The sequence below is a fragment of the Sinohyriopsis cumingii genome, chromosome 1 (genome assembly GCF_028554795.1).
Source record: "Sinohyriopsis cumingii isolate HCF-2022 chromosome 1, ASM2855479v2, whole genome shotgun sequence".
Classification (NCBI taxonomy): Eukaryota; Metazoa; Mollusca; class Bivalvia; order Unionida; family Unionidae; genus Sinohyriopsis; species Sinohyriopsis cumingii.
This window is the reverse complement of record NC_142961.1, coordinates 145,189,998-145,334,176: the sequence shown is the minus strand read 5'-3', so window position 1 is coordinate 145,334,176 and position 144,179 is coordinate 145,189,998. Positions and strand designations below refer to the sequence as shown.

At 37.3% G+C, this 144,179-nt stretch overlaps 3 protein-coding genes across 5 annotated transcripts in view; all 3 read right to left on the bottom strand.

Moving 5' to 3' along the window:
• LOC149808086 (uncharacterized) overlaps positions 1–15,303 on the bottom strand; it is a 15,767-nt gene extending 464 nt beyond the window's left edge. Inside the window, exons 1-3 of the mRNA XM_089973417.1 lie at positions 13,136–15,303; positions 1,812–2,466; positions 1–1,556 (exon numbers count right to left, since the gene is read on the bottom strand). The exon at positions 1–1,556 is cut by the window's left edge and continues 464 nt beyond it. Coding sequence (XP_089829543.1) covers positions 862–1,556; positions 1,812–2,466; positions 13,136–13,450 — 1,665 coding nt within the window. The 5' untranslated portion in view covers positions 13,451–15,303 and the 3' untranslated portion in view covers positions 1–861. The remainder of the gene's footprint in view (positions 1,557–1,811; positions 2,467–13,135) is intronic.
• Positions 15,304–41,443: 26,140 nt separating this feature from the next.
• LOC149808085 (uncharacterized) lies at positions 41,444–106,409 on the bottom strand. 2 transcript variants are annotated; one of them, XM_089973409.1, is made up of 4 exons: positions 106,286–106,409; positions 53,528–54,920; positions 51,300–51,331; positions 41,444–45,143 (listed from the first exon to the last, which is right to left on the bottom strand). In XM_089973409.1, exons 2-4 carry the CDS (start codon positions 54,915–54,917, stop codon positions 44,406–44,408), a joined length of 2,160 nt encoding a protein of 719 aa, XP_089829535.1. In that variant the 5' UTR covers positions 54,918–54,920; positions 106,286–106,409; the 3' UTR covers positions 41,444–44,405. The 2 variants fall into 2 exon arrangements, with proteins under 2 accessions (XP_089829535.1, XP_089829530.1); XM_089973404.1 differs by lacking the exon at positions 106,286–106,409 and adding an exon at positions 94,286–95,026.
• Positions 106,410–118,104: 11,695 nt separating this feature from the next.
• LOC149808084 (uncharacterized) lies at positions 118,105–127,207 on the bottom strand. 2 transcript variants are annotated; one of them, XM_089973388.1, is made up of 4 exons: positions 126,582–127,207; positions 120,243–120,993; positions 119,293–119,333; positions 118,105–119,133 (listed from the first exon to the last, which is right to left on the bottom strand). In XM_089973388.1, the coding sequence occupies exons 1-4, from the start codon at positions 127,068–127,070 to the stop codon at positions 118,546–118,548; spliced, it is 1,869 nt and encodes a 622-aa protein (XP_089829514.1). In that variant the 5' UTR covers positions 127,071–127,207; the 3' UTR covers positions 118,105–118,545. The 2 variants fall into 2 exon arrangements, with proteins under 2 accessions (XP_089829514.1, XP_089829522.1); XM_089973396.1 differs by having other exon boundaries at positions 126,636–127,207.
• Between the last annotated feature and the right edge of the window lie 16,972 nt (positions 127,208–144,179).

Sequence of the window (144,179 nt, the reverse complement as noted above, 5' to 3'; positions counted from 1 at the left end):
TCAGTTATACGACTACTTAAGACGCAAAAAAAGATTCCCGGATGGGAGTCAAAAGTTCATCCTTCTGGAAAAAATAGAAGTTTGCTTACGAATTGACACGCGCTTCAATTGTCACATAGTCCAAAAATGAACTTGACTCAACTTAATGATTCTTACTCTGAGAAAGAATTTTTTTTAAAAAGCTGTTTACCAAGGTCAGCAACTAGATACAATGTTTCTATTATTAGGTATTTACATCAATGAAATAATAATAAAAATTAATCAAATCAAACAGAACTGAACTTAATTCTATAAAAAAAATCAAGTCCAGTAAACAATATTACATTACAATAACATGTAATGGAATAAAAAATATTTTAAAACTAACAGACAAGCAATTAATTTAAATACACATAACACTAAATATATAATAATTTCTGCCTGTCGTCTGTCATCGCGTAAGATCCAGGGATATTTCTGTCTGTCTGTATCTTTATAAATAAATATATATATATATATATATATATATATATATATATATATATATATATATATATATATATATATATATATATATATATATATATATATCACAATTCACTGCACTTGCTCAGATCTGCAAAATTATTTCATTATTTTTTTCGCGTTAACTTGCTGATTTTTATTCTTCAAATTTTGTGTACGTCTTATCCGTTTACATCAATGCTATCTATAATTTTCTTATCATAAATTATGAATTCATGACGCAACTTGGGAACACAATGGCTATATTTTGCTATTTTGATTCTAATACGTGTGCAGTTCTCAAAGCAAGCTAAAGGACTTCTTGGTACAATCGGAAATGAGACAACTGGAACTGTGACTTTTTTTGCGGAATGTCCTTCAGTTTGGTCTCCATCCGTCGACGACTATTTTAACGAGTTTCTTTATTTCAAAAGGAGATAAGCAAAACGGCTCTGCCTCGAACTCTTCTATCATTAAATCTCTGAAGAATATGCCATCAAGTTTTTCTGTAGAACATATGTCCCCAACTTTGTCCAATCCACAACACCTGAAACATGCTGATACTTCTTCTACATTATAATCAAAGAAGGTTTTATCGTCTGTTGTGACATCTACACTGCCTATTCCATTTTTCTGGACCGTTTCGTGTCCAGACAACTCCCAGAGAGTTAAAGGTTTGTTTACACTAGGCTTTCTTTTAGAACTTATTGGAGTCAAATAGTCATCGATGTCACCATCATATTTTTGCCTAAGGGAGGTTGACTTATTTGTGTCCTTTATAGAACTCGTATATCTTTGTGTTGCAACCATTTTATGACTTTTTTCATGTGTTGGTATCAATGCTATCTGCTGAGACACTGCCTGAAGTTGGAAAGGCTTTTCTGTAGACTCATTTTCCTTTCTAGGCTTCCTCGGAGGCAGATCAGGTACCGGTGAAGTTCTATCTGCATCGCCATTTTCTCCAGTTACTACATTATCTTTGCTTTTTGTCTGGAATAATAAGTCATTTGCATACATTGGCGTAGCTGGGTCTTTCTGCAACGATTGCTCTGACTCGCCGGATGTCACTTGACCTGAAAAAAGAATTGAAATGCAAGATGTTCTTATTTGCATGAGTGCAATCGATTCCTTTTTTCGGGGGTTGTGGTTGTGGCCTTAGGGGTGACACTGTCCTACTTGACCAAAACAGACAGTCCGTTAATTTCACATAAGTGCTAGGGTTTATGAATAAGGCTGCATATCCTTGATGCAATGTCTTAAACAGGTATTCGCATAAAATGACAACATTTTAGGATCAAAATAAAATAGAAACTCAATAAATTGCTTACCTTCTCTCAAATATATATAGTCTTCATTTTGTGAGGAATACTTTAGGTAGATAAAGCACGGGTCATTGTCGATGCAGAATAGTTTTTCATGTATACACTCAAGGTCAATTCCAACTGTCCAGGAGAAGAAGTAATCATTTATTTCTTTGAGAACACTCGGACTGGAAGATGTCAACAAATTTACAAGTTCCAAGTCCAGTTGCTGAAAATCATCAGGAATGACAAGTATGTGTTTGCAATTTAAAGTGTCCAGTTGAGTTACAAACCCTACGTAGACTGAAGTTTTCTTGAATGATATTACTTCAATTGGCGTTGTCCCAGAATCCAACAGAAATCTTGCTTCATTCTCCGACTCTGACAATATGTCTGAAAATTGAACTTTATTTTCCATTTTAACAGTTTTTGGAAGCCTACTGTTCTCCAAATCCCTTAAATAAACGGAAGTCGCCACAAACTTTCCCGCGCAACCAAACGGCAAAGAAATAGTATTATCTCCAGTAAAACAACTTAAGTACTGTTCGTTGTTTGAATTATCCTTCACAATGTTGAGCGGCCAGAGTTTTGTGCCTCTTGTCAGCTGTAATTTTCGTCCAGTCATCATTGTGGTTGTTAGGTCATGATCAACAGTCACACAAAGTGGAAAGGCATCTCCGATCTGTCAATAAATAAAATAATGGAAATGTAGATATCTAGATTTCAGATGCCCTTTCTCTAAATATTACACATGAGAATGCTGAGGGTTGGATATTTCCAAAAGTCTTTACTGTATCGTCCGATCATGTTTGGCTATCAGGGCCCAAGCATTCAATATGTGTTGATGTATTAGGTGTGTAGACGCTGTGCACGGTATGGGCTCTCAACTACAGAGTGTAGTTCTTTGTATTTTATTCACATGCTCTCTCTGTATCTTTTATGCGTAAAGAACAACATTCCTTAACGTTTATTTTATTTCTCTAACTGTAATTCTTGCTGATATCGATGATTTTGCAGCCACAATTTTTATTTTCCGTGCCAGTATGCTTTTTATTTAATTGTAATAAACATGTAGGGTACTGCAAAGTTGTATATTTCATTTTTTAAATTGTTATCTTTAAAAAGAATTAGGAAATAAATAAAACGGAAATCAAAACTCGCTGGCATTAAAATGAGCAACAAAAATTAAAAACGAAATCATAACTTATATATCAGATATCCATGTATAGGCCAGTACGTTTTGCGAATATGACTCTTCTCAATGAAATGGTCAATAAATTATAAATTAAACACTGAATTGGACGAAATTAAAATAAAGAATATACACATCGAATGAAGAGTGATATGTCGTATCAATGGCAAATAATGCATGATTTACCGAGCGAAAACAGGCTAGTGTAGGCAGATATGACTACCTGGTTACGATGCCCATGTACGACATAGATTATACTATGAGATGACTATCTGGGTACGATACCCATGTACGACATGATTATACTATGAGCTGACTACATGGGTACGATATCTATGTACGACATAGATTACACTATGAGATGACTACATAGGTACGATGTCTATGTACGGCATAGATTATACATGTACTATGATACCCCTAGTTGAAATTTTATCTGTTAATAATAATAATAAAAATAATAATAATGCTTTATTTATAGAGGGTGACTCATTAGTCAAAAGACTATTCTCCCTTGAGGCCCTCTTAAGGAGAGTATAACAATGCGCATTATACGAAGATAGCAATAATTAGTGTTTATTTTAACATGTTTAGTATTAAAATATTAAATTCCATTATCTGTTAGAAACACATACATGCTCATGATATCTTTTCTTAAATACTCTAATATTTTCAGCAGATTTTACATGTAGTGGAAGCTTATTCCACAGAACTGTACCAGAGTATTGAAAACTCTTTTTAAATTGCTGTGTTCTTGGTTTTGGTACTAGAAGGTTTCCATGTGATATTGATCTCAACTGGTATTTTGTTGAGAAAGGCCTGAATAAGTCCTGAAGATACTCTGGTGCAGTTCCATGTAGACATTTATATAAAAGAACTGCCTTGTGAAAATCTATCCTGTCATATATTGTGAACCATTTGAGTTCTGTAAATAGTGCTTTTGAGGGATGATCAACAGATGCATCTAAAATTACACGTACTGCTCGTTTCTGAAGTTTATAAAAACTGTCAAGCTCAGATTTAGCACAGTTTCCCCATACATTAGAACAATAATCTATTGATGGAAGAATGTATGACTTGTAGTATAGATTGCTAGTTTCCATAGGTAAATATTTCTTGATTCTGCTGAGAAGGGCAATTTTGGATGACAGTGTTTTACAAAGCTTATCAATATGGTCATTCCATAATAAATTATTATCTACAGACACACCTACAAGCCTTTCATGTTTGACATTTTCTAATGGATGATTATTTATTGCAAGAGATAGTTTTGGGTTCCCTGACTTGTGTAGCTTTTGTGATGTCCCCAAAATCATACATTTTGTTTTACCGTCACTAATTACCATCCTATTTTGTTGTGCCCAATTTTGGACTCTAATAAGGTCTGAGTTTAATCTCATTAGGATAACTTCAGTATCAGAACTAGATGTATACAAGGTTGCATCATCTGCAAACAAATCTGTATTTGTGGATTCATTATTTAATGGTAAATCATTGATATAGATAAGGAAGAGAGAGCCCAAAACTGAGCCTTGAGGGACTCCTGAATGAATAGTGCGAGTTTGAGCGCTAATATTGCCAATGCTTACTTGTTGAGACCTTTGGTTTAGGTATGATCTAAACCAATTTAAAGAAGGATTGTCAAACCTGTAACAGTTCAACTTTTGCAGCAGAATTTCATGATCAATAAGATCAAAGGCTTTCTTGAAGTCAAGGAAAGCAATCCCAGTCATATATCCATTATCCATTTCCTTCAGCCAAAGATCAATTAATTTGGTACGTTCTGTTTGGCACGAGTGGTACTTTCTAAATCCTGATTGCGTTTTATGAAATAGAGAGTATGTTTCAAAAAATGTATAGACCTGAATGGCTACATGTTTTTCAAATAGTTTTGAAAATACAGGTAGAATTGATATTGGTCTGTAATTTCCTGGATCCTCCTTTTCTCCTTTCTTAAAGATAGGTGTAACCTTTGCACATTTCAATGTTTCTGGAAAATTGCCACTCATTATACTTAAGTTTATGATATGCGTTAGTGACTTTGTTATTACTGGTGCAGCAATTTTAAGAATTCGAGGACCAATCCCATCCAATCCAGAGGATTTATTAATATTCACCTTAATTAGCATATCAAAAACATCAACTTCACTAACATTGGCTATTGAAAAATAATTATCACCAGGAATTTTAGCTCTTATAAATTCGCCAAATGTGGGTATATGAGAAAGCTTGCCAGTAACTTCTCGTGGGTCGGTGGTTCTTTCCAGGGTTTTCCCGTGTTCTTCCTCCACCATTAATACTGGCCGCCATGTATAGCCTATCGTGTGCTGAAAAATGGCGTTAAACCCCACAACAACAACAACAACAGCTCTTATAAATAATAGAAGAGTATCAAGTTCAACTGGGCTGTTAGTCTGGTTCTGAATACTATTACTGGAGATGCTTATGAAGAAATTGTTGAACATTTCCGCAATGTCTTGTACAGATGTTGCTATATCATCATTTTGCTTAAATCTAGGGGGAAGACAACTGTTCCTGGGTGGGTTCAGCTCTTTTAGATGCTTCTACAATGTTTTGGTACTCTTACTTTCATTAATAGCCTGTTTATAGTAGTTCTCTTTTGCCTTATCTATCAGGTGCTTAGTTTTATTTCTCCACTTTCTGTAGCGTTTCATGTCTTTTTTCTTGTGGAAATTATCTCTTAGGTGCCTAGCCTCATTGATCTCAGGGGTAATCCACTTGGGTGTAATTTGGTGTTTAATCCTTTTTGTTTTAATTGGGGTATGCTTGTCTAAGGCTGCATTGAACATCTGATACCATTTGTCCAAAGCTGTGTTGACATCAGCTATATTGCAGACTGATTGGAAGGGTTTGCAAACTAAATCATTTAAGAACATTTCCTCATCGAACTGTTTGAACTCCATGTATTGTATTTCAATGTGTTGGCCATTTTTAGATGTTTTTGGAACATGTCTAGTTATACAGACTGGGTAGTGGTCACTCAGCGCATACACTGGCACCTTAATTATACTTATGTTTTCAGGTTTATTAGTATAGACATGATCACTGATAGTAGCAATTTTATCCGTTACTCTAGTTGGGGTGTTATTTAATTGAGTAAAGTTGTAAGTTTCAAAGCTACTTATCCATGTTAATCGTGGAGTTTTCATGTAGTCAATGTTAAAATCACCTAATATGATAATTTCTAAATCTTCCTTTAGTAATGCTTTTTGAATTTGAACCTCAAATTTATCAATCCAATCAGCTGTGGAACTAGGTGGCCTGTAAACCGAACATAAGAGTATTGGCTTTGATTGGGCAAGGGTTACTTGGATCCAGATGCTCTCTACCCTAATAGACTCTAGATCAACACGTCTGTTATAACTAATGGAACTGCCTACATAGAGAAGAATACCCCCACCCCCCATGGATTCTCTATCTTTTCTTTCAAAGTTGAAGCCCTGTATTTGGAGAGCCAAATCATCAGTATCATCCGAAAGAAAGGTTTCACATAGACCTAGAATATTGACTGATCAAGTTTACTTTAATATTAACTTTATCTCATTCAGTTTAGGGATGATGTGTTGAATATTTAGGTTGATTACTTGCAGACCTCTTCTGAGGTGCCAAAAGACATGACAATTTTGATCAGAGGATTGACTTTCAGACAAGGTAGTATGCCATGTATTGTTTTTAGACTTGACAGAGTTCTTTATATTGCCTTGATCATTTACATAAACACATGAAGAAGATAGCATAAAAGATCCATCTGTTGTACCATCACCACGTGTAGTGGATACATGAGAATGTTCAATATGAGACTGATTTACATACATACAAGAAGACATTGCCATATTAGACACTTGAGGAACCACAGAGGGGGAAGTACTTGAACAGTATCACATAGTTGTTTACAAGTTAACAAGTTGCACTTTGTACACAAATCAGATAGTGCCTGAAACCTGTTTATAGAATTATAATTATTACATTGAAAAGTCGACACATATTCTAATGCATTCTGTTGCTGGATATGTGTTGCATAGGCCTGTACATCATAGCCTTCTACCTATTGGTATGTGCACAACTTTTGCTTATGTCCTAGTTCGTTACAGAGATGGCAACGAATCTGTTTTCCATGGAGACACCGCTGTGTTACATGACCGTGCTCTCCACAATACAATCATTTGTCTGACTCATGCCTAACCCCTTTTATAAGTCTTATGTACTGGTCTATATTCCTAAGGAGATTGGCAGTACCACTGTTGGACAAGTGGATTTGGTCTCGCTGGTATAATTGTTGGTTCACTCTATTGTCTTTGAAAAAGGTTCAGTATTACGGAACAAAGAATATTTGGAAATTTTCACACAACATACTAAGGGTGTCATTTAGTTGAGTCATAAGCGCATCCCTTCTTGGCGGTAGACCTGAGATGATTATTTTACACTCTGTGTTTTTGGACCTGATGGCATACGGTAAGCTTTCATAATCATCCTCAATGCCCTTCAAAGATTGGCCATTACTGTAATTATTGCCACCAGATGAATTACAGCATGATATGGTGACATATCCATTTCCAATATTTTTTCTGTAATAGTATTAATAGTTGCACCTCTACGGGTTTTTACGTCAGTTTTATATAACCCTCTTGTTCTTATTCCTTTGATTATTGATGATCCTATGAGAAGAGATCTGTTTTTAACTATATATATATATATATATATATATATATATATATATATATATATATATATATATATATATATATATATATATATATATATATAATTGTTCATCAATACTTGTCATTCCGAATTAGGTAAAATGGTTATTAGTAATATATTTTCTTACTTCGTATTTTTAGTGCAAAAAAAAAGTAATGAAGAAATTTAGTAGGGCCTTAACAGCATATGCACTATAGACGTTATCCAGAGTCAACATCACACAGCCGGCAAGTGTCATGTTCTGTATTGACTGCTGTATCCAGAGTCAACATCACACAGCCGGCAAGTGTCATGTTCTGTATTGACTGCTGTATCCAGAGTCAACATCACACAGCCGGCAAGTGTCATGTTCTGCATTGACTCCTGATGGGATTGGTTGATGAGATCATTAAACAACCACAGTTAAATTTATTGGCACTCGTTTGTGAATTTGTTTTAATACCAGACTGATATAAAATATTTTTGGATACGATAAATAAATAAATAAATAAATAAATAAATAAATAAAGTATTTATTATTTTAATTATTTTCTATTATGTTTCAATAAAACTTTTATTACCTTTTTAGTGTCTGGTCGTGAGAATTTATTCATGCGCGCTAAGAAACGTAACATCACCTATAAATAACATTTTATTATATATATATATATATATATATATATATATATATATATATATATATATATATATATATATATATATATATATATATATATATATATAATTTATTTAAACATAGTTGACAACAAAAGGTAAAAGGTGGTGTCCAGGATATAACAGAATCTACAAAATTCAAAATGATCCTTTTGAGTGACGCCTCTCATATACAACCGCAGTAACAGTCGTATCTGCTCTGACAATATCGGTTCATATCCTGGATGCGATTTGTGTATGCCTTACAATTGCAGTGCAGTTTGCTACTTTGTTTTCCTATTTTTGAAATTATTCATTCAGCATGTTTAATAGAATAAGCTATTTTTTTTACATTCTAATTATTAACTGGACACAATTCGTCATATACTTATAACGGCCGGTCGCATTCTCAAATTCATACAGGATAGCCAGGCATGCTTTCAGTAATAATGGCATAATCATGCTGCAAAACAATAAAGAAATATATTTGCGTAATCAATGTCTATCCCATTCATGAAGTTAAACAAAATGGAAGAAATTACGGATACAGTTTTGATATTTAACAAAAAGAAATATCACATCCCCAAACATTACAGTATATCCACCGATATGGGTCATATACGCACTTTATCAATACCTTGTTGCTCCAAAAAATGTACATGTACGCAGGCCTGCTCAAACCGGCTTGTAACTAGTTCAACGTTTTAAATTACTAAACTATTTATGCAACCAAATAGGAAAGTAAAGTGAGTGAGTTTTAAGCATGCATTGTTTAACGTCACACTTACTTTGTACTCCTTTGCTTTTCCATGCTAGTCAGAGGCGTAGCTATGATATTTTGCGCCCGGGGACGAACTATAAAATTGGCGCCCAGCCCCCTCCCCGTTTAATCACATTTTTGAATATTACCCTTGTTTACTTATTATAATGTAACGTTGTAAGCCTCATTTTGGCGCCCCTGTAACTTTGCGCCCGGGGATATATGTACCCCCTGCCCCCCCCAGCTATGCCTCTGATGCTAGTACCATTTTGATTAGAAGTCTTTGGTATGACTCGGCTGGGGTTCACCCTCCCGTATCTGTGACGGACACTCTAACCACTTAGGCCATCAGAGCGGTTTCCGTGTTTAAAGCTTTGTTGGTGTATTCATAACTAAATAATATCCAGTATCATTGCTTTCTTTAATCTTTCCTTTGGATCTTTCCTTGTAACTAATTTAATCATAGATTACATAGCTCGACTCTACGAAACTCTTTGGAGTCTATAATAACCATTGTAAACATCAATGATAAGGCAGAAAATATATTCGGACTAAAGAGATGTTGACAAGAAAATACTTGTCCCCTTCTAACTAAGCTGTTCTGGTGCTTTTTTATCTTTACATTTTTAGAACAAATTTTTATCGGCAAGATGTACGTAAAAGGGGGGGTGGGGTGAGGGAGCCAAAGACACTCCTCGAATAAAGCGCCATTCGGTCAAGGGCCGGTCCTGAATATTAATAGAATTCAGCGATTAATTTCATATTATTTGCTTTAAACAGAATTGCTCTTAAGATCTGCTATGGAGGCTATTATCATTGCGCAATACTAAAAGCCACCTTTTACTGGGTGGAAGTCAGAGGCTTTGAGTAACCTTGGAGTATCAGCCAGCATTACAGGCATGGTTCATGCATCAGTACTTGCCTTGATTAGCCACTATAGATGAGGCCTCCTATACTCGTGTATCAGATATTGCTTTAACCACTACAGATGAGGCCCCTTATACTCATATATCATATATTGCCTTGATTAGCCACTATAGATGAGGCCTCATATAGTCATATATCAGATATTGCCTTTATTAGCCACTAAAGATGAGGCCTCATATACTCGTGTATCAGACATTGTTTTAACCACTACAGATGAGGCCCCTTATACTCATATATCATATATGCCTTTATGAGCCACTTTAGACGAGGCCTCATATACTCATGTGTCAGATATTGCCTTGATTAGCCACTACAGATAAGGCCTCATATATTCGTGTATCAGATATTGCCTTGATTAGTTATTACAGATGAGGCCTCACATTAAATGGATTCAGCATGTAGTCCACTAATCTGATTTCTATTCCTTTTCAGATATACAATACACAGCTCACATCTTGATGATAATATCACACTACAGAATACAGTCATTCATATAGATGAATAAACCAATTTATTCCTATTTCTAACCAAGCTGGTCAGAAAGGGCCATCTACTTAGGCTAGGAAGTATACAGCATTGAAATATATATATTTTGGTTAGGTATTGTTTTGGTGTTTTACAGCACAACACAATTAGGTTATTTAGTGCTGAGGTAATTGGAGCAAATGGTCTTTCCCAAAGGCACACCATAGTAGCTGACACAGGCTGGTCCGATGGCAAAAGGATATATATATATATATATATATATATATATATATAATATATATATATATATATATATATATATATATATATATATATATATATATATATTTCTCTCATAAGGTAAATACTCCACTATGTTAGTAAACCATAGCTTATAGGTCACAATGACCGTCTATGGTGTAAGGGTGTAGCACAAAACATACACGTTTCCACTTATCAATTTCCATGATTCAAACATAAACAGCACACCCAAAACTTGTGCTGTCAAGCGCAAAACGTAACCAAAGCTATATATATATATATATATATATATATATATATATATATATATATATATATATATATATATATATATATATATATATTGTAACAACACACACACACATATACATATATGTATATATATAACGTAACCACACACACACACACACATATATACACCCACCATTAATACTGGCCGCCATGCATAGCATATCCTGTGCTGAAAAATGGCATTAAAACCTAACAACAATACACACACACACACACACACACACACACACACATGACAATTACAAGCGAAATGAAGGTCACAATAGCTGTTGGAACTGTGTGGTACTGATAGATCCATATGCTCATCTAGTTTGATGATTCTGGCATGAACAGTACTGAAATCAATAGGAAATATAGGTCACAGTGAGCAACATTAGTGACAAGGGTAAAAGCCAAATGTGGTCATAAGATAAATGCAATTTAATATAAGCCAGTAAAATGTCAAATGTAGCTCAGTCTGACCTTGTTTTGTTGTAATGGTGCGGTAACAATAAAGATGCATACACTCATCTCGTTTTATAATTGTACAATGAACAGAGCCTGACAACTAAACTTAAAATAAAACAGATACAAGTCAGTGGAGCGCAAAATATGGATCAATGTGACCTACGTTTGTGATGAGCGTTCTTTTACTAAGTTTCATGAATCTTCGCGTTACAGAGGTGGGGGTTGGGGGCAAGGTGGCAGGTTCGCCTATGGCGCAAAATACCCTTGCAAAAGCACCGTCTTGTAATTCTTACTAATCCTGAGGTTGAGTTGTAGATGCATGGTACTTCTACTAAGATACGGATGACTTTGTAGGAGAGGGCCATGTGTGCGTAGACATGCCTTGTAACAACTGCCATTGTTGTTGCTGCTGTTGTTTGTGAGCGTAACAGTTTTTTCCCGCACATGACAGGCTACATATACTGGTGGAGAAAGAACCCGGGAAAACCTTAGGAAGAACTACCCACCCAGGGAAGCTACTGGCAAGCTTTCTCACAGACTCGAATGGTATGGTTTGTTTATAATTTAATATTTGCTGCTTACGAACTTGAACTATATATTTGCCGCCCACACTACGTCGCTTTTGTCGAGTGGCTGGTCACGTCACCGCTTTACTTAGGGACCGACCATATTTTTGTTTTTGCCCTTGATTTTTTTGGGGAGATGCATATCCTGGTTCGAAAGAAAACCCTAAAATCCTACGCAAGGTCACCGCCCCAACCACAAATACCAGCAACAACTGTTACATAACTAGTCCTTGATGTTTGGAAGATCTAACACCTTGACAAATGGCTCTCTACATTACCCTGTAATAAGTAACTGTTTGAAATACGTCCAGAAATACCTGGAATGCGCGCGCGCGCGAGTGTGTGCATATGATTTTGATTTTTAACGTAGCTTTAACAATTTTTCAGTCATATCGCTACGATGTCTGCAATGTGCCAGTTTATAGTGATATCTAGCACTGGGGCATCATGCTGCAGACATGTAGCATAATGTCTCACCCAGTAACATTATCCTGACACCAGGCCGACCAGTCCCAACACTAACCTCTTAATGCTGAGCGCCAAGCGAAGTTGCTGTTAGTACCATTTTTGTAAGTCTTTGGTATGACTCGGCCAGGGATCGAACCCACCACCTCCCGCATCCGAGGCAGACGCTCTAACCACTAGGCCACCGGAGCGGTTGCGCGCGCGCGCGAGAGAGAGAGAATTACAAAAATGCACCAAAAAGGACGGAAAGTGTAATCCCTGGATTCCACAAGAGAATGCTTGATTATACTACGCAGAATCGATATTTAATACAAATAATGAGATCATACAGGTTAGATAATCTGTAATTTGTACTCTACCGAGATTCGAATCCGGGTCCGCGGGTAAACATCATGTCAACCTAGTAATTAATTCTCAAAAAGCGAGTGTCTGCTACGTATGAGTGCATATACTACCGACTTTGTCGCATCACTTTACGGTGACGTGGGCTTAGTTGTGATGGTATATTGACTGGTGCGTGCAGGCAAGGAGATGGTGCTGTTTACCTCGGCCCTGGGTTCAAATCTCGGCAGGTTACGAATGAAAGATTCTCTGACCTTTATGACAGTATATAGTCACATACCTCTGCCACACTGTCGTAGGACTTCCTTGTTGGTTTGGAAGACATGTGTATTAAGGAACCCCTATATCCAACTGGAATATATATTTCACTTCTCGGGTATGTGTTGTGACCGCCACACTTAATACGTATTTGTACAAGCTGGAGACTGGTCTCTTTTTCTATCTTTATAACTGTATTGTTAGGTAACTCGTGCGTCTTGTCTTTTGTAGATTTTCTTTCATGTACTTTCACTATGCATGGAAGGTTGGACTCACTGATGGCCATTCGAAGACTAATTGGCAGAGCACTAAAATGCGACAGTAATTCCACCTCCATACTTTATCACTGTAGTAAAACGGGAGAATAAGAACTTGTATATGTATACTTTAGGTAAAGGTTGAAATATTATCAGCTCTACATACATGCCCCACTTCGACTCGCTACCCAACGTAAGTGGGTCGATTGGTTAAGGAAGTAAAAATAGCAAGGCAACGCCAAATTGAGTTCAGATTCGCTCAACAACTATAAATAACCTTGGTAATTTAATCTAAAAAAATGTGAGTTTCAAATGACAGAACAAAATTACATTTTATGATTTGTAATATTATACCAACAACCACAACAACTACTACTAGCATTTTTTATTATTGTATTTTATGATTGTAGTAGTAGTAGTAGCAGCATATGAAGAATTTTGTAAAGTGTTTATCATGTTGATAACCATTTATAAAAGTAGTAGTTATAGCTATACATGTAAACCATGAAATAATTGTGATGACCTTTACGAAATATATGTGTGTGTGTGTGTGTGTGTGTGATATAGATATTTAAATTTGGCTGCTGTGTTTAAAGTCCTGCTTTTTGTGGGTCATTTGTTTTGCAGAAAAACAATATAAAATATTAAATAAACACATTATTCTGAAAGCAAAAATATAAAGATGTAGAATGGAAATATTAAAACTTTACATCAAAGTTTTTTTCACGGACTTCAATTTTACAAAGAAATCTGTTTCCTCCCAAATGCTACACATTAATATATGTGGATTAGGCAAAACTTTGTGAAAATATTGATCATTATCTATCTTTGAAACTATAAAATGTGATATATTTTGTGCTCAGTAGTTTTAAGAAATTCTTTATAATGTCGTCCAAATTCCAAAACTCTGCAACACCTTGCAGTACGAGTCGTGGCAAACACCGGTTCGCGGTCAGAGCGGAAGGTATTACAGCACTTTAGTAATATGTAAACTCAAAAGTTACTCCCAACCGGGAACCCTGGGTCGTCGGTTAAAACACATTTTGGGTAGTCGGTTAAAACACTGGCCCAAGGCCCGGACTACCGAATGGCGGAATCCAACGAAGCAGCAGAGAGGGCGAACCCACCAATTTTTAGAAGGTCCTTTTTTTTTATAAACTGTTGCCTTTTACGAAAAAAAAATCAATAGCGCAAAACCGAAGTTTCTAACCGAGAGTTTCTCTAATTGTGTTAGTTTATTTTTGTTACTGTATTTTTGTCGTCGTCGTTTTTTTAAAAAGTATGCACAAGCGTTTACCCGCCCTGACACTTATTTGTGGTCGCACCCTCTCTGCTGCTATAATTAAATCATTGTTATATCAATAATGGCACCAGTTATGGAGTCTCATACAGCTAGATTAGCTAGAGAACGATTAGAAATAATAAAAAATTTGTTCAAGTCCGTGATTCTGTCAAGCAAAAACTACAAGAACGTCAAGAATCTCAAGCTGAATTTTCAGAAGGTGCAGAACAATTTTTTAGACCTGTTACAGAGGCTACCAAAGGCCTTCTTCCTTCATTGGAGCAAACCGCTAAAGCAACTGGAAAAATAGCAGAAATAACTAAGACAACAAACAAGATTCTACAAGAGCTTCCAGTTGAAATAGCTGCTGCTCAACCACAATTACAAGAAGAAATTCAACAAGTAATCGACAGCGTTGATAGTGCCTGCGAGGAGGTCAGTGATGTGAGAGATATTGTTATACCAAAACCAAAACTAGAACAAAAAACCACCAGCAAAGTTTACTAAAGAAGGTTATGAACTACTTTAAAAGAACGCTGTGGCGATTGCCGCAGCAGGATAGCAAAATCGTGATAGATTATTAGATGGAAATACCGCTGATGTTCCAGAAGGGAGATGTTTTTTTTTTGTATTTCGAGAATCTCGTGGTATAACTAGAATCACTCAAAAATACAAGGATGAATTTGAAAAATTTGAAAAACAAGACGAAGCTGTTAAAAAAAAGCTCCCTTGCCAGGAGATATATTATCATAACAAAACTGCCATTCGGTCCACCGAGTATTGAGGAAGAATTTTGCGATGCACCTAATAACAGCGCTCCTGGAAGTGGTTTTTCTACTCAGAAAAGTGGTCCCATTGCTTGTCCTAACAATGTTCTTTCTGACGTAGAACGACTAGAAATCCTCATAGGAGGGAATTGTGCTGGAAATAATTCTCCAGAAATTATTAATGAAGCAGCTGATATTTGTCGAAAATTATTTACAGGCGTTATCATGGACTTTAATGTTTATCGGTCTCTTATTGATGAAATCATTGATGATTATCAAAGTGATTAAATAAATGTAGTAATAAATATGATGATCGTACATAATGCTCAACGTGGACCTACAATGGTCAGAGTAGTAAAATCACGATTACCTACTTATGAATCGATTTACGGTGATGGGCTCGGCGATGTTGTTCAGGGATTATTCAGAAGGATAGCTCCAAAAGTAGCATCCATTGCAAAATAATTATCAATGAAAGCTATTGAGGCTGTTCGTGATAGAGGTATTGTTGCTGTTGGTGATGCAGCTGGTAAAGCATTTTCGACAATCAAAGAAAGACTAGCAAGATTAATACGACGAAAACCGCAACCACCAGTAAAATTACCCAGCACCGAAATTATGCCTGCAAATGTCAGTAAAATATAAATCAAGCCGCAACTCAAAAACTAGCAGAGTTGGCCGTGGTGGCTGTGCCAGTGACTGTGCCACTTTAAGCAGACAAAAATATAGCCGCAAGTCTGGTAGCAGAGAGTGGTTTTTGTGTTAGACGAAGATAATTATAATAAAAATGTTTAAGCGTATATCCGATCCAGCGTTCGATATGGATGTGCCAGTTCCCAAGGATGAATCTGTACGCGATTATCAGTTTTATTCTTTTGACGCACGACTACCAAATCAGCGTGGAAGAATTGAATTACAAGTCCACGATACAAGTAGATATTTCTTACCCGCTGAGGCTTTTATTGAAGTAGAAGGTGAATTATAAAAGCAGATGATACTGCATATGCAAATGTAGTTAGAGTTGGTTTTGTCAATAACGGTATCATGGCATTGTTTGACAGCGTCACGTATATGATTGATGGAAAAAATTAAACAATTCAAAAAGACGTCGACGTTGCCACAACAACTATAGGTTCAGCAAGATACTATGATGATTATACAAGATCGGCCGGTCCCACAATGATGTTTGCGAAAGACACTTCCGACCATCCTAGCGACGTACAATATAATATAAGACAACCAAGAAACAATGCCGATAACGCTGATGCTGACGTGTGGCCGGTGGTTCATGGTGCTTATCCAGAATTAAACCTATGATTGACAACGCGTCGAGCAATGCTGGGACAAGCGCGCAAAGGTTTTTCATGCACGATTCCACTATACCACATGTTTGGATTCTGTAGAAATGCTAGAAAAGTTGTCTTTTGAGCTAAACACAGTTACCCTTATAAGAATAGCTACCGACGACGACGCTGTCTGGCGACCTATGGGCGACCTATGGGCGATGCTGGTAAAGTAATACTAACAAAACTCTCGTTGTGGATGCTGGTTATGACTCCAACGATTGCTAAAGAACAGCGATTGTTGTCATTTATGGACCAAGGCGGTAAATTATTGCTGAGTTCGTTAACAGTAACCACGGATAGTATTCAGAGTAATATAAGGTGTTTATTTACATGGCATATAGCATCACAGCAAGGTGTTTCTTCACCACGACATATATTTGTTGCGTTTCAAAATTCGGATCGATTAAACTCACAAACGCATAGTCATATGATATTTGACAAATTTGGAGTTAGTGAAGTTTCTTTACGGATAAACGAACAACAAGAACCAACTGAAAATATACTACAAAATTTTGATCAAAATCATATAGCGCGTGTGTATCTTCGGTTAATGACATTTATGGGGCGCGTATCTTGTAACCGCGGTTATTTATGGGATATATCGGCTAAATGATAATTTCAGCGTTGATGATTTAGCGCCGATGAAATTTTCGAAAATAATTTGTGTAGCCGAACGAGTAACGGAACATTTCACAAAAGCGATACTCGGAAATGGGTTAACGGATCTACGACGTAAAAAATAGGCGAGTGGGCTGAATCAGTCAGGCATAATGGAGCTACAATTAATGATATCGCTAAGTTAGAAAAAACACTAAAATTCACAACAATTGTAAAAGTGATAACAGGATAAATTTTGCACGATTCGAAACATTATAAAAAGGGGGAGCTCCGATAAATATCGTTGATGATAACGCGCAAACGTGGAATAATGCAGTAACAATATTTCCACGAAAACGAATCGTAAGATTGTATGACGGTGTTAGATTTTATTTTATTAACGAAATAAGTAAAAGCGATCATGTATCCGTGTGGTTGTTTTCAAGTTCCGATAATGAAAACCACGATCAATTTGTACAACCCGTGGAGACATTTATAGTTCAGAATCTCCTCAGGAAGAAATGAAAAAGCTTGCGCAGAAATGTTCATCGCAGACTGACAATATTGAACAATTACTAAATAATTGTTTGACCGTTCCGTCAGTTGCTGACCACTTTGCAAGAGAAAAAAATTTCGTGGAAGCCAACACGATTTGAATTTTTTGAAGATGTGAAACTAAGCTGCTGTGAATCTGGACATGGCGGATTGTGGAATACTTTTTACAATCATAACGACGTTATCTCTTTTGATATGGCAGAGTGTTATCCAGGACGTTTTCTTGGAATGGGTCAGTGTCATGGATATTTTATGCGATTTGGTCATCCAACACATGAGACCTGACTGGATTCGCTGGTATAGAGACATTCGAGTTCGCTGAAGGTTTTCATCCAATTTGTTATGCCTGGTTTGGTAGACACTTTTCAGAAAAGAAGTGGGCTCCAGTAGTTTTATTACGATATATACTCGATTCAAAAATATTATTATCGTTGGTTGTATATCGGAAGCAAACCAAGTTTGGTTACCACAACAAAAGGAATATTCTGATAAAACTGATGAAGAAAATAAAACCCCAAAGGATCTTGGTGGAAGAATAATCGGTAAATTTACCCAAGGAGGAGGATATGATCCTAAACGACATTATACAAGATTAGTTATAGAGGATGTTGAACTTGATTTTATAATTGCTAATGCAACGAAGAGAAATATATTTGTAAGTCGAAAAAACGCTTACTTGCCTAACGGAACACGATTAGGTACAATTGTTGGTACACTATGACGAGTCACCGCAGTTTACTCATTGAAGATCCTCAATGCACGCGCATGTTTCGATAAATTTATTATCGATGATAAACAGATTTCCTGAAACCGCGGTCAGAATTGATACGGATTCATTCTATATCGAAAGAAAATATTCAGAATTGCTAACTGAATTTATATAAGTACTACTTACGATATATTATGGGGGCGAATGGAGAATAAAACAAGAAATGTTACATAATTATTCTGAATCCGCCGACTTTGAAATCAAATATATTTATTACAGAAATAATCAAATATCAAAATTATCATCAGTACCATCTGTATATGATCCCGTGACTAGACATAAGACTGTTTATCTAAACGGACCAGATAGTTCTGGTAAAACATCTCGTGTTATTGAATTATTTCGGCAGTTCAGTTGATATGGTTGTTTTAACACCTCCACACAGACGCGCAAGAGAAATGAGTGAACGAGGAGTAACATCATGTACTTATCATAGCTTATTCCGATGGAAAGGGGACGCATTGACTCCTGATGGAATGGTCGAGAAATATATTCCAAAGATCATCATTTGAGATGAAGCATGCACGGTATATAAAGATATATTAAAAATATGACTCGATTAGTTATTGTTGAAGAATACAGCTGTGGTGATATGCGGCGATCATGGTCAACCACTACCTTTTGTTGGATGGATTGTCTCCGCACGAATGGTAAAAAAGTTTGAAGATTGTTATGAGGAGATGCTCATAAAGCGCTTGATCCAGAATTAAGAGAGTTTACGAAATTAATCAGACTACAAGCGAATAAAATTCAGTGTGAAATAATGCGTGAGATTTTTTCCAGAAACTCCTATAAATGATTTTTGGGATAGGTAGAGAACAAGCGACTTAATAGTTGCAAGTAGAAAGATAGTTCGTGATACACTTCAACAGAAATGATCTCAGTTACAACGAGAGAAGTTTTCAGAATTGCCTGTACCATTGTGTTATCGACTATCAGATACGCGACAACAGAATATTGATATTTATATATCAGGACCCATGACAGAGTCAAGGACGAAACAAAATCTTGTATTAAATGATATTGTTTTAGTTGATGTCAGTGCTGTTGAGGATGCGCTGAAATGGACAAATCTCCCTGGACCTGAGGATACACAATGATGATCCATTTATCACAAGGATTAAGCATCTCTAATACAGTTGTTTGGATCGTTGATGATAGTATCTAATGGTCAGACTTCATTTATCTCGCAGTGTCTCGAGTCAGAAGAAAATCTCAGTTACGGAGAGTTATTATAAATTTTACAGAAACTGCTTGCACCAATAACAAAGTTGTTAGCGATGATATGGCAAGAAAAAAATTAGTTATAAACAATGTGATAAAAATAAGCGCGACTTTAATCTTGACGCTGAATTTATCATGACATTAAAATAATAACATAATAACCAGTGTGTGAGCTGTAATACAGTAATGTTGTGGAGCAATATTCTTAATAATCCAAGACAATTTACCGTAGATATAATTAATAGTAGTCCTGGTCACACACGTGAAAAGGTGATGCTGACCTGTCTTGAATGTAATCGACGTAGGGGTGCTAGTTAAGTGAAGACTGTGGTAATTGTGTATCTTCAGGAATTACTTGCAATTGTTCGGATAAAAATCCTCGTTGAGGAGCAGTTGAATCTAATCTGTATATTGCAGGTCTACCCGTGGATCTTACTACGCGGGAAATTGTATAAGTAGTTACACTCCAAATAGGATCATTCGTTCTTTTTTACGACCTTCAGGTTCACCGGGTTCATATAAGTATCTTACAGTCACATTACCCAATACTGGTTGTTTTGAAAAGTCATGTCGTTGTATTGATATATGTGTTTTTGTGATTGCATTAACGGGTTTCACAGCAGTTGCACGAATAATTTCATTATTTAATGCAGCTATCACACTTGGTATTCTTGTAACCCATTCGCGAGATCTTCATTTTTTTCTGAATTATTTCTTTCGCATATTAATATCCAAATGACCGCTCAGCAAGTGTTCGGTTAAATCGTTCAACAATGGCCTGATCACGATGAATTGCGGTATGTCCTCGTCTGATCGTGAAGTTATGTTGCTTCATCAACGACGATACTGCACCCTGAAAGTCTTTGCCAGGATCAACTCGTTAAAACTCAGAAGCGTCTTCAGTTGCTGGTTTAGGTAATAACGGCTCTGCTTCTTTATATCTACTTGCAACGTCAACGACAGTTAACGCGTATTTGTATGTTGATTGACGTCTTCTATTTTAATAGTATCATGTAGTAAAAATAATATATCCGCCTAATGAACTTCATCTGGAACGCTAACATCAAAATGTGCATTCTCGATTCGTTTAGGTGGTGGTGACAATTTGCCAAATTGCCTGTCGTGCTAACCACGCGGCGGCGGCAACACGTGTAACATTTGCTGCATCAGCGAGTTTAATAATCGCTGCTCTACCCTTCCTATATCATTTTGGGCTATAATAAAGTTTAGTTGGTTTTAACGGAGTTGATACGCATACGTTACGAAATATTCATCAGACATGGTGTAGCGGTGATATGGATATAATTAAATTTAAAAACTTATTTTCGCGAGCACAGTCAACCCCACACGGATTTATACCAATAAATTTACACGATCCCCGATCACGATATCGTATAGGCCTTGATTAAAGTTTTGGATGAGAGCAGCAGAGAGGGCGCGACCACAAATAAGTGTCACGGAGGATAAACACGCGTGCATACTTGCTAAAAAAAAAAGACGACGGCAAAAAAGTAACAAAAATAAACTAGCCCAATTAGAGAAACTCTCGGTTAGTTAGAGGCTTCGGTTTGGCGCTATTGACTCTTTTTTGTTTTCGTAGAAAGCTTTAGTTTTTAAAAAGGACCTTCTAAAAATTGGTGGGTTCGCCCTCTCTGCTGCTAGCGAACTCAACAAAATGGCATATTTTATACGAGTTAATACAGAAACATGTCAATTCAGTATGTTCCATGGGAGACATAATGTTATCTTTGTGCGAAATAGCAACAAAAGAATGTTATAGAAAATAAGAGTTTTTTAGTTTCAAAAAGGATGTCCTTTCGTTATTTTTCAGTATTTAGAGAGCTTTCCTCCACTAATATGTCAAGAGTAAGTACGCCATCTTCACTAGCCAAGGTTCCGATAATCATATCTACACTTTAGCATGTCGAGCATATATTTCTGTGAATGTCATTGGATGCGGCAGCAAGCCACCGCATCCACTCAAAATTAAGTTGTTCAAATTTGAAAACTGTTTATGCAAGATCGAGACAAAGGGAATCAGTACTTTTCCAGAGCTAATTTTAGTAATGAGTGTTCCAAACTCACGACTGTTAAAGGACTGAAATTCCATTAATAGAACAATGTCTCTATTATTTTCCACTTACAACTTGGATAAGCTCTCAATAGATTCTTTTTCCTCCAATTATTAACCAATCCTGGTCAGCCTAACCCATATATACTCTATTTTATGTTCACCCATTTGCAGGCTGGTTCCCATTTTTCCATACAATTAGTACTGTGTGTCCTTCAAGCTTGGGATACTTTTGTAACTAGGAAACGTCTATATTTTCCACTGACACTTTCTGTAACGTTACATCACGTGACTAATGGCTAAATTGGTCATTATGTTGGGATTTAAGTTCCGCCAGAAAACAAGGGCCATTAAAAGAGAAATTTCATACAAGTATTATTCCCCTTTTGCCAATCTTCTCAAAGCTGTACAAAAGTGTCTTCATTTTGGTCAAAAGAGAATTCGTTATACGTCATTTAAGTAACAGTTCCTTGCGTATCAGTTCTCGTTTTAATTTCAGTTATTTTTCATATTGGAATATTCAAATATATTTTAAACATTCGAATAAAGCCAGTTCTTGCTCAGGACCTCCTTGAATACTGATTATTACATTCATTTCCATTTAAAGCTAGGCTTCTTTGTAGCTCCATTCATGACATTTAGTATATTTACTTACATTACGTACAAATAAGCGTATATGTATACGATTCTACGGGGTTCACTTACTATAATATATGTGTGATCTAGTAGCCATAGTTAAAACGCAAAGTCAGTTCCTGTGTTATGTATATCTATTATTTCTGTAACTCTGTTACATGATATTACCGTATTGCTTTTTTTTTAAAAATAAATTTTAATCATGGCTGTAAATCGTACAGAATATCTTTAGTTAAATTTTGCATACGTGACCTGATTATTTTCATTAGCCTAAATTCAGCTTGTTCCGATTAGATCCAAAATAACTGCAAATAATGAATTTTAATTGTGCTAAGAAATTCATAGATGTTTCAAGCGATAACTTAAACCAGATGAAAAGAATTTTGAATTGTTTCATTCATTTTAAGGCGATAACGTTTCCACTGTTATCTGTGATTTACAAGCAAATGATCATGGAAACAAAGTCTTGGGTGTCTTTAGCCGTTAATGAAACGGGCTGATCAGAAATCTTGTTTTACCTTTGGCAGGTGAGAAAAGAAATTATATTTTTCTAGTTAAGCAAAAGAACTTAGTACATGTTCCAAGATACTGCTTTATCAAACATAAGTAGCAAAGTGTACTCGTCATTTTCGCTCTCATTACACAAAGATATAATAAATATATGCAAGGCTACACATAAGAAGCTGAGATGCATCAGCTCCATTCCAAATTTTCTTTCGGTTGATGCCACTAACATACGTGTGTGTTCCTTAGTACTTTCAAGACTGGACTATTGTAATTCACTTCTATCTGGTTTGTCTCATTATCTACTACAGAAATTTCGAAAAGTTTAAAATCACGGCTGCTCCGATTATCCTTATAGTACAAGAACCTTCTGTGGCTCCCCGTTCGATCCAGAATCAAACACAAAATATGTTCACTATGCTAAATTGTTTTGACTGGTTCCTGTCCCAAATACCTTTCTGACCTCATCCATGCGTATACTCCATTTATAAACTTATGCTCCTCTTTCGATACCCGCATTCTCATTGTTCCCACTGTTAAAACGAAGTCGTACGGACAACGTTCACCTATTTCGACTACAAGAACAGTCTAAAAGACTTGATAATGTTTGATTCCTTAATTATAGGCTGCATGTTTTGTTTTATAATTTAAATTTTTTTGTAATCTTGTCATTGTATATGTTTTTTTTGTGTTTAATAATGTAAAATGCATAGAGCTTCTAAAAATTAGTCTCTGTTCTAAGTCCACGTTATTAGTATAAAATCAGAGGTATTACAGAACGATAGGAAAATACTTGTTATGAAAAAAGATTGTGTGAACCTTATAAAGTTAATATTGAAAATGAATTCCATTTTATTACTGCTTGTCTGCTGTATGGAGAATTGCGAAGAAAATGTTAACCCAAATTTGTATATAAAAGTCCAACTTTAGAAACATTTAGGACTTCTGTACAAAATGATACTAGTAAAATTTTGGTGATGAATTTAGCAATGTTTGCTATATAAGACTTATAAATTAGAGAAGTAATTTTATCAATAACACATACACAATATCACAAAACTTATGTTTGCTATTCGCATGATTTATGGTTCTCTTTAATTTACATTGTGTCCTTAATGTTCAATATTGTTATATATATATATATATATATATATATATATATATATATATATATATATATATATATATATATATATATATATATATATATATATATATATATATAAATAACTGGCATTGTTAGTTAGTATTCATCATTTGCTATGGCTTCATGTATTTTTGGACTTGACCTTGTCCAAACACAAGTTCTTTTTCTACCAGACCCAAATCATTGGTTTTGGTTTTGTAAACATGCTGATTTCAATTGAGTCCAGAACATTGGATATTCCCCATGGGACTACCTGTTGTTTAACACATTTTGCATTATAAGTTTATTAACAGACCTTCTAATTTTATACTGAGATTTTACCTTGTAAACATTTGGAACCTTTCAGAATGAAATGTTCCATTAGGTAATAGTTTTTTTTTAATAACATGCTAATTGTGACCTGAGGTCAAGTAGAGGACTATATAATCTTACTTATCTAAGCAATATTTTATTCGAGTTGTAAGATCTGAGCATAATTAGTTGTATTATTGTCATGTCCAGTATCTCATTTCGGCGGGAATTTATTTATTCATATTATTTAATTTAAGTTATTCTTCTCTGGAAATACAAAGTGCTCTAAAATAACATGCAAGGAAATCGATATTTTGATTTATTGTGAAATCTATATAAGGATATATTCTTGGATTGTATTATTGTGATCCAACAAAAGACTATTGGCACATCACCACAACACGGGTCACCACAGGCACATCAACACTTCCAGCGTTGGATTTGTTTATGGAGTATCACTAAAGTTTATTCGGAACTTTGATCATTATGCCTTGTGATAGAAATTCTAGAATTATTTGGGATTTATTTCGCAATACCGTAAGTTCTTTTTACATATTTCACTTTGTATTCTAAAGAAATAAATTATTTGTTGATCTTTACAAAGCTTGTTGCTTCTCACTCCATAGAGTTGTAATAATATGTATTTGTATTCCACCCAATTAGTTAAAATAAAATAATAATTACATGCATCTATAACACTTACAAACAGATACGATGTTCATTTGTTACACACTAAAACAGCTTTTTGTACCGCATGATGTATGGATATGTATCATAGGCCAGTGACTTGTATTACATATGAACATTATTATTATTATTATTATTATTATTATTATTATTATTATTATTATTATTATTATAGTATTAGTGTTGTTTTTGTTATTGTTAGTGTTATAACACGATGTAAACAGGGTGGGATTGGATATAATGAAGACACTTAACTAAAGCACGTGAATTTCATGTTTGTTTGTAATGAAGATAATTGAATCTCTGATACCGTAGCTCACACCAAAACTTCCATATCTCACGAACTAAATTAACCTAACTGAAAACCCTACCATAGACATGCGAACAAAGTTTCTAATCGGATATAACAAAATTAGATCGTTCCTCGACAGATACGGACATTCATAAACATATAATCACAAATGGCCTCATTTCTCAACAGATACCATCAGTGATCGGATTTTGATAAAACTAAATTCCTGGTGTATGAATTTATTAACAGATGTGATCAATGTTTCAATTTATCAGCATATATGGTCAATGCTTGCTTTTTATTAACATATATGAGCAATGCATAGATTTATCAGCATATATGGTCATAGTATGGTATATTAACTAGCATAATGGATATTAGATTTATCATAAATATAATAACACTGGATTTATCTGATTAAATAGAAAATGAAATATATTTATGTAAGATTAACACTACTGCAAATTATGGCCTTGTTTGAAAATGCTGCATATATAATTGACGGAAAAAAAAATTGAGTCAATTGAGAACAATGTTGATGTGGCTACAGCAATAATTGGTTTGGCAAGATATTCCGATGATTATACAAGATCAACTGGTCCATCAATGATGTTTGCTAAGGACACTTCTGATTTTCCTAACAATGATCAGTACAATATTAGACGACCAAGAAATAATGCCAACAACGCTGACGCTGATGTGTGGCCGGTGGTTCATGGTGCTAATACAGAATTTAATTTAGGATTTGCAACACGTAAATTAATGTTGGGTGGTGATCGTAGAAAATTTTCTTGTGTAATTCCGCTGTCGCATATATTTGGATTTTGTAGAGAGGTTAGAAAAGTAATTTTTGGAGCAAAACATACGGTTGTGCTTTTAAGAAAAGCTGATGACAATGATGCTTTATGGCGACCCGTAGGTGACGCTGGTAAAGTAGTGCTGACAAAACTTTCGTTGTTAATGCCGGTAATGACTCCGGCAATTGGTGAAGAACAGCGACTACTTTCTTATATGGATCAAGGTGGTAAATCGTTGTTGTCATGGCTTACAGTAACCACAGATAGTACTCAAAGTAATATTAATGGTTTATTTACATGGCATATAGCATCACAGCAGGGGATTTCTGCACCGCGACACATTTTCATTGCTCTTCAAGATGTTACACTAATATACTCACAAACACGGAGTCATATGATATTTGATCAACTTGGTGTTTCTGAACTTTCCTTAAAAATAAACGGACATCAAGAACCATCTGAGAATATACTGTTAAATTTTACTAATAATTATGTTGCACGTATATATCATCGTTTGACGAAATATCTAGCGCGTGATATAAATATCGATACTGGCTTGCAAATATCACAATTGGATTTTATGACATATTATCGAGTCTATTACTTTTCACTAGAACATCTTGATTTAACTAGACAGTCTGTCGTTGATGTACACTTTCGAGCTCATGTGACAAGAGGGGCTATAGCTGATTACAGGGCAATTGCTGTTATACTCAGCGATAAAGCAATGCTACTTGAGGGTGTTGGTGGGCGAATGAGAGTTATTGATGTACCAGTGGAAAACATGTAGACAATTAGACCAACCGCGTTTATTATAAAAATGTCATATAGTCACGTTAATGTCACTCTGACTCCTGGTCAGGCGAAAAAATTACAATCAAAAAGCGCGAGCGCAACCGGGGCAACGATAACACTAGCGCGGGATCAAATTGCTAATGGTGGCCCAAACAAGTTATCGTTGACCAAAACTCAACTAAAACATTTCAATAAAGCGAAGCAAGCAAAAAACGGAGTTCAACTTAATTTCGCTCCAAGAGCTATCAGCGACATGATTAAAACTGGTGGTATATTTCCACTTCTCGCAGCAATACCAGCGCTGATAGTTGCTGCTGACCCAGCTGTCGCAAAAGCAGCCGCGTTAGGTGCCGTTTGAACCGCTGCTGGAATGGCATTAAAGAAAGCAACTGGAAAGAGATATAAAAAAAGGGAGCGGGTCTAAGACTTCCAGGAACTCCGCCCTCATGGTATCCCAAACGCCGTTGAAAACACAGTGTTTCGCCGATGTCAAATTTTGATTTGCTCGATGCCGCTAAACAACTAAATATAAAAAATTTCAGAGGTGTTTTTATGAGAGATCATTTACCGCGTGAACCGAATAATACAGAAACTGGAATTATTAATCTCGATAACAGCGATGGTCCATGAACTCACTGTGTTGCTTACGCGATACATCCACGTGGAATTATTTATTTCGATTCGTATGGGTTAGCACCGCCAGTTGAATTCGTAAAATACGTACATAGAGTACGAAGTACTCCTGTTCCCATTCCAGTCTGGTATTCAACGCTACCAACACAAACACTAACCGATCCACCAATATGCGGCCGTGAAGTAATTAATGTGCTTGCAACGTTATCAAAATCAACCAAACCGCATCACAAAGTCGTGCACGAGTATACCACGGATAAATTAAACAATCCCTAAAGAATAATGGTTGATATTTACGGACGATCTCGTGATCATATCAGGCGTAAAAAACGCGAAGATGTGGATTTGTCAAAATATGCGACCAAAGATGAGATTGACAATCTTTTATCTCTCTCCGGAATAGACTAGGATGAGGTTGTTATTTTTCAGAACCGATACGGAAAACAAAAAACCAGCGATATCAAATGGCATGAAATAATTCGTAGGGTTATTGGAGCTACCCCGGGTAACATCCCTGTGTTCACTGACAGCGGAAAAATCAGAGATTCAAGTATGTCAATTGCCGGTATCAAAGATGAAATTGCAAAAACTGTTGCTAATCGCTTAAAAAATACCGGTGACACAATGACAGGTAAACTCAGCATGAATGGAAAGAAAATAGTGGTTTTAAGTGATCCAACATCCCAGGAAGATGCCGCAACGAAACAATATGTTGACGCGCTATTTACAACCGTCGGAACTATGTTCACTACTCGTTTAAAAAACACCGGTGACAAAATGACAGGTGAACTCAACATGAACAAAAATAAAATGGTGGTGTTAGCGAATCCAACATCCGACGAAGATGCCGCGACGAAAAAATACGTGGACTTTAACTACAGCACCGTTGATGGTAAATTATCCACGTTGCGGGCCGAGTATGACGTTCACGTAAACGCGTTTGCAAATCTCCGTAGAAACTTTAGAAAAATTAATGAAACCGCAGAAGAATTCTTTGGTACCCCGCTCACCGTTGACGCGAAAGTCTTTGATATCAAAAAGACATTGGACAAGATCAAGAAAACACTGGAAGATGTCGTAAGTGGAATTCCTGAAATCGTTAACAAAATTAATCTGATTAAAATTCCACAAGAGTAAACCCCGGGCATATTACCAACATAGTATACACGGTGTCATCTGGATTCGCAACATGGTCAAAACAAAATAATACTATCAAATATACCGCAACAGTCACTGGTGTGTATAGACTGTCTGTGTTCAGTGCTGCAAAATTTGAGATATTTACAGCGTATCCATAGCGTCATTCCACCGACAAGTTTTCCGGGCTTGTGACTATCATATTAAATAGCGAAACCGAAGAAACATTTATACTGGAAGCAGCTGATAAGAAATTAACCGCAACATCTTACCGGCGGTGTTTGGAATTTGTAGCTGAAACACCTCAATTGGTCACCGCGTAAAATGATAAATGACCCCCTTAACAAAGTTTACGACGACAACATCGATGACAAAGTCATGTGTCCAGCAATATAATTACGATCAAGTACGCGAATGGCAATCAGAGTTAAAAACCATCATCGACAAATACACAACAAAAGTAGAAAATATAAGCGACGAGCAGTTATTCTTGACATTGCAGTATACTCGTTATCAGCGTTAGCTACATCCACTGGAGTAATATTATCAGCGCTAACGCCAGTAACAACTGAAATTGCAGTAACAATATGCGTTTCATCACCAGCGGCAATCGCAGATGTTTTTAATATCATCGCGAAAAAGATATCAACGTGCACGAACACAAAACTACACGACGCTGTTACACGATTAAACACAGCAACAGCAGCATACTCAAAATTATCGTCGCTGATATCATCAAGCCTCAACGATGAAACAATATCAGATTCCTAATTCGCGTTAATGACAAAGACATACGCAGACTGCAAGCAGTCCGAGTCCCACAATTTGAAAACAAAGATGATAAATAAAAATGGCAACGCCATCGGAATTACTTCAGCAGATATCCGCAAATACAACTCCAGCAAGGACCACAATGATAACAGTGAGCTCAACCAAGCCTGAATTCAATTTTCCAACTGCGATTCCGGTAAGGGAGACCGGGCTGACACAGTTGAGAGTATATCACAGTTGGCCCAATATCAGATCAAAATTATTTGGCGCATTACCAGCAAATAATTCGTTTGTGTTTGCAAATAAAAATAAACAAGATGGTACACCCGACTGGAACGTTGTTAGAATACCAACTGGGTCTTATCAAATCGATGAAATCAACGTCGAATAAAAAATATCACAGGGAAAGAATCCAAAATAGCAATAACAGCTCACGAACCAACGCTGTCATCCGCAATTGAGATAAACTCTCCTGACTACGCCGTGGATATATATCAGAGTTCGATCAGAACAGTGTTAGGATGGCCTGAAATTCCACCACCGACACCACCGCATCCATCTGAACCGAAAAGGTCTGATTATATCACGGACGTGCGGTCATATCACGGAATTACCCTGTCATACAAAAATAGATTAGATTGGTTAACAGAGACAATAAAAAGTGAATTTAGTTTCACTGATAAAGACAATATGTCGTGGTATTTTACTAGACTCAGCCTCTATGCCGGAAGATCTAGATATATGATACTTATCTTAAATCATTTTATTGAGGATTTTAAAGAAATTAATCAGGAACACAAAAAACATCTCGAGCAATTACGGCAGCTCTTCCAAGAACATCTTTTTGATCTATCAAGTTCACGCGACGAAATCATCAAACACGTAGAAATATTAAATCAGCTTGTATACGACATGGGATATTTTCATCATCGAATGCTTCAGGGGGTAATTAATCACATTGACAGCGATGAAAATAATCCTAAACAACGATTTTTAACTGCATACTCGTTGAAGCTGAATTGCCGAATTTCAAACTTCCCGGGTATAACGTAGATGAACGAAAAAAATCCAACACCAAAATCACTGATGAGTTCTTCGTTGATATACTTGCACAGTACAAAGAAAACACTACCACCGGCAACTATCCTCAGACACAACAATGACCTACAAGGGTAAGGACGACATGTATCCCCCGAAATCACAAATATAACTACTGTGGTCGCGGTCAATCTTGTGTGTGATGTGACTGATAACAGCTACAACACGGACACAACAATATCAAATCAAGCCCAGCAAGGATTCATTCTTTATTCATTCACACCAAAAGATTCACCTGGATTTTTGATTGTGCAAGAGCCGATCTATCCGGTCTATCTACGATGCCATAATCCACAGTTATCAAGAATAAATTTCAAACTAACAGACCAATCAAGCCACTTATTGGATTTGAGGTATGAAACAGTAAATATTAATTTACTTGTGCTATCGTAAAGATCTGCCAGCGTGAAACTGTTAACAGATTCAAGAAAACAGTACCAAAAAGTAATTCCCCTGACAGTCAAGGTGGATATTTTTTTTACTGTCGCTCAGAATTAAAAGAAATTTATTTTTTACTATCTGTCAACACTGTTATTTCGGAAAGTAATAAGGTAGTCAAAATCATGTGCATCGACTGATTTCTCAATTATGATAGGGTATTTACTAGGCAAAATCGGGTGCATCTACTGATTTCACAAGCAAGTATAATACTTTTATTTTTGTGCACGGGTAACAGTAAAAATATTTTATTTATAAATATTTTGTGCACATCGACTAATTTCTCAATTCTGATAGGGTATTTATTAGTCAAAATCATGTGCATCGACTGATTTCTCAATTCTGATATGGTATTTACAAGTCAAAATCGTGTGCATCAGCTGATTTGCTAATTCTGATAGGGTATTTACTAGTCAAAATCGTGTAAATCCAACAATTTTCAGTGAAAAAAATATAATATTTTACTGTAATCAGTTTTTTTATTTCGATTTCATTTCCACGTACTTGATTTCCAAGTACTTAATAAAATCAACTTTCATTTTCGATCACTTCACGATCTGACATAATTTTTCTTAATTGTCTCACACGAGAATTAATTATCTTTTTTGCTTCATATTCAAGATATAATTGTGATCTAATTTTTTCGATTGCACGAGACAACGAAGCAAATTCCTTTATTTGCGTTTCTTCTACTGTGGCTAGTGATTGCCATATAGCCGTCTGAATTTTCTTTATAAATCTATATTCAGATGGCAGAATATATCTTCCTTCGTGTTTAGCCTCCTGCAGTGTTTCAAAATCAGAAATGATTTTTTCAGGATTTAATTCATCAGATAAATTTATACCGTCATGTTCTAATTTTTTAATAGCAACAATTACATCATTAATATTTTCGTAATTCATTATACCGAATATCATATATTTAAAAGAAAAATATTTTAGACCAATTTTAGACTAAAAATAAAAAGTAGCTATGATGAGCGGTTATCATTCATGGGTCCCTGCACTGGCCTGTGTGTCTTTCATATGATCCTTGTTTAAAACTTTGTCTTTGTTTGAGGCTTTTTGTCTTTGTTTGAGACCTTTCTTCTCGGCATCTCATGACCGTTTCTTTTAGCCAAACATTCTTTCTGAATGTTATTTGTGTGGGTACCCATGTAACTTCGAGCTTATACATCCACTCTACTGTTTATTTTGGGGCGTCAGCGAATTTTCTAAGCGAAACGAAAAGTTAGAATATTCAGAAGGCTGTTTGTGCACTTCAATTTTGTTAATAATTTTCAGCTGAATTTTAATTCTGAATACACAAATTCAAGTTTGTACCCGTTAAGTTAGATTTGATAAACCCGAGAAAAAAAACAAGTATATTGTCTGTGAATATTTATCGTAAACGCCTACCTGTACTGAGGAATAATTGGAGATGTTTTACTTCCCTGTTATAATCCGTACAGGTAGGACGGAAACTTGTTTGCCTGTAGTGTGTATACAATAGACGGTTCGCCACGCCAACAAAAAAAAAAAAAAAATAGAACCTGAATTTAGTTCTACTTTTTCTGGATAATATATCACCTGTAAAGGTAATGACGTGGGTTGCGCAATCCTAAGGGAGGGAATTCCATAATTGACATTTATACAATCGTTGCAGAGTTATCTCCGTTATCTGCATCTACATAGCAAAACGAAATCCAGCTTCCAAACCGGTATGAAAAAGCTGATTTGGTCACTTTATTAGCAACTTTTTGTACTGAAGGCATACAGATACCAAAATACTCGCCAGCCGCGTTCATCGATTGAAAAATTCTCTTTTCACCGGTCGCTATATTTAAAGATTTAACCGCTCTCTTCCCAATGCTCTTAAACCGACCAGTCCTTCCTCGTGCAGAATTTTCGCTAGGTGTGACAGCCTGTAAATTTTGAAGAGAATTGTTCTTAGGGTTTCTGTCAATATGATCAATCACAAGATCGTCTTTGATCTCTCCAAAGAAACATTCGAATACAAACCTGTGATTGTAATAATTTCCCCCCCAGCGGCAAATTTAAATTAACCAGAATTATTAACAACACCAACTGGTTTTTCAGCCGACAATGTCTAACTACGCCATTATGATTTGCTTCATAATCCTTGATGATGGGATGTCTGACAAATTCTTGATTCATTTATACAATAATGTATTTGTCTAATTTATAATTTGTCTGAAAACGTAGTTAGATAATCCTCTTCACACGCTATAACTCCGCCCCTGAGAGTCAGTTTTTTATCATAATATCTTTTGAGTTCCCTGTATCGCTTACCACCACAACGAGCACATACTTGCCCCGGACTCCAACACCACATCGTAAGCAGGGTATTGGTTCTAAACTACCATTACGAACACATTGGGAATGTTGTCCACAGAATTCGTTTACTCAGGATTTGCCACATGGAGTTACAGATCCTACCAAAAGCCACTTACATTGATTTCTTGTTTGAGACATTGTATATATAATATTTTTTATTTAAATGTTTGTCTTAATTATTATGGATGAGTTTGAGAGATTATCCAAAATCAAGCCATGGAAAGCTTCTAGATTCGATCTTGACAGACTAACACCTGACTTGCGGAGGCGAGCCCTGACTGATCTGATTGATATTATCAGAGGTGCAAAAAAAGGATTTCGTGATGATAGAGCATCTCACGTGTGGTCTGCGTTCAAAATTATACGCGATGACTCTGTCATTGATGCTACAATGAACGATACACGTGCGAAAGCGATTATCGATTACCCCAATCAGAAATATCTTCTCAGAATAAAGTTTATTGTGCAAGCAGATTCCGATACGTGGATTATCCGTGACAAACGTGATCCTGTCCTTGCTAATGGAAAAACTGCTGTATTAAGTAAAGATTCCAAACCAGGAATGTTAACTGGGATTGACAGACCATATTACGCTCGATCGTATCCTGTGACCGCGGTTGTTTATGGAATTTATCAACTAAATGATAGACCTAACATTAATGATCTTGCCCCAACGAGATTTTCATCATTGAATTATGTAGCCGAGCGAGTAATGGAATATTTTACAAATGCGAAGCGTGGAAACGGTTTAACCGATCTACGACGTGAAAAAATAAACAAATGGGCTGATTCAGTCAAGGATAAAGGAGCTACAATAAACAATGTTGCTGAGTTAGAAAAAATATTAAGATTCTCAATAACCGCAAAAACAATAACAGGAAAAGTATTGTACGAATGGAAATATAATCGGAACGGAGCTCCAATAAATATCATTGATCATAACGCTCACGCGTGGACCAGCGCAGTAACAATATTTCCACAAATTCGTGTGGTGAGATATTACTCCCCAGAATTTTCGGGGGTGGGAGTATGTTTGATTTCATTAAACAGGTAAGTAAAAACGATCCCGTGTCAGTGTGGTTGTTTAAGAGTTCCGAGGATGAAGAATACGATCAATTTGTAAGACCCAAAGAATCGTAAAGAATCTCTCCAACTCGCAATGAGAAAACTCGCGGAAAAGTATTCAGAAAATACTGAAAAATTATTAACTAATTGTTTTACAATTTCGTCTGTTGCTGCCCACGCCGCAAGAGAGAGAAATTTATGGAGACCAACACACGCTGAGTTCCTCGAAGATGCTCAGGCGAGTTGTATTGAACATGGACATGGCGGTTTGTGGAATACCGAATATAACCACAAGGATGTCATTTCCGTGCATATGGTTGCGTGTTATCCGGGAAGTTTTCTCGGGATGGGTGAGTGTGCTGAATATTTTAAAAGATTCGGACATCCTACAAACAAGATGACACGAGTGGCGATTAATGGTCCATTACCCGATTTTGACTTGACAGGATTCGCTCGTGTAGTGTCGTTTGAATTCGCTAAGAATCTTCATCCTTGTTTTTATGTTTCGTTTGGTAGACACTTCTCGGAGCGACGCTGGGCACCAATAGTGTTATTACGATATATGCTTGACAACCGTGTATTAATATCGTTGACGGTCAGTGTAGTAATTATAGCATATCGGACGCAGACCTCAGTTTGGTTACCAACACCGGATCGTATCAGGATAGATGTGGTTATTGAAGAATATAAGCGGGAATGTCCAAATACTGTCATCGTTGATGATGCTCCTAATATTCTCAGGATTAAACACAGCAACTGTGAAAAAAACCTCAAAAGATCTCGGTAGAAAAATAATTGGTAAATTTACTCAGGGTGGTGCATATGATCATAAACGGCATCACGCACGATTGATTATAGATGATGTTGAATTAGATTTTATAATTACTGATACCGCTGCGAGAAATATATTTTGTAATCGGGAAGACGCTTACTTGTATGACGGAACATGGTTGGGCACAATTGTTAGTTACACTGATAGAGAATCTCCTCAGTATACACATTTAAGATCTTCAATGCTCGCTTATGTTTCTATAAATTTGCTATCGATGATAAATAGATTTCCTCACACCGCAGTTAGAGCTGGAACGGATTCATATTACTTGAATAAAAAATATTCAGAATTACTGGCTCGTTTCACAAGCACTGATGAATCATGGGGTTCGTGGAGAACAAAAAAGGAAATGTTACATTGTTATTGTGAATCCGCGGATGTTGCGGTTAAAGATAGTTATTGCAAATCAGAATTATCAGAATTATCGTCAGAGCCATCCGTGTATGATCCAGTATCCAGACACAAAACGGTTTATTTGAACGGGCCTGGAGGTTCTGGTAAGACAACTCGGGTAATCGAATTATTTCGACAGAAACACGATGATATGGTTGTGCTAACACCAACACACAGACTCGCCAGGGAGATGAAACAACGAGGAGTTAATTCTTGTACTTATCACAGCTTTTTCAAAAACAGTGGTGGCACATGGACTCCAGATTGAATGGGAGAGAAATATATTCCAAAGATCATCATTTGGGATGAAGTGTGCACAGTGTCGTTGGAAATATTAAAAACATTTCTCGATTGGTTGTTACTGAAAAATACAGCTGTGATAATGTGCGGCGATCACGGTCAACCACCGCCGTTTGTTGGGCCATCTCCACACGATTGGTTGAAGAATTGTGTTGATTATTACACGGAGATAACTGATGATCTCAGATCTCTTGATGCAGAATTAAAGGAGTTTAAAAAATTAATCAGACTGCAACCGAACAAAATTCAATGTGAAATAGCATGTAAAATAAGTTCAGAAACGTCTATGAACGACTTTTGGGATACGTGGAGACCAAACGATTTAATAGTGGCAAGTAGAAAGATAGTCAGAGACACACTTCAACAGCGGTTGTTTCAGTTACACAAAGAGAAATTCCCAACACTGCCAGTGCCATTGTGCTACAGACCAGCTGATATGCGACGGCAAAATATCGACGTTGATATACCAGGACAGTCAAGAAAGCAGAATCTTGTGTTGAATGATATTATCACAGTTGATGTCAATGTTGTTGAAGATGCGCTGCACGCTGATAATTCCCCGTGGACGCTAGGATACGCGATGACAATTCATTCATCACAAGGACTGACTATCACTGACACAGTTGTTTGGATCGTTGATGATCGCATCGAATGGTCGAACTTAGTTTATCTTGCAGTGTCTCGAGTTAGAAAAATATCTCAATTGCGGACAATCGTCATGGACTCGTCAGAAACCATTAATGATGATATTTACAACGATATAATAAAAAAACAAACGCGACTTTGATCTCGACGTTGAATTTATTAACGCGCTAAAGCAGCAGCAGAATAAACACTGTGCGAGCTGTAATTGTATAATGTTATGGCAGTACTCGAGTAATAATCCAAGACAATTTACCATAGATAGAAAAGATAACAGCCGCGGTCATACACGAGAAAATATGATGTTGACCTGTCTTGAATGTAATCGACGTAGGGGTGCTAGTTAAGTGATCGCGGTGGTAATTGTGTGTCTTCGGGAATTACTTGTAATTGTTCACGTGTAAATCCACGTTGAGGAGCAGTTGAATCCAGTCTGTAGATAGCGGGTCTACCCGAGGATCTTGTTATGTTAGATATCTTGTGTGTCGTGATGCTCCAAATAGGATCAGTTGCTCTTTTTTACCGCCTTCAGGTTCACAGGGCTCATATAAATATCTTACAGTGTCATTGCCCAGCACTGGCTGTGTTAAAAAATCACGTCGTTGTACGGATATATGTTTTTTTGTGTGACTGCGCTAATGGGTTTCATGTTGGTTGTTCGAGTTATTTCATTATTTAATGCAGTTATCAAGCTTGGTAATCTTGCAACCCATTCGCGAGATCTCTTGTCCTGAATGAATTCCTTCGCGTATTGATATCCAAATAACCGCTCAGCAAGTGTTCGATTAAATCGTTCAACAATTGCCTGATCACGGTGAATTTCAGTATGTCCTCGTCTGATGGTGACGTTATGTTGTTTCATAAGCGATGATACTGCACCTTGAAATTCTTTGCCAGGATCAACTTGTAACAGCTGTGGCCGTCGTAGAGGTCCTCGTTGATAAATTCGTTTAAACGCAGAAGCTACCTCAGTTGCTGTCTTTGTTGACAACGGTTCTGCTTCTTTGTATCTAATTGCAATGTCAACTACAGTTAGCGTGTACTTGTATGTTATTTGACATCTTTTGATTTTAATGGTATCATGTGGTAGAACAAATATATGCTTGATGAACTTCATTAGGAACTCCAACATCAAAATGTGCAAAGCGAATTTGCTTAGGTGGCGGTAGTTAAATTTGCCATATTGCCTCTCGGGATAACCAATTTTTAGCAGCAACACGTGTAACTTTTGCAGCTTCGGCGAGTTTACTAATCGCTGCGTTACCTTTCCAATATCCTCTTGGGGAATAATAAATCGATTCCATTATAATTAATTACCAGCACCTAGCGCTAATTTACCTTTCATTGCAGATCTTACTAACCAATTAGCCAGTGATTCCTTGAAAGATTTATTCGTGATGGAATTTAGCGCGTGAATTAATTTCACATCTGCGATATGCCTATCTTGTAGATTTTTACTTTTATAAGCTACATCATGAGCATGACACGCTTTATCAATAGCGTTTATAAGATACTCACCTGGTTTTAGTTGGTCTTGGTTGTCAAGTATGATATCAAGTCGGGTTCCAGGACCACAGTAATTATATCCTGGAAGATGTTTTTCTCCTGGGTATTTAGCTCACGGAGTTCCTGGTAATTTTCCTAATTTTGCTGCAATATCACCTCCTCGTTTTTTTTTAAAACCCGACTGCACTGACTTGTCAGCGGGAATAAATTAATTTTTTTGTACCGCATCGTTCACACTTACCCGTAACCGCTGATCTGTTATTTTTTGTTGTAATGGTTGTTAGATCACCTGTTGGGGTACGTGTCCTACATTTCACACAATATAAATCCATATTCTTTTTATATATATCATGAATGTAATTGATTTTTCTGCGACAAGAAAAGGAGAACCAGTTAAGCATCATGCTGCACTACCAAATTCTATTCGTATGATTATTATAGGACCATCTGGAAGTGGTAAAACACAACTGCTACTTAATTTGATAATGAGATGGCTTAGGTGGGATAAGTTGTATTTGGTAGCTCTGTCTGTAGATGACCAGCGGTGCTATGATGTACTAAAGGATTTTAATGAAAATGCAAAATCGTTAAATGAGAACGGAGACGATGTTATTGAATTTATTACTGATATCGATGAAGCACCGAGTGTTGATTCCATTGATAGGCTTATTAACAATTTAGTCGTGTATGATGATGTAATGCTGGATAGGCAATCAAATCCTGGGAGAATATTTTCCAGAAGCAGACACAAAAACACGGATGTGATTTATGTAACCCAGCGGTATACACAAATACCAAAAATGATCAGAGGTAATTGTAATATTCTTGCTGTGTTTCATGGAGTTGATACTCACACGTTACGAAAATTCATTAGACCTGGTGTAGCGGTGATATGGATATAAATAAGTTTAAAAATTTCTTTTCACGAGCGCAAGCAACTCCGCACGGATTTGTAGCAATAAATTTGCATGATCCCAGAACAAGATACCGAGTCGGCCTTGATACGATTTTTGGATAAATGATAGCAGAAGGTTGGGCGCGACAACAAGTTGAGTTCGTCGCGTAAACTAAGGCCTTCATCGAAACCAAAAAAAAAAAATCATCCAGTGATCGAGTCAACACAGCGCTAACAACGTCGGGGGTTCCCCTCCCGGTTTGTTATTGTGACTCGATTTTCGGAATGATTTTTTTTTCGTTTCGATTAAGGCTTTAATTTACGATTTGGAACCTTCTAAAGTTTGTAGGATGCGCCCTCCCTGCTGCTGTAATAAACAAAGACGCTTAAGTGATAAAGTTATGTCGTTGTTGATGGATCTCATATCAAGCACATATCATGTAGAACATGACGAAACATTGTGCTAGAAGATAAGGGGTTACTTTTAAAGCGGGAGTTGTCCCCTATATACCATTTCAATAAAGTTTATTTTCGAAAAGCATGTAAAAATACTATGTAAAAAGATGAAAAGGAACATTTCAACCGGAAAACATTTGGAGACAGTAAGTTCAAGATGTAATGGAACATTTCAACCAAAAAAAACCCAGAATATATATGTTTGATATATATATTTGTAGATATACGTATGTGTGTGTGATTTGGATTTTTAACGTAGCTTTTAACAATTGTTCAGTCATATCGCTGCGATGTCTGCAGTGTGGCGGTTTATAGTGATGTCTAGCACTGGGGCATCATGCCGCAGACATGTAGCACGATGTCCCACCAAGTGACATTATCCTGACACCAGGCCGACCAGTCCTAACACTAACCTCTTAATGCTGAGCGTCAAGCGAGGCAGCTGTTAGTACCATTTTTGTAAGTCTTTGCTATGACTCGGCCAGGGATATAACCCACGACCTCCCGCATCCGAGGCGGACGCTCATGTGTGTGTGTGTGTATGCTTGTGTGAGTGTATATATATATATATATATATATATATATATATATATATATATATATATATATTGGGGGAATGTTTTGTCTCTTAACTTCTGCATTAGGTACTTTCGGCTACTAGTGTTAGTTAATTTCTTTCTTTCTGTAAGATTTGCCTTTTCTTTTGTTTTTCATGATGCATCCAAGTTTGTTAATTTCATCGACTGGTTTCCTAAACCATTTAGGGTTTGTCGCTGAGATTGCCATATTATTGGGGGCAATATAGAAAGGATCTTCAGGTTGACAAAAGTCTGCTGGTCTTAGCTCTTCATACCGTTTGTAGATAGTAAGTGGATCTCTCTCTCTTTGTTGTTTTTGTTTTCATACATCTTAGTATTAGTATCCCTGATGCCGTTGACATTGTCTCCTGTTCATGATTTTGTCTGCCATTCATTGAGTTTAAGATGCTCGAGGCCATTAACATCTTTCTTTAGTGTAACATCCCCCAATTTCAGATTGTAATGTTCAGTCACCCCCTCAAACTAAAATGTACAGAGGTCTTAAACCACAATGACTTCAGGTGTTTCCATCCCCATTAATTTTTTGCTATACAATGCATTTATTTCTTCTTCTGTGATTGGTTGACTCTGATTGAGTTTATTTTCTTTTCCTTTAGATTTAAAATCTTTTTGCTTAGCCCGAAGAGCTTCCCATGTTAATGCAAAATTTGTGTCTGTTCCTCTCATGATTGTACTTGCATATTTCTTGATTTTAAGGTGGCTATCAATGGAGCTGATGATGCTTCTTAAGCTGTTTGGTTCAAACTCAGATCCACCTTTTCTCCTAACACTGAGTATAAAACCAGTCAGGTGCTGATCCAATTCAGATGGGTGTATTTCGTGTAAATTTCTGAATACATTTTTTGACTGCAAGAATTATGTCACTAGCTTTACATCAAAAAGTGTCTTTTTGAAGTGTTTGCATTTTGCTTTCTTTCTATCAATTTTAGTATATCATCAGGCTCGTGGTGTACAAATCTGTCTTCCCTAACAAGCTCACATTGGGACACAGAATAATAATTTTCATTTACAAATGTCTCAGCCATGTCTCTATCAAACTCTTTAATTAACTCATAGTTTAGTAGAATAAATATTGCTTCATCTTCTTGCTCCTTATCTGATATAATTGTTTTCTTTTGTCCACAGAGTTGCAGTGTTTGATTTTTGCCAGAGAGAGAGAGAGAGAGAGAGAGAGAGAGAGAGAGAGACTGGAAACAGCAGACGACACAGGGTGGATCTCATTAATTTTTATTTCATGGATTGAGTATAGTTGTTTTGTTTGTAGAAAAATGTTAACGTTAGTTTCTTATAAAAATATTTTACATGAAAATTATTTTCCTGTTATTTTCTCCCTTTTAATTGTAATATCAAAAGAAATTCATATTCATGTCTATAGGCCGATAAATCAGCCATTCATCCGTGATGATATTGATATTCGGGTGAGGGGCTTATATCACCTTTTCATTAAAAGTTGCAATTATCTGCATGCATAGTGGGCTGCACACATCGGTGTACATGTTATACACTTACCGGTATTTCTCGTGGCTGTGCAGCTATCGTCGGCTTAAGGGTTTTTTTGGTGACATGTAGATTATATTTACTGAGTAATTCATGTGTCTGGTGGCTTGTAAATCCACCTGGAATAGCAAAACCATCTGTCCTGTGGCCATTTTGAATTTCGCGCTTGATATGGCTATTACCAATTACCGATATGTGTCTAAAGAGTACACGGGTTTGTTCCGGAATGATTTGCATGCAGCAAAATTACACATATTAATGAACAGGTAACATCAGACCCACAACATCGTCAATCAGTATCAACTCAGATTTGTGGGGTTGATTCATCGGACTACAATGTCTAATGAGTATAATAGCTATAAAACATGATCATTATGTGTATTCATACGCCATGGGCAAATCACAATTTGATATACCAATACTATTGGCATATCAAGTTGCTTTATACCAACACTTGAAAGGCCTTTCTATTTTTAATGTATGTGGTATAAATATGTATATATATATCTATATGTATGTATATCTGTATATCTCTCTCTATATATGTCTCTATATACAGATGTCTATCTATCTATCTATCTATCTATATATATATATATATATATATATATATATATATATATATATATATATATATATATATATATATATATATATATATATATATATATATATATCCTGGAAGTATAATAAATTTGAATAACAATGCAGACACAACATGCCATGACAATAATCCAATTATTCTATCAGTCATAACACAACGTTATTGGCTCACAAAGAACTATATCTGGTTACCTTCAAACAAGCCCTAAAAAGTAAAATTTTGTTATTCAATAAAAGGCATCAGTCTAATCCTAATTCATTATTGTAGAATTCCAATTACGAATAAACGTTTCGTTTCAGTCGCTATGCCAAAGAACCTGTCTTTAGCTCTAAACAAGCAAAAGAAAAGAAAAAGCACACAATAAACAAAAACAAAAAAATCCTAAAAACAAAAACCACAAAAACAAAAACAATAATACCTTCTCAAAAAAAAACAAAACAAACCAAAGCAAGAAAAACAACCCAAAATATGCAAAATTAAGCATGCACTATGAAATATTCTACCGCTTTCACATGAAAATTTGTTTTGTGACACGCAAGGGATCTTATTAACAAGTGAATTAATCAACACCTGCGAGAGTTAGGCTTGAGGTCCATGTTTCCCTTCTTCCAAGGACTTTAAGACGACAGCTGTCGATTGAATATAGTAGACTGTTATTCGAACTCCTATTATCCGAATACCCGTTATTTTCTGAACTATTCACTCGGTCACGACTCAGTTTGTTTTTTGTTTATATTGTTTAAACATCTAAGATTCCTACAGGGATTATTTGAGCACAGCCTCTTAAACAAAGTAACTTATTGGTCCGAACTCCTCTAATCCTATTTAACACGCAACGCATAATCCGGAGAGTGAAAACCGTTATGAGCGGCATATTTGATTTCTTCAGTCGTGTGCACCTGTTGCTCCAAACTGTGAGTATGGATTAACTGAAAATCTGGTTATGTTTATGTTGCTAATCTAATAATTGACTTGCCTATTGATAATCTAGCTATAAATTTAATTAATGGCAATAATTTTCTACAGGTTTGAAAGAAGAAAGTCGGAAAATTATATAAACCTTTTGAAACCTACATGTGACTATACATGTATTTTTCAAACAGTCTAAAGGAACTCATTTTGTTTACTACATTGTATCTTAATTACTATGAAAACTGGAAGAGATACAAAGCGGAAGAGAGCTGAAATGTATGCATAGAAACTAAATAAAAGTGAAACTCGGTCTGCAAAACAAAGCCGAGATCACACATCAGGACATCATTCTGACGAGCCCGCTATCAACATGGCTGAAAAACAACGTAACAATTATAGATGGCTGCATGAAGTTCGATCCAAAACGAAAGTCACTGAAATATAGGGCCTTTGACGAGGTTGAAGAGGCAACTCCGAAGTTGTTTAAAGCTGAAGGAGATCAGAACGTCACGTTTTCATCAAAGAAAGCTAAAAAGAGCTAAAATAAACAGCGTTATATAGGAAAAGTAACGTATTCAACTTTATAACATTCGGTTATTCTAACCCAGTATTATCGGAATTGTTTTTTTTTGTTTAACACACTACAGGTAATCTCTAGTCTACTGTTGTTCTTAAACGCGCAAATAGAGCAAATAATTTTCATTTAATCAAGTAATGACTACACTAGACTCTTAACTTCACTTTTTCTTTATTCACATTTGTATGACTTACAGGTAAGCTTTCCTGGCGATTGATTGGTATTTAACGCCATACAGTACACAACTCGATCCAAACACCTACTACAAACCATTATTTCTACCTCAAGTTATAAAACACCTATTGGTGAAAATATAATGAGAGTTTCTTATGATAAGAAATTAGGGAGAATCCATTTTATGGAGACATATCTCCAAACTCTGATTTTCCATAATCAAACTAATGATCACTAAAATGTAAGCAAGATAAATATTGAGACGTAAATATTTACAGTACATACTGTGGGTTTGCTATACAACTTCCCAAAAGATTTTTTTAAAAATATAAATTTCACGACTTCTTTTAGATTTATTTGTCTTCCTCGTCTTCTTTTCACAATAACAGTTTTTAAGTTTAAAAATGTTTTATTCATCCTGCTCAAGATCTGGCCTCCAGCCCGACAAAATCTTTTGTACTTTCAAGACGTGAAATCGTTTGAGACAGAATGGTTCCTCTATCCAATTCTCTTCTTTAAATTCTTTGAAGAATGCTCCATCCAAAATTTCTTTATTGCAAACTTCTGCAAGAGCAGGCAATCCACACTCTTCGAAAAGGTTCACTACTTCTTCTACAGACATAGAAAAAAAGTCTTTGTTTCTGTCTGGTAGGGAATTTAGTTTCGACTCCGGAAATGGAACGTACCTCTGCCTGTTGGGTTTGTCGATTCCCTTCTGTTGATTGATGCAAGTTGGACGCTTAGTCAAGTTGGATGGCATCGTACCTTCCTGAATATAAATATAGTCATTATCGACATCAGAGTCACTTTCTTGTTGTGACTGAACTCTGTGGATTGACTCTTTAGCGTGTCTTTTATCCTTCTCAACCGTGGATAAGTTGGGATTTTCAAAAACACAATCATCTCCAATCGTATCATAATGATCCTCTTCTACCAGTTCCAGTTCCAAATCCGTTTCAATATCCCCCTTATCTGAGCTGGTAACGAGCTTAGAGCTTTTGCTTTTGATGTCCTTGGTTACACCTGTCGAAATTTCTACGGAGTCTCCTGATGTCTTCGTCTTGAATTTTTTTCTGAGTTCACCATGGACGAATCTGAACATTTCTAATTTTAAGTTCTTAAATTTTTCGATAGTTGATTTCTTCGGCTGGAATATTACAGAAAAGATAATCATTGTCAATCATATCCAAAAGTACAACTAATAATCGAAAAAACTGCAAGACAACAAAAATAAAAAATGAAACAGCAACTAAAATTTCATAGAATGTAGGATTATACTGCTCAATAGTGAAAGAAGAAAGACAGGTTAGAGTGCTTTCATTTAAGAGTAAGAGTTTCGGCTCCAGACCTCAGCTCCTGGTCCTTTGTACAAACTCTAATAATAAGCTGACAGGGTGCATCGGAAATGCTGATTGCATCCATCAGAGTGATTTGGCATCAACTACATCTTCTGCTTTAGAACCATTTTTTCAGCTATAGCAATGACACATTTCAGTGTAATGAAAACAGGATCGAATGCTAAGACACATTTCAGTGTAATGAAAACAGGATCGAATGCAAAGACACATTTCAGTGTAATGAAAACAGGATCGAATGCTGGGACACATTTCAGTGTAATGAAAACAGGATCGAATTCTAATACAACAGTTAAGAAGACTCTCACATATTTACTGATACAGCCATTCAAGCCAATACTGGAATTTTGGTCACTGAAGATCGCTAATAAATATTAACCTATTTGAACTTACAGCAGATATTGCATCGAAAACTACCCGTAGCGTTTTAGAATAAAATAAAAGCTAATATTCGAATTAACTGTTTTAGATTTGATAATAGGCTCCAGACCCACCAGTCCACCATAAACGTTCTGTGAAATATTTAGAAGAGACTGGTTCACTGACACAATATAAATGATGTGCATGAATCCAGATCGCAGGGACAGGATTGAACAACTTGTACGCATCCATCATGCACAATGCATGCATGCTGCAGCAATTATGAGGGACGCAATGGGCACCAAATGACCCTGTGGGGATAAAGGGAATTAAACAATACGCTGCAATTTTGAAACAAAAATGTTAGAAACGTACACAAGTTTAATATTCCGAGTGACCTTTGGACCCTACTCAAATTTAACGTTATGGAACACTTTTGGCCCCTGTGTGAATTTAGGCCTGAAAACGTTTATGGAAATAAACATTTGTAGGTCGGCATGGGTATCGAACACAGTTAATCCAAGCTGAAATATAGCAAGACGATTTTTGTTTTACTTTGTATGCTTCAAACACTTTTGTTTTATATCTATATTTTAATTTAGATGTATGGACTACACAGTCTGCAAAAAAGAATTCTTACCTTACTTTACCTTATGTTATCGTAACTAACTTATTCTCTTATCTTACCTTATCTTATCTTATCTTTTTATCTTATTTTATCTTATCTTATCTTATCTTATCTTATCTTATCTTATCTTATCTTATCTCATCTCACCTTATCGCATCTCATCGCATCGCAGCCATGATAATGTAAGACTACGGGAGTGAAAAGTGGAGGGGAAATTGTTTGCATTTGCCTCATGCACATTGGAGGGAATGTTGGTATACCTCCTTGTTACTTTCATGTGCTGTGGCTGACATTTCTTTGGATATTGTACTTGTGGAAACTGTACATGATCTAAGCACACAGCTAAGCAAAAAATGACCGCTACCATGTGCTCTAAAAGTTAGCCAGAATTAATCTAAATTACACAAATTTTAGCAGTTGTCCTCGTAGGGAAAATGAGTTTTGCCAGACTAGACAATACCAGCTTCTGAAAGTACAATGAATGAATTACAAAATATATAAAAATTTTTAAAAAAATTAAAAATAACGTCGTTGAATTGTAGAAAAATGGAAACAAACTAAATCTCAAACCAAAATATTTTTAAAGAAACAGTCATTTGAAAATTTACAAATTGAAAACAATTTACAAAAGTTATAAATATAAGAACAATTTTTTAAAGATAAAAATAGATAAGGTACACATGAAAACATTTAATATAAAATATTTTAAAAAATATTATAAAATGTATCAGTTAACAATGAAATATAAGGATATTTACTAAATTTAAAAATATTTGAAAAATACTTTTGCAAAATAATAAATTCAACATTAAATTCTACATCAAATTTAATTTAAAAAAAAATCAAAATCAAAAGTGGAAACTTCGAACGAATTTTTAAAATATTGGAAATCAATTACGACAAAATGTAAAAACAATAGCAAAATACATTGTAATGTGTTTGAAAAGAAATTAAAATATCAATTGTAAAAATATAATTAAATCCCATTTAAAATAAGAATATTAAAATTAACAAAAACGTTGTTATTTAAATAAAACTACTATTTTGAAGGAGATGCTTTTTATGATGAACTTCTTAATAGTTTTATTGTTTTAACACATTCGTAAGTACTTGAATAAAATTTGTTTGCACAGTTTGTATCATAAAATGTAATGAGAGAGAGAGAGAAAAAAAGAGAAAGTATTAATATCACGGTAGAATGAAAGTGGCTGCTGAGCCTGATCTAAGATGGGGACGGATAAAAGCACTATTCGAAACAGAACCATACATTTTGTGTCCTGGAAAAAGAAAACTATAATGGAAAAGAAGAAAGCAATTGAAAGAGAAAGAATTGTTTTAAAGGCGGAGCACGAGAATACTCTAAATGACATAGAAACAAAGAGAAAGTTTGCCATTATTACTGGAGGTTGAGAAAACTTGTATAACAAAATATAATACAAATTAGGGGTGTCATGTTAAAATCAAAAGCGAGATGGATAGAGGGGGATAAATATAAAGTAAATGTTTTGCCAGTCTCAAAAAACTAAGTCTGAAAGTGAAGTAATTAGTGAATTATAAATAAATGGAGAAGAAATAATTGTTGCAAAAATATTTTAAAGATATAAAATAAATTGTACCAAGCCTATATAAAAAGAGATTAACTTTCTCACCTAATCGTAATTTTTCCAAGTTAACCAGGAACAAAAGTCAGAGGAAGAAAACAAGCTTTTCAGGATTGACTACTGATAGAAGAAAGTACCACATTATTCAAGGGTATCCAACATCCGAAATAATAAATGTCCAGAGTTTTAGAAAATATTCTGTCAAGATTTGAAGAGATATTTCTTACTGAAACATTCGATTTCAGTTTTTAAAATGACAAACTACTTGGGTTACAAAATCTTGACCTTTTTATCTTTGATTTCTAAGTGAGACAAATACATGACTGATTTTTCTAATAGGTGGGTAATACAAATTTTAAATACGGATTATAATCTTGCCAGTTAAACGAAAACAGCAAGGAAAAAGAAATTTGTTAGCAGGAGAATCCATGAAAGTCAAACTTGTTTTATACCCCCCCCATAAAAAAGTAAGTTTTTTGTTGTTTTGGATATGCAGAAAATTCCGATTCCCTGAATCTTCTTTATTTTGCAATCGATAGTCTACATTACTCCTTCCTGTATGAAACGTTAGATTTTCTTAATTTTGGCCCAATTTCATAAAATGGATCCGTTTTGTTTTTACAGTAATGTCAGAAGCTGTATGTCAAACAATTATTTATAGGAACCTTTCCTTTCAGAACGCGGTGTATGACAAGGCTGCCCGTTATCTCCTTATATATTTATAATGATAGGGGAATTTTTACTTTACGCTGTTAGAACAAATAGCGATATCAAAGGATACAATCTTTAGGAAATTGATGGATAGTAAACATCTGCTGGCGATGCTACTAAATTCTCAACTAAATTGTTGAAAAATAATTTTTAGTCTAACTGATAGCCTATTTGATGATTTTATTTTTAAAAATCTGAGGTGTTTCATTCAATTATAAGAAGTGCATGTTGCTAGAAATAGAGGCAAAATGTTAATTTGGTATACTATCTTATTAAATCCTTTAAGTGGACTTCTGAGAATGTTAAAACTTTGGGAATTATTTCCCACATCAATCCGATATGAATCGAATTTCACGAATAAACTGCAAGACCTTCTATATGCCTTGGTAATGAAAGTTATGGAAAACTTTCTTTGATTGGAAATATGGTATTCGTTACATATTTTACACTCCAGAAATATAATATTCCAGTATACAAAATCACACCCCTTGACATCATTGTGAAGAAGTTATATGAAGGAGGGTTGCTTGGATATATATATATATATATATATATATATATATATATATATATATATATATATATATATATATATATATATATATATATATATATATATATATATATATATACACAGATTTTTTGTATCAAGATATATATAAAATCTGGAAAACGTTCGTAGTAGAAACAATGAAGAAACCGGACGGGATACTTTTTTTGAAAGGAAATTGCACAGTGCGCGAAAATCATGGATTTAAAGTTAGCACTTTTTATAAGCAAATAAGGGAAGCATGCTGCTCTTTCAACTACTTAGTTAATACTGCATTAATCCGGAATCAGACTCTCTAAATAATGAAACAATTACTAATATATAGTCACCTTTACTGTATCTCTAATGGATAGGAATGGATATTAGATTTATATCTGATATTTATCATTTTGAAGAGAAAAGAATTCTCAGATTAAAAAAAATATAACATGGCTACCCTGTATTCAACGTTCTAAAACTTTACACATTTGCATTCTCAAATCAGGAGAATGAGACAAACGTCCTAAAATCGAGCCTCGAGTAAATAATTTAGAAACAGAATACTTAATAAATCAAGCGATGAAAAGTAAAAGATAATGTAATATCTTACATAGTGTTAAAGTTGACCAAATAAAAACAGACAAATCTCGTCAAAATGCTTGGAAAAGCAGATTTTAAAATCACAGCTTTAATTGAGAACGAATACAAGACATTCTTAAAAATGCACAGGAAATGTTCAAACTGATCATTTTGATTATGTTTGAACATTTGATCTTAATAAGTATAAGCTACATGTCCCACATATGGAAATGTCCGTCCTTACTTACAAGTTTTGGGGATCATTATTTCATATTTTAAGACTTTTTGTACCTATAGTTGATGTGTGATGCTCGTAATTGACCGTATTCGCTTGAAATATCCAAAAATGTTATTTCCAGCATGATTTAGCTTATTTATGGTGAGGTCTTTAATTAAGTACGTTGTCATCTAAGGTCCCTGTATACGCTTGTACTAATTGTTGCACTAATAATCAAACCTCACCGTGTCCAAATTGCCTTAAATTTTATGATAGCTAGTACCTTAGTTATTTAGCCAGTAAATGACTGAATATAATCAATCTAATCAACATATTTCTAGAAACCTCAATTATGTTTGTGATGAATATTCACTTTAGTACATGTCTATTGCTTCACATTTCTAAGTGTCATTATTTCAAGCTTAACTGGGTTTTCCCTGTGTTTTCGACCTTAAATATCATGTTGAAATCTCCATATATTGCACATTTTAACATTTCATTTACCTACATCTTACTGCTTTCTAAAATTAAGTGAAACGTGTTATATCTTTTCAGGTCAAGCCTGGTATCTGGAACAAGGTGGAAGCGTTGGATTAATCTGGAAGCTCTCCAGTAAGTCATGTGGTGGTATCATGGGTGTCATTAGGACATGTCCAATGTACCCACCATATGTTACCTGGATTAGCTCATATTACTAAACTGATATATATCATCTCAAAGACATAACTCAGGTCTTCATGAGAGAGATCAACACCATTGTTCAGCAAGACAGGATTTCCCTGGACCTTTATTTTTCCTATATATTATTGCTTAATGTGGTTTTTGACAGTGAAATAATAACTCAGTATCACCAGGGTTGGTATTATTGAACTGGATTATAATACAGTTTGCTGGATGTGATCCACATAAAACCTATGGACATTTTAAATATCATATTCCCTTTCCTTCCAAATTTCCCTTGTTACCAAAGAGTCAAATTTTCAAAATGGCGTCGTGATATTAAATTCCCCTTGTCACATTATGTTCATTGTATACCCTCATAACAACATACCGCTATATCTTTTCCCGAGTGAACAAAGCCATAATATATATTGTACTTTACAGTCGTTATTATGCGTGTGACTGAATAGCAGGAGATCAGGTAAAAATAAGGATATCTACTCGTTTTTGTCAGAACCATTAATATAATCTCATAAATTGTTACAGAAAATTCTGATGTATTAATGGGTCAATCAACCAATGCTTGTTAAAAGGCGCTTTAATGATATTAAATTTGGAAAATTAGCAATAATCTATCTGCTTTACATAGGAAAATATACTCACCACCAGTGTAGGAAGACGTAATTCCTCCATAACTAAAAACATGAAAATCATCCTTTAAAACCGAGTACCAGCAATCTCTCTGTCTCTGTCTCTGTCTCTCTCTCTCTCTCTCTCTCTCTCTCTCTCTCTCTCTCTATATATATATATATATATATATATATATATATATATATATATATATATATATATATATATATATAATATCATTATTTCATATTTAAAGATCTTTTTGTACCTATAGTTGATGTGTGATGCTCATAATTGACCGTATTCGCTAGAAATATCCAAAAATACCAACAAGTAGGTATTATATATATATATATATATATATATATATATATATATATATATATATATATATATATATATATATATATATATATATATATATATATATATATAATACCTACTTGTTGTAGGTTTTGCCTGTACGTCACCGCTTTGATTATACAGTTTACTGTGCAACTGTATACATGTAGGTTGATTGACTAGTTTGGTAGCGATAGAGAATGTACATGTAGGCTGATTGAGTAATTTAGTATCGATTAAGACTGTACAAGGCTCCAAAATTGAAAAAAAGATATTTTAGTTGTAAAATAATTATCGAACAAGGGTCCCCGGAATTTAATGATTCTCTACTGTCGAAAAAGATTTTTTCTAGGAATCCAAGAGAAAGATACATTTCTTCCTTTTAGCGGCTGAGTGTTGAAACCATCTGATATTCTTGAGAAACAATATTTTTAAAACAGCCAATTATGGGAGTCATACTGGATGTAAGATCGGCATCATTTTGGTCTAGGCCAAGCTAGTCACTATAAGACCTCTGGTGAAAAGTACCATGTTGACATGAACATTCGCTGAAGAGAATGTGTGACAAGATTTTTAATACGTTCATTGTGGTAGCCATATTTGAGGTCACATCGGCACTGTGTTTATTTAGGACCAACAATATACCATAATTTTTCTTCTGGTGAAAACCTCATGTCGATTTAAATATCCTTTCAGGAGGAGTAGCAATAGCAAGATTTATTAAGATGGCTGCAATGATGGTCATACTGGATGTCAGATTCGTAGTAATTGCATCCTTGAAGTCATCTGGTGAAAACTCAATGTCGATATGACTTTCCATCTTGGAGCAGTAGCAATAAATTTTTTTTAGAGCGGTTACCTGATCGGCACACTTTGTATTTATTACCAGTTATGAACCATAAGAAGTCTTCTAATGAAAACCTCGAGTTGATATGACCATCCATTCAGGAGGAGCAGCGCTAACAGGATTTTCAAAACCCCTGCTTTGGCGCCCATACCAAACGTCTGAATAGTAACATTTTCATTCGGACAAACTAGACATTGGGTTTAATATGTGCGCAACGTTTCAAGACAATTTTTCTCTAGTTTAGGAGGAGTACGACGGTGAATAGATCATTCTACAGTCTATTCTGGTCCACGATCAGTATAGCTAAAACAACATATTGAGAATTCACCTCACCACGGTCAGGTGTCTCCGTTAGTATCTTTTTGTTTTGGTGCATCAAATGAAACTGACATAACCTCACCTTATAGTCATTCATTCACTGGATTTTGATATTTACCATATAATATTAGGTAGTCTGTTTACTATGAAGTCTAAGTACCTAACATACATTTTACACCTTTCATATGTTTACATACTGATGAAAATGGAATTGATATTACGATGTCTATATCAAGCTTTAAAAAATAAAAGGAACAGGAAACGGTGGTCGATTTATAGTGGACATCTCTTTTTTGGAGAGACTGAATATAATTCTTGAATCATCGCCATTTTTGGAAAACAACAATCAGAAAGGTGGAAGTTACTTCATATTTTGCCATGATTTCTCTACAACTATCTTGAGAAGACTGAAAAGAAGTCTGGTATTTAGCAATTTTGTGCATATTCGACAAATATGAAAAATAAAATGGAAATGCACCGTTGGAATAAGACAATAAAATTTGGCTAAACACTTATAGTTTCAAAGCTTTAAGTAAAATGAAGTTCTTACTGATCTTTGTTCACCATACTTGAAGTAATATCATCTTTTGAAACAGGACAGTTATATGACATAAGAAGGGTAAAAGCCTATTCTTTTCGAACCTTTGATCTTCGGGCTAAAAATCATTTATCTTTAAAATTTCTGACAAGTTTTCTTTTTGAGAGTATACTTTAATAACATGAAAATGTGTTACCAAATACGGCTTATACTAACCTTCGTCATCTATTGGTTGTACGGTTTTGACCTTTTCCCAAGGAGGGAAAGAACCTGAGCTGGACAATCTATTCTTAGTGGAAGTGCTAATTTGACCTTTTCTTTGAGGAATAACGGGGATATCTATGCTATCCGGAATATCCTCATAATCTGGTAATTCATTTTCTTCCTCTTTTATAGAAAGTGACTTTCCGCGGCTGTCAAGGAGAATACTTGGACTTGTTGGCAGAGTAGGACCTGAGGATTTTTGTAGTGGTTGTCCTTTTCCCTCCATTTTCGCAGTGGGAGAGTGTGGCAATTTGGTCGGCTTTTCTGAGGAGAAAGTTGTTTTCTTGTTCTCCTGTTTCTTCTGCTGCGTGTCATTTGCTTCCATTTTATCTGGATTCATTGTCAGCCTTGGTGGAACTGAAGGATTGTTTGTCTCGGCATTGAAGGATGACACATCTTCATAACATGAATCTGTACACGCCTCACTCGAATCAGGTTCGCTCGATACTGGAGGCCGTGGGATTGGTTCTGGAGGCAATGGCTTAGGCTTTTTTGCTTTACATTCCTGTGTGGATGCCTCTGGATCTTTTATATCTTTTGAATTGAACGATTTAGGTGGTACTTTAGGTTTATCATCAGATACAATTCCCGCTACTGTCGGAATTTTTGTGTCCTCGTAAGGTTTTGGTCTCCTGTGTACTGGAGGCGCATCCGATGATTGATTATCGTTTGATTTGCGCGGCCGAGGTGGAGGAACTCTTGGTGCCTCGTCCAAATCGATATCTTTCAAATAGTGGACATGTGAGTCTTCTGTATCTATGATGTACAGTTCAGCCTCAACCAAACATAAAGACAACGAGGACGGCAAATGGGGCGCGTACAGATTATCCAAGTAACGCTGTGAGTTCTTATCTGAAGTGTATACCTCTACTTCGTGTACCACAGGAAGGATAAATGGGACATACTTTCCTGGCATTCTGGATAAACAACCCACATACACATCCGTTCTTTCGACAGAAATAACACTGACTGGTCCGTCCAGCATATACATCAGATTACAGGCCTCGTCATCGTCTCTTGAAATAACATTTTCAGGAAAAACTGTTTCGAACTGAACTGCCTGTGGAAGATCAAATTTCTCCACAATGTCTTTGACTGTGAATGTTTTTTCATCCTCTACCACAACAAAGCGTGCCTTGCAGTTTTCAGGAATAGCAATTTCGTTTCCGTCTTTCAATGTACAAATAAGCTGGTTGATGGATGCAGTATCTGTGGAGTTTTTCGGAACATTTCTAGCGGGGAACAGTTTGGTTCCTTTATCTATAGTTACTGGTGCGTTTATACCACGGCTTACAAACGAGATTTTACCTAAGGTCTGCACACAGGAGGGGAGGTCTTCCATAAGCTGAAATTTATACCAGATGGGTTGTATTAGCCAACTGTCGTTTGATAATTGTAACGCTGTAAATTCTGCGACTGCTAGAAAGAGTACAACCAATGAAAGGGATAAATATCTCAAGGTCTAACAATACATTTTTAATTCATCTTTAAGCATATCATGGCTTGCAAGTCAAATTAATTTAATAATCACATGAGTTTTGTTCAATTTTGCATAATGGCCGCAATCTTATCGATTCATTTTATTCGGACCTATATGACCAGTACAGAAAGTCATGTCATGTCACGTTGCAAATTTGTGCCACCGTTATTGCTGGTCAAAGTGATGTACAGCCATCGAGCTATTAAAATGATGGCGTGGAGAAGAAAAACATGTGCATGACTCGAAATATTAAAAAGCCTTCTTAGAAGTGTATGATCCATAGAAAGTGTCTACATTTAATCTCCAACTGAAACTTTTGATGTACATAGACTGCTCATGCGATATGAAGAGAAAAACAGTGACAAGAAGTACACTAATTCACACCATATACGCATTATACTTTTTTGTACAAAAGCACGACGAACCAGGTAGTACACTATAAAAAACCCGATAGAACCTTATAACCAACATGGTAGTGCATTATAATAAACCTTTTTGTAGACTGAGGTGAACAAGGTTGTACATTAGTAAAAACAAAATACCTTTATTTAATTAACAAGATAAAGCATGATTATATGTAATGAATTCCATAATAGAACTTCAATAAGAGGAGTTACTGTATTTTGCTTTCGAAAAAAAGATTTTTTTCTTTTACCTCAAGATATTTTTTCTTTCGACTAATGAATCTAATTAGATCTTATTTTTCCCAACAAACACGAGGAAGAATATTTTTGTCAAGCAGATTAAATGGTTGGTCCTTTACTATGCCTATGTAAATATGATTATCTATGTCCATGCTTTAAGTCATGATATCTCTCTCTCTCTCTCTCTCTCTCTCTCTCTCTCTCAGACATATAGTTACACACAAGCCTGGTTGCTTCTTTACTATGGCAATAAATTATCTAAATATCTGCGACAATAAGCAGAATTTTTGTACAGGTTTCAACAGGAAAAAGTCAGTATTCAAAGAATTCATTTTGAAATTAAATATATAGCTGTATGGTTTGTGCCATATTGTTAGGATTTTTGCAAATAAATGATTTAACTTAATTAAAGTTCTTACAAATGTGTATACAAAAGTGGAATTTGTAAAATCAGATCAATGTTCTGATTTTGTCACTTTATTAAAACATATTCGATGTAGAAAATTAACTTCCACCACATTTCAGAGTTGTTCCCCGTGGAACGGACTAACTTTGTAACATCACTGCATTATTTTTATCTAATATGTTCAAAAATTATTTGACAACCCAATGTCAGCAAATTATATACTACCCAAAGTGTTTTCAAAAAGGCATCAGCATGGATGATGTTTGACAAAAATATCCAATGATTTAGAGAGCGAAGGGTATGGTCAGTTCTATGATTTTGAAAATCATTGAAACATAATGTTTTATTTTGATTGTATTAAACTTTACGATAAAGAATTAATTTTTTCCATAATGTTTGAGTATACACACCTAAATTGCAACTTTCTGATAGTGTATTAGTTTAAATAGCCATGTAATAACATCTGGAGGTTTCCAACATTTATTCCATTCCTTTTGAGCAGCAATTGAATATTTCAAGAAATATTTATTTCAAAAATGTGTTTACGCCGAACTAATCCAGGTGATAGACAGACCTGAGAATATTTATAAAAGGTCTAGCATGATTCATGTTAGATGAATAAAAGAACATTTAGAACGCAGATTTATAGATCTGTAGCATTTACTATTTGGTTTTGCAAACTTTTGTGGAAAATATTTTCTTTATTTAACTTTGTACAGTTTTAAAAAATTCAAGCCTAAATTTATTTTTCGAGTCTTTTTAATGATTTTTTAAAAAAAAATTAAAATAATGGATTCAATGAAATGCTAAATTTCAACATCTGGAAGTGTCACATTTACGTCGTCTGTACCCCCTCCTCTACCACCACTACCATAAAGGAACAAGATTCTTTTAATTGTAAGAATCGCGATCATAGCCATATCTGGAAATGGCAAGACCATTACGTATTCTTGTATCCCCACCTAGTGAGCATGATTGCTAACCCTCTATATTTGTAATGCATCTTGCATTTCCTCTTACGACAACGGAAGACAATTCCTTTGCGTGTCAAGTCCTTTAAGCGTATTTATGTTTGTTTTTCTTTTCGACAAATGGTCATTGATCAGCGTGTCTGATTCGACAGTTATTGCTTTGTATCTCAGATCAAATCAGAAGTTAAAAACAGGTTTTGTCACCGGTGAATGTGGAAGATAGTATTTTCCATATGATTCCGGCATCTTATATCCTTTATTAATCTCTCTCTCTCTCTCTCTCTCTCTCTCTCTCTCTCTCTCTCTCTCTCTCGTGAATCTTATTTATCAAATGCTTTACTGAACAGGAAGTACAAAATAAAGCCTTATTGAAAAAGAAACAAAAACATGCTCAGCCGTTGCATATTTGCCATGAGAAAATAACAATCAAAGTTCGGTTATATAAGAACTCAGAATGGTGTATATAATGGTGAGAAGAAAGACCATCAGAGAGAGAGAGAGAGACAAACATACAGACAGACACACAGAACATGGATCTAAACATTACAAACCCAAGGAGAGCCTAAATAACAGCCAACTTCTCCTATTTGCTCAATGTCTTTGCTGTACAACCTAGTATCAATAATTGACATGAAAAATCTTTTGATGTATTTCATTTTAGATATAACGGGTCATGATTGGTACAAATGCGAAATCAGCATATCGAGTAAAGGATCACAAGATGTGAAATCAACATATCGAGTAAAGGATCACAAGATGTGAAATCAGCATATCGAATAAAGGATCACAAGATGTGAAATCAGCATATCGAGTAAATTATCACAAGATGTGAAATCAGCATATCGAGTAAAGGATCACAAGATGTGAAATCAGCATATCGAGTAAATTATCACGAGATGTGAAATCAGCATATCGAGTAAATTATCACAAGATGTGAAATCAGCATATCGAGTAAAGGATCACAAGATGTGAAATCAGCATATCGAGTAAAGGATCACAAGATGTGAAATCAGAATATCGAGTAAAGGATCACAAGATGTGAAATCAGTATATCGAGTAAAGGATCACAAGATGTGAAATCAGCATATCGAGTAAAGGATCACAAGATGTGAAATCAGCATATCGAGTAAAGGATCACAAGATGTGAAATCAGAATATCGAGTAAAGGATCACAAGATGTGAAATCAGCATATCGAGTAAAGGATTACAAGATGTGAAATCAGCATATCGAGTAAAGGATCACAAGATGTGAAATCAGCATATGGAGACCTATATCCAGTTTATGATTCGCCCACTATTTTGCTAACAAATATGCTGAAGTTTGTCACTATTGTTATATTTGTATTTGTCTTTAAATGCAAAAGAGTCAAGTGGTTAGGGCGCTATAAAGTTGAAGTCACCAGATATCGTTTCAGTACATGCTAATAGACTCAGTATTTAATGACAGGATGGAGATGGATAACTTGGAAGTGAGTCATCGCTATCGTAGCTCTCTGTGCCTTTTTAAAGATAACTTGTCTGCTGAGTCACGTGTAGTGAATGCAGCGATAATCAGATGTTTTAACAGGTGTTTGCAAGGTACATGGATAATATTCTCCATGCCTATTTCATACAAAGAGGTAGCAAATAGAGGTATCGTATTCGATTGACACCATTAATTAATAAATATATTACCTTTCATGTAACAGCATACAAGTCATAAATATTTGAGTTATCATCACATTAAAACACAAAATTAATGAGCTTTAAGTTAGAAATAATCATAGAAATACATGTATTAAAATGTTCATAATTTATTTTTGTTACTTGACAATAGTCCATAAATAAATTTCCTGTCCACAGAATTATCCATCCTCACATTAAGTAGGTGTGATCTGAATTGTGCATTCCTTGAGAACATTATAAGGATTTTGGATCCGACTGTTCATTACTGTAATCTGATTGGAACCTGTTTAACTGCTTGTATTTCAAATGTTCAGGGATTTTATTTCCCTGCTGAATAACTTTCCTTTTCACAATATCTGGTCTCTTTTTATAAGTCTTTTGATATATACTTTCAGTATCCATTTGATACGGTGCATGTTTTCACGCAATGAAAGTTCTACACCAGAACCCATTTCTAAGAATAGTTCACACCTTTTAATAGTAACAGACTCGCTCCTTCCCTTCACATGACAGAGTACCTTGCACACAGTGAACAGTCCAGTAGCAGAGTGGATTGAATAACTTTTGGTAAGTGTTTACTAAGAGTAGTCATATCACCGAGACACTGTTGTGTATATTTAATTTATATTGTATGCTTAACCTTTGTCCGTGACTGAGGGTAGAGTTTTTGCCTATGTGACTAGTGTCATGTAAGATATACCTGATTTTGTCATGGTTATAAGTGGCAAGGCAAGTAAGATATTTACTAAAATTTAAACTCAAGGCCTCTTGCTCTTGAATTAGTGAAATGCTCACTTTCCATAACATTATGTCGCTTCATTGGTCAGGCTACAGTTGGTATATAAATAAAGGTTTGGTCAACAATAATTCATTCATGTTTCACATCACTCTTTGGGAATCTATGATCAGGGTTTTCAGTTGTGTTCAGATATATTTTGAAAGGAATAATTTATTTAAATTATTCAGTGGAATCGCATTGTGCTCATTGACTTTTTGAACTAAAACACTAGTTTTGGAATTTTGTGAATTCGTTCAAAGACACTGTGGAAATTTCATCACGATGCATCAAGAATATTGGCATATTAAAACATTCAAGTATTTTTGGCACATCAGTACATTCAAGACTGTTGGTACATCAATGCATTCAAGATTACTGGAATTAATTTGGTACATTCTATACTTTGTTGGACCAGTAATAGTACATTTAGAATTATTTAGCATTTAATTCACAAAATTGAAGGTGTTTTTCGAATTTTCACTTTGTAATCAAGGGAAATACATTCTTTGTGAATTTTATAAAACTTGCCGGTTTCACTTCTTTTTGTTACTTGGTTTAAGACCATTGACTCTTAATAACATCCTGGTTTAGGACCTTCTGTGCTTCCTTTTTTCTGCACGAGTTGTGACAGGAAATGTGTCCGAGTTAAACTTTGCCTTGTTACAGTGCCGAAACTGAGCTCATCCCAAAGGAAATGGATCAGCTTGTTGCTGAACTTTCCACATGAGATCAAGAGCTCGGAAGGCAAAGTCTATTCTTGGAACTGATCTTGCATCCCAATATGTGGTGGAATATTTTTATATATACACCTTGTAGAGCGAGCTGACTACCAATTTCCTTTCCAATATCAAAATTTGACTGCGGCACAGAGGACGATAAATTTGATATACACTCTGGGTGACCACCAGGACATTGCACATCCATTTCTTGTCCTTAAGCCAAGCTCAAGGCCCGCAAAGTTTTAGGAAGCAAGCTGTTATGATGAACGTCTTGTCAGTCATATTTTCACATGCAATGCCAATAGCTTGTGAAACGTTCTGGCCGGCTTTTTGCGACTTGTCGAATTACATCTGCCATCCATAGTAACGTTTATAGAACTGTGTTGATTTCCACGCTTCACATTAAAATCTTTCAGTAATTCGACTTTATGAGCTTTATTTTTTTATATTAAACTCTGGCACATTCTTAGATACACCATTAGACGCCATCTGCATGCTGTTTCTGTCTCGGGTGGCATATCCATGTTAGCCGTAAGAAGTCGTGCTCTTTGTGCAACAGGCTTTGGTCATGGATTGCTTGTCTTCATTTACTTATACAGGTTATTTTCAGGTGATTGAAGGTCACGCAGTGCGCACATAAGTATTATTATCTATTTCGTGTCCTTTGCAATCTGCCGTTTGGGATCGTTGCAATGGGGTGGGTGCTTGGTGACGATACTTTAAAGATGTATTCCATGTATCTACCATATTTTCATTATCTCTTAGTCTCATTCCCACAATGTTCTGATATTCTGTTGTCTATTTCAGGTATGACCTGCTACCAAAAACAGGCCGCAGCAGTTGAAGTGGATACAGAGGCTCCAACATCATCTGACTTGTCTACAGTGGAAACCTCAGCTTCACTCAGTCTGGCAACAGTCCTGGGATGTGGTGAAACAGACAATTGGCGAGTTTTCACTGCACAGATTAACGTCACTATTCCGGAAAGAATTACTTTCATGGTCGTTTCTTCTCGTATGGTCGCCTTTCATTGTTGACTTCAGTTATACCCTGTATTTGATCTGATAAATCTTGGTACAGCTCCCATATTTATATCTAAGTTTTGGTATCCTGTTAGCTACTCTGACAACTAGGCATATCTCTGACACCCTGCAACTACCATCTGGCAAGTGTCAGTATTTGTATATTGCCAAGTCCATTACCTAATGACTTCTGTTTATTGTGTATTCTCTGGAATTCAACAGGGAACTGTCATACTCCACTTCAAATAGATTAATACCCTTTTTAACCTATACATGAGTGACCACTTATTGTGCTAAGAAATTTTGTTAACATTACTATCTAAAATGTAGCATTTTCTGACTTTAAATTTTTTAAACAATAATTAATTAATTTTTTTTTAAATTTCCAACTTTAAAAAAATATTAAAGTTACATTTACTGTCATAAGCACTTTTGAGTAAAATTTTCTGATTATTAAAAATAAAATTTTAGTGCCTGACAAAATGCAAATAAATAAAAATATGATTGCGAATTTAATTTCTCACTTGTAGGCATACCAGGCCTCAAAAGTACACAGCAACAAAACATCAATTCAAATGGTTACAAATTTGCTAGTAGTGCATGAAACTTGATAATATTTACTGACTTGGTTTATAATATGCCTTTCTTAAAAATATATTAGTTTGATTGGGATTTGCTGCAAAATGTGAAAACTGACAGGCCTCATCAGACCACAGTATTCCCCCTTCCCTTGAGCCTTGAGGTTGATCAAAATCAGTAAAATATTCCGAAGAAACAGTGCCTAGTTTGTATGGCCTGTTTGCCTGTGCCTGATGTGGTAAAGTTACTTATTGTAATAGTTATCACAGAGTTGACTTGAAACTTTAACAAATCGTTTACAAAGTTGCATTTCCTTGTTGTTTAATGAAAATGGTATAATGTAAAATGTCCATGCTTTTTGGGGCATGCAGACTCTTTTTGGTTACATTCTCTACGTCAGCTTGTTTACATTAGTAATATTAAAAACTGAGCCGGCCACCCAGTGACAAAGCCTTGTATTGACCTAAGATGGATTGTGTAGCAAAACGCGACAAAGGTCTACCAGTTAAAGTAAAAGGGGCATAGTGCTGAATACTTGTGCATACAATTAAAGATAAATAAGCGTGGTCTGAGGCCATACTTCCCACAACAAGGTCTTTTCTGACTGGTCGATAGATTGCACTGATGTCACTGCTCACCGGTCAGCATTTTGTGTGCTAGAATACTTCCATGTGCCAGCCATTTTTAAATAAATAAACTCAGCATTCAAGAATTTCGGACATGTCAGACTGACTTCATTAAGTGAACATCATCGAATAAAATTCAAAATTTCAAAATCCCTTACAATTTGATAGCTAATGAATCAAGGAATGGAGATTTCATCCTCCAAATTTAATTATCTCTAAAATTTCGCAGGGTATAATTTGGGCATGTTTGGAACAAAGGATTTTGATTACATGCTTAACATTTCATGAGCAGACGACATATCTACTATTGCTGCTTTCGATATTCGGACTTTGAATATAAAACAGTTATTTCAAAATATAAAACTCGCCCGCATTACTTCATGTCAATGTATAAAATAGAAACTGATCAATCAAATTCTGAAATATGGAAAAAGTCCTTATATTTTTAAAATTTTGTCTGTAAATTGAATTTTTAAGACAGAACTTAAATTTAAAGGTATATCTGTTCTGGCCATAATCATCGAAACAAAGAAAATTTATGATGAGAAATTGTTTTAAATATTTTTAAAATCTCTTTCGGGATATTGTTTTTCATCCCTATGTCTAATGTGAGTCGAACCCAATTGTAGCTTCAACGTCAGGAAAATCATGAAAGTCTTTACTAATTTTCCAGACCAGCGAGGTAACTGATTTGGTGTCAGAAGTGTGATAATCATGGTTTATAATCTGGATAAAAAAGATACTAATCAGATTACTGTCCAATCAAAGAAAAGGCACCGACACTATTGCACATTGTTCAAGTTTTATTAATGAAATCTTTTTTCTCCTGTTTCTTGGAATTCCATTTAAGAGAGTTGATCATTCTGAAAAAGAAACAAAATAAAGAAATACAAATCTGACTCGGATAATAGTGAGAGAAGCTGATCATTTCCTTCCTAAAAGTGACTGAACAGGTTTGGAAATAGAGTAAATTATTCATATTTTAGTCGCAATGACATGAATGTGAAATCTGAATCAAAACATGAAACAGTGAGACAGCAGTGACGAAATAAGACATGAATTGAAGCTTCTGTGATAGACTGGACGAAATTGAGAACCAGAGTCCTAGAACTGTTCGAAAAGAATTTCCAAAAAATCAATACAATTTCTACTCTTTGCTGCTGAAAATGTAAAAACCATCTATGATATTTTTGAACGAAATGATTTTAAACTTGGCCGCTTTGGCAGTCATATTGGTTGTTAGATCGGTACAACTTTCATTAAAAACAAACTCGACACTACAAGCATGGGATGGAAAAATGGTGTGTGTGTGTGTGGCGGGGGTGGGGTGCTGATGTACACCCCCACTTCCCCAATGCGAGGAAAACAACCTGAATGTTTCCTCGAGAAAGTGTTCATTTCAGTTAGAGATTTAATAGTATGCCCTGGAATCCCTTAAAATATAAGCACTTCCAAAGATGTCTCCCCCTCCCGTTCCTCCATTAGGGGTTCCATCACACAGACCCTTTGCCCAGTTGTTCATGCTCCTTGTTAATGATAATTCTGGGTTCGCCCCTAATTCAAACCTCATGCCAGAACTATTATCCCTAATGTCCCATGCAGATATCATCAGCAAACCCTGTCGACATGATCATCAATTCTGGAGGAGAAGCGATAAAAAAATTCAAAAGAGCTGTCATGGAGATCACATTGGAGGTAACATATGCATCATTTTTATTAGGGACCTACTACATATGAAAAATATCTTCTGATGAAAACCCATGTCGGAATGAAAGTTGTTTAAGATAACTACCACATCCGAGGCTAGATCGGCACCATTTTCATTTAAGACCAACACTATATCATAATTAGTCATCTAATATAAACAAAAATTGTTCGTATGACTTTCCACGTCGCAGGAGAAGCAATAACAATAATTTAGAGATAGTTGCCATGGTGACTATACTAGAAGTCAGATCGGTACCATTTCCTTTTCAGGATCAACCAGGTATCATAAGAACTCTTTTGATTACACTCCATATTGTCACGACTTTCTGTTCAGAAACAGTAGCAATACAATTTTCAAGATGGCTGCTGTGATAATCATGTTGGATATCAGATCAGAACAATGTTTATTAAGACCAGCTAGACACCATAAAGAGTCTTCGGGTGAACCCTCTTTCTGATATGACTGCCCATTCCAGAGAAGTAGCGATAACAAGATTTTAAAGATGGTTGCTGCGGTGACCATATTTGGACGTTAGATCTGCACCAGTTTCATTCATGATCACTTCGAAATCATAAATATTCTTTTAGTGAAATCTCCATCTTGATATGACCATCCATTCGGATGAGATAGCGATAAGATTTTCAAGATGGCCGCTGTAGTTGCCATACTTGGTTTTGGATGTAGCTGGATTCAATACCAGCTATACATCATACGGCATATCACCACCGTTTTTATTTAGGACCAACTCGACATCATAAGAAGCCCCATGTTGGTATGAACATCAGTTTAGAAGGAGACGTCATAATAAGATTTTCAAATGATGGCCGCTGTGGCGGCCATACAGGATAACCGAGCAAACCAGTTTCTTTTAGGACCAACTATACATAGGACGTCTAGTCCTTTGCTGATATGACCATTCATTCAGGTGGAGTAGTGATTGGATTTTCAAGCTGGCAACAGTGGCAGCCATGTTGGATGTCTGAGCAACACCATTTCATCTACGACTAACCAGACCTTGGGATGACTGTGCGTGTGTTAACTCGAACATTCGTGTGTTAACTCGAAGTAAGCGATAAATGTGATACTACAGATTCACATTCACTTCTTAACAAAATTTAACTTCTCTACTGTAGATTTTTAAAAATATAACTAAGCGCCTTCCTACATCACCTTCATCAATTTGGGCAGCGGCGTCACTAGGGTTTGTGTCACCCAATGCCGTAACTCATGGTGTCACCCTCATGGACCTCCATCCTGAACAAAAATTCAAAAATGTTATTGACAGTCATATGCGGTAACTCATGGTGTCACCTCCATGGACTTTCATAGACAGTCATGTGCGGTAAGTCAAGGTGTCATCCTCATGGACCTCCTTCCTGCACAAAAATTCTAAAATTGTATAGACCGTCATTTTGGTGTCACCCTTTCTGATGGTGTCATCCGGTGCTGTGTGCACCCCCACCCCCCAGTGACGCCACTGAATTTGGAAAAGTTGACATCATAAAACGCACAGATTTGATAATCACTCCAAAAAGAACGTATATCTGCACATGATACCGAAAAATTTATTATTTTGAAAGACAGTTTAAATGGCAAATAAGTCCACATACTTTTTTAAATATGGTATATGATAATATGCAAGTGTTCCTAACGTCGGGGAAGGATTTAAAATATGATGCATATAAATGAGTTATCAAACGCGTGTGTGTAATTAGTCTTTTGATCAAAATGATGATAAGGTAATGATAATCGATCAATATACCTGGCCTGCTTGACTTTACCTAATCCCGTCACAATCACCTGGACTCTCGTTCATAATCACGCACGACATGGTTGATAATCGTTTTATTGAAACAGATCAAATAAAAAGAGACGTTCACCCCCACCCCCATCGAAAAAACCCTTGAATACAAAGGACTTGTTTGTTGGAACTTTTATGCGTCCAAAAATTAAAACTGCGCGTATTTTTACGCGGATTTTGCCATTCCAGAGAACCCTGTTGAATTCACGGATTGTTTTACCTCATTCGGATATATAATGATGAATTCACGGATCGTGTTACCTCATTCGAATATATAATGATGAATTCACGGATTGTGTTACCTCATTCGGATATATAATGATGAATAACTATTTTTGAGGTTGAAGATCTATAATCTTCTGGTCTAAAAAAATAATTGTTCATAAAACACTTATTCATACATAGTTCTGAAAGTTCTTATTATATAATAATCCTATTTCCTAATTGGTATATTCTTGAAATACTTCATTGCAATTTGTCATGTGGTTAAGTACGAAATAGTAATAAAAATTAAACAAAATGTCATGTGAAACAAAATGGTTACAAGATATAGAGTGTGGGGGAAACGTTTTGCTTGCTTCAGTTAAAATATACCCATGCTATTTGAAAATGTATCTTTTTAACATTTCTGTTGTTAAATCGAATATCAATTTATCGAAGGCAATTGATTAATTTGGTAATAACGATTTTGACATCCAAACTTACGTTCAAGTCGGATAAAATCTTTGTAAATGGATAATACTGAAATCAAAACTTTGGATAAATCAAACTAAAGTTACTTAGAGAAAGAGAAACTATGAGAGTTAGAGAAATAGTATTCATGTCACAGAGAGAGAGAGAGAGAGCAAGATCAAAACTTTGGATAAATCAGATTAAAGTTGCTTAGAGAGAGAAACGAAAAAAGTTAGAGAAACATTACTCATGTCAGAGAGAGAGAGAGAGAGAGAGAGAGGAGACGTAGTCATGTCATGTGCATTGCACCACTTTTGTAAGTGCTTTTACAATTCTTAGTCACTGTGTCATATAATTTGTATACAGCTGCATTTTGAATTAGAACTGATACTGAATGTGATATGGGTATTGCTTACACCATGAACAGAAACATTTGGGTGAACTTACCTTTTGCATTTAACTGTTCTGTCTTTCAAAACCGTTTCTTTCCTGTAATCGTTATATTGAGGATCAATTCTTACAGGTCGAGGTAGTGTTATGTCGTTCTTTTCGTGTCTTCCAATCAACCGACTTTTGTCGTAGTTTGCATCCATTTTGAGATGACCCACTGTTTTTCAAACATTATGCTTTAACAAGACTGTCAAATAAAATTACCGGAACACACTAAGACTACATCTATATGCTCGAGTAAGTTCTTTATTTCAGATGACACTGCATGGTAATGGATAGATTAATGTGATTTGCGTCACAATATGTAACGTGAGCATTTCCAGTAAAGTGGTCATTCTCCCACAACAAGGTCGTTTCTGATAACCGAGTGCTGGACTGTCGACTAATCTGATTAAAATCAGATCTCCGCTGTTCTACGTGCAGATCTGACGAGACCGCTTAATGATCATGTTCTGGTCACCTTTAAATTAACCAATGGAAATACGGCTCTCAAAGATCTGAAAGTGAATCAAACCCTTCGGCACACATTCATGCTCTTCATTCACAGTACTCTGTCTCTAAACGCGAAGATATTAGACTTCATCTGATTGGCTGATAAAATTAGCGATTATGGTAATAACGTAGGTTACCAGACCCCCTATGCGGTCGCTGTCAGATCTTCGTTTGTAACAGCAGAGATCTGATTTTAATCCGACTGGACTGTACACCTATCAGCACTTTGTTTAACAGAATACTGTTACGTGACAATCTTTCGTCTTCGCTATCCTTGGGTCGTCTGTCCAAATGGGTTGTACTTTGATCGACGACTCAAGCGATAATATCGGCTTTCAAAATTTCGGACTTGTCAGATTGAATCCGTTATTTGAGCAAAATCATTTTAGGATGATCAAACAAGGATTTAAAACCCCATCACAACGAGGGAGGTAACAAATCTAGAGAAGGAAATTGTATCATCCAAATTGTAATTATCAGTAAAATTGCGTAGGTTATTTTATTATTTTGAAACCTTCAATTTTGGAACAGTAACTATGGAGTCTAAGCCTCTCATTCCATAAGAAGACGACCGTATTGAACCCACGCAGGCAGAGGTGAGATGACAGTGATTGGTAAAGGCAATCGCTTTAGACCAATCGGATACACGGAACCCTCGACCAATCTTGCCACACGCATGACTTTAGTGAGCGAGCACGGTCTCTCTGATAAGAAACACCCGGGCCTCTCATGGGTCTTTTTCAAACAAGTTTTCTTTTATAAAATATTAAAACATGTTGTTTGGCCCTTGCCCTCTTAAGTGCCCTGGCCCCTGGGATACATCCCGGATTGCCCCCTCCCTCCGTTCTTGTCGGCCCTGGCCACACGGGACCCTGGCCTCTGCAATGTCTGAGTCAGATACTTGGATATTTAATGTTAAAAATATTTTAAATATTAAATGTTCCAACGTTACTAGATACCACAAACAGGTTGAGTCAATAGGAAAGTTAACAAAACAACGTTAGAAATGTAGAAAAATTATTATATTTTGATATTATTTTTTACTTTTGTGAGACTGAAAAATCAAGAAGGATATTTCTGTACATTCTGATATTCATTATGACAAAATAATTATCACCAGATATTGAAAAAATTAGTCCAAAAGATTTTACATTGCTCTTCATCCATATGGCTAGATCCAGTGGAAAACTTGTAACGTTAAGGTCCGGAAAGTCTGAAAAAAATTACTAATTTGCCAGACCAGCGAGGTTACAATACCATATCCCTGGACTAACTGATCACGCGAGGATTTTTAGTTACCACAACCTTACTTCAACAATCCGTAATATGAAATGATACAACCACTCCCAGAAATGTATCATACTACAGCATGGGCATCATACAGCAGTGTGGCCATCGTATTAGTGTGGGTATTGTGTAACAGCTTGGACATCATGTAGCAGTATGGGTATCGTGTAGCGATGTGGGCATCATGTAGCAGTGTTGGCATCGTGTAGCAGTATTGACATCGTATAGCAGTTTGGGCATAGTGTAGCAGTTTGGGCATCATGAAGCAGTGTGTATCGTGCAGCAGTGTGGGCATCGTGTAGCAGTGTGGGTATCATATAGCAGTATGTACATCATATATCATTGTGGGCATCGTGTAGCAGTGTGGACATCGTGTAGCAGTGTGGGTATCATGTAGCAACGTGGGCATCATGTAGCAGTATGTGCATCATATATCAGTGGGGGCATCGTGTAGCAGTGTGGGCATTGTGTAGCAGTGTGGGCATAGTGTAGCAGTGTGGGCATCATGTAACAATGTGGGAATCATGTAGCAGTGTGGGCATCTTGTAGCAGTGTGGGCATCGTGCAGCAGTGTGGGCATCGTGCAGCAGTGTGGGCATCTTGTAGCAGTGTGGGCATCTTGTAGCAGTGTGGGCATTGTGTAGCAGTGTGGGCATAGTGTAGCAGTGTGGGCATTGTGTAGCAGCGTGGGCATTGTGTAGCAGTGTGGGCATTGTGTAGCAGTGTGGGCATAGTGTAGCAGTGTGGGCATTGTGTAGCAGCGTGAGGTCAACTTCAATCTCATTAAGATCAAGATCTAGTACATAATGGAGAGCTGAGAGGCACCAATAAAATATAAGTGTCTGCTAACCTGCCATCCAGTTTTCATAGACTATCAAATAAAGAATACATTTCGTACATTACTCCCACCCCTTGGCAGTTTGTACCCCTCCCCCCCTTGCAATTTTAAAACAAAAAGCATCAAGGTTAGAAAACGAATGTACCAAACTTTGTAATCTCATTAATTAATTTATCATTTTAACCCGCTTATCGCCAGGGGGTCCCTAACACTGACATTGTGTTCGCGTTTCAAACCAAAAAGGAAGTTTTCGGTATACGTCACGGAATTGTGTATACTTAATGTTTATGCATTGCACCTGAACTAAAGTATGCTTGGGTTTCGATTCCGCGTATATGTATGCATGCCTGTGTGTATGTGTATATACTTCTTACTTGCAGAGAAAATATTATCTGTATTTGTACAAAGTCCATACTTTATTCACCATTAGTGAAAAATCACATATTCATGGTTGTGTAAATCTATAATTCGATCACCCTTAGTGGTAGATTAATTATTGCTCATTTTGTGTTTAACATTCATCCAAGGTGATAGATAGATGAACCAATCGTACTTGTTTATATTTTGCGTTCATTCATTCTTTTTGATTATTTGGTGAAGATGCATGTTATGAGTCGTTCATATTATGAACGGTATTATCTTCCTTATATCAGTTGTTTAATTCAGTGCGCATTATTTTGTTAAATCCATTGTTGGAATTTATGTGCACGAGTTTGGTGTCAGACTTGATCATTTTTCAATCTTTTACAAAATAAAAGAAAACATCTGATTAGAGAAATTGCGTTTAGTGACTTTGCTCTAATCTAGTCCAACCCGGATCATCCTGTTACAGTGTAAACAAGCAGCCGTTTCCTGGAAAAATCCATGTTCTTTTAAGGGCTGAATTTCTTGAAACCACACTTGCAAAGAGGGCAAACACTGCATCTTCTGCACATAGTATTTTCAATGTCTAGTTTTAATATTTCAATAAAAAAAATAGACAAAATAATTAAAAGGGCAAGCAATGTAACTCTTATGTCAATGGGTTCAGAGAACGTAATACCCAAAGTTACGAAAAGTTACGCAATTGTTTTGAGCCAGTTTCAGCTATATCCGTCCTGTTATCTGCAAACAGACTGGCGCACGCAAATAGTTTCGCCGTGTTACAAAGAAACTCCCGTTTGGATTGAAACGCGAGCAAAATATATAACAGAGTTAGAAACCTCCAAGGCAGTAGGTCTAGAAGTTATAACTTGATTAATAAAAAGACTAATTCGTCTGTCTTATTTATATCCGTGGCGTTGCTCGTTTTTAAAATCGGTTGACGGGAGGAAGAGTAGTCATTAGGAATAATATGTTCCTAGTAAGACAAAATATATCAACTGAGTGAAGGCTGTAATTTGTCTTTTAATACAAAAGGTCAACAGAACATGACTAAGTATTCTTACATAACAATGCATACACAGCACTGTTGGACGAGATCTCCGCATGTGATCAATGCGGTTTTTCCCCAGTGTCAATATAGGAATTCACGCACCATATATGCCCAACAGTGTTGTCATGCACATATTTATCCGAGCCGCACACAAAACTTCTTCCTTAATGTGTGCATTAATTTGAAAACATGCAGTGCAGTCTTACAATAGAGATAAATTTTCCGCGTACATAAATAAAATGTTCTCTTCTTTAATGCGTGTAATTCATTCAGAGCGATATAAATAAAATGCACGCACATGGGAGTTTTCGATTCGTGTTTGACAGTAACCGATGTTTATTCTTATTTGCGTAAAAGTCGAAATAAGGTTCAGAACCTGAGTAAGTTCACGTAATTACCTGCCAAAGATCTGGTAGCTCCTTTATTCTCCCAAACTGACAGATATTCTACTTTACAACTGGCTGGTTTATTTCTCAACTGAATTGTAGAAATGGGCTCTCTTGCGAGACGCTAATACATTTTACAGCAGCTGATTGGGAACTAGCTCCGTTGTCGAACTTATCCGATATCATGTCATAGAGCAGATAAAAGTATCGTTAAAATTAAAAAGAAGTGCATTAATATAATCCCAAAGAAGAGTGATAATTTGCTGAAAGTTGGACTTACGAAGATATTAAGCTAATATAAAATATATAGGAATGGTTACACTAACCGCACCTTGTCCGCCACGACAGATAACGTGAGATTCTCTCGGTAACTTGTTGTCCAAATAAGGCGTGCCATACTATAATTGGATATTCTCCGATACGTGATTCATTGCATGCAATTTACTACCATCTGTTTATATTTCCAAATAATGATGCAATGGCCTTATATGGCATACAAAAAGACGAAGCTGAAAACGGAGGTAGTTATTAGGCGAACTAATGTCACTGACGATCCAAACGAAAATGTTGTGTAACTGAGGTAAACGCTGCTGTACACGTATTTCTACAATGAAATTCAGCAGTTCAGGTATTAAATACAAGGGGCTATTTAATTTCTTTCAGTATATGTATGGAACATCTTCAAACATTTTTGATTATATGATGAACAGCGCAGGGTGTGAACCACACCCGGCTGCTCCATTGATGCATATAGGTTAGTTTTAGTGCTCTGTCCACGGAGGTCGCGGTGATTATTCCAAATAAGTTCGAATTCAAATGTAAAAAAAGAACCTGACTGGACCAGTTTCGTTCTTTCAAATGCATCCAGTCAGATGCCGGACCTAAGATATTCGTTTCAGCCAGCTAAAGAAGGCGAAGGGTTGATGCGAAACCAAGTGGATCGACGACCCTTAGCTATTGAAGATACGTTATAGGTGGTTTATAGGTGGTTTATTAATAAGCAGATCTCGATTGAAACACAACGATAGTTTTTCATAATTTGTGATGGAGGAATGGATATGCATTCGGTATAATGAATAAAGCACTGTAAATTAACACGGAGAATGAATTCGTACACATATTCTCATTCTTCTGACCTTTCAGTGCCTAATAATAATAATAATAATAATAATAATAATAATAATAATAATAAATAACAATAAATAATAATAATAATAATAATAAATAATAATAATAATAATAATAATAATAATAATAATAATAATAAATAATAATAATAATCAGCCGCAATGTGCATAGTTTGTTATTCGTGGATTTCCATTTCCCGTTCTCTATTTGTGTGCACTTCACACCATTCCTTCTACAGTAGCGACAATTAAATGGAAAAATCCATTTTATGAAAAACTGGAAGACATTTGGAATATAGTGCTATTAGGGCAGATGGAAAACGATGTTTCATTTAGAGTTCCTGTCGTTTGTAGTTGTGATGGAAGTATAATTAGTACTGAAAATTAAGTTTCTGTTGTTTGTAGTTGTAATGGAAGTAAAATTAGTACGGAAAATTAAGTTTCTGTTGTTTGTAGTTGTAATGGAAGTATAATTAGTACCGAAATTTAAGGAGTTTTGTCCTGTAATGTTAATGTGTGTGTTATTTTTCTATACCATCAAGTTCTGAGATATGTTAATCTGTTTTGTGTTTCTGAATGTCACGAAAATCTGTTAAATAGAAGGTGTACTTTGTCAACCAAAGATATTTCACTAAGTTTTGATAATATTTGAAATATTTTCATAATTATCATTGGACAGTCACAATGTTTGAACAAGTATATAAAAACACATTAACATGGCTTTTATCCCCATGCATCTTTTCAAAAGGTGGAGATTATGTCTACCTGCCTGTCTGTTCCTCTCTTAGTAATGCAATCTACCTCCTATACCATTAAAGACAGATATGAAACTTTGGGGTAGTCTTTAGATATAGCCAAGTTCAATTTAAATTTGAATTATGACTCTTTAGATTGGGCCAGTTTCTGGCGATAGTTGTTTTGTTTTTAAAAAGAGCTACATATTTGAAGTCTTATAGGCAGAGATCAGAAAGCTGGCTTGTGTCATTTTCAAGGTCAGTGCTATAACATATTCAATGGAGGTTTGGGTTGCACTCTCTGGCCTTGCCTAAAGGATGGTCACTGCGGGTAAGCTTCTTCCGGGTAACATCTTTGAAATTGTTGAGATCCCCACCTAATAACCATATATAGATTTGAAGGACCTGAGACGGAACTACTGGTATATTCAATACAGATCGTGGTTCATGCCCCTTAGGTCAGTGGCGTCGCTGGGGGGGGGGGGGTGCGGGGGGGTGCGGACCGCACCGGGTGACACCATCTCAGAGGGGTGACACCAAAATGAAAAATTGCAAATTTTACAGAGCACACACTGCTCGGTCTAGTCGGATTTCATAAGCGGATAACCGATCATAGTTAAATACATGACTAGCAGGCACAGCAGTGGCGTCGCTAGGGGGATGCAGGGGGTGCGGACTGCACCGGGTGACACCATCAGAGGGGATGACACCAAAATGACATTACTAAGGATTCTGTATGGTCTGTTACGGAAGGAGGACCATGGGGGTGACACCATGAGCTACCGCACTGGGTGACACCAACCCGAGTGACGCCACTGCCTTAGGTTGTTGGCTTGCTCCTCAGTCAGAGTGTGGAAGCAGTTGAGAAGCCCCGCTCTTTGACCATACATTGGTTGAAGGACATGATAAGAAATTATATACATTTCCAGTACAGACCTGTAGAAAGAGACTTGCTCATGAGTCATCACTTTGAAACTGTTCAGATCCCCAGTCTATAACTATTTAAACGTTTGAAGGGCACGATTAAATTAAATTAGACATATATCCAGCACATACCCTGGACTATGCCCCCTGTTATTAGGAACTTTACGATGGCGCGTCACTTGGAAACTGTTAAGATCCCATCTATATATACACTTAATGTACACATGGTAATATGTTCAGTTGTACATCCAAAACATATCATTGAGTAGGGTACTTGCTTTTGGCTCGTAACTTGGAAACTGTCAAGATTCCCACCATATCACACTATTTACACCGACTGGATATGAAAAGAGAAGCACACATTTAAAGCACCGAAGCATTTGCCCCGAGATCAGATCGCACCGCTAGCGATATAGAATGGATGCGTGGTGATATGCTATACCATGTCATTTATATAATTATAATTATTTTTCTATATCTAATTGTGTATTGCACTGATTACCCAAATGATCATCCATTTGAAATCTGTACAAGCTAAACTGTCCACATGCTTCTTGAAGAAAATTTTGAATCATTGTGCATGGATACCTTTGTAATTTTGTACAAAATCGTCCAATATTATTAAGTTTGGACTGTTTACGGAATGAAGCTTATTGGCTGGATGACGGTTTGCACATTTTATCAGACCTAGAGAGTGTTGTTATTCTTTCATGAAGGTCAAGATCACATATTGAACTTCACAGGTGGAAGTTAAGATATTTGCTTAGAGCTGTAACTCGCAAAGTCGTTTGAATGCAGTAATATGTAGTAATATTCATAAATCGTGGTCTAGCAATACATCATGACTTGATTATGTCACTTGACCTGTTTGTAAGACCAGGTCTCGGATATCGGGTCAGTATGATTTGTTTGCATGTTCAAACTGTCACCCAGAAGCTGTTGTAAAAGACTATGGACTTAAATCTTGCCCCCTTTAAAATGTAGCTTGAGGATGTATCAATTATACATATGATGTGAATCAATAGCATGGTCCTATCAGCAAGTCTAGTGTACCTATCGTGTGTATCAAAAGCATGGTCCTAACATCAAGTCTAGTGCACCTATCATGTGTATCAAAAGCATGGTCCTATCAGCAAGTCTAGTGTACCTATCGTGTGTATCAAAAGCATGGTCCTATCAGCAAGTCTACTGTACCTATCCTGTGTATCAAAATCATCGTCCTATCACCAAGTCTAGTGTATCTATCGTGTGTATCAATAGCATGGTCCTATCAGCAAGTCTAGTGTACCTATCGTGTGCATCAAAAGCATGGTCCTATCAGCAAGTCTAGTGTACCTATCGTGTGAATCAATATCATGGTCCTATCTGCATGTCTAGTGTACTTATCGTGTGTATCAAAAGCATGGTCATAACAGCAAGATCAAATCATACGTGAAGCTTACTCACTTTTTATTTAGGATTGCAACTCAAAATTCGTTAAGGGTAGTTTAATGATACTTGTGTTTTACTCATAATGTCTAAAGGTGTCGTGTATTTCTCTTGTTATTTTCCTCAATGTTTTCATCATAGATCAACATTATCTACTTGTGTGACAAGGTTCTAGCTCCCAAATTCTCATAGATAGTGAGATGATACCGTGTTTGTTCATGCATCATGACCCAAGATCATGTCACATAACACTTTTATGATCCAGTTTGTATGGTCAGTGTCATTTGACACGGTTTTATGATCCAGTTTGTATGGTCAGTGTCATTTGACACGGTTTTATGACCCAGTTTGTATGGTCAGGGTCATTTGTCACGGTTTTATGATCCAGTTTGTATGGTCAGTGTCATTTGACACGGATGGTCTGTGGATCAGAAGCTGTTTAAGTAATGGCCAGTTTAGATGGTGTCTTGTACCAATACCAAGATCCTATCTGCAATGTCAAGTACGTAGTCATCTCAAGGCTATCATGACTGTTACTTAGAGCCATGAAAAGAAGTATTATCAGACATTTTACAGTTGGTCAATGTAAAATATTTCTCAGCATCCACATTAAGTTGAAATAAACTAGTTGTAACATTAAAAAATATCAAGCTTTTATTTTGGTAGAAATAGTCATGTAGAATTTTTTAACCCCAACGATTTTTGTTTGTTTATCTTGTCTCTGTTTTGTGTTTGCCTTTGAAAACGACTAATTTAGAGTCGAAATCGCTCAGGCTAATTATAAACTAGTTTGCGCTGTTCTTTGTTAAGTTTATTGCATTTATGTTAATCAATCCCTGACACGCGATCCCTTGTGAAAGGACTGTTATTCGCGATATGATATTATTTCTTAAGATCATTGCAAGAACACTTTTGGTGTCATGTTAATTTACGATATGACTACTGATGCATTTTTACACCGAGCTTAAATTGCAAAATTATGTTAATATGATGTCCTTGCATCCTTCTATTTGCATTTGCTTGTCTATCCCATAACTTTGTGACACCTGGAAAGATTTCATGAAATTATTCTCATGCATATATCATGACTGGAAGGTGTGTCACATGTCATATAAAATGGACGGTGTGTCACATGTCATAAAAATCCACCTGCCACTAGCATATGTTCACAGCAAGGCAAGGGAAATGTTTTTTATAGAGTTTTTTGTGGGTATCTTTTAAACATTTTGAAGTTATTGTAATGGAACTTGAACTACTTATATATCCTACTTAGAGATACCATAGTGATGACTTCCATACGGTCACAGTCGGGGAAAATATAGATTAGTAATCTCTACAGGTATACCATTTTTATGAAGGTATGTTCATGCAACTTTAGCATGCTGTATACCTGGAATTGTTAGTGCCTATGTATACATAGTGATACTCTCTGGTCCCCAAAATAATAAGATCAAAATTAATAAAGTCACTGGCTTATTTCCTTATCTTGACTGTCATTTTTAACGACTTTTATCTAACTCCACACATTACCATACAGTTGGCATTTTTGTAGCTCTAAGGTCAAGGAATATGGTAGGGGTGGACATATTATGTACTGTGTTACTCTTGTTACTTGAAGGCTAGAGGATGCATCACATATCACTGTTTTGGTGTCATCCTGAGTATGTGCATCTCAGCCAACTTTTTATGAAAATTTTGCGTGCATGAAGCTACAGTGGTATGGGGGTTAACAATTCTTGGAAAGGAGGACTATGAAGACGTGCTGCTTTTTTCGTGATTTCTCTTTGAAAATAGCTACCCATAAGATGACTATGACACAGACTCTTAGCATGAACATATTTGTGAAATAGGCCAAACATATCGGGGAGTGGCCCAACTGCTAGGATCTTAGCAGAAAGTGAGATATGATACGTAATATATCATACGTTATTCAGTTTTCATCTGTCATACTTGAACTTATCAAGTGACAGAAACTTTAAAAGAGTTTGACATGTTCTGCAATAGCTGTATATGTGGATAACAAGAAGCTATATGCTAAGGGACAAACCATTTATCTGAGAGAGAGAGAGAGAGAGAGAGAGAGAGTTTGGATTTTCTTTCAAATCAGATATTTTTCCTATTACATGAAGATAATTAAAATTCTTTTCAGCTAATATAATTGGTATAACAAGTTGTTCTGTCCACAAATCAGAGTGCGAATTTTTCTAATCCATTTCGTTGGAAATATTTAATTTTTGGGGCAAAATGTTTCAGCTCCAAACCTCTTCTGAAAATTAAATGGGCAGTCCCTGAGTTTAATGAAATAAGAAGAAAACTCTTGAACCACGTTTACCTGCCAATTACCATTATTTTTTTATTTAGACTTTATTTCTGTTACGTTTCTATGGTCGTAAACAAAGTAACAGAAAGAAACAAAACCAACGAGTTTTGTAAAACGTAACATATGATTTAATTCTCTAGGTCATAACATGAAATTTAAGAGGAACGTACAAAATTATGAATTAAATCCAAAATAATCCTAAACAGTTCTTCACAAGTCCAAACCAAACAAGTGTTCCGAATCAATTCCAGGTCCTCGAATGTGCTGATGTGCCAACACTCCAGCTTTATCACAACTGTAATGTCTATAGGGGTTTTGGGGGTCTCAGGAAAAGGTAGTACCTCTGATGGTTGGAACATGTCGTGCCTTTCCATCGTGAAGTTCATCCACATTGGTCCTCCCCTCTCTCATCTGTGGATCCTAATAGCTGTTTGCATGGGACAGCGGCCACAACCCGGGAAACCGCATCGGCTGGCGGGCTAAACCAGGTGAGGATACCCGGTAGGTCTCGAGCCTTCCTGAGATTTTAGGGACTTGCTCAATCCAGCATACGAAGATTGCTCCGGCTGACTGGGCGGATGAGATCAATCAGAAGATCCCAACCGCCAGGAAGGCGGTTCAGCAATGAACTGTGGAGTGCAGAGGGCACGTCGGAGCACAAATGAAGACCTGGCTATTCATTGCAGCCAAAGAAGTTGCCAGCCGCAACGAGTTATCGTGCCACTGGACTCCGACTTCTGCGCCCGAGAGGGTGAGGTTTCTCCAATGCAACAGCTTCTTCACCATAATCCCTTTCAAGCGCAGGTTTTTCCTGTGTAACGCTCTTCACTCAAACCCCTGCGTCCTCTTTCTTTCTACTCTGCGTATTTTTCAGGAACGACGGCGATGGGGGGGGGGGGGAGGACTAAGCGACAGGAGGTGGTCTGAGGACAAGTGGTCGTTTTTCTTTGAACCAGAAGAACAAAGACGTCCAGTAGCATCCTAGGCGACTGAGCAGCCCAGTTTAGGTCAGCAATGCTCACCCTAGTAGGGAAAGGGACAAGAAAAGGTCTCTAAAAATTGTCTCTCCTATAAACTAACTGGCCGGCTAGTCGCGGTTGGCAGTTAACCCTCAATGCGGTCGACACCATAAGCATAAACAAACCAAACTCATTCTCGGTACATGGGACGTACGCACACTCATGGACAAAGAAGATACACCTAGGCCTCAGAGAAGAACAGCCCTCATAGCCAGAGGACTAGGCCGATACAAAATTGGCATTGTCGCTCTTAGTGAGACACGTATAGCCGACGTAGGATCTGTCTGCAAACCCGAGGGCGGATACACCTTCTTCTGGAAGGGGAAAACAGAACACAGAATCCAGGGAGTCGGTTTTGCCATTCGGACTTCACTTTTGCGTAAATTCCCAGTGGTTCTCACACATGTGAACGAACGCTTGATTCAACTCCGCGTCCCCCTCTCTAAATCGCGGTATATCACCATCATCAGTTCGTATGTCCCCACGATGACCAGCAGCGAAGAAGACAAGGAGGCCTTCTACGAAACTCTCGATGCCCTCGTAATAGCTACCCCAGCTTGCGACAAACTCGTCGTACTTGGCGATTTGAACGCCAGAGTGGGCCACGACTACGAAAACTGGAATGGGGTATTGGGACAGCATGAAATAGGAAAAACGAACATAAATGGACTGTTTCTACTCTCGATGTATGCAGAGAATAATCTGACTATCTCGAACACACTCTTCCGTCAGAAGAACAAGTATAAAATGACTTGGATGCATCCCAGATCCAACAATGGCATCTGATCGACTATATCATTGATTGTAACAGAGATGTCCGCGATGTACGGATAACAAGAACCTTGCGGAAAGTCGAGTGCTTGACGGACCACCGATTAGTCAGGGCTATTTTTGATCTCAACATTGTCCCGCCACAGCGCTAAAAGACGAAGCTTACCCAAATCAAGTTCAACACTGCAAGGCTGAACCATCCGTAGGTAAGAGAGCAATATCAATCTCACATTGAAAACATACTGACTGCTCACGAACCTCTGACTGGTGACCAAACCTCAAAGTTGAACCAACTCAAGAACATCTTGAGTGAGTCTGCGAAAGTCATCTTATGAACCAAAAGAAAAGTCGACCATGACTGGTTAGGCGAAAATAACGAAGTGATAAACATTCTCCTTCAACCAAAGCGAGAGGCCTATATAGAATGGCAGAACGACGTTGACTCAATCTCAAAACGTGATAGCTTCAAACACATACGGAGCAAAGCCCTGAGAGAACTCTGCATTATGCAAAAATAGCTGGTGGGACTGCAAAGCAGATTAAGTCCAACATTATGCAGACACTGACAACTCGAGTTTGTTTAGGTCCCTGAAAAATGTCTATGGACCATCGAAAGCTTGCAGTACCCCGCTAATCTCTTCTGACGGGACCACTCTGCTTAAAGACAAAGAGAGTATCACCGAAAGGTGGAACGACCACTTTCCCAACCTATTGAACATGCCCTGCACCGTAGACTCTGCAGTATCAGACGCAATTATCCCAAAGCCAACTATCTCGGAACTGGGCTAGCCCCCTACCACGGAAGAAGTCGAGCGAGCCATCAAAATGATCAGCTCTGGCAAGTCACCAGGCGCGGATGGAATTCCTGTTGGACACTTCAAAGCAGCTGGCCCTAAAGCACTTGAGGCACTGCATAGCATCCTGATCAGCATTTGGGAGGAGGAGTCCATGCCACATGAGTTCGAAGACGCAAGTGTCACCTTATACAAAAACAAAGGGAACAAAGCTGACTCCGGAAACTATCGCTCCTGTTGATTGCAGGTAAGAATATGGCGCGCGTCCTTCTCAACTGTCTGGTCAGTAATGTCTCGGATGCCATACTGCCAGAGCCCCATTTTGGCTTCAGACCAGATCGGAGCACAATCGACATGATTTTCACAGCAAGACAGATAAAGGAAAAGTGCATTGAACAAAACATGAACTTCTACGGATTCTTCATAGACCTCACAAAGGCCTTCGATACGGTCAACAGTGATACACTATGAGTCATCTTAGTACGAATAGTTTGCCCTAGGAAGTTCATTGTGATGATCCGACTTTTCCACGACGGCATGACGGGACTCGTTCTCTAAACGTTATGCATTAGTACACCTTCAAGAACTATATTTTGAACTACCTTTGTTCGCATGGCGCAATATAGCGGCGGAAGGAGACATAGTAACAATCGGACATTTTGTCAACCTTTTCTATTGTAACATATATTGTACATTCCGCCGGAAAAGAGTCATCAAACCTATTAAATTGATGTCTATTCCTACAACCAATTCGGAGGTTATTTTTGAAATTTACGGAAATGGCCTAGCTAAAGTCCATTCAATTTAAAATTCACACCACCTCTGGGGGCAAGAACAATTGGAACGTCACCCTGCCATTCCCCCAATCAGTGAAATAACCTCGGATGTAGCTGTTTAATTACAATGACGAATATTCATTTTATTCATAAACTGTGCAAAAGTTACGTTAGCTATATATTAAAGGCAAATTAATATTTATTGATGAAATATCGCCAGCGACATCACCAGCTCCACCACAACAACTTCAATGACAATAACAGAAATAGTGTATTCTATGGTATTATGTCCTTTAAAAGCAACAACACCGATAAGAACAACATCACGACCACGACCACGACGACCACCACAGTAATAATAATAATAATAATCAGCATCACTAAAACAGAATCTAATGCAATATCGACAGCATTATCTTCATCGTAGTTATCACCATCAACTGAATGCCAACTAAATGGATCGCCCATTTGTATATGATTAATTGAAGAATTAATACAGTAATCAATTTATTAATTAATTACCTTATTCTTTCTATATGCATTACCAGTCCCTAGAGTAATGAGATACAATACAACTAAATGACTATATTGAATAAGGGCCATTTTCTGCCCCCTGTTTTTTTGGGGGAAAATTCTTGTAAATATTACAACTCTGTGTCTTTATGTATTATTTGATGTATAAATTACCCTATTCTGCATTATATATGCATACAAAATTCTTTTTCATACCAAAACGCGACCTTTGAACATGAGCTGGCATGGGAAATTTAAGAGAAAATGCTACATTTGAGCAACTTGAAACTAGAAATAAGATCTTAGCGCAGGCTTGCTTAAACAAGGTATTACACTGATTGTTTAAATTTTATGAAAATTTTTTGATTCTCATATTAACTTATGTGAGCACGTTTGCGTTAATCACTAAAAACCAAAAAAGTTTGAATTTTGTTATCTATGTATCATTGTCGTTGGTTTCCCTGTTGCACGGTCGCTGCCTCGTATCGCCACGCGTGAGCAATTAGACTCGCATTTCTAGAGTGCTCTATATTATTTCCTTCATTATTATATTTTTAAAAATCCGTGAATATTCAGATATTTTAAAAACAATGTTATCCATCCATTTCTCTCTTTCTTCGTTCTTTCTCAATTGCCTTGGGAACATGATTTTTCGAAGTGGCGCTGAAGGGGCATTTGGAACTATATGTAAACAAAGACCACGTGGAGTAAACATTAAATGGAATTTTATTTTTACGTTTCCAATATTTTGCAAAAGCATACTGTAAAAAGCTGGATAATTACACACACACACACACACACACACACACACACACACACACACACACACATATATATATATATATATATATATATATATATATATATATATATATATTATTTATTTTATACATAAATAACATGGTTTTTTCTTCATTTCCATCACGATACCGTTTGGTACGTTTATTTCACTCACTATTATAATGTAATTCCGTACATGTAATCTTTAAATGAATCCGTCAATTTCCAAATGGAAATAACAGTTACAACCAGCGTATTTTTTCATTATGTTTTTAAAACTCGGTCTTTCTTCATACAGTAACAATATTAATTCTCTAAAACTAGGGCAAACAACAAATTATTGTCTTAAGTTATATAAATCTGCTTGGAAGAAATGTGTCATCTGCATAATATACTCATAGTTGAACGCAAGCTTCAATTTCTCAAATGGTATTGCATTGTTGTGCCAAATTGTCACACCAAATTCGAATCCCCACATTTCCTTTTATATCTTTTTTGTTCTTTTTTAAAAAAAGAATTAATATCAATAAAATCAATGACTGTCAATTTACAGGTTTGAAATAAAATTAGTAACTGCTCAAAACCAACAAAAAATAATGCGCAATTTGAAAATCATTTTATTTTTATGTCATGCAAGGTAACATTTTTTATCAATATGTTATTCATCTAAAATGGAACATTACAAGGGTGGCCAATCATGTCTACATCAGAAAATAATGGTATCGGAACCAGTGTTGTGAAGCGGTTATTCTTCCATAATTAGATAGTATAACTTTCATACAAGTTTATTTATACTCAATTTTTCATACTTAATCTGTATCACATTTTCATGTGCACTTGTTCAATTGAAGAAAAGTAGGTTCTAAACTGAAATAAAAAAATTAAACTTGCTTACTACATCAATGATGTTTCTAACAATTACTGAAATTAGAAAACATTTCCAAACAGTGGGAACCATGTCCACAGTTGCAGTGGAAGCCAAGTAACTGAATAGATTTATGATTTTTTAATTGAAAATATTATTTGCATTACTTCTAGGCCAAAAACTTGCAATTATATGAGCCTCAATCATTTGCAAATCATTTTATTTTTATGTTCCTAAAGTGGAATATTTTTATGGGTATGATATTCATCTAAAAGGAAACTAGAGGAGAGTGGGCAAATATCTTTGCATCAGAAAATGATTGTAGTGGAGCCAGTATTGTGAAGCGATTATTTTTCCATAGTTATATAGTATAATTTTTTTTATACATGTTTGTTTATGCTAAATTTTTAAAGACTTAATGTTTTATCACATTTTCCTAATCGCTTCTCCAAATCAAGACAAACTGGTTTTGGATTGACATAAATATTCACTTGCCTACTAAATCAATGATTTTTCTAGCAATTACATCAGAAATTACACACTTTGTTTCCAAACAGTGGGAAACATGTCCCAAGGTCAGGATGAAATTTAAAGTAACTGAATTGATTTACGGTTTGTTAATTGAAAAGGATAATGGAGAGGGATGGGCTCCGCCAGACGACTTTTGCCCAAGACACACTGATAATGCTGGACAAATCTGAGCTTACAATACCGGATCGGTCGTCGCCCGGGTCAACAAGGACCGCACCTGCCGTTGTCCACCAGGACGGAGGTGACAAGTGTGCTACTGGTACTATGCATACAATCAGAGCGAGAGACAACATTGCCATCGCCACCTGGAACATTAGAACTCTGGCGCAAATTGGAAGAATCCAAGAGTTGACACATAAGCTGGAACACTACACATGGCACATTCTGGGACTCTGTGAAGTTAGATGGAAATCCCTAGAAGAACACCAAACCGAAGATGGGCATATATTATACTATAGTGGAGAGTGTGACAAGTCCATAAATGGAGTAGAATTCCTTGTAAACAAAGCCATCAAGGGATCTGTGTTTGAATGCTGCCCCATATCTAGCAGAATCATTTCCATTCGTATGAAAGTATCTCCCTTTAACATCACAATTATCCAAGTCTATGCTCCAACTACCGATCATTATGATGAAGAAATAGAGGAGTTTTACAACAAACTACAGGGTATTCTAAACATGGTCAGTAAGAAAGATATCCTCATTGTCCACGGAGATTGGAATGCCAAAGTTGGCAAAGATGCTCTAAAAGACTGGGAAGTACATTATGGACCTTCTTGCAATGAGCTTACCAATGAAAGAGGGAGACGGCTGCTCCAATTCGCAAGCTACAACAACTTGGTACTAGCCAACACCCTGGGACAATATAAAGCTTCACGATGCTGGACATGGCACTCACCAAATGGAACCCATCACAACCAGATCGACTACATTCTGGTTCAAAACCGTTACCGATCTGGCATCAATAGAGCAAAAACAAGGACATTCCCAGGTGCTGATGTTGGGAGTGATCACGACCTCGTGATTATGAACTTCCGAGTGAGGCTGAAGAAAATTAACAAGCCAAAGAACATCAGGCTCAAATTCAACCTTGAACAACTGAAGGACCCTAACATCTGCAAGTCATTCCAAGCAACAATTGGAGGAAAATTTGCTCCACTCCTTGTGATGGATGGTGATGTCAATGAGATGACAGACACCTTCAACACAGTCATGACAACAGCTGCCAAGGACATCATTGGCCTCCTTCGCCCGAAGAAAAAACCCCGGGTTACAGAAGAGATTCTGAAGTTGTGTGATGCCCGAAGAGAACTAAAAAGCACCAGACATACAACAGGGGCATTGAAGTACCGAGAAATAAACAAGAATATTAGAAAAAACTTGAGCAAAGCAAAAGAAAATTGGATTGGACAAAAGTGCAGAGAAATGGAGAACAGTCTGATAAAGAATAACAGCAAAAGGCATTCCAAATTGTGAAAGACCTCACCAGACAGAAACAACCAAGAGTCAGTACCATTCAAGACAAAAATGGAAAATGCCTCACAGAAGCGAGTGACACTGCAGAAAGATAGACTGAGTATTGCAAAGAACTCTACAACCATCAGTCCACAGGAAATCCAGAGGTGCTTGAAGTTCCAAACTCATCAAATGATGATGACTTCCCCATTCTCAAAGAAGAGGTGGAGTCAGCAATAAGAGCACTGTAAAATGGGAAGGCAGCTGGAGTAGACAACATCAGTGAAAGAGCTACTAACAAAAATCTGCAACAAGATCTGGCAGACAGGTGAATGGCCAACACAATGGACCCAGTCACTGATTATAACACTTCCCAAAAAAGGCAATCTCCAGCTGTGCCAAAATTACAGAATTATCAGTTTGATCAGCCATGCTAGTAAGGTAATGCTGAAGATCATCTTGAACAGACTGAAACCACAAGCAGAAGAAATGATCGCTGAAGAACAGGCCGGGTTCCGGAGTGGAAGAAGCACAACAGAACAAATATTCAATCTCAGGGTTCTGTGCGAAAAGTACTCGCAACACCAACAAGACATCTATTATGTGTTCATAGATTTCAAAAAGGCCTTTGACAGAGTGTGGCATGAGGCATAGTGGGCCACAATGACGAAGTATAACATGGGTCAAAAGTTAACCAATACCATCAAGCAGCTGTAGGCCAAGGCTACCAGTGCAGTAATTGCCCAAGGTGCTGTGGAGGACTGGTTCCAGACAACAGTGGGAGTGCGTCAAGGCTGTCTCCTGTCACCCACGCTTTTCAACATCTACTTAGAGCGCATCATGAGCGAAGCCCTGGAAAGCCACTGTGGGGCAGTCAGCATTGGAGGGCGTAACATCACCAACCTCCGCTTTGCAAACGACACTGATGTGCTGGCAGGCAGTGAAGACGAGCTAGCCACCTTAGTAAAGAACCTGGATGAAACATCTTCCAGATTTGACATGGAAATAAGCGCTGAGAAGACAAAACTGATGACAAATAGTGGCAAACAAATCTCAGCCAAGATTAAAGTCAGAGAACATGAACTGGAAACAGTGAGCCAGTTCAAATATCTTGGTTCCATAATCACTGAAGAGGGATCAAGAGCAGAAATTTTGTCAAGAGCAGCACAAACAATGGCAGTTATGTCAAAGCTAAGACCCATCTGGAGAGACAAGAATATCTGTTTGAAAACTAAAATCAGACTATTGCGAGCTCTAGTCATCTCAGTCTTTTTGTACTCATGTGAGGCATGGACCCTGACAGCAGAATTACAACGAAGAATCCAGTCACTTGAAATGAGATGCTACAGAACCATCCTTGGCATCTCTTACATGGACCACATCACAAATGAAGAAGTGCGTAACACCATCAGGCGCGAAGTAGACCAATATGAGGACCTCCTCACCACCGTCAAAAAGAGAAAGCTGAAATGGTATGGCCATGTCACTAGAGCCAACAGTCTATCCACAACAGTCCTGCAGGACAGCGTCCAGGGTGGCAGAAGGAGAGGTAGACAGAGAAAAAAGTGGACTGACAACATCACAGAATGGACCAGAAAAAGTATTGCGGAGACACAGGCATTGGCACATGATCGAGACAAGTGGAGGGAACTGGTCAGATGTTCAGCAGCACAGTGCCTCAACGACCACACTAGGTCATGAGACTGATGATGATGAATGGTATTATTCCTACCCCCTAACCAGCAAAAACAAAAATAAACAAATCAAGTTTGTTCAATATATTTATCTAAATACTGCATATTTTTTTGGCAATGACATATTTTCTTTATTTCATTAGATAACCTCATAACTTTATACACTTACTGATTATAACAACAAGAAATCATAAGTATAATAACATTTACAGATGAAAATCTTTTATTCAAAGGACATCCTGTTTGAACATAAGTGCTACTACAATGACAACTACTACTATTAAAAATACTACTACTACTACTAATACTACTACTACTAATAATAATAATAACAGCATTAATAATAATACTAAAAGAATGTCCATCTACTTATTTTTTCTAGTGGAAACAAATATGGGGGTGGGGTGGCACTAACCATGAAACATATCAAGCATACAATATATTCAGACCAAAACAATTGTGAAATAAATAATTCTGGGATGTAACATGGCACAAGAATTTATGATATAAAACAAAAATTATGATAATTAATACATAAAAAGCCGAGTTGTTTCTTTTAGATACTGGTCATAAAATAAGTTTCTGGCTCCATCCCTACAAGAACTGATTATACGGAATTCCCAGGCTCTGTGTATCATTATGGACTCAATATGACTGCCAAAGTTGATACTTGCAAATGTATGAAAAGCACCCAACAAAAGAGACTTTATGAGACCTTATGTCAGAGATGACAATCTGGTGAATGGTCTAAAACACTTCAAATGATGCCATAAAAGGCCCACAATCAATTCAAATTCTAATTCCATTGACATCAAGATCTCACAGACATTGTGTTGCTTGTAAGAGACCATATGGGCATCAAAATCATCTTGTTAATATCCCAATATGGGCCATAATCCAGTCTTTTGCAGAGTGTTGTATTTTTATGAAGTCAAATAGCAGATGGAAATCTCTTACTTCACTAATGAATGCCTGCGATCTATCACTGCAACAAAAGAATTTGAAAACCTTTCAAGAACAGATATTAAATCACTTTTACAAAATGTGCGTGAGCTAATTAAAACAAAGTCATATCTTAACTTTGATGTTCCTTCTTCCTTATCATATGATGACTATTTCTACCTTTTTAGTTTGAAAATGAATAAATTCCTGCAACCGAATAAGGTTTAAATCCTGGTTCAAGAGAACAACTTGATGATTAAGCACAAATTGTACTTCAAGATGGATGGATCCACTTGGAAACTGAATGATTTCCCCAGGATATCAGTTGATTACCTGCATGACATAACTATCGGCATTTATCAATTGAAACAGGCTCCAAAGTATACAAATGAACATCTCACAGACTATGAGGTTAGGATATGCATGGGTTTTTGAGGTCTGTTACATGTAAATATCCAGTCTCGCCACCCCAAAAATAAAATCCATTCGCTGTTGATCCAATACAAGCTGAAATATTCCATAGACTCCATCAAAGGATGGTATTGTACCTGCAAGGTTGGTGCTCAAGTTGTTGGGTGTTGTGCCTATGTATCTAGTTTCCTATAGTTTCTTAGCTGCAAAAGATGGGTAAATGATGAGTTGACAAAGAAAGCATCATCTATTCCAGAATGTGAGCATTACAACAGGGAATCAAATGAGTTGTTTTTCTACAATGTGACCACTACTTTCATGAGTAGTCATCTGGTTCCTTTTATGTTTATATGACAAATGATAATTTTGTATAATTTGAATTGTCATCCATATGACGATATTTCCATTAGTGCATTATTATGGCATCTTATTTGTGTGATATTGAGGAAGAGAGAATGATAATACATAACAATTGCCAGATTAAGGCCTTACAGGGTCCTCATCACTGAAAATATTACAGTACCCCACCCCCACTACTAAATGTGAAATTAAAGAAAAACACAAATATCAGAAGCTAAAACAGGCTGGAAAATACCAGTGCAGCCACCATTCCAAATCGAAATAGTAATATATAATTTATTCAATTTTATCATCAGCAAATGATTATAAAAACATTTTTCTGCTTCCCCTGTTGGGCTGGTGCCTTAAGCACATGCTTAGTATGCTTAATAGGTAATCTGGCAATGTACATACCACATTCAAATGAATACAAAAAGGTATATTTTTAAGACATCCTCCTTAATATGACTTTTTATATCCATGTTGGCCTGAATAGTTTATTTATAATGCTTTTATTCTCTCTGATGACCGTGCAGTCATTCCAAGTTCTGTCTGGTCACCTCTCAGTGAATCTAAGAGGGGTCAAAGGTTAAATACAAAATATGGCTATTACAGTAACAGTTGCTCATCTCAACTGTACAGACGGCAGGAGTGTATCACCCCTGGGTCATATTGTGGGTGGATGAGTGGGGACGTTACAGTCATTAGGATTTGCTATTAGTTTTGGATAACTGCTACCGTTAGGCAGGGGCGTATTAACCATTAAGCAGACTAAGCACGTGCTTAGGATACCGGGGCCAAAGGGGGCACCACAAAGTTGAGAAAAGGGTGAAAAGAAAAAAAAACGAATGAAGATTTGTAATTTTTTTTTTATAAAACTAGTGCAAATTGATCATAATGTTCTGTTTCTTGATCATGGTGCACCCTAGGGTTATCTTCCCAGGTGTACCACAAGGAGCACTGCTGGCGCAGTGCACTCTGACCTCTGTCGGTCAGCGTGGAAAGGGGGGGGGGGCACCAAGATTTGTCAGTGCTTAGGGCACCAGTGAGCCTTAATCCGCCCCTGCCGTTAGGTAATATGTGTTTAGTGAGTGCATTTCTTTTATTAGATGCTTCGCCATCTCTTGTTTGCATAGATTTTCATTTTAACACTTATCTGGACCTCCAGTTATATCAAAAGCCTTACGGCGAGATATTCGCATGGTTTTTGCGTAGGAATACGGACAAGAATGTTGGCCTACATGTATAGCAAAATATTTCAGCAGAAAATTTGCCTTCAAAACCTGTCAAATTATAAGTAAATGTAATAATGTGATAGCTTTGCTTTAATCGTATATATGAACACATATTCATATAACGTTATTTTATTCGTTAAAATTTTTCTATACGTTTTTGAATTTCTTTATTGTCCCCACAGGGGCTCGTATCGTTGCTTACAATTGACTTGTCATACATGTACTATATAATAACTACAAGAGAGGACACTTGTCTACTTGCTCGCGCGACCTATTTAACAATATACGCTGATATTTGAAGCTACGCTTTGCGTAGCTTAACAAATTTGGTACCGATATTTAGCTCATGCCTTCGACTGTGTATCACTATCAAAAAGTTTACTTAATATCATACCTTTAAGGGATGCCAAATCATTTTCCTACGCTACTGCTTGACATGGTCGTGATCGCGCCCGCTTAATATGCAAGTGAGATCCCGGTGAATGGAATACTGTCCTCTCATTGGTTAAAAGAAAATGACGCCTTGTATTTATTTATAACTTATTTTGAATTTTGCCCAGTGAGAAGGTAGTATTCCATTCAGCGCGTTGTTCTTGCATAGCTTGAAATATCAGCGTTTATTCTTAAATAGGTCGCGCGAGCAAGGAGACAAGTGTCCTCCCTTGTACTTATTATATAATACATTTATGACAGGTCACTGTAAGCAACGATGCTAACCCTTTGATTGCCCCCACCAAGGGCCCCAGTTTTAGTCGCTACAAAGAATTGAATATAGGCCTACATATACCCAGGAGAGAGAGAGAGAGAGAGAGAGAGAGAGAGTATAGTCATATACAGTTACTTTAAACAATGAAAAGGTAGAAAAATACTTACTTTGACTCTTTTTTCATCCAAGTTTATGTGCAAACTTGTTCCCAAAAATTAGCTGAAAGTTGCATTCATTCTATAAATCCCCGAATCGTGCACGATGTAAATCACCATCTTTGCAGACTCTAAGTGCTGGTAAATAGCATTGCAAAACGAATAATAAAATGATCGTGTTTCCATTGGTTCATTATAGGTATATGTTCTTTATAAACGTGTACCACATGTGCTCGATGCTAGCTTGATGTTGAGAAGAAGAAAAAAAAACAATAAAAAAAAAAACAATAAGGAAAAATATCATACAGAGTGAAAAAAGTACCTTAGATTACTCCCATGACACGTTCTGCAGAAGACCCTGTCTACAAATACTACATAAGAGAGAAGGTACGTAACTTCCAAATACTTCGTTTCACCCATGACCCTCGACTTCCTTCTGCTATTTCCATCTTTAAAGGCACACGATCATACCCTATGACTTGTTTTACTCCTGAGATATTTTTCTATTCATGAAGTCATCATTGACTTTTCTGCGTTGTACCAAACGGAAGTTAGGGGCTCCGAAATGTGCAAATTTTGCGAATTTTGCCTGCAGAGACAACATTGCGCTCAGGTGACAACCGGTGAAAAGAGCTGCATACACCATGTTTGCGACTCTACGTTTCATCCCTTCTTTAATTACAGAACAGTGGTACATGCAAACGTAAGTTTTTACTTAAAATTAAATCGATTCAACTTTAGGAATCCTGTTCCATGGAAGAATTAGACATTGTCTTCTTCACTACACATACATCGTATACAAGCGACTCTCATTTTTAAAACATGTACACTATGCGGCACGCAAGTCAACGGCGAAATATGATTGGCTCAGAAGGTTATACTTAAATAACATCCATGCATCAGAGAACCTTTTCACGATATAGACTATTTGTACCCAGGCAAAACTAGATAATAACATGATTGCATCATGGTAGAAATCATTTGAATTTATTAAATTAATGAAAGTATACATTAAAGTATAACCGTTATACTACTGTGCATGTCAGTGTAGACCATAGTGTACTACATTGTTGACCATAGTGCCCAACCTAATAGACCATAGTGCACTACACTGTTCACCATAGTGCTCAACCTTGTATACCATAGTGCACTATATTGTTCACCACAGTGCTAAACATTGTAGACCATAGAGCACTATATTGTTCACCGTAGTGCCCAACCTTGTAGACCATAGTGCACTACATTGTTCACCACAGTGCTCAACCTTGTATACCATAGTGCACTATATTGTTCACCACAGTGCTAAACATTGTAGACCATAGAGCACTATATTGTTCACCATAGTGCACAACCTTGTAGACCATAGTGTACTACGTTGTTAACCATAGTGCTCAACCTTGTAGACCATAGTGCACTATATTGTTCACCATTGTGTACTATATTGTTCACCATATTGCTCAACCTTGTATACCATAATGCACTACATTGTTCACCATAGTGCTCAACCTTGTAGACCATAGTGTACTACATTGTTCACCATAGTGCTCAACCTTGTAGACCATATTGTATTACGTTATTGACCATATTGCTCAACCTTGTAGACCATAGTGCACTATATTGTTCACCGTAGTGCTCAGTCTTGTAGACCATAGTGTACTACATTGTTCACCATAGTGCTCAATCTTGTAGACCATAGTGTACTACATTGTTCACCATAGTGCACTACATCGTTCACTATTGTGTACTACATTATTGACCATATTGCTCAACCTTGTAGACCATAGTGTACTACATTGTTGACCATAGTGCTCAATCTTGTAGACCATAGTGTACTACATTGTCAACCACTGTGCACTACATCGTTCACTATTGTGTACTACATTGTTCACCATAGTACACAACCTTGTAGACCATAATGCACTACATTGTTCACCATGGTGCACAACCTTGTAGACCATAGTGTACTACATTGTTCACCATAGTGCTCAACCTTGTAGACCATAGTGTATTACATTGTTCACCATAGTGCTCAATCTTGTAGACCATAGTGTACTACATTGTTCACTATAGTGCACTACATGGTTCACTATTGTGTACTACATTGTTCACCATAGTGCCCAACCTTGTAGATCATAGTGCACGATATTGTTCACCATAGTACACAACCTTGTAGACCATAATGCACTATATTGTTCACCATAGTGCCCAACCTTGTAGACCATAGTGTACTATATTGTTCACCACAGTGCACACTTTTGTAGACCATAGTATATTACACTGTTCACCACAGTGCACAACTTCGTAGACCATAGTGTACTACATTGTTCACCATAGTACACAACATTGTTTACCTTAGTGTACTGCATTGTTCACCATAGTACACAACGTTGATCACAACATAACCTTGATCTTTGTGGTGCACCATCTTGTTATCTCGTTCTCTAAGGTGCATTATTTTATACAATTTAGTGCACCACCTTGTTCACCATAGCGCAACCCCTAGCTCATAAAGCATGACCACGTGCATTGTTTCTTTTAGATACAAAAAACTGTTTCATGATACAATGTCGCCCACAGTTTCACAATTTACAGAATTTGATGATTAATTATTTTTCAAAAGGAATTAGACGATTTTGCTTCAAAGAAAACTCACAAGGCCTTGACACCTCCATTTTATACGTTGTATTATAAATTTCAGTACAATTAAATATTTGGTTGTATGGAGTTTTCTTTGGTATGTTTGTGTTCCGAAAATAAGCAAAGTTCATGTTCAGATCTATTGATCAACCAATATAAAATAAATGGAGAAAAAAAGAGAAGAATGGTGATAAAATCACTCAGTAATGTTTAAATTTGATTTTAAGCATTTATATTCTTTCCGTAAATGTATTTTATGTGAACATTTGTTGGATGGGGTTATAGAAGATGTTGAAGAAAAGTTTGACAGATTTTACACCGACCCTCAGATGGCACCAGATAAAGCTCATCTGCAAGTGAGATACTACGAATAATTATTAAACAACTTTTATTAATGCTAAAATTTGGTTATGTTTAAAACCGTCAGGTGACCTTTGTTTCTTTTATAAATTCAGAACGAAGTTATCGTTTTAGAGAGCTAAGATTTAGAAGTTTTGATTCCAAACTGCGCTATACTTTTACTAATCATACTTCTATTTAAGAAGGTTGAAAATACTGGCTTAAAAATGGAATTCTAATTCTAAAATCAAAACATTTGTTCAGAACATTTGGATACCTTTGACACGCCTTCATACTTCCGTCCCATCTCTATATTTCTAAGTCTTTTTACATTTCCCTTAAAATTCAATGGGATGTTTATTTCCGATCCTTCAAAGGGTGCACGATCCGACAAAAATGTCTTTCCCCTCTCTTTGCCCACATTCTTCGGATCCTTGATCTTCTCTATCCTAAGGCGAACACTAGGAAGACTCAACTCTGCGAACAGTTTAATAACAGTTCCCGGACATAGTTCAAGACTCTCGTTTTCCAGGTCATACACCTCCGAAGTGAAGTTATCCCTTTTTACTGTCAAAATACATGGAAAACCTAGGCTTTTTACACAGTTCGCAATGGTACTTGAAGAACTTTGGTGGTGTTTAAAATCCTTCAGAATGTCCATGTTGACAATGTAAGCTAATACACATCAACCATGTTTAAGCTTTGTACAGGTATAGAAAATTACGCACTTACGCGACACAGCACGATGATCTGTCTACCTACGCTCACATTATAGAATGTTCACTTCTGCCGTCAAAGGTACCCTTTATTTATAGTTGTCTGATGGGTACACTCATCACTTAAATTTATCTTGATTTTTATATATACAGCGCCGTATCCTTTGTAAGACTTGTGTATGTCTCGATTCTTCATGTACCGTGAAAACACAGTCCGCCACATTGGTCTGTCTGTGTTTAAAAAGCAGTTCGTATATACTAGTTATAAACCATGTACAGACAGAGCGATAAATACAGCAAGGTCATTTATCTTTAGTATCAGTCCTGGAACTAGGAAGTTTAAATCAGTTGACGTGTTGTCACGCGCTAGAAGAGATCAACATTTTCTCCATTTTGTCGTGCTCGGGTTGGGTTTGGAAACCTGTATGAGCTGGTTATTTGGATGTTTTTTAACCTCAAAAACTGTTAAAATCTCCCATTAGTTTCGACGAATAGATCATGAGAAGATTTAGTTGAGAATAAGAAAATACTTCAGGAAACTATTTGCGCAGACAAATGCAGCTGAAAGAATAAACGGGCATAAAATGTTCATTGTTTATTTGTACCATACAGGAAGATCAAAGTGTTTGCTATCAAGGCTGGATCGGGAAGGGGGTTTCCAGGGTGTAAGAAGTTTGATCATCATTTTGTTTTTGCGCACGTTTATTGAGTATTATGCACACTGTGAGTAAATAGACATATGCGTTTGCTTTAGTACCCTTTCAAGAAACGCCGGGGCCCTTTTCTAAATTTTGGACCCCCGCCCCCAACAGTTGACTTGATCGGCCCCGACTATTATTTCAGAACTGTATTAGTAACAATAAAAAAATAATAAATATTAAGTGATCCCGTTTTATGATTTGCTTTTGGATCAGGTGTACTATCATCCTAAAGGGGTGATTATCTTAGCGCAGAAATTATGTTTATCGTTTGACACTTAGGCCGGTAGAAGCTGTTACCTCGTAAAGACTTAGAAAACATACCCAAAAGGGTTTGAGTATAGATATTGTTTCATTTTTTATCGTACAGCATAAGCCATCGATGTGTGAGGCATTGTTCGCAATAAATGATTTTCATTTCCGATCCACGGGTACACCGAAATTCTGATATCTATCATTGGGAGGCGTTCTGCGCGTTGTGGGATTTAACCCATTTTTAAAGCGATTTTCTGTCAGTACATTAAGTGGATAAAGACCTCGAGAAGAACCACGGACCACAGGAAGCTACAGGTAACCTTTCTCATATATCCACGTTGGTCAAGCCGCGAACTCGCGCGGCCAGAGGTGAGATGCGTCTTTTTCTGCCAAATCTGTATTGTGTCATCGGAGCGGCCATCGTCAATTTGAGTTCGCAACAAGGAGATAAAATATTGATGACCATTTTACTCAGCAGTTGCATCGGTTACCTTATACAAATCCTTCCCTGAAATATTCCAGTCACATCGGTTACCTTATACAAATCCTTCCCTGAAACATTCCAGTCACAACGGGAAAGCTTGCTGTCAACGCCAGTCATCCCCAAAACATCAGCAGTAACAACCCTCTTTTTCTAAACCCCTTTAACCTCGAGTAACTCCTTAAAAAGCCGAACCCTCGAATTATGATTAAACAATTTTACTAAATTTTACCAAGAGACTGTTCCATGGATGCGTTTCCAAACAATACTTTGATCTGTTTCACGGCCAAATGACATCAAGCCATCAAATTGGATACCAAAGCGCATTGGCAAATTGCATTGGTAGAAGTCATTCATCCCACACAAACTCTAAACATCACCGAAGATCAAAACACTTTCTTGGTCGACATATTAAACAAACACGTAGAAGAATACAGGATAAAAATGATCTGATGGTGTACGATTTCAAAAGAACATCACCGACCGATCCTCAATTGATCACCAATTGACCAGTTAACCACCTCTCCATGAGAATTCATGTAGGGTATTATTTAACGTTCTACGTACAAACATTTGCTTCCATGTTCGATGAACAGCTAAGCAAAGCCCTGAAGAAGAAAAAAAACAAGCTTGTCAAGACTGAGTACCATACAATATCCCACTGTCTTGGCATGTTTGTTTTGGATGATAAAACTTAGGGCATTACTTTTTGTCCAGATTTGTATTTTTTAGGGTGGGGTCACCACTAAGGGTCCCAAGAAATCTGTCATGGCTGCTTGTGATGTTGGTGGAAACACGTATTACGTTCACCGTGAATTTGTACATCCTCATTATCTGACTGTCAGTAAGTCGTATTTCGACAGAGTCAACACTGGTATGAAAAGAGAACTAAGATAAAACAATCCATTTTCGAAAGGAAAAGTCACTGTTAAACTACATTTTCGATAAAGATTACCTAGCGACTTGTAAGTCATGTATCGGAGCGGTCTTTCGACAACGAGGACATGGTTTAGGAGATATGCTGAAAATCATCAGCGTTTAATTCGGTCGCTCCCGTCTAGAAACCAATGCTGACACGAGGATTGCACGCTTTGAATGAGGCCGCTTTGAGGTAAAGGATTTCTCCAAACTTTCATCATGGACAAACAAAATCCCAAAGAAGACTTCCTGAGAACAGGCAAAACTGTGTTGCTTCAAACTGGAAAAGATATTTGGTTTCGTCTATAGACCCTTATACATGTTGCTGACCAAGGCATTGCTTCCTCGTTCCTGCCACATAAGGAACAAGGCAGAATGAAACGCCGAGATCCCTCCATAGTTCATAAACACGTTGCGAGAAAGACTAAGAAAAGAACAGTCAGAGAATTAGATGCCTTTCATTATTAAACATAAAAAATTATGTACCGAGAGTCTTGCGAATGTTCCAAAATCAGAACTGGAGCTGTTTGCTAATCCACCCACCGAGATGACGATGCAAGAATCCCACTTGGTAGAATTTCATCCCGTCCCGATCACCCTATTTTAGTGTGCTTGCATGTAAGGGTTTACATGTGTGTTTATAAACGCTTCATACCCTTGCTTTTATGATAGTGTATGCTTGGGAAGTTTGGTATATGATTGTATGTATTTATTGTATTATAGTGTGTTAGTATGTATAAGTTGATGAGTATGTTTCTTTTAGGTCCGCGTGGTACATGTTTCAATAATAGGATCTCGTGTGTATATGTGATGTGTATTGTAGTTTGTGTAAGGGTTGTTTCTTTCACGTCCGTGCTTCAGACATAAAGCTTTCCGTTCGTAAATCTGGCTATGCTTAAATGTATCAGATAATTTGAAGTAGGTATCATAAACATAACTCAGAATAATCTAATTCTAACCCAACCTACCTTTAGACTTTTATCAGAACTATTAGAAAAATATGTCCAGTAAGTTTAACTAACTTTTTCGATATACATGCATATACATGCATATTAATATCCCAATATTACTGATAAATTATAAAGCACAAAAGGTAATAAAGACAAGAAACAATCATTAACTATTTGGCAATGGAACTACCGCGGATTAATTAAGAACAGTCCTGAATCAATAATCAAATTAAATAATGAAAAAATTAAACCAGACGTTATCTGTCTGCAAGAAACACATCTGTCTAGTGCTGCTCGATTCTCACAAAAAATCCCAGGTCACGTAAATAGTTATTTACAAAATAGAACAAATGGTAAGAAAGGAGGGGGGTGGGTGGGTAGCTATTTATATTCACGACTCCATTCCTAACGACTCCATTCACAATAGGACTTACCCAATCAGAATCTAACAAGCCAGATTCACTTGAATTCGACTCTGTTAAAATCCATAGAGGACATTCAGTTATTGAAATTTTTAGTATTTAAGACCATATGAGTAGCATTCCTACCTCAAACCAGACATACAAACAATTGTCAGATAACCTTACAGATTATATCATATGTGGAGATTTTAATGCCCACAGCCAACGATGGGGAGGCAACCATAGGGATAAAAGAGGAAAACTGATAGAAGAATGGGTCTATAGCTCAAACCTAGTTATTTTAAAGGATTGAGCTTGTACAAAAATTAACCCGGAAAGCTGGTCGTTTGCAGCTATAGACCTTACTCTCTGCACACCCAAATTGGTTGAAATAGCAGACTGGGAAGTGGACCAAACCAGCACGTTAGGAAGTGATCATTTTCAAGAAAAACTCTCCCTTAACCTAACCATTCCAATTCCTAACTTGACCAGGTTGCCAAAGTGGAAATTTGATAAGGCTGACTGGTTAACATTCAGGCCTACACTTGAAGACATAAATTTAGGGCAACTTCAATATGTGGATATAGATAAATACAACCAGAACGAAATAGACGCGCTCTCTTCCGCGGCTGCTCTGCGCAAGCCCTTAAGGAAAAGAAAAAGGCCCTGAACATATTCAAGCATACTGGCCTTTCCTCGGATTTCATAACTTACAATAACAAGGAGCGATCGGCTAAACTTACTATTCGCACTGCAAAGACGAACACCTAGCAAGATTACTGCTACTGCTCGTATCTGGACTATAGAAGCAAAGCAAAACAGGTATGGAACAGAATATAGGCAATGAAAGGTAAATCGACTCAACCTACTTCTAATATAAGTGGAGCAATCTCCAACAAGAATAAAACCAACCTATTAGCCGAACATTTTGCAGGGATGAGCTGTAATAAAAACTACTCTGCCAGGTTCCAAACCCATCGGAATCTGTTAGAAAAGAAATACCCCCCAACATTCACCGATTTGGGAATTAATCACAGCCCACTAAACATGGAGTTTACCATACACGAGTAGAGAACACCATTGAGAAGGAAGAAAACAACCTCGCCAGGAGAAGATAATCTAGAGTACGAGATCTGCAAGAACCTACCTGAAAACATGGAGGCTATAAGGTTGGATCTAATCAACACGCCCTGGAAAACTGAAAAAATCTGCATCAGGTGGAAGTAAGCAATAGTAATCTCAAAACCAAAAGCGGGAAAGGATCCAACAGAGCTAAATCCTATAGGCCAATATCCCTCACAGACAATACATGCAAAGTAATGGAAACTATGATCAACAACAGACTTAAACACCACTTGGAGCGCAATAACTTAATTTCTAAAAACCAAAGCGGCTTCCGCAGTAAAAGATATCCCATAGGTCAATCATTACGGCTGGAATCGAGCATTAAACAAGCATTTAACGTTAGAAGAAAATGTGATCACAATCTAAAAGCTATCTTCCTCGAATTAGAAAAAGCATGTGATCTAGTGTGAACAAATGACCTAATTGCGAAATTGAACCACTGTGGTATCGACGACCGCATGCTCCAGTAGATATCATCCTTCCTCACTAGACGAAAGATTAGGACAAGAATAGGGGACCAATATTCGGACATCCATATACTGGAAAATGACACTCCATAAGGAGGTGTCCCAAGCCCCACCCTTTCTAACATTATGATTAACGACCTGGAGCGCGATGTCGATCTTACAAAGATCGATTTATCGTAATCTGCAGACGACAATGACATATAGAAGGCAGGTAACCCTACCAGCAATAAAATGATCAGCGAAATCCAATCGAGCTTAAATATGATTGCAAGGATGTGGGCAGACAAATGGGGCTTTAAACTATCAAAAGGGAAATCGGTAGGAGTATTGTTCACCCCAAGTACCAAGATTAAAAGAGAATATCCTATCCTGTACATTCAAAATACCCATATCAAATTTGAGAAAGTAACCAAATTTCTGGGAATGTATTTTGACGAACATCTCACCTGGAAATATTATATCCAGGAGCTTATTCGAAGATGTAATCTGGACTTAATCCTCCTCTGGCAAAAAAAAATAGTCTTATAATAAACATCAAAGAGTATATTATTCAAAATTCGGCAAGAGACACTTTGTTTTCTCCAAAATAGCCCAGGACGCTACAAGCGGCTCCCTTTCAATTTCTATCCCTACCTCCCTGCCGGACCCGGACATTAACTCAAATAATGTGCCATGCACACATCAAACCTACTACCTCGATGAGCGTGTCAGCGCGGTACCGGGGTGGCGCTATAATTTGGATATAATTTCCGGAAATCGGACACAATTCAGTAGCACATTCTGTGTGCAGAAATGCGTTCGGGGATGATGCTCTTTTTCCGCCCCCCCCCCCCCCGATCAATTAATTAGTCCGCTCCTGCGGAATTTAAATAGTCACGCATGCAGGATGTGCGCAAGCGACGTTAATGCAATTTCATCATCATCATCACCATAGTCTGGCTATAGTCGCACATGTCCAATGGACGAAAGCGACTTTAATCCAATACCGTAACCGTAGTCTGGCTACCAGTTGCGTAGAGTATAAGCTAATGAGTACGTCGCGATGGATGTTAACACTGTCAGACAGGGCTTAGCGTCATTACGACTGTCAGCTAATGCAGTGAAGCCCACCATGGCGCAACGGGCCATTAGGGCCATAGGATAGCTACAAACTGCCGGTTGGAGCCTGAGAGCTGGAACAAAAAGAACTACTTTATTATTAATCTGGGATGAACAGACTGAGGTGGTGCACCAATATATCGTTGGACCGAGGAGAGACAGTGGGACCAGAAGAAACAGGATTAAGAAACGTAAGGAGAGGAGGAAACCAGCACTTTTAAGGGCTAATGTCCACCCTACTACGGCGCCTGGACCTCTAACTAACGTACCTAGACCCACGGAACAGATACCAGCCCGTCATTTGACTATAACCTCCATAGAGACCCAGAACACATCACGGCAGGACAATATGAAAGACGTAGAGGCCCAAACAGAAATAAGCCTCCTCGACATTACACGAGCCAGAGAGCGTGCCCAGGTAGAAGCTGAAGCCAAGGCTAAAGCAGAAGCCGAAGCACAATCTCTGGCTCAAGCAAACACAGATGAAGAGAATGATAAAGATGAAGGTGAGATAGAGGATGCAGGTGAGGAAGAAAATACGAACCCCCATAGGCAATCTTATGGATCTAGTCTTGGAAGAAGCACTTACTGACCCCAAAATGGCTAACCATTTCTCAGGTGCGGTACAGCACCTAGCCTGGAGAACATTAAAATTAAGGAAGCCAAGACTTCAGCAGTGGCAGTTCGGAGTGCGAATTCTCTGACAATATTAGGAGTAGGCGTATTCTCAACATCCTCTGACCACCCTTATTGAGGCCGTCTAACAACTTCCAGACCTTCACGGGTTTCAGCCATTCTTGGAGTAGCCGTTAGAAGAAACACGAAGTGCAGCGGAGATAAAGGAAGAATTGAACCGCCGCCAAACTTTTTGAATGCCGTATGAATGTAGGACAATTGAAACTGTTATAGCGTGACTCTGATTAAAAAAGTGGCTAATACAATATTGGCAGTAGGGTATAGCCTAATTATGTACTGCGAAGAATTTGATTCTTGTACACCCAGGCGCTTCAGACTTTCTGTTAGCGATTTGAGTCTCCTGCCGAGCCGCTTTCCTCCCTCCCTAGCTCGGATTATTAAAGACGAGTGTGGGCCGATTCACACTCGTCTAGTAACCGGGTTGGCGCTTTTAGTGTGGTATAAATCCCCACCAAGCAGCTTAAGTGATACAGAATGTTTGATAATGAGTATGTGTGTTTCAATTCCCACTCATCAAACATCTCGTGGGACTTAATTATCCCGGAATCGGACACAACAAAAAACATACTGTGTATGTATTAAAGCGTACGGGAGTGAGGCTCCAATTCCCACCAGTACGAGTAACTAAAGATCGCACTGTGTGGGAATTAACCAGACGTACGTGCCCAATGGGAGAAAACGTCTATAATCCAAGGAAGGAGTCTGGCTATCAATCGTTGACGGGTCAATAGCAAAAATGATAATCTAAAGGAGTATCAAAATTCGAGAGATTCAGCGGTGTCTAAGTCGTGTTAGACAACTGATGATGAAACTAGTCCTTATTACCTTGAAGGAGGAGGAAGAAAAGGCCGAAGAGGAGAAGAAGAGGGAAGAAACAATATCACCTCACCTCATGATGCGACCAGACTGTACTGTTGCTCTCATGCTCAGGATACAACAGCGACCACAACATCAGCAGTCGCAATTTATCACCCCCTGACCGACAATTGGGACATGGAGCTGAAGCAGCAACCACAATCACCACAAGATTGGCAAGCCCATCGCCTACGTACGGGGAAAAGAGTCTTCAGAGTTCCTGAAACAGAGGATTGGGACTCTGAAGCCACCCATGTCCCCTCTGCATCATCAACTTTCACAGTGGTCTGAGAGAATGATTGGAGTAGAAGATGTGTGCAGCGTTCCTTCATGGAAGGAGTGGACATTATGTGTAATGAAGATATAAAACGATGGATAATGTGACAACTAACCTACAGTCGATAGGATTTAAGCCACCAAATTAGACAATATAAGGTGGTAAACCTCAATATCATCAGGCCCCTTGCACAAGGAGGAATGTTAAAAAAGAAAGTAAATAATACAATAATGGATCTACACGACTGGTACAATTTCCTGACATTCAAAAATTCTTATTTCATAAGGTAGTTAACCCACAAACCATCAGGCCCGGCAGCGTACGCAGCAATATTGGCACAAATCATAATGGAAATAAATAGGAACCGAAGCTGAATTCGATTAACTATAGTTTGTGGAACCAGGCCAATTCTAATTTATGTAAGACGGCATTTTGTTCGGCCGCATAAAGCAAAACATACCCATGGGTTTCAGAGACTTTCGTGTGACCCTCCTTCCTCCCTTTCCACCAGACAAACATTGCAATTAAAAGGTGTGCCATGCACACTTTAATGCACGTGTGAGGAGGTTCAGATTTGCCTATCACATGATAAATTAAATAACCCACCATGTGGGTATTAACCGGTTGCGCATTCCCAGTGGGGTGCATGCGACATAAATTAAAGATAAATACGTAAAGAGTTGTACCATCATTCAGTCGTGGTTGGTGGAGCTAATGAGCACACGTATTCAGCGACGGAAGTAAGCGGTTTAGACAACCAAGGCGAGGAGCCATTTCGGCTGCCAGCTACTGCTATTATTTCGATCCAAGCTCTACGGGACATTAGGGCCATAGGCAAAACACTAGCTACTAGTTGGAGCTTGAGAGTCGGGGTCAAACGCAAAACATTTTTATTAGTGCAGGGTGAATCAACTGTGCCTATCGACGATAACGATAATTCAAGGAGTTGGAAAAATGCTAAACCGAGGGAAAACAAAAAGCGGAGAGAGATCAGGAAGGTAACATTACAGCAGGTAACTGAGCAATCTACAAACGCAGCTTTGCAATCATCAAAAGCTTCAACAAAGCCGGTGACTCATTACTCCGAAGACAACGGAGGCCTCCCAAAGGGACATTGCGGTGACTATTAATAAATAACAACAAGACAATGTGATTGAGGAAATGAAGACACCCAGAAAGAGAGAAATATTAGGAAGAATAATTTTGCAACAGAAAGAGGAACACCACTCGTATACAATACAACAACAGCAATATCAACAACAACAACAACGATACAACGTACAACTGCATTTACAATAGTCACTAAACAATAAAAGCAGCAACAGCAACACTGACAACAAACAGTGGAAAAGCCAAATGAAGAAATACAGACACAAAATTGAATGAACCAATGAAAGATATGACAGCACCAGAAAGGGCGAGAGCTGCGACAACAACGATAGCTGCTACAAAAACAGGACCACCAAATAGCCTCAATTAAGCAATGGCTAATTACCAGTCTTGCTAAAGAGGATAGAACCAAAATCAGGAGAGGACAGCCCAAGAAAATACCAGACACAACAACGGGCAGACATAGTCAATGACATCCTTGACCAAATAGAAAACTGGGACCTAACACATCTTGAAAATAATGAAGCATTAAACAAGCAGATCGAAGTGATAAGAACAATCCTTGAAGTGCATTTGAAACTATACTACGATGACTGATTGAACAAAAGACTCGAAAGAAATATGCAGAAAAAGGGAAGTCATCTACACCTTAGAACGAACGTTCCTGTGCAGTCCAAGTCTTAATAATTAATGAGCTCTGCAAGATCCATTATATGCGGACCAAACCAATTAAACTACATCATCATTGGGACCGCTTGTCGAAAGAGACATAGCAGCTGTACAAGAATATTAAGGACAAACAAGAGAGAGGTTTCAAGCCCCAGAATGTATCGACCAGTTCCTGTTCCCGCCTTCTGAGGTGTAACCTCAGGCTTTTTAGGTCTTAACCAATTGCCTCATATTAAGAGGTTTCAGTTTGGCATGAAACCTCTACTTGATAAACCTATTACAACTACCATGATTCTTTATACACCATGCTAAATTAATTCTATCACATTACCTGACTTGACGTACAAATTCGAATAGCACCACTGACTTTCTTTAGACACTCACAGTTTAGAGGTACACTCTGTGCACCAAAAATTAAATTAGACGTATAGGTAAATTTATAATTATTAGGCGAGATTCAAATTACAATTGTCGCTAACACATAACTGGCAGTAACCCGATTTAGAGGCTGGACAGGCTTTGATATTAGTACGAGTGGCATTTCCGCTACAGCGTCCCGGTTAAAATTTCGTGTCTCCATCCAAGCCCCTTCCCTCCCTTTTCTAGCTCGGACCATAAAAGACGAGTGTGTGGTATGATTCACACTCGTCTACCTAGCAGGTGCCCCAGTGTGCGTGTATTTACGGAACTGGGGTGACATCACATGGGTGTCTTCACTCACACAGGACATCTGATATTTCAACTGGAGACAGTTTTGCAACGAGCTAGTGTTGGTTCGAGTCTCACTCGTTAATAATAGTCGCTGGAGTCTTCTGGACCCGGAGGACGTCAACAGTTAAAAGCATACTTTATATGCGTAAAAACGTACGGGAAGTGGCTCGTTTCCCTCCCATACGATTAATTAAATATCCTGCCTTGAGGGAATAAACCCGTCACACAATGATTTATATGTGCAAGCGACAATAATGCAATTGGTTGGTTGGTTGCTACCATTTAACGTCTATCAGAGAAGAATAGCGACAGTTGACCTCAACGCAGTTGAAGCTGCAGGAAGTAATAGATAGGATAGTGAACATACAACAAGTGGAGGTTCGGTGGTATAGTGAAAATCGAGACAGAATGGAAGCGGCTGCCGGAAAAGGGTAAAGAACTTGTTCTAAGATGTCCTCAACGAGGAAACCGAGAAGACCAAGACTCTATTGGATATGAGAGAAAAGAAAAGAAGAATCAGAACAAAAAATGGGGCGTCCAAACTGGATCCCAGAGGAAAAAAGAAGAAAAAAATTAGTGACAAAATTGAGGTAATGGTGGAAGTCGGGGGGGGGGGGGGGAGAAACCAAACGGACTTTTCTCAGCGCCTATCAATTGCCTCGAAAAGATATACTAATTGCCATTTTTTCTTTATGTTATCTAAATATTTGTTTTGTTTATGTATATTTTTTGTTTGCCCCCCCCCCCCCATCCCATATGACACAATAAACTCTTCTGCCAATAAAACCAATTTGTCCCTATACATCATTTTGTCCCTATAAACATTTCACATAACATTTTCCATACCTACCTAGAGTAGCGCGTACTGAGGTCAACTCAAACACCGTTGCTAAGCCAGCCCCTTGTAACACTTTTTTGAGGCCATAATAACATTCCATGGCAATCACCCGTTTGAGGTTTTAATGGTGTCCCATTTTAATTTCCCGTTCGAGGCTATACATTTTTCCGCCATATTTTATTATATGAGGCGAAGGTGTCGTACATAACCACTAACGTTATCAGCCTAACCACTATGTATTCTTTCCTAGTTATCCGCTTGTGGTACATTCCGTGATGCAAATTTTGCAAATGCAGAATAGCTGTAAATCACACTTATGGGTCTCCTGATATCGTGGATCGTATCATTGACCATGATAGTGGTCAAATGATGTTGGTTGTTATACACATTTCATTCATAAAACTGATATTCATGCGCATATCAGCTGTTTAAAAATGAAATTCGGTTTAAGAGTTAAGATAAAGTTCGCATCAGAAAGATTGACATCTTGGGCAGGTACGTTCTGATATTTTTTTAATTTATCGGAAAATGTATAGGTAGCAAGCACTCGATTTGTCAGCATCAGAAAATTCGGATCATCGTCATATACGCTCGTAAACTTTAACTGTGTGCCCGCATGTCTAGAAAGCACCTTTATTAATGTCAAGGAGGGATGGCAGGGTTGATTAACTTGCCTGTATACTACTGATCTAGGAACTCACACTGAAACGAAATTCTCGACTTTGATAATTTACCCTTAATGCCGCCCCCCTCCAAGTTAGATAACAATTTGTTATCGAAGAGCTTAAATCATGTCGCCAGTTCTATTTGTGTTGTTTAAACTGTAAAGCAGACGATTGATAGTTTGCTCGGCACAATTTTATGAATGAAAAGTACAATTTTGATTTGGTATAAATGGGATTTAATCACTTACTGAAATGTGAACATGTAAGAGAAATCTAAGAAATTTTTAAATATTCTGTTTTTCTTATATATTATGAGGAGAGTATTTTTTCAACTATTAAACTTGACGGCTAAGCGAACTTCATGAAAATACATTTACACGCGGGTCATTCAGAACTGACGCACGATGACAGCGGTTATCTGAAATGCTCAAATGCTGCAGTGCTGTACTCTTAGTGAGATAAATCATACCACCCACCACAAATCTGTGTTGATACTGATAGACGATATGTGGGTATGATGTCACCTGTTCATTAAAATGTGCAATTTTGCTGCATGTAAATCTCTCCGGAACAAAACTGCGCACACTTTAGACACATAACGGTAATTGGTAACAGCCATATCTAGAGCGAATTTCAAAATGGTCACAGGGCAGATGATTCTGCTATTCGACATGGATTTACAGGTCACCAAACATAGGATTTGCTCCAAAAATATATTGTACATATCACCAAAAAACATTCAGCCGACGGTAACTCCACAGCCGCAAGAAATACTGATAAGTGTATAAAATATACACCGAAGTGTGCAGCCAGTATTGGCTACATATTTTTGCAGCTTTTAATGAATAGGTGATATCAGCCCGTGAACTGAAAATCAAAATCATCACGGGTTAGGGCTGATTTATCAGCCATCTGTAATCTTACCCATATAATAAAGAGTGAAACATCAACATATTATCTGGTACTTACTGATTAGCTTGGACAAAATCATTGCGAAATTATATCAGCAATTCGAGATAAAACGTGCGCCGAAAGAGATAAAAATGAGTATGCTACCCCAGCTGTGACGAAGTTCGATGGCACTGCAATATGGTAATATAGGCACACTTCTTTGTCGTTTAGGTCTATGAAAATTGGTTTGGCTTAGTATGCTTAGCAAGCCCTGATATCACTAAACATGATATTGATTTCAGTTGGTGATGTAGGCGTTTAGAAAAGAGGACTTAGCTTTCTCAAGAAAATTATGGGTGGGCTGTATATGAAGGTATTACAGAGTTCGGAATATTACTACGCTGTATAACAAAGTTCTTTATTCTTTATTAGTGCATCCCTTCTTTTCGTCTCATTATAAAATTATTACATTTTGTATTCCCTTTTCCAATATTGTTCATACACTGGAAAACTATAAATTCCAATGACATGGAGGCTTTTAAATTGTTTGCCCATCAGCAAATCTTTGATCCCAGGATGTAGCCAAAAATCACGTAACCAGGAGGATGTTGTAAAGTTTGTACGCTCTACTCTTTCAGAAAATCTCTCATGACGGCGAATTTATGCGCTGGTATGTTATTATGGATTCGATGGATAATTCCAAGGCGTGCATGTCTGAATCGTGTTACGAGTCTATGCTCTTGAAATAAGTAACAGAAAAGAGAGCAGATAGCAACCTTTGTAAAATTAAACAAATAATTTATTTCCCTAAAACACCAAGTGAAAAATAGAAAAAGGAACTTACGGCATTGCGAATTAAGTCCAAAAATAATCGAAGAATTGAAAAAGTCCTATCAATGAAAATTCTAAGTGAAACAGAGTTCAAATCCCGATGGAATCCAAGAGTTGTACTGATGTGTCGACAGTCGCTTGTTGAATCACAGAAAATATTATTCCAGTTTTTGAATTCTGTATAATTTCCAAGGAATGTCTTTCTCCAAGAATTATCAGAGCAGGGAAAAGAATCACTTGAATTTAAATAATTTGAAGAAAATAAGAAAAAATCAGCCCAAACTGGACACAACATAAAACAACTTGACGTCTCAAGTGTTAAGGCTCAACTGCTAGAATTCTTATCAGCTATAAAATTAACTACAACGCAAAACAGATTCCCGGATGGACTTCCAGAGTTCATTCTTCTGGAAGCTTGTTACATCATAAATATCACATCGACCAGCTGTGACCTTGACTCAACTTAATGATTCTTACTCTGAGAAAGAAATTTTTTATTTTTTTTAAAGTCAGTCAGAACTGAACTCTGTTCTGGACAATATTACATCCAGTAAACAAAATTACATAACATTAGCATGTAATGGAATAAAAAAATTTTAAACTAACAGACCACCAATTAAATTACATATAAATAACAACCGGTAGTTTATCACAATCATTGGCAAAACAATTTGAAGGCATACCGAATATCAAGTGACACTAGCCGAGTCAGGTACGGGTAGGTACCCAAAAGACCGGGCCTTTTGCACTGAAAAATACTGCATTTAAAAGTCTTGACACTCCGACTGGGTCAAGAGATATGTGGTCTCTGCTCATTTTATCCCATCTAAGGTGTATTATTTTCTCTTGTGTGGGGTTCAAAAATGTAAATGCATGTTTCACCACCTGTGATAAACTAATTCAAACGTCTCTTGTCACTCATTTCATATTTGGCCAAAGTTGTCTTTGATCAGCCGTCAGCAAATGCGGATTCCATCGCGCAAAAAAATATTTCGATGTTATAAAAGAGTCCTCAGCATAATCAGCTCGACAACTCTTGAGACACTTCAGCCTCACTTCGACTTCCTGGGACAACTCTTGAGACACTTCAGCCTCACTTCGACTTCCTGGGACTATGCAATCAATAACAGAGTTCGTGGATATAGGAATCTTTGAAGCATGTGATTTTCTGAGAATAAACTGACAACGCATATAAAGACAATTCTTCAGAAGGTAGGAAGTTATGATGTATGGTTTAATAATAGAAATGATAACAGTAGTGCCATAAGGAATCCTACTAAAACCGTGCTCTTGGTTTAGTGCTAAATAAAGAAGTGAGATAAAGCAATAAAGAAGTGATGTGACGCATGTTATTCATATGCGGGGAGGGGGACAATGGCGAGCGCAGAAAAGTAAGGGAACACGCAAAAAAAAGTAAGGCAACGCCATTACCACTGGTTCACACAGCACTATACCCCTGGTACTTTGTAATTATTACAAAAAAAATGGTTATCTGTTGTAGAAAATAGTCCAAATGCAAAATTTTTACAATTTATGAGACGGGTACCCAAATGAAAGAATATCTCATCACATTTGCTAAAAAGTGTACTTACCTATCTTGAATTTTAGTATGTCAAACCTTAAACTACCCGCTGGAACGTCAGATTAGTAGCTGTTTAAAATGTCAAAACAATGCTTTGGGTGATGATTTCCATCACTGGGAATTCTTCAGACAGAATTTGATGAAGAAATGTTATTACATGCTGTGATGTGTGATTTGGATTTTTAACGTAGCTTTAACAATTTTTCAGTCATATCGCTACGATGTCTGTAATGTGGAAGTATATAGTGATGTCTAGCGCTGGGGCATCATGCCGCAGACATGTAACATGATGTCCCACCCAGTCACATTATCCTGACACCAGGCCGACCAGTCCTAACACTAACCTCTTTTAAAAAGTAATTAAAAAATAAATTAAGAAATGTAAAAAAAACCTGTAAAATAACCGAAATCAAATTTACCTTGTGTTGCTTTCTCTGCTTTTAGATTTTTTGGCAACCTTTGATTATGAACAGTTAACCGTCACAATATCCGCGACGAGTATGTACGATGTTGCCAATATCATTACCTATTCACATGAATTGTTATGATCTTGTGTTAAGGCTAATTATAACAAAGCGTGTTGACCGAGGATTATTTCAAGTGTCTCGATGTCAAAGGAAATTTCAGCGGACAAGATGTTTTTACATTATGAAGTCTATTTTATGTAAGTTAATGAAAGAAAAATAATCAAAAACCAATTCTTTTTATACATAAGAGAAATATTATCTTCTGATATATAGAATTTAAACATTATATGTCACAACTTCAACATGTTGTGGGCTACGTTAATTTGGGTATTTCAGGTTTTACAATTGCCTACTATAACAATGTCACAGGTTGCAGGAATTGGGAATAATGGTCCCCGGATGTTAAGGTGCCGTGATGGGCATGCGCACTGAGTGCACAGATGAGTTCCAGTTCAAGGGGAGTAAGTTTCTGATAATGCTTATAATAAGAACAGCTAACGAATTACGGGACACTCTACCGATGAACTTCTGAGAGAGTGACAGGTGTTAGGTAGTGGCGTTACTAGAGTGGTGCGGGGGAGCGGACCGCACCGGGTGGCACCATCAGAGGGGATGCCGCCGCCAAAATGACTGTCTATAAAAATTTTGAACGTTTTTACAGAAAGGGGGTCGATAGGGGTGACATCATGAGTTACTGCACTGGGTGACACCAACCCTATTGACGCCACTGGTGTTAGGTGAAGTTGTTTACATTTGCAACATGCACAGTGGAGATAATGTTGGCATCCCTCTATGTTACTTTCACGTACTGTGGCTCGAATGTCTGTGGATATTGTACTTGTGGAAATGGCATCTACTCTAAGAAAACAGCTAACCAAATAAATGTTCCCATTTGCTCCAAAAATCTGCCTGAGTTTGTCTAACGTACATTATCTTAAGCATTTATTAAAATAGAGAACATGAATTCTGAAACACAAAATTGAAGGATAGGACATAATTAATATGTAAACTTTATACATATCGGCCTTGATATCTGTCAGAGAATATGGTAAGATATATATATATATATATATATATATATATATATATATATATATATATTCTTTGCGCAGTAACATAATTGTTGTCTCCAAATTTTTACCTGAGTATCATTTTTAGTTAGTTACTCTCGTACTAGGAATATATAACTTGGATGGTATCTTCCTTGTTGTTCACTGAGAAGGCCAAAAATCTCATTGTTTACAGATACCTTTTTTCTATCCATACCATTAAACAGAAGTAGAACTGTATGACTCATTTTACAATACACGAGTTTAGCCTGTATAGTATTTACGGATAATGTCGTTTATGTTCACTTATAAGACAATTTAAACTGCAAGCAACAAAGATCCAGATCTGCCGTATCATAATGTACCTGCAGATCAGGGTCTATGTTGTTTGTTCCACTGATTACTTCTAACCATCTCCGGATACCCAGATCTTTCGGCGTCTTATGCGACGGCAGATCTGAGTCTATCCAGTTTGCAGTTGGATTCATCTTATAAGGGAATATATACGGTACATCTCTTGATGGGCGCGGGAGGGGTACGTGTCCTACAGTACGTTTTCTTTACAGTTAGATGGTTAAAAGTATACCATGGAAACGCTGAAAATGCAGGAGATTTCGAAGCCTTCTTCCCCTGACCCCAACCTAGGGTTCCATCCACAGACCGCTTGCTTCCATGTCTAAACTCCACCCCCATTAACAAACGATAATCCTACTTTTGTCCCTGTTGATTGTTTCTAATGTCGTTGTGTCCTATGGTGTAATTTTTTTATTTTTTGGCAAAACTATTTCAAGGCTACTGCTAATGATCTAAAAGATAAAATAATTTTTTCAAACAACTGACACTAAACGGAAATACATTTAAATCAAATGCATACCACATATACTAGATGTTCTATATTGGGTATGGTGAAAAAATATTGTTTTAAATCCTTACAAATCCTATTGCAAATTTCCTTCTTTGTTTATGCCTGAGGGGCATCCTAATCTTCTTAACTGGTTTCACGTTTGCTCAGCCCCAGTTGGGGCCCCGAGTGGCCGAGTGGTCTAAAGCGCTCTCCGTTACGGATCACTGCCATCTCACCTCTGTCTGCTTGGGTTCGAGTCTCGGATTCGGCTAATGTGGGTATGTGAGAAAGCCTGCCAGTAGCTTCTCGTGGGTCGGTGGTTCTTTCTGGGGTTTTCCCGGGTTCTTCCTCCACCATTAATACTGGCCGCCATGTATAACCTATCGTGTGCTGAAAAACGGCGTTAAACCCTACAACAACAACAATAACAACAGCCCCAGTTATTAAGTCGTGTACAAACTAAGGTATTATTACTCGCCATGGTTTTGATGTCGAAACATTACCGCAGGCTAGAGTTAACCTCTTACGCAAGGTTACCGTGACCAGAGAGAAGACCCTACATCTTGGATCGGCACAGGCGTTAGATCGAGCGACTTCCCACCTATGAGTTACAGCTTAGTCCTAAGATCAGAAGAACCCGCGAGGAACAGGGCGTGTTCTAAATCCGTTCCCACGTCGACAGAGAGCGAGAAGGACATTGTTCGCTAAGTTTGATTGGATCGGGTCAAAACGACACCCAATCGGAATTGAGATAGAGGGTGTGATAACAATTTCGATCCGATTTATAACTTCTTACTAGCAAGCGAAAACTTAGTCTTGCCTAGGAAGATTGCTGAGCAATATAGGCTTACTCATAGGAAGCCACTCGTAATTTGGCGGTAAAACTTAGAGAGGAGATTCTAAGGAAAGACAAAGCTTCGTAAAGGAAGTTTTTGGGGGACATAACTTCCGGTTCAGTTAAGTCCAGAGTCTCTAAGAGGGGAGACAGAAATGAGACTAGCAGAGCAGTCGGTGTCGACAAGTCTAGTCGATGGAGTGAGTCGAGGAGGAGGAGAAATAGTAGAGAAGAATACACAAATGAGTAGAATACAAGGACAGATGGATAGCTATCTCACACTACTAATCAAATTGTTGTTGTTGTCGAGTTTAATTATAGTTGCGTGCGCACAACTGTGCATGTGCCACTTTTTTCTGACTGCACCTGGGGAAGGGAATGGTACCACCTCCCCCTGGATTTTATGGATTCAAGGAACCCTGATAGTTTGACCTCAATCTGGGGGTCCATAAAGTCCCTTACAGCTGAATGGTTGGCTGTCATTAGTGGGAAGGAGAGCTCGGGAACGGTCCTGTTTGCTTTACATCGCTGGTTTCTTGTTGCATTTGCCTAGTTTTTCAAATGATGCAATAGGCTATCACAGGTTCAAGCGGATGGAGAGTACTTGGGAAATTGTAATAATTTGACTATTGAATTTTCATTAAATTGTTATTCGTTGAATTTGACTTTTTTGTATATTGAATAATTTAACAATCGGCATTGCTGACTGGGGGCTCAGAGCTTTCCATCTATCTTTCACTAATTTAACTTCCAACCGAAATCGAACCTGGGTGGGACTTCTATAATAATATAAATAGAATATTTGGAGCACCCCACCCCAACCATTACACACCTACCACAGTGGCGGAATAACAACCCGTAACGCCACAACTACTAACTAGTAAATCCACAGAAAACATCGAATCAACTTTAACGAATATCCGCCCTTTCATTACTCTAAGTCACCTACATTAAGAAAGAACATTAACAGTTACCTTTTATAAGGACTTTGCATCAGACACTGGAGAAATGAACCTCTATAAAGCAATCAACTGTTTTCAGATGTCACTTTTCTCGCTTCCCATATATGGCACCTTAAGACATGTTTGGCTGTGTTTATGTATTAGGAAATAATACACAAGTACAACCAGTGTGATCAGCATATATTTTGTTTTAACGACGAAATCAAACCGCATGTAATTTTCACTGTTGCGGATACATTCCATATGAATGTTGTACCTGTTTAAATGTCGGTTTATTAAATAAAACGAACCTAAAAAAAAAACATTTTGAAAATATATACTTTTAGTTTAAAATATATGCTTTTAAGTTCTCGAGGTGCAAGTCATGTAAACACTAATGTCTGGTTTTTGCTGTTGCTTGTGAGTTTAGTTTTTTTCTTTACTGTACTTGAGAAAAGCATTCTTGCATTTTATTGAATTCTGATGGTAATCGCCTTATCAAGATTTGTATGTTATGTGTACTATTGTACTGGTTATCTGTGATGTTTTTCCATGTTCCTTCTTTTTCACTCTCGTTATGTGATCAATAAATAACTCAGCAGATTGATTAATACTTCTCATCTTTTTTTCGTTTTCTTTATTCGCTTCCAACGGAGCCATATCTATTGAAATGTGCAGTGCTATGTTATTAATAAATTAAGTGTGATCTAAATTCAATCCATGTTCTGGTTTCATTTTGAGTGAAATACTTTCTGACTCAAGTCTGGAGAGTTCTATTGAATCTTCCCGCAACAAATGCATTTATGGGTGAGGAATTTGAAAGGTACTCAGTGTTCCTTTTCCTAGAAATTCTTAACGTTTTTGTTATACAACTCATTTCCATCAACAAACTTCATCTTTCTAGGCTTTCTATCTTTGAAAATTTACTCGAGATCTTCGTGCACATCATCTTCCTTTTTCATTTTTACGTGTTCATACCATGCATATTTCTAGAAGTCATCACTGTCAAAATGTAATTGTTGCATTTTTCATCTGTTTGCATATCAACAGTGTCCTCCTGCTACTGGTCATCCAGGCGACATACATAGACTTTTCTATAAGGAAATCTTTTTCACTTTCCTTGTATAAAATATAGGTAGATCGCTCAGTTAACCACTGCTTCAATTCAACGTATTTTATTTTTCTTTTGTCTTATTTTATTATTTTCCACATTTGATTTATATTTATCTAAGAAATCGTACTATCAGGATCATAATAAAGATGTCGTAAATGCTGTGTATTTACATTCACTTAAATCACTATGAAAAATTCAGGAAATATTTTACGCTTAAAAATTATCTTTAGGCATTATAAAAACACCGCAAAGAACCCAGCAAAACAACAACAAAATCAATCACAGCAGGAAATTTTGATTTCAACAGTTGGCAACGTTTCTTCAGTCTCTTCAAAAGTGTGCCCTATTTCAGATTTATGTTTTTTTTTTAAAAAACTCAAACTATTTCATACATATGAATGATATGAAAACAGCTGTCTCGTATACTGAAATACTATATACTGTTTTAATTCGAACTTTTCCCTCCTACGTGCTATCTGTCTTTTCTGAATTGTTGTAGATTGACCTTATAAAGATGGTGAAAACCTTGAGTTGTACTGAAAATTTAGCTGAACTCAAACTTGTATATTTACTCTAATAAAAATACATAATTTATTCCATTTACATGCTTATCGCTATGTAACTATTATTTACAGTTATTTTGTAAAACTTCGTCTTTTCTGAAACATTACAGAATATCATTTTCGATATTTAAAATCAACATATCAAATTTGTATCCTCATAAATCCTATTCTGTAATACAATCATATTTGACCACACTTCAAGTCCAGCCAGTCTGGTAAACAAATACATGTTACCTCCCGATGTTGCTTTCATTTTAAACTCGTAAAATATTTGTATTTCTCTGAAAACTGTTGACTGTATAACTGTAAAACATTGTGCCATTATTTATCATGATACAAAATGATAATAAAGAGGATGATAAAAAATACATGTAGTTTTCTTTATGTTGATTTAACAAATCAATAGCTAGGCAGTATGGGCATAGAGTAGATTTTAAAAGAGTGTCAGAAAATCGATATCAATGCACTTACAAAATTTTAGAAATTTTTCAGAAATCGGATGACGAAATACTGATAAAAAAAACCCACAATACATTGGGATGGGACATAATTTCTTGCTATAAGACCGATCCATACTCAGGATTTTCATCGATACTAAATCAAAATTCATGCAATGGTTAGAAAGTAGTCTTTTGTTTTACCGAACTGAACCGCTGTGAGCGAGTTCCCCTAGTGTTAACAAAAAGATTTTCACTTTCTCATAAACCTCGATGATGCAAGAAGCCAGGAGGCCGCTTCTTTACATGTATTCTAATTTGAACAAATATCCTGCACAATACATTGTAGATTTACAGGAACGTAAATGGGACAGAAAGCGAAAAAGGTAAATTGCCCACCTAATACAGTTTAGTTTTTGTGCAAAATAAATATTTTGGCCTTTACATATGCAACAAAATGATTAGCGCCTTGAAATGTAAGCCCAAGTAATATTTAATGAGGAGTTTATTCCAAGGAACATGAATTGCTTTAAATCGACATATTTCAGTTCACAAGACTAGTTTTTGATTACACCGCTCTCGCACAGCATAATACAAACTGAGATAATACAAGTTTGCCAGGGGCCCCGAGTGGCCGAGTGGTCTAAAGCGCTCTCCGTTACTGATCACTGCCATCTCACCTCTGTCTGCGTGGGTTCGAGTCTAGGATTCGGCTAACGTGGGTATGTGAGAAAGCTCGCCAGTAGCTTCTCGTGGGTAGGTGGTTCTTCCCGGGGTTTTCCCGGGTTCTTCCTCCACCATTAATACTGGCCGCCATGCATAGCCTATCGTGTGCTGAAATATGGTGTTAAACCCCACAACAACAACAAGTTTGCCATATGATCCGAAGTCTCGAAATGTCAGAGGTACGAGGTAATTGAGTACCCGGTTGTTAATGCCAGCAAAAAGATATTAGTTTCCACACAGCATTCAACAACAGAAGCCAATGTACACATTAATATCAAGGTAAACTCGTATGTGGGTTATATTAGATACGCATCTACCTAAGCACATAGTTTTATCGATTTAGTTCTTTACATTAAGCCCGATTCCTCTGTATAGGTCGGCCTATTTTACAGGTGATAGTTTTACTTTTTCGAGTAGTTAGACGCGATTGTGTTAGGACTAAAGTAAGAACACTGGATGGCACAAAGAGGGATCGGGATAGAGCGGGATAAACCGCAAACCCCCCACCCCAACCCACCGCCCAGAAAAAAGAGTGCTAAACAACCATACTGCTCCATAGAATTCGTTTTCCTTCACAGTTTGATTTTTAAAAGCAGGCCCTGTAAATGCTTCCAAGGTAGATGCTATGGTGGCCTTCGTCCCCTTAAGCAGTTTTACGTCCCACAGACATTTCACCTTCGCGTTACAGTCCGCCCCTAAACTTGTTTACGTTGCACCCACTCGATATTTTATGGATCTGCTCCTGGATGCTATAAATAGATCATCGAGCATAATCATATCTAGCCATAATAACATAGTGTGCTTGCTAGGTATAACGTGGTAAACAATACTTGAACTAAAAGATCGAAATCGAAGCTTTGTGCACATGTGGTAGTACAAATAACGGTTGTTGTTTTTGTCGATATTATTATAACCACGGCAGAAAGTGCAACAACATTAAGTCGGAAAGAAAGTTGAAAATGGAATAGCAGTGATTTAACACACATTATTATTATTATTATTATTTAATAAGATATAACAAAGAAAATACTTTTGAATTCGCACATAAACATAATTTATAACTTTACAAAATTTGCAACGTCCAAAAAGTGTAATCGTCGACACATTTTACAACTGATTTTACTTCGAGAGCCGTGCTCTTCTCTACAGAAGAAAAACGTACGCAAAACATGCATTTCATATACGGGTTCACTGCAAGTTTTTCAGTACCGAAGTTGAAACACACACACACACACACACACTCTATATATATATATATATATATATATATATATATATATATATATATATATATATATATATATATATATATATATATATATATATATTATTTCTTCCATTTCACATTCTCATACAAAGCTGCTTTTTTTGAAGAGGAACTCAGATCAGGTACACCGTGTTTTTGTGGGTCTCCTGGGGCAACCGTCTCTTTGTTTATCATAATTTTGTTTGTATCCAAGTTCTCATATGTTGGCGTTATACGTACTGAGTCTCCTCGCGGTAGCATATCAAAACATCCATAGCCCGATCCCGTGACTGGACGACTTGTCTCGTCTTGTTTAGCCTCACTAGGTGATGTCAGACTTGATGTTTCCTGTGGGACACTAACGTATTCGTATTCATCATCGTTTATGTTAATTGGTTCGTAGACATCAGCGTCTTCAGCTGCCATGTCGTAGTTATCGACATCTCGAAACAACAAAGTGTAACCAGACATATTTTGAGGATTATCGGCGTTTTCAAGCTCATGTCGAGAGTCACATGGCTCTAGTTGTATTCCGGCACCAGGATCTACAGAGCGATGACCTCCATACCCAATCCTTTTTTTGTTATCCATCGTTTCCGCAAGGACAGACTCGTTCACTGAAAGTCTTTGCAATGAATCCTCAACTTGTACTATGCGACTTCTTAATCCCTGAAAACGGATAGTAAAGTGTTTTTGTATAATGAAACACGGAATGACTGTGGATAATCGTAAATAATATCTTTTAATTCATCACTCAGAGTTGTGACCTTAGACCGATATATTTTAATGATATTTACTTAAACAGATAAAAAGCCTTAAACCACTTACTTCTTTACGTGCTAGTATCCTTGTAGGTTGAGGACCAGGGTCTGAAACATATGGAAAAAATCATGTACCGTATGTACTCAGATAAGTACTGTATGTACTCGATCATAAGCCGATCTCATCTGGGTCAATGCAGCACACATCTGGGTCTATGCAGTTTGTAATAAATGATCAGTAGAACAAACAATAAGACCGTTATTTGCCGGCACATTATGCGATGGCAGATCAGGATCTCTGTTGCTTACTATTAGGCTCCACTTATAAGAGAATATTGACGGTACCGTAATAATTGACAATCCATCTCTAGGGAAACTTACATATTAGAAATTAAGTAATAAAATTACTCAACAACTATATTTTGTAACAACAACTTTCAAAGTTGGACACAGTTGCATGTTAAATATATATCTTATCGCCACCTGTCATAAACATAATACAAATATTTTGTTTTGTATTAGACAGAAAACAAACTGACGGGGGAAAAAAAAACGATGTATGACATAAGCGCTTTTCTGTGACTATTTTTCGAAAGATTGGGAAGAAAATATTTCCTACATCATATGACTTGGAAATGTTATATATGAGGGTCACCTTTATACGGAAAATATCTTCTGAGAAAATGTTGCTTTGTATAAAAGCGGCAAAATAAAGTTCCATTAGACTCAGTTTTAGGAAGTTTTCAACAAAAGCGACGAAATTTATTTTTGCTGAGAAGCAAAAACCATTGATGAGGAATTCTTCCCTATTTAAGTATGCAGTTTAACCATACCGAACAGCCGTGAGCATTTCAATAAAAAGAGTTACGATGCAGCATGCCTGCATTTTCTGTCAAATCGGTAATCTTACTGAAAGATCTTTATATGCATCTGCGCTTTTTGTATTATTGGACACGAGAAGAAATACATTTCTCTTTTACGCATAGTACCTTTTAATATAAAATTAATCGCTCATACCTTTCCAACATAGAGGTTTGTCTGGCAGTGTAGAGGCAGAAGGACAGTCATAGAGAGGGCAGGATAGCTTCATCTCTTTTTCATGGTCCGTTAAGTCGTCTTTAACAGGCGACTTTTCAGAACCTGGAAATTGAAGATAAACTGGAACAACAGAAACATTTCCAAACGAGAAAAGGTTTGACTCAATAAAAGTCACAAATCTGAAAGTAGGTTTTAAAAAATATTCCGCTAAAAGTTTGTTAGTAATGACGACATCTTTTGGCAAGTGAACTGAGACATTTAAAAAGGCAGGCAAAACAAGGATATCGTATAACATATTGACTGACTTTTGATGTTCATACCCTATGTACGATTCAATGTTCTCTACAGCTAGAATTTCTACTGGTCCAGACAAAGCATTAAAAAGTCTATCGTTATCCACCTCTGAAATTGAAATAAAATCTTTGAGTTCAAGTTTGTTGAAAGTTACAGTTTTTGGAACGGAAAATGTTTCCACTATCTCTTGCAACGTGTAGTCAGTATCATCCATGCCGGCAGTGAAATGACCCTGGCATATCGACGGTAGACTTAATACTGTGGAGTCACATCTGCATACGAGAACTGCACTCTTCTCCACTTCCTCAGAAGAATCATCAACTTTGATTAAAATTAACTGTAGCCCTCGCGGCAACACAGTACATCCCTTTCCATCATCTTTAATAACGGTTAGCTCCTCTTCAACGCGAATGCATGGCGGGAAATCTTTGATAACCTGTAATACAGTAATTCACAAAAAAGTAAATAAAAAAATATTTACTATAGATAAATAACGAATGAAAATAATATCTTTCTCTAGTGCATGTTTTGAAATATGATAATGAATACGTATATGTCTGAAGTACCCTGTTATGCTTTCAGAAAGGTCATGCACAAGAAATGCTGACCAACAGAACTTAATACACGCATGGTGGTAAACGATAATTTGTAAAAACAAATTGTATTTTAAATCGAGTATAGTAACACTAGACATAAGCCCTACAGAGCTGTTGTGCCGACTCCATGTAAAGTTTGAACTTATTCGGCACGCAGTCATATGTAGTAAACAGAAAAATATTTTAATTCCCATGGCATAATACACTTAAGTCCTATTTTGAGGTGTAACGATTCATCGATACGTATCGGATTTGCGATATATTTTTGGCAACGATAAACTGCGTCGATGTTTGTACTACTGATGGAATATCACAATATAAATTGCGTCACGTGTGGTAATATATCATTTTAATAGACTTTTAAAGTGTTAAACGTGAGATATGAGAGAAAATGAAGCGTTTTATGTCTCCCAAACGAAAGAAATTAAAAATATTTCGCCATTATTCTTTTGTGGAATATTATCCACCTGCTTGGCATACACAATCACAGCAGAGGTTTTGACTCGGATTGTTATTTTATTTTTATTAGATTTATATTGTTGACCATCGTTGAAATGGACTTGCAGGTTTAAAAGAAGGTATTCTGGAAAATTTGTTTACAATTGACCGGTTAGTTTTTTGCTCAGTTCAACCTTTATACGAAAATATGCATTAGAAAACAAACTATACATTTTTAGGATAATCTTCTTACAAATTCATTTCAATTATTAAAGTTTTGCTCATTTTGTCGGCAGCTAAATCCCAAAATGGAACAGTATGCTAATTAAAGTCTCGCCTTGATGGCCGACAATTTGAACAATGGCAAAACTAGTGAAATGGTCACGTGATAATGAAAAATGGGTTTAGTATGTATTCCCTTCTTGTTAAGTTAACTAATGTTGTTATGGAAATGTCTGCTAACTGAAAATTTTAGTTTTAAAATATTTTAATGCAGTTATCAAAATATAAATTGAATTACAAAGCGAAATTTTAAAAGAAGTCCCTCATATAATGATGTAAGGGAGTAGAAAGTTTCAAACGGAATATATCCTTTGTGACATGTCTGCATGAGTAGCGAATGTATTGAAAATGTCGGCTGTTTGGAGCTGGTTTATTTTCGAATGTAGCTGCTAGGAAAGGAATAACATATTTGAAAACTGAAAGAATCTGTGAGAAAAATGTCTTATTCAGTAACAAATTTCGGTTTTCTGATGCAAGTTTTCATACCTACGCGGAAATTTGTTCCAATGCTTCAGGTCAAACGTACGCAATTTAGGTGTTTCAGTGAGAATGAACAGCACATATTCAATATTAAATAACAATGAATATACATCCTCTGTCTGTGTGTGTGTGTGTGTGTGTGTGTGATTTGGATTTTTAACGTAACTTTAACAAATTTGCAGTCATATCTCAACGATGTATGTAGTATGGCAGTTTATAGTGATGCCGAGCAGTGGGGCATCATGCCGGAGTCATGTAACACCATGTTCGACCCAGTCACACTATCCTGACATCAGACCGACCAGTCCTAATACTAACCTCTTAATGCTGAGCACCAAGTAAGGCAGCTGTTATTGACGTTTTTATCGGTATTTGGTATGATCGGCGGAGTTCGAACCCACGACGTCCCGCACCAGAGGTGAACGCTCGAACCACTAAGGCCACCGGAGCGGTCTAGACATCATGAAGGGATTAGGCATAAGTTATATGAATAATTCCACTTCAATATAAAATAACCATGAAAAGACGTAGTTAAGGGATTGGACATTATTTATCATACTAGCTGCTCTTCGATCTAAATAACCATGAATAGACATCGTTAAGGGATTGGACATTAGTTATCATACTAGTTGCTCTTCATTCTAAACAACCATGAATAGACATCGTTAAGGGATTGGACATTAGTTATCATACTAGTTGCTCTTCAATATAAAATATACATGAATGCACATCTTTGAGGAATTGGACATTATTTATCATACTAGCTGCTCTTCGATCTAAATAACCATGAACAGACATCGTTAAGGGATTGGACATTAGTTATCATACTAGCTGCTCTTCAATCTAAACAACCATGAATAGACATCGTTAAGGGATTTGACATTAGTTATCATACTAGCTGCTCTTCAGTCTAAACAACCATGAATAGACATCGTTAAGGGATTGGACATTAGTTATCATACTAGTTGCTCTTCAGTCTAAACAACCATGAATGGACATCGTTAAGGGATTGGACATTAGTTATCATACTAGTTGCTCTTCAGTCTAAACAACCATGAATAGACATCGTTAAGGGATTGGACATTAGTTATCATACTAGTTGCTCTTCGATCTAAATAACCATGAATAGACATCGTTAAGGGATTGGACATTAGTTATCATACTAGTTGCTCTTCGATCTAAACAACCATGAATAGACATCGTTAAGGGATTGGACATTAGTTATCATACTAGTTGCTCTTCAATCTAAATAACCATGAATAGACATCGTTAAGGGATTGGACATTAGTTATCATACTAGTTGCTCTTCAATATAAAATATACATGAATGCACATCTTTGAGGAATTGGACATTATTTATCATACTAGCTGCTCTTCGATCTAAATAACCATGAATAGACATCGTTAAGGGATTGGACATTAGTTATCATACTAGTTGCTCTTCGATCTAAATAACCATGAATAGACATCGTTAAGGGATTGGACATTAGTTATCATACTAGTTGCTCTTCAATCTAAATAACCATGAATAGACATCGTTAAGGGATTGGACATTAGTTATCATACTAGTTGCTCTTCGATCTAAATAGCCATGAATGGACATCGTTAAGGGATTGGACATTAGTTATCATACTAGTTGCTCTTCGATCTAAATAACCATGAATAGACATCGTTAAGGGATTGGACATTAGTTATCATACTAGTTGCTCTTCGATCTAAACAACCATGAATAGACATCGTTAAGGGATTGGACATTAGTTATCATACTAGCTGCTCTTCGATCTAAATAACCATGAATAGACATCATTAAGGGATTGGACATTAGTTATCATACTAGTTGCTCTTCGATCTAAATAACCATGAATAGACATCGTTAAGGGATTGGACATTAGTTATCATACTAGTTGCTCTTCGATCTAAATAACCATGAATGGACATCGTTAAGGGATTGGACATTAGTTATCATACTAGTTGCTCTTCGATCTAAATAACCATGAATGGACATCATTAAGGGATTGGACATTAGTTATCATACTAGCTGCTCTTCGATCTAAATAACCATGAATAGACATCATTAAGGGATTGGACATTAGTTATCATACTAGTTGCTCTTCGATCTAAATAACCATGAATAGACATCGTTAAGGGATTGGACATTAGTTATCATACTAGTTGCTCTTCGATCTAAATAACCATGAATGGACATCGTTAAGGGATTGGACATTAGTTATCATACTAGCTGCTCTTCGATCTAAATAACCATGAATAGACATCGTTAAGGGATTGGACATTAGTTATCATACTAGTTGCTCTTCGATCTAAATAACCATGAATATACATCGTTAAGGGATTGGACATTAGTTATCATACTAGTTGCTCTTCGATCTAAATAACCATGAATAGACATCGTTAAGGGACTAGACATTAGTTATCGGAATAGTTCCGCTACTCAGCAAGAAACCACCAGACCTGGTGACGAAACGTCAGAGTCATATTTAGTGGAATATACTTATGTAAAATTACACATGGATCATATTTGTGTGGGTTCGAGTCTCGGATTCGGCCAATGTGGGTATGTAAGAAAGCTTGCCAGTAGCTTCTCGTAAGTCGGTTGTTCTTTCCGGAGTTTTCCTGGGTTCTTCCTCCGCCATTTATACTGGCGACCATGTATAGCATATCCTGTGCTGCATAATGGCGTTAAACCCTAAAACAACACCACCACCAACATAAGAAGTACTACAGGTATTGTGTGTGATTTGGATTTTTAACGTACCTTTAACAATTTTTCAGTCATATCGCTACAATGTCTGCAGTGTGGCAGTTTATAGTGATGTCTAGCACTGGGACATCATGCCGCAGACATGTAGCATGATGTCCCACCCTGTCACATTATCCTGAAACCAGGCCGACCAGTCCTAACACTAACTTCTTAATGCTGAGCGCCAAGCGAGGCAGCTGTTAATGTTGTTGTTGTTGTGGGGTTTAACGCCATTTTTCAGCACACGATAGGCTATACATGCGGCCAGTATTAATGGTGGAGGAAGAACCCGGGAAAACCCCGGAAAGAACCACCGACCCACGAGAAGCTACTGGCAAGCTTTCTCACATACCCACATTGGCTGAATCTTAGACTCGAACCACGCAGACAGAGGTGAGATGGCAGTGATCCGTAACGAAGAGCGCTTTAGACCACTCGGCCACTGGGGGCCCCGGCAGCTGTTAATACCATTTTTATAAGTCTTTGGTATGACTCGGCCGTGGATCGAACCCACGACCTCCCGCATCCGACGCGGATGCTCTAACCACTAGGCCACCTTTAAATTCAGTTTGTGCGCATTTTAAGGCGCATTGTACCAGAATGCTTAGTGCAAGTGACAGACATCAAGTAGTGGTGATGACGAAGGACCTGTCTCTTGGGTATCTTGGTTAGCTGCAATGGGCCATTCCATACACATTTTACGAGGAAGTTCTAATTTAAAACAGTATATTGCATAAGTTGAAGAAAATTAATTAGAAATGATTCAGGTCCCCGAGATATCTCGGTCGGATTGTAATAATTTATCTTCGGGATAACAGCATGCATAAATAAGGATTACATATCAATCAAAGAAATGACAAATGTACACAAGGCTACAGTCACATACGCACTGTTTTTTGGAGGCCCTGGATTGGGTCTTAAGTCATTACCCTCCTAAAAAGTAACAAGCTAGACAATTCCTTTCTTGCACGGACTAAGTTACCTGGTCTCCCACATCAAACTCGGACTTTTGTACAGTAGTTGATAACATTGTCAAACGAGCTGACTCTAGTGCATGATGTTTATCGTTTCCGTCTACCACATCCACCCATCCCCCACTCGGCATGATGTTTATCGTTTCCGTCTACCACATCTACTCATCCCCCACCCGGCATGATGTTTATCGTTTCCGTCTACCACATCCACCCATCCCCCACCCGGCATGGGGTTTATCGTTTCCGTCTACCACATCCACCCATCCCCCACCCGGCATGATGTTTATCGTTTCCGTATACCACATCCACCCATCCCCCACCCGGCATGATGTTTATCGTTTCCGTCTACCACATCTATCCATCCCCCACCCGGCATGATGTTTATCGTTTCCGTCTACCACATCCACCCATCCCCCACCCGGCATGATGTTTATCGTTTCCGTCTACCACATCTACCTATCCCCCACCCGGCAAAATGCTACAAGGTTTGATTTACCTGTGATATATTAAAGTAATGTTTGCCTCTTTTGACCGAGGAGTGAAGACGAACCTTGCCGTTATACTTCAACGGAATACGGACCTCTTGACCAACTTGTTCGTTGTGTTGATGAAGAAACTCACGTCCATGCATAAGCTCCTGGCGGGTTGGATTGTCGAATTTCATAATGCGTAATCGCACAGTTGGTATTAAAGACTTCTCAAACAGAGCAATAATTGAACCATTCAGCCTCATCATGAGTTCGTCCCTGGAGCAGCATTCGTTTGTTGATTCTTCAATCCGCACGTTGTCTTTCTTATCAAGAACGTAATCATTACCACGTTGAGAAAGAGCGTTATCAACATTATCATAACCTACACTCTGTACTCCTCTCGACTCGCTTCTGACAAGAACAACACAAGGCAACGTTACCTTTGACATCGCAAATGAAAGTTCAGCACTCTCTGTACTAAAACTTTCAATATCTATGGTACTTGGATAATCCATTTTACAGTCTATATCTAATAACAGGCAACTGATTCTGTTAAGCGCTTGAGTAACGGCTAAACATCATCCTCAGTGTTATGTACTGTGATAAAATGCACACCTTACCCTGCGTCACAAACCAACACATCACACATTTACCGGCATAGATTGTACCGGTGTCGGGTCAGAAAGGACCGGTACGAAAAAGGCCCGGGTTAAATGGCCCAGTCTAGAAAGGCCGATAACGGGTAAGAAAGGACCAGGACGAAAAAGGCCCGGATTAAAACGGACCGTTCAAAAGATTGTATAATAATAATAATAATAATAATAATCCTTTTGTGACAGCTTTTCTACAATACCCACATATATTCACTTCTGAGTCAATGGCATTATTTGCATATATTGCCAAAACATTAAGCTGCAAAAAATAAAGCACTGGTCAGTGAGGATTAACACCAAGACTCGAACAAACCACTGAAAGTAAACATCAGACCGTTGCAGATTATAAAGATTGCAGTACCGGTATCAGTAAAGATTCAGCGATCGCATTGTACCTTTCGCACTTCCTTAACCTGTTTTCTGTTTCAGAATTAGTTAATATGTCACGAAACTTTGATAATCCTAATTGAGACGCGAATACAAGTCTCATCAACCACAACTTTTTCCATGCCTCCAGCCATAACATAGCTTGATGAGCAGCAGAGAAAGTGAATCCCACAAAGTATTTCGCTTAACAGAGCCTTCTATCGAGAACGTTTTAGATAGAGATATTATTTTTCACAAAATAAACCCTTCTAGTCAGAAAAACATGACAAAATAGGCTTTCTCCGCTGACTTGAAGTGTTATCTCATGAAAATATCTACCTATACAACTATTTCTGTCCGCACAGGGGTATCTTGCGAAAACACTCGGTGGCGTCGTCACTTTCTCTGCTGCTGAAACGCTAGCGTTTCTGTGAAAAGTCCCTGGCAGAGTTTGCTTGTCGTCGCCCTTTCTGCTGCTGTGAATTAAAAATTTAAGTTAACAATAATGGCCAACATTGGAGAAGCACATTCTGCTAGACTAGCTCGAGAGCGACTAGAAGCAATAAAAAAATTTCTTCCTGTACGAGATAGTGTAACATAAAAATTACAAGCGCGGCAGCAAGCACAAGTTGAATTTGCAACAGGTGCAGAAGAATTATTTAAACCCGTTACAACAGCTACTGAGAAAGCTGCGGTGGTCACTGAAAGAGCTTTACTGGGAGATCCAGGTGATATAACAAAACCGTGTATTCTTCCAGTGCTAAAACAAACCGCCGAACAGACTGAAAAGATTGCAAAAAGAACCAAACAAACAAAAAAGATTTTACAAAAACTTCCAACTATATAGTTGCAGCTCAACCTCCACCCACCGCTGCAGCTCAACCTCCACCCACCGCTGCAGCTCAACCTCCACCCACCGCTGAAGTCGCCGAAGCTGCTGCACCCAAAGCAGCAAAGGAAATTGTTGAACTGACTGCAAAATTTAATCCGGGTTTTATTAAACTCCTTAAAAACACACCAGAAGAAAAATTACCTGAATTGATATTAGAGGGTTTATATAACAAAGATAAAATTTTAAACGAGAAATATAAGTCCACGACTGATACCAATTTTGCTAAGTGGGCGTATCGTGTATACTACAACAAAAAAGTGGTCAAATCTAACGATTTAAAATACTCAACCCTTGTAAATGCAATAAAGAAACTTAACAAAAGTAGACGACGAGGACTTCCACCTCCCTATTCACCGCCATTGGAGGAGCGTCCAGATGAAAAAAATGATGATGTTCTCGATTTACTACTTGGTCCCAGTGCAACTGGCAGTGGTTTGGGAGGTGATTTTATTCCCTGCCCTAACAATATTATCAATGACGTATCGCGGTTAGAAGTTCTCTTAGGAGGAAGGCGTGCCGGAAATAACTCACCAGAAATAATTAATGAAGCGGCTGATATCTGTCAGCGATTATTTCGCGGCGGCATCATGGATGTTCACATTTATCGAGAACTTATTGATGAACTCACGGACAGCGACTAGAGAAATAACTAATTAAATAAAATGATCGTACACAATTCTCATCGTAGACCAGTCATGGTCAGGGTGGTAAACTCACGAGTACCCGTATACAGGATGACTTACGGAAATGGACTCGGCGATGTTGTTCGGGGTTATTCGCGAGGATGGCACCTAAAGCAATACCAATCGCAAAACAATTATCGATGAAAGCCATTGATGTTATTAAAGATAAAGCTACTGGCGCTGTTGGTAGCGCTGCCAGTAAAGCATTCTTGGCAATCAAAGACAGACTAGCACGATTAATACGCAGAACCCAAGGGGGTCCACCACCGGTAAAATTACTAGCCACCGCAGATATGGCCGCGGATGTTAGTAAAGTAATAAATGAAGCCACAAATCAAAAACTAGCAGCGCTGATAAATCAAGGGACTGAACAAATAAACACAAGTTTGGTGGCGGGAAGTGGTCTTCGTTTTAGACGATAACTTTTATAATAAAATATTTAAACGGGAATCCGACCCAGCATTCGACATAGACGAACCGGTCCTTAAAAATGAATCAGTGCGTGATTATCAGTATTATTCTTATGACGCACGAGAACCAAATAAACGAGGACGAATTGAACTTCAGGTTCAAGATACAAGTAGATATTTCTGCCCGCTGAAGCATTTATTGAAGTAGAAGGAGAAATTATAAAAACAGATGATACAGAATACGGACCCAATGTTAAAATCGGTTTTGTCAATAACGGAATTATGGCCTTGTTTGATAGTGCTATCTACATGATTGATGGAAAAAATATTGAATCGATTCAGTAGGATGTCGATGTTGCTACAACAATAATTGGTCTAGCAAGATATTCTGATGATTATACAAGATCATCTGGTCCATCAATGATGTTTGCCAAGGATACTTCTAATTTTCCTAACAGTGATCAGTACGATATTGGACGACCAAGAAACTTTGCCAACGCAGCTGACGTTGATGTGTGGCCGGTGGTTCACGGTGCTAATGCAGAATTTAATTTAGGTTTCGCTGCACGTAGACAAATGTTGAAAGGTAATCGTAGAAATTTTTCATGTGCCATTCCTCTGTTGCACATCTTTGGATTTTGCAGAGATGTCAGAAAGGTAATTTTTGGAGCAAAACATACAGTCGTGCTTGTTAGAAAAGCCAACGACAATGATGCTATATGGCGACGTCTAGGTGACGCTGGTAAGGTAAATATAACAAAACTATCACTGTGGATGCCGGTAATGACTCCTGCAATTACTGAAGAACAGCGACTGCTTTCTTTTATGTATCAAGGCGGTAAAGTGTTGTTATCGTGGCTTACAACAACCACAGATAGTGCTCAAAATACCAATAACGGTTTATTCACATGGCATATAGCATCACAGCAGGGAGTTTCCGCGCCGCGACATATTTTCATTGCTCTTCAGGATGTTACACGGGTGGGTAATGAAACACGTTCGCATATGATATTTGATCAACTTGGTATCACTGACGTTTCTCTGAGAATAAACGGGAATCAAGAACCGTCTGAGAACATACTGTTAGATTTTGGTAATAATCATGTTGCACGTGCATATCAACGATTGACAAAGTATCTAGCGCGTGATCTAAATATCGATACTGGTTTGCAAATATCACAATTGGATTTTATATCTCATTATCCAATCTATTACTTCTCGTTAGAGCATCTTGATTTAACCAGACAGTCTGTCGTTGATATACACTTTCGGGCTACCGTGAATAGAAACGTAGGAGCTATAGCTAATTACAGAGCAATCGCGGTCATACTTTCCGATAAAGCAATGTTGCTTGAAGGTGCTGGCGGCCGAACGATATTCGCTGATGCACCAGTGGAAAACATGTAGCATTGCTAAAAGTAATGCAATTATATCAATCGCAAAGTTATAAGAAATGTCATACAGTCACGTTAATGTCACTCTGACTCCTGGTCAGGCTAAGAAATTACAATCGAAAAACGCGAGCACATGTGGGACAACGATAACACTAAAAAATGATCAGATTACTGGCGGTCCAAACAAGTTATCGTTGACTAAAACCCAACTAAAACATTTCAGTAAAGCAAAACAAGCAGCGACTGGAGTTCGACTTGATTTCTCTCCAGCCGCGGTCAAAGATATGGTTAAAACCGGTGGTATATTTCCACTTCTCGCAGCAATACCAGCGTTGATAGCTGCTGCTGCCCCTGCAGTCGCTAAAGCCGCTGAGTTAGGAGCAGTTGGAACCGCTGCTGGAATGGCACTAAAGAAAGCCACAGGAAAAGGATACAAAAAAAGGGACGAGGGCTAAGACTCCCAGGAACTCCACCATCATGGTACCCAAAAAGGTTCTAAGTGTTTTAAAAACACAAAGTGTTTTCACACCGATGTCAAATTTTGATTTGCTCGATGCTATTAAACAATTAAATATAAAAAATTTCAGAGGAGTCTTTATGCGAGATCAATTGCCACAACAACCGAATAATCCAGAAACCGGAATTATTAATCTTGATGATAACAGCGATGGTCCAGGAACTCACTGGGTTGCTTACGCGATCGATCCACGTGGAATCATCTATTTTGATTCATATGGGTTAGCACCGCCAGTTGAATTTCTCCGATATACAAAAAACATCCCCCTGTCAAAGACAGGGACAAAGTCAGGGTCAACGACAAAGGTTTGGTATTCAACGTTGCCAACACAAACACTGACCGATCCTCCGATATGTGGCCGTGAAGTATTAAATGTTCTTGATGCGATCTCGAAATCAAAGATTTCTCCTCAAAAAATCGTGCACGAGTATACTATGGGTCGATTTAAACAGTTTCCTATCAAATAATGGTTGATATTTACGGAAGATCTTTTCTTGAAACAAAGACAAAAAAAAAAAAAACGCGCCGATGTGGATTTATCAAAATATGCGACCAAAGATGAAATCGATAATCTTTTAAGTCTGACCGGGATAGACCCAGATGAGGTTGTTATTTTTCAGGACCGGCACGGAAAACTAAAAACCAGTGATATCAAATGGCATGAAATAATTCGTAGGGTTATTGGAGCCACTCCGGGTAACATCCCTGTGTTCACTGACAGCGGAAAAATCAGAGATTCGCTGATATCACTGGACAACAAATTTTTACAAAAGTCATGTTACTGAAATAAAATTAGTCAATTCTTATCAATTTTTATGTGCTGAACACGAATATGACAGTCAAATTGCAAAATTGGCTCTAGTTTTTTTGTAATCTGCAAGAAATTAATGTTTACATAACGAAATGCATTCCAATAGTAAAAGGTCAACTGTAATAGCCTACCTATAAAAAATCAAGTCATTGACTACATCTTAGATTTCTTCGCCTGTCTCTTGTACAGCTGTTCGGGAGCATCTCTGAGGAGTGTCCAGCAGTAGTCAGCCAGCATTGTAGTGGACCATTTTCCCTGGTATCTTTGTTCCATTGTTGCGATATCTTGATGAAAACGTTCGCCGTGTTCATCACTAACAATACCACAGTTGCTAGGAAAGAAATCCAAATGGGAATGAAGGAAGTGAATCTTTAGAGACATATTGCAGCCAAGTTTCTTATACTTCATCAACATGTCTTCTACTAGTTCCTTATAGTTTTCTGCCCTAACATTTCCGAGGAAGTTTGTAGAAACTAGGCGAAAAGCATTCCATGCTTGTTTCGCGTCACCTTCCAGCAAGTTGTTGAACCGGTCATCTTTGAAAAGCTCTCGAATCTGAGGACCCACAAAAACTCCCTCTTTAATCTTTGCTTCGCTGAGTCGAGGGAATTTTTCATGCAGGTATCGGAATGCTGGCAAAGTCCGGTCAATGGCTTTCACGAAGTTCTTCATCAAACCTAGTTTGATGTGAAGGGGTGGTAGCAAGATTTTCTGAGCCTCAACCAGAGCTGGGTGTTGGATATTCTTCTCTCCAATGGCTACATTCTGCCTGTGAGTCCATTCCTTCCTCATGTAGTGCATTTCCCTTGCTCGGCTATCCCACTCGCATAAGAAACACATGTATTTTGTATATCCTTGCTGCAGTCCCATTAAAAGGGCAACTACCTTCAAATCACCACAGAGGTGCCAGCTGTACTTGTTATACTCAATGGAATTCAGTAGCTGCCTTAAGTTATCGTATGTCTCTTTCATGTGGACAGCATACGCTACTGGAATAGATGGAAGAATGTTTCCATTGTGCAAAAGCACAGCCTTGAGACTCAGTTTCGAAGAGTCCACAAATAGTCTCCATTCTTGTGGGTCATGAGTGATTTTTAAAGCATTCATGAGGCCCTCAATATCGGAACAGAATATCAGATTACTTTCCTTTCTGAAGAAAGGCTCCAATTGCTGGTGGCGCTTTCGATATGCAGTAATTGTGACATCTTCTTCTAGAAGATTCCATTGTTGGAGTCTTGATCCTAGCAATTCTGCCTTGTTCTTTGATAAGTCCAAATCACGAATCAGGTCATTTAGTTCTTCCTGTGTTATTCTGTGTGGGGTTGATGATGCACCACAGTGAAAATCTGGATCACTGCATGCTGATGGACCAGGAGAAGAACAGGTCGACTCACCTTTGTCTTCGTCAGATGAATCAAGAGAATATTCTGCTGGAGGTTCTGGAATAGGAAGTCCCTCACCATGTGGAACTGGTCTCAATGCAGACGGAATGTTTGAGTTGACTATTCTCGACTTCTTTCGCTTCGTTATTCCGCCGGAAAGAGGAGGAACCAAGCAGAAGTAACAGTCATTTAGGTGGTTGCTTGGCTCTCTGCCCATCTTATCCTACTTTTTGCAAAGGTTTGCCTGTCTGTGTACAGTTCAGACCAGTCTGCCTTAGATCTGAGGCCCAAAAGTCTAAATTCCAGTCACAAAATTAATATCCAAATACAGCAAATACGGCATTGATGACCTTTTGCAATTCAACCACTGTGAAAGCTGTGTTGTACATGTAGCACAGCATATATGCGGAGCCCAAGGCTTGTCTTGGTCACCAACCTTGCATCCGAAGTAAAGATGATATGCCTTCTTCACTTGAGAATTGATACTTTTCTTCTGGTTGGCAAATGTCACTTCCCCACAAATATAGCAAAAATTGTCCGCGGTATTAACACACTTTCGAGGCATTACTGTTCTTTATTGTACGTAAATGGATAAAATAATAAGTTTTATGTAACAGTAGCTTGAACTGTCTCGCACAACGTCTAAAATATTTTAAATGCTGAACCTATCTGATTGGGCTTTATATAGTACACTGCTTACGTCAGCTTCAGCAGCCGCCTGGCATTAGTATAATAGGCCTACACATGTATAGTACACTGCTGACGTCAACTTACTTCAGCAGCCGCATGGCATTAGTATTGCATTGCATCAGAAAATGATGCAATCAACTGTGGATGATGTGAGCATGATGGTATTATGCAATGTTACATCATTATTCCGGATGTTGCTGCAGTCCTACTGGAGAAATTTACACAGTGAAACATAGAAAATGAGGTATATGAATATCTTCAAAACGAGAGCCAATACAAATTTTTCACGGTTATATTCGTGTTCGGCACACCAAAATACTACAGATTAGGGCCTTTTCAAGTCAGTAATGATTTCACTGTTGACCAGTGTATCAATCGCGGCGCTTCGAGATGACACACAAAAAGCTGCAGGGGAACGTGTAGCGAAGACCGGTGATACAATGACAGGTGAACTCAATCTCAGTGGTAACAAAATAACCGCGTTAGCGATTCCAACCTCGCCGGAAGATGCCGCAAACAAACAATATGTTGACGCAAGCGCTAGCGCCGTTGACGGTAAACTAACAACGTTGCGGGCAGAGTATGATGTTCATGTAAACGCGTTTACAAGACTTCGAAGAAACTTTCAAAAAACCGATGATGCCACTGATAAGTTCTTTGGAACTCCTCCCGTCATCGACATAAAACTTTCTGATATTAAGACCAACATTGACACGATCAAACAAACACAGCAAAACATCGTAGCGGGGATTCCTGAGATCGTTAGCAAAACTAGTTTGATTAAAGTCCCCACTGGAGTTACTCCCGGGCATATCACCAACATAGTATACACGGTATCATCGGGATTCGCAACATGGTCCAAACAAAATAATACTATCAAATATACAGCAACAGCCACTGGCGTGTATAGACTGTCTGTGTTCAGTGCCGCTAAATTTGAAATCTTCACAACATATCCCTGGAGACATTCCACTGATAAGTATTCCGGGGTTGTGACTATCATATTAAACAAGGAAACCGAAGAAACATTTATACTGGAAGCCGCCGACAAGAAATTAACCGCAACATCTTACTGGTGGTGTTTGGAATTTGTAGCTGAAACGCCTCAATTGGTTACCGCGTAAAATAATAAAATGGCATTAAAAAATAAGTCAGCATCAACGACAACATTAGATGCGCAGCAATATAGATATGATCAAGTACGCGAATGGCATTCAGAGTTAAAAGATACTATTGACAAATGCGCAACAAAGATAAAAAAATACAAACGGCGTGTAACCATGTTAGACACAATAGTGTATTCGGTATTCGCGGTAGTTGCATCTACTGGGGTGCTATTATCAGCGCTGACACCAGTGACAACTGCAATCGCGATTACAATCACAATTTCAACGTCAACGACAACTGCAGGAGTTGCTAATATAATTGCGAAAAAAATATCCTCGTGTGCGCTAACAAAATTGCACGAATATGAAAAGTTAAACAGCACGGCCACAAGCACCTACTCGAAATTGTCGTCGTTGATATCATCCAGCCTTGACGATACAACAATATCAGATTCCGAATTCGCGCAGATGGCAGCCGCGTACAACGATTACACAAAGAACTTCGATTTGAAACGACAGCAGATAAATAATGACGGAATTACTTCAGCAGATAGTCGCAAATACAAGCCCGGCGCGAACATCTTTGTTAACAGTAACATCAACTAAGCCACAATTCAGTATTAATTTTCCAACTGCGATTCCAGTAAGCGAAATCGCGTTAGCACAATTACGAGTGTATCACAGTTGGCCCAATATCAGATCAAAATCGTTTGGTGGATTGCCAGCAAATAATTAATTCGTTTGTGTTTGCATATAAAAATAAACCCGATGGCACCCCAGACTGGAACGTCATTGGGTTACCAACCGGGTCATATCAAATCGAAGAAATCAATGAGGAATTACAACGTCGAATAAAAAATATCTCCGGGAGAAAGAATCAAAAATAGTAATAACTGTTCACGAGCCAACGCTGTCGTCCGCGATCGAAATAAACACCCCAGACTACGCCGTGGATATATATAATAGTTCAATCCGAACAGTGTTAGGATGGCCTGAAACTCCACCCGAGGCGCCACCAATACCACGTCCACCTGAGCCTAAAAAGTCTGTTTATATCACTGACACGCAGTCATATCACGAAATTACACCGTCATACAAACAAGATCTTGATAAGATAAAAGGTGCAATATTGGCTAGTGGTTTTCGTAGCTATGTTACGAACAATGAAGTGAATATTCACGTTTTTCCACGAGATAACTCAGCAGGATCTATTCTTACCATAAACTATCTTGTTGGCATTTTAAAGAAATTAATCAATTACATAAAACACAACTAAAGCAGTTGCGATGGTTCTTCCAAGAACATCTTTCCGATATAACAAGTGCACGCAGCGAAATTATTACGCAGATTGAAATATTAAATCAGCTTGCCGCCGACATCGAATATATTAACCAGCGAATCGTTCAGGCAATAATTGATGACAAAGATCATCGTAAACAACAATTTCTAGCTGATAACTCGCTAACAGAAGCCACATTGCCGAATTATAAACTTCCGGGATATAACGTGCCCGAGATGAGAAAATCCGTCACCGACGTCATCAATGAATCCTTCGATGACATACTTGCCGTGTACAGAAAAACACTACCGGAGCCAACTGTCCTCAGACATAACAATAACACCGAAGGGCAAGGCCGTCATGTATCCCCGGGCATCGTAAATATAACTTCAGTGGTCGCGGTCAATCTTGTGTGTGATGTCATCGATGGCAGTCACAGCACAGACACGACATTATCAAATCAAGCCCAACAAGGATTTATTCTTTATTCATTTACTCCGAAAGAACCACCTGGATTTCAGATTGTGCAAGAGCCAATCAATCAGGTCTATCTACGATGTCATAGTCCATAGCTGACCAGAATAAATTTCACACTGACAGACCAGTCTGGGAATCCTCTTGATTTGCGAAATGAAACACTACATATTAGTCTCCTGGTGAAATCGTAAAACGATTTCCAAGTCTTAAGACTTTCAATCCTAGGATTTCCAAGTCCTAAGGACTTTCATCGTAAACGATTTCCAAGTCCTAAAAATCTTCAATTTTCGGGACTTTGAATTAATAATATTATATTATAATAATGTCCCTGAAGAAAAAAATGTGATGATGATTTCATTGATGATAGCAGTGATGTCACTGACAACGATGATATGACAGCAGTGATGTCACTGATAACGATGATGATAACAATGATGTCACTGATAACGATGATGATAGCAGTAATGTCACTGATAACGATGATGATAGCAGTAATGTCACCGTCAACATAAAAAAATATTTTAAACAATAATATTATATTATAATAATGTCCCTGAAGAAAAAAATGTGATGATGATTTCATTGATGATAGCAGTGATGTCACTGACAACGATGATATGACAGCAGTGATGTCACTGATAACGATGATGATAACAATGATGTCACTGATAACGATGATGATAGCAGTAATGTCACTGATAACGATGATGATAGCAGTAATGCCACCGTCAACATAAAAAAATATTTTAAACAATAATATTATATTATAATAATGTCCCTGAAGAAAAATGTGATGATGATTTCATTTATGATAGCAGTGATGTAACTGACGACGATAACAGTGATGTCACTGATGACGATAGCAGTGATGTAACTGACAACGATAGCAGTGATGTCACTGATGACGATAGCAGTAATGTCACCGTCAACATAAAAAATATTTCAATAAATTATTTTAAACAATAAAAAAATATATTGAAAATCGCGGAAGTCTTCGACTTGAAAATCGAAGATTTTTAGGATTTCCACAATTAATCAAGCAAGTATCATATAATGTACCACCGTGTGAAATGTTTCATACATGATAAGGAACTTCTTGATAGCGCTGTCAAAACCGGAAAAGTTACCCCGGAAAAAATAATTGTTGATATATACGGTCATGACGATTTTATACTGACTGATGCACAACTGCAAGTATTGATAAAAGATCATGTTGTGATCGCGCATTGCGATATACATCAAATCCTCGAGTATATACGCGTATTTAGATCGTAGATTTATATCTTAAATATGTACCACCACACAGATGTTTTCATGTATAGCAAACAAGCACTCGAGGAAGCAGTCAAGGCTGCATTTGCACAAGAAGAAATTAACGTTAAATTGCTTATTGATGAATACGGAGAAGAAGATTTCTTACTAACACAGCAACAGTTAGATAATCTCAGACGCGAGCATATTACCGCAATAGTATGTGACAGAGATCAAATTCTCAATTATGCACACTCCTGCATTGAACCCGACCAACTAATCACCTTGATTTCGTCATCTTGATTTTGTTGTCCCGGGACTTTGTTGTCATCCTTGATGAAATCAAGGATGAAATCACCTTGACTTCGTCAAGGAAGTAAAAAAAAAGTAATATATTTTTTTTACTTTCGATTTCATTTCCAAGTACTTGACTTCCAAGTAAAATCCCTGATTTCATCAGGGTGAGGTATTTACTTCCTTGACGAAGTCAAGGTGATTTCGTCGTTGACTTTGTCCTTGATTTCATCACTGACTTTGTCCTTGATTTCATCATCCTTGACTTTGTCAAGGGACATACTATGTTTCAATTTTCTACGCGAGTATTCATTATCTTTTTTGTTTCATACTCGGCTGCCAGTGCCAACCTAATCTTTTCAATTGCATGAGATAGTGAAACAAATTCATTCACCTGTGATTCTTCTACTGTGGCCAGCGATTTATACAAATTGTTTTGAATTTTTTTTATGAATCGATATTGAGCAGGAAGAATATAACGCCCTGCGCGTTTAGCTTCATATAATGATTCAAAATCAGACATGATTGTTTCATGATTTAGTGATATATTAAATCCTTGTTCTTCTAATTTTTTAATAGCAGCAATCACATTATTGATATTTTCGTAATTCATATTTATATATATTTTTATATATTTAAAAATGTGGGTCGTTTTGACCCTTGTATTTACAATATTTACAATTGCATATATAACTTAATTCTAAGACGGTATATAACTTAATTCTAACTTATCCTAAGACGGTATATAACTTAATTCTAACTTATCCTAAGACGGTAGTATTTACAATAATTACAGTAGAAGCATATTTACAGCATTGTATTTACAGTAGAAGCATATTTACAGCATTGTATTTACATATAACTTAATTCTAACTTATCCTAGGACGGTACAACATATAGTAGTAACTAAAGACAGCACAGACAGATGCGGGGTTATATTCTACGCCCAACAAAGTTGCACTCCCTCCCCCGAAATCAATCCGCGGAGTGGTAAAAGACCACCCCGTCAGGGGCGATAACGGGGAAAGTTGTGCAACTTCGTTGGGTTTCGAAATCCCGTACATAATTCGGACGCTATAGTATATAAACCGACTGATACTTGGAAGTTCAAAAATAGCTCAGGCGTGACTTGTTTAAAATGTTTTTTCTTAAATATGATCGCGTGGAAAATACAGATGAACCATAACCCCGAACAAGTGTAATAAAATAAGGATTTTATCCGCAAAAAAAGATAAATAGACAATTACGCCTTTATCCACGATAAAATCATTCTTGACTTTGTTAAGGAATAAAGGGAAGTTATTTACTTCCTTGTGCACAGAAAACCGTCTGCTCGTTGTGTTACCTATAAAAGATATATCGCGCTCGATAAATTTCCCTATTGCACAAAGGGAGGGAACTAATTGCATAAGTCATGCCTAGGGAGTTATCTCCGTTTGGAAATCCTAGGATTTAGTGATAATGAAAAACAATCTTTTGATTATTTTTTGACAGAGCTGATTTGTATATTTTTTCTGCGACTTTTCGTACTGAGGGTGTACAAATATCAAAATACTTGCCAGCTGAGTTCATCGATTGAAATATTATTTCTTCATTCGTATCTAAATTTATGGATACAACTCTCTTGGCGCTCTTATTACCACGGCCAGTATTACCAGCTCTACAATTTTCACTCTGTGTCACAGCTCTTAAATTGGATAAATTATTGTTAAGTTTCTGTCCATCAATGTGATCAATTACAAGACCCTCTTTGATCTCTCCATGGAAACACTCGTACACGGCCCTATGATTGTAATAATGTTTCTTTCCAGCAGCAAACATTAAATAACCAGCATTATTAACAACACCAACTGGTTTTTTCCGCCTACAGTGTTTGACTATTCCCTCGCGAGATACTTCGTAATTTTTAATGGTTGGATGTGGGACAAATTCTTGGCTCATTTATATAACAATATATTTGTCTAATTTATAATTTGTCTGAAAACTTAGTTATATAATCACGCTCGGATTTCAGCGCATCTCCATTATTTTTTTTATTGTAATATCGCTTGAGTTCACGGTATCGCTTTCCTCCGCACATTGCACACAACTGCGTGTTATCTCTGACCCCAATACCACATCGAAGGCATGGTATAGGTCATGTGCTTCCTCGTTTGATGCTTTGTAGGTGTTCACCGCAGAATTCCTTCCTGCAGGATTTATTACAGACTGTTACAGATCCAATTTTTAACCACTTGCAATTATTCATTTGTATATATAATATTTCTTATTTAAATATTTGTCTTAAATATAATATGGAGGAGTTTTCGAGGTTATCTGCAGTTGGCGCTGGGAGATTCGATCTTGACAGACTAACCCGGGACTTACGACGACAATCCCTGACTGATCTATTTAATATTATCAGGAATGCCAAAAAAGAATTCCGCGACGACGGTGCGTCTCACGTGTGGTCGTCATTTAAAATTATCCGCGACGATTCTGTCAATGTCGTTGACAAAGTCATCGATGCTACAATGAATGATGCACGAGCAAAAACAATTATTGATTATCTCACCGCTGATGAACATCAAGGTGGTCGGAAATATTTTTTCAGAATAAAATTTTTTGTGCAAGCAGATTCTGATACATGGATTATCCGTGACAAACTCGACCCTGTTCTTGCTAGCGGAAAAACCATTCTGTTAAGTAAAGATTCCAAACCAGGAATGCTGACCGGGATTGATAAACCATATCACGCTCGAGCGTATCCTGTGACCGCAGTCATTTATGGAATCCATCCAATAAAAAAAACAAAAATTGATAAACTCACCCCGATGAGAACGACTACGTCGTTGGCGCTGAATTGTGTAGCCGAGCGAGTAATGGAACATTTTAAAAATGCGATGCGCGGAAACGGTTTGACTGCATTAAGACAGTCCAAGATAGCAGCGTGGGCTGAGCGGGTCAAACACACAGGAGCGTCAATAAACGATGTTGCCAAGCTAGAAAGCGCATTAAGATTTCCCATAACCGTAACAACGATAACAAAGGAAGTATTATACAAATCGAAATATAATCGATACGGGGCTCCAATAAATATCATTGATCATAACGCTCATGCTTGGACTAACGCAGTTACGATATTTCCGCGGGATCGTGTTGTGAAATATTATTCGGGAAATATATTTGATGCTATCAAACAGACAAGCAAAACCAACCCTGTGTCGATGTGGTTGTTTAAAAGCTCCGAAGATTCCGAGTATGATCAATTTGTAAAACCCAACGGTGAATTATACCGGACGGAGTCGTTGCAACAACAAATGAAAAAACTCGCAGAGAAATATATGAAAATCGAAGATTTTAAAAACACTGAGCAGTTACTGGTTAATTGTTTTACAATTCCGAGTGTTGCCGCTCACACCGCAAGAGAAAGAAATTCATGGAGACCAACCCGAAGTCAGTTTCTCTCGGATATACAATTAAGTTGTGTCGAGTATGGGCATGGCGGGCTGTGGAATACCCGGTATGACTACCGTGATATGATTTCCGTGGATATGATCGCATGTTATCCGGGAAGCTTTCTCGGGATGGGCGAATGCCGCGAATACTTTAAGCGTTTTAGACATCCCACGAACTCGATGACACGAGTTGCTATAAACGGTCCTTTACCCGATTTTGATTTGACAGGATTTGCTCGTGTGACCTCGTTTGAATTCGCTGAAAAACTTCATCCGTGCCGTTATGTTTGGTTTGGCAGACACTTCAGTGAAAAGCGCTGGGTACCAATAGTGTTATTGCGATATATGCTTGACAGCCGAATACTGGTATCGTTGACTGTCAGTGAAGCAATCATATCATATCGACCGCAGACCTCAGTCTGGTTACCAACACCGGAGCGTATCAGTCTCGATGAAGTTATTAGCGAGTATGCACGAGAGAGTCCAAATACCCCGATGGATATCATCATCGGTGAGACTTCTAAAGTTCTCAAGATCAAACTTAGCAATAGTGAAAAAACAGCAAAAGATCTTGGACGAAGAATAATCGGTAAATTTACTCAAGGTGCTGCATATGATCATAAACTACATCACTCGCGACTGATTATCGATGATGCTGAATTGGATTTTATAATTGCTGATGCCGTTGCGATAAATATATTTTGTAATCGGGAGGATGCTTACTTGTCCAACGGGAAAAAGTTGGGCACAATTGTAAGTTATATCGACGGAGAATCGCCTCAATACACACATCTAAGATCTTCGATGCTGGCTTATGTTTCTATAAATTTGCTATCAATGATAAATCGATTTCCTGACACCGCAGTTAGAGTTGCAACGGATTCATTTTATATCAATAAAACATATTTAGAATCACTGGCTCGTTTTACAAAGAAAGTCGAAGACTTTTACGATGAATCATGGAGTTCGTGGAGAATAAAAGCGGAGATGTTACATGAATATTGTGAATCCGCTGATGTTACAATTAAGGATAATTACTGGAAATCAGAATTATCAGAAATGTCGAACGCACCATCTGTGCATGATCCAATCACCAGACACAAAACCGTTTATTTGAACGGACCGGGTGGGTATGGTAAGACAACTCAAGCGATTGAATTATTTCGAAATTCAGATATGATTGTGCTAACACCTACACACAGGCTTGCCAGGGAGATGAAACAACGAGGAGTCAATTCTTGTACTTATCACAGCTTTTTCAAATACAGCGGCGGTGTGTGGACGTCAGATCGAATGGGAACAAAATATATTCCCGAGAAAATAATTTGGGATGAGATATGTACGGTGCCGATGGAAACGTTAAAAACGTTTCTTGATTGGCTGCTAACAGCGAATACTGCAGTGATAATGTGCGGCGATCACGGTCAGCCACCTCCATTTGTCGGCGTATCCCCACATTCGTGGTTAAAAGATTTTGTTGATTATTATGAAGAAATGTATGATGATCATAGAGCACTTGATGCAACGTTGAAGGAATTTAAAACATTAATCAGATTACAACCGAATAAAATTCAATGTGAAATTATGCCCGCGATGATTCCTGAAACTTCAATGAGCGACTTTTGGAGCGCGTGGAAACCAGACGATTTGATAGTGGCAAGTAGAAAGATAGTCAGAGACACACTTCAACAACAGCTATTTCAATTACAACAAGAAAAGTTTCCAATGCTGCCAGTGCCGTTATGTTATAGACCAGCTGATACTCGGTTACAGAATATAGATGTTGATATTCCTGGGAAAACAGAGAAACAGAATTTAGTACTGAATGATATTGTGTTAGTTGATATTAATGCTGTCAAAGATGCACTAAAAATGAATAAATCTCCGTGGACGCTGGGATACGCAATGACGATACATTCATCTCAAGGACTAACTATCAGTGATACAACTGTCTGGATTGTTGATGATCGAATCGAATGGTC

Bases quoted from the DNA above. Each gene is read 5' to 3' on its own strand.
- LOC149808085 (XM_089973404.1), bottom strand. From the start codon at position 94,669: ATGGACATTCTGAAGGATTTTAAACACCACCAAAGTTCTTCAAGTACC. The intron at 51,332-53,527 runs GTTAGTATAAGC...TCATGTTTTTAG, and splicing joins ACAACCAATAGATGACGAAG to TTATGGAGGAATTACGTCTT. The intron at 45,144-51,299 runs GTGAGTATATTT...GTAATATTCCAG, and splicing joins TACGTCTTCCTACACTGGTG to CCGAAGAAATCAACTATCGA.
- LOC149808084 (XM_089973388.1), bottom strand. From the start codon at position 127,070: ATGGATTATCCAAGTACCATAGATATTGAAAGTTTTAGTACAGAGAGT. The intron at 120,994-126,581 runs GTAAATCAAACC...ACTGTATTACAG, and splicing joins ATTACTTTAATATATCACAG to GTTATCAAAGATTTCCCGCC. The intron at 119,334-120,242 runs GTATGAGCGATT...CATATGTTTCAG, and splicing joins CAAACCTCTATGTTGGAAAG to ACCCTGGTCCTCAACCTACA.